At 44.0% G+C, this 144179-nt stretch overlaps 9 protein-coding genes across 11 annotated transcripts; 3 read left to right on the top strand and 6 right to left on the bottom strand.

Annotated features, from left to right (window-relative positions):
• Window positions 1–4676: 4676 nt before the first annotated feature.
• LOC139452982 (zinc finger Ran-binding domain-containing protein 2-like) lies at window positions 4677–5324 on the bottom strand. Its single transcript, XM_071234608.1, has one exon. It carries the CDS (start codon window positions 5322–5324, stop codon window positions 4677–4679), a length of 648 nt encoding a protein of 215 aa, XP_071090709.1.
• An 8142-nt stretch (window positions 5325–13466) lies between these two features.
• Window positions 13467–33718, top strand: LOC139452072 (uncharacterized). The gene is made up of 11 exons (XM_071233384.1): window positions 13467–13650; window positions 21642–21858; window positions 23073–23161; window positions 24137–26103; window positions 26370–26447; window positions 27018–27134; window positions 27791–27929; window positions 28447–28573; window positions 31130–31245; window positions 31802–31900; window positions 32669–33718. The coding sequence occupies exons 1-11, from the start codon at window positions 13608–13610 to the stop codon at window positions 32731–32733; spliced, it is 3057 nt and encodes a 1018-aa protein (XP_071089485.1). The 5' UTR covers window positions 13467–13607; the 3' UTR covers window positions 32734–33718.
• Window positions 33719–42190: 8472 nt separating this feature from the next.
• Window positions 42191–59722, bottom strand: LOC139452871 (uncharacterized). Its single transcript, XM_071234511.1, has 9 exons — window positions 59604–59722; window positions 56078–56248; window positions 53978–54102; window positions 51228–51320; window positions 50290–50353; window positions 48661–48755; window positions 47386–47492; window positions 46903–46989; window positions 42191–46571 (listed from the first exon to the last, which is right to left on the bottom strand). The coding sequence occupies exons 1-9, from the start codon at window positions 59656–59658 to the stop codon at window positions 46535–46537; spliced, it is 834 nt and encodes a 277-aa protein (XP_071090612.1). The 5' UTR covers window positions 59659–59722; the 3' UTR covers window positions 42191–46534.
• A 384-nt stretch (window positions 59723–60106) lies between these two features.
• Window positions 60107–79353, top strand: LOC139452369 (ribose-5-phosphate isomerase-like). Of its 3 annotated transcripts, none has more exons than XR_011652363.1 (10): window positions 60107–60297; window positions 62774–62834; window positions 66955–67010; window positions 67963–68022; window positions 69683–69816; window positions 70264–70405; window positions 73368–73473; window positions 73885–74018; window positions 75397–78301; window positions 78480–79353. XR_011652363.1 is itself a non-coding variant. In XM_071233828.1 (9 exons), the coding sequence occupies exons 1-9, from the start codon at window positions 60121–60123 to the stop codon at window positions 75421–75423; spliced, it is 897 nt and encodes a 298-aa protein (XP_071089929.1). In that variant the 5' UTR covers window positions 60107–60120; the 3' UTR covers window positions 75424–79353. The 3 variants fall into 3 exon arrangements, 1 of the variants encoding a protein (XP_071089929.1); XR_011652362.1 differs by having other exon boundaries at window positions 75397–78334; XM_071233828.1 differs by having other exon boundaries at window positions 75397–79353.
• Window positions 79354–109974: 30621 nt separating this feature from the next.
• Window positions 109975–110752, top strand: LOC139452132 (plasminogen-binding group A streptococcal M-like protein PAM). The gene is made up of 2 exons (XM_071233467.1): window positions 109975–110082; window positions 110405–110752. The coding sequence occupies exons 1-2, from the start codon at window positions 109975–109977 to the stop codon at window positions 110750–110752; spliced, it is 456 nt and encodes a 151-aa protein (XP_071089568.1).
• Window positions 110753–120715: 9963 nt separating this feature from the next.
• LOC139452980 (protein qua-1-like) lies at window positions 120716–122880 on the bottom strand. The gene is made up of 3 exons (XM_071234606.1): window positions 122321–122880; window positions 121781–121929; window positions 120716–121353 (listed from the first exon to the last, which is right to left on the bottom strand). The coding sequence occupies exons 1-3, from the start codon at window positions 122878–122880 to the stop codon at window positions 120716–120718; spliced, it is 1347 nt and encodes a 448-aa protein (XP_071090707.1).
• Window positions 122881–123218: 338 nt separating this feature from the next.
• LOC139452978 (protein qua-1-like) lies at window positions 123219–124458 on the bottom strand. Its single transcript, XM_071234605.1, has 2 exons — window positions 123899–124458; window positions 123219–123507 (listed from the first exon to the last, which is right to left on the bottom strand). The coding sequence occupies exons 1-2, from the start codon at window positions 124456–124458 to the stop codon at window positions 123219–123221; spliced, it is 849 nt and encodes a 282-aa protein (XP_071090706.1).
• A 338-nt stretch (window positions 124459–124796) lies between these two features.
• LOC139452976 (protein qua-1-like) lies at window positions 124797–126036 on the bottom strand. Its single transcript, XM_071234603.1, has 2 exons — window positions 125477–126036; window positions 124797–125085 (listed from the first exon to the last, which is right to left on the bottom strand). The coding sequence occupies exons 1-2, from the start codon at window positions 126034–126036 to the stop codon at window positions 124797–124799; spliced, it is 849 nt and encodes a 282-aa protein (XP_071090704.1).
• A 1110-nt stretch (window positions 126037–127146) lies between these two features.
• LOC139452975 (uncharacterized) lies at window positions 127147–127614 on the bottom strand. Its single transcript, XM_071234601.1, has one exon. It carries the CDS (start codon window positions 127612–127614, stop codon window positions 127147–127149), a length of 468 nt encoding a protein of 155 aa, XP_071090702.1.
• Window positions 127615–144179: the final 16565 nt, after the last annotated feature.

Genomic DNA, 144179 nt, shown 5'->3' with positions numbered 1-144179 from the left:
AGTGAGTTAACTGACTTTATAATTCCAGTTTCCATCCTTGCCGAACAAGGCGGGAATTCCTGGGCTTGATCGTAGCGCCAGTGGTTATTACGAGTTATGTCCCTTCTATGCCTCTACTATGGACCAATCAGATTCCACCTCTCGTATCCCTTGCATTTGCTTCAAACAAAATGGCGGCGCCCAGTCAAAACGATCTGATCGATAATCAAGATCATATTGGGAAAAAACATGTCTTACATTGCGAAGCGCATCAAATCACGTGAGCACCTTGATTAAACATGAAACGATTAGAAAAATTTGTATTGACAAGGAGTTGGTGGTGCACATGCTTTGCAAATCCTGCAATCAGCCTTAATCTGCATGACAGTTTACGAACAGGATTTTTATTTCGTTGCGCGATTTGGATTGGACTATGTATAGACTATGTATAGTCCAGCCGAACTCCATGATACCAGCCTAGTTCGGCAAGGGTGGAAACTGGACTTTTATAGTCAGTGAACTCTCTTGTCTCGGGAAGATGATATTGGCATGACAGTTGTCTGAATTGAGGTGGGGCAACAAAGAAAAAGCTTTCAATGAAATGTACAAAGAGCACACACATATAATTTCGCTCCAGTTCAAAGACACGTCACTTTAATAGCGTATATGACCAACCCCTGCTTCAAGACACGCAAAAACTCTACATCTCACTCTTCATGGAGGGCCTGGATCAGTTCTTGTCGGTTGCTTGACGATGTGGTCGCTGTCGAACACGACGATCCATGACATCCCAGAGGTGTTCTAAGGGGGACATGTCTGGGGAGCGTGCAGGCCACGGCAACACGTTATCGGTGTTGGCTGCAAGGAAGTTTTGTTCTATCCGAGCTGTATGGGGTCTGGTGTTGTCATGCTGACTGGCCTGTCGGATGTCTGTCTGTAACGTTGCATCAGCTCAGTTACAGCAACACAGGAGCAACCAAAGGTTTTAGCAACGTGGGCATGGGTGGATCCCATCTGCATCACACCCAGGGCCCTCTCGTGTTCTTCGTGTGTCAGTCGTGGAATTTCTGTGGTGTTTTTTGTTTTTTTGTTTGTTTTTTTTGTTTTTGTGTGAGTGTCTGACATGCCGTCCGTATCATTATAACCTTCAGCTATCACTGGGTCACTTGTTGCCATTTCTTTAACAATATCGATGCACATATTGTCGCATATACATTTGCATGCCCATCATTATTTCATAAACATAGGGGTGTCTGGATAAAGGAGGTTTTGCTATGTTTTTTGCTTGTCATCGTGGATGTAAAAAAAGGCGACACTCTTTCGTCTGTATAGAGCATGACAAGCAACATTTTTCAATGCAGTCAGCAGACCATAGTTAATATTTATGGTGTACCGCCCGCGCGACTGTAGGTTATATTCAGGTCAATATTGAAAATAGAAAAGTGTACAAGCAAGAAAAGCCTCCGTGTTAATCCCCAGGCGATAGGTAGTAAATGTTCTATGAACGATTGTATGAGATTTATATAAAACTTTAGTATGACCCGATGATATTGGCTTCACAAAGCTTTCAAAAGTAATTTAATCTTCGCACGTTTTCCTTGCCTTTCAAAAACTTCATAGTACTTAGCTTTGAATATATGAGTTAGCAAGATACAATAACACCCGTACATGGGAATTGAAACAAACGATTCAATCATTTTCTTAAACACTAGTAAGGGTACGATGTATGGATGATCAACGTGTTTATTATAATTGGGAGCAATGTGTCGGTGTTGGTTCTAACTCAGTTTTGAAGCAAGTGAATTTGAATACAAGTTATGGATGAAGAGCGCATGTACAGATATGAGGCAGAGTTTATACAGCTGAATAGCTACTTAGTACTACAACTTCTAAATGAAGTAAGTTCACGACGGTTTTACAAAACAAATCAAGGCAGTGATATGCATGTCAGTTTCTATAAAATAACCTATTATTATTTCACAAAAGTCTGTGCGTGAGTATTGTTTTACGCCGCTTTTAGCAATATTCCAGCATTAACACCAGAAATCTTCACATTGTACCAGTTATAACGAATCCAGTACAACATCTAGTTATAAAGACACAAGTGCAATACCTGGTTATAAAGATACCAGTACAGTACCTAAAAATAAAGATACGAAGTACAAAACCAAGTTACAACGCTACCAGTACAAAACCAAGTTATACCGCTACCGATACAACATCTAGTTATAAAGATACAAGTGCAATACCTAGTTTTAAAGACACCAGTACAATAACTAGTCATGGCGATACCAGTACAATTCCTAGTTATAAAGATACCAGTACAATGTCTAGTTATACAAACATCAGTACAATACCACGGACATATCTAGTTATAAATATACCGATATATAATACCTGGTAATAAAGAAACCATTTTAATACCTAGTTATAGAGATATCAGTACAATACCTTTAAATAAATGCACCAGTATAATACGTGAATATAAAGATACCAGTACAATACCTAGTTATGACAACACCATCTTCTCGAGGCAAGGGAGTTAACTGACTATAATAGCCCAGTTTCCACCCTTGACGAACTGGGCTGGAATTCCGTAGTTTGGCTGGACTAACGAGTCTATGCATAGTCCAATCAAAATCACGTAACGAACCAGACATCCGGTTCGTAAACAACATGGATTTCAACGTGCAGACTTCGATCGACTGCAGGATTTGCAATGCACGTGTACCGCCAACTGGGCTTCGACAGATATTTTGCAAATTGTTTCATGTTTTTAATCAAGGTGCTCAAGTGATTTGATGTACTTCACGGGGTAAGGCCCGTTTTATTATAATATATATCTTGAGTATCGATCAGATCGTCTTGACTGAGCGCTGCCATTGTGTTTGAAGCATAGGTAAATGATATAAGAGATGGAATCTGATTGGTCAATAGGAGGGATATAGAAGGGACATAACTCACAACAGCCACTGGTGGCACTAAGATCGAACCTGGAAATTCCAGTCTAGTTCATCAAGGGTGGTAACTGAACTTGTATGGTCAGTTAACGCCCTTGTTATAAAGATACCAGTTTAATATCTTGTTATAAAGATACCAGTTTAATACCTAGTTATAAAGACACCAGTGCAATACCTAGATATAAGGAATCCAGTTTAATATCTAGTTATAAAGATACCAGTTTAATACCTAGTTATAAAGATACCAGTTTAATACCTAGTTATAAAGATACCAGTTTAATGTCTAGTTATAAAGATACCAGTTTAATACCTAGATATAAAGATACCAGTTTAATACCTATTTATAACGATACCAGTTAAATATCTAGTTATAAAGACACCAGTGCAATACCTAGATATAAGGATACCAGTTTAATACCTAGGTATAAAGATATCATAATTCGTTGTCAGAAAGGAGGACTGATGTACTGTTATCGCAATGAGAGCATTAGCTGTTTTCCTGTGTATCGACCACACATAAACACGGCTTAACGTAATCCTTGTTAATGTATTTGTCCTGACACATAATACGCTTGAACCCTGCTATACGGCCTTACGGTTTAGGTAAAGGTAGCTGCACTAGGTCGAGGCTGTATGAATAGTGACCCGTGACGATCCGGGGTAGAATAGGTCTTCAGCAACCCATGCTTGCTGTAAAAGGCGACTATGCTTGTCGAGGCAACTAACGGGATCGGGTGGTCCGGCTCGCTGACTTGGTTGATGCATGTCATCTATCCCAATTGCGTGGATCGATGCTCATGAAGTCAGTTAATGGATTGTCTAGTCCAGACTCGATTATTTACAGACCGCCGTCATATAGCTGGAATATTGTTGAATGCGGCGTTAAACAACAAACAACAAACAAAAGTCTGGAAGACGCTAATCGAGGTTTATTTCACTCTTGTGTAAAAGCGACAAAACCATTTGAATAATCATAAGAAATATATGCTGAGAGCAGAGGCCATGGTATAATTTCGACCATATCGTAAACAATTCCTTTGGAATCGCTATCAAAAAGTGATGACACCAGGTGTTCGCGGTGAGCGTATCCTGTCCCACCGGTGGCACCCGTCACAAACACATGCAAAGGCAAGTCACGTGTTTTACCTTTATAAAAATACGGGAACTTATGGTACAAGTCAAAATATTGAATTGCACCGGACAGTATCGGCATTAAAAGCGATGAGTGGGACACGTGAGTGTTTAGAAGATTACAAAGTGAAAACAGAGATTGTAACATGTAACGTCAACAGTGACGTATCTGCGTATATGGGTGGGCTGCTGATGGGTTGCTGAAGACCTATTGTACATGTAGCGACCCTGGGCAGCTGTTGTGATAAGGAGTCTGCCTGATCTTGACGACCTCTAGCGGTGAAATGTTGCCGACCTCGTGCCGGAAGTCGGGATATTGCGTTCTGGGCAGGGTTGAAATACTTGCTTGTGATTCACCAGCTTTAAGTTTACCAACAGTTACTTGTTGCATTATCACAGAATCCTGGCATGACGATTTTCAAAACCAAATGATTTGTTAAAGCGATATGTTTCATAAACTTGCCCAAGACACACATTCCTTGACTATCCCAATAAACGAATTATGCAAATTTCAAAGGACAATAAAACCGTTTTGTGACACATTATCAGATAAAAAATAACAAATAGAGCATCTGTTCTGCACACGTTGATTCTGCTCTGCCTGATCTATTCCAGCATGCCCTCGTGTGCTCTGTACTGCCCTCGTGTCCTCTGCGCTGCCCTCGTGGGCTCTGCACTGCCCTCGTGGGCTCGATCTGCACTGTCCTCGTGTGCTCGATCTGCACTGCCCTCGTGGGCTCTGAACTGCCCTCGTGTGCTCTGCACTGCCCTCGTGTGCTCTGCACTGCCCTCGTGGGCTCTGCGCTGCTCCCGTGTCCTCTGCACTGCCCTCGTGTGCTCTGCACTGCCCTCGTGTGCTCTGCACTGCCCTCGTGTGCTCTGCACTGCCCTCGTGTGCTCTGCACTGCCCTCGTGGGCTCTGCGCTGCCCTCGTGTGCTCTGCACTGCCCTCGTGTGCTCTGCACTGCCCTCGTGTCCTCTGCACTGCCCTCGTGTGCTCTGCACTGCCCTCGTGTGCTCTGCACTGCCCTCGTGTGCTCTGCGCTGCCCTCGTGGGCTCTGCGCTGCCCTCGTGTGCTCTGCACTGCCCTCGTGTGCTCTGCACTGCCCTCGTGTGCTCTGCACTGCCCTCGTGGGCTCTGCACTGCCCTCGTGTGCTCTGCACTGCCCTCGTGTGCTCTGCACTGCCCTCGTGGGCTCTGCGCTGCCCTCGTGGGCTCTGCACTGCCCTTGTGTGCTCTGCACTGCCCTCATATACAGTGTAATCTACTCTCATGTGTCGTGTCTCATGTCTATTATATGTAGTATAACATCACTGAAATACAATTTCCTTTGTTTCCGAGACCTTTTCTTTGATGCAATAAATATCAATTTCAGAGACTATTTGTCAATTTGGTGATATATATGTATATACAGAGACACAGTCTGACGAATACTTTGACCCATGTCACGTCTATACTGTGCATGACGTGTGGGTGGGTGAGTGAGTGAATTGGTGGGTGAGTGAATGAGTGGACAGGTGATTGAGTGAGTGAATGAATGGGCGAGTGAGTGGGATTTGGTGTGTGGGTTTGGGTGAGTGAGTGAATGAGTTGGTGGGTGAGTGAGTGAGTGTTTGGTTTGTTGTTTAACGCCGCACTCGGCAATACTCCAGCCATATGGCGGCGGTCTGTAAATAATCGAGTCTGGACCAGACAATCCAGTGATTGGCATCATGAGCATCGAACCACGCAACTGGGATACCATGACATGCACCAACAAAGTCAGCGAGTCTGACCACCCGATCCCGTTACTCGCCTCTCACGACAAGCATAGTCGCCTTTCATGGCCAGCACGGGTTCCTGAAGACCTATTCTGGCCCGGATCTTTACGGGTCGGGTGTTTGGTTGAGTGAGTGAGTGGGTGGGTGCGTGAGTGAGGTGGCAATGGGAGATTGACAGTGTGTCGGTTTAATGTGAAAGCCGGAGGTGACGCACGGTGATACTCACGAGTGTGATACTGACAAACCACGAAACATTCAAGGATTCGAATCCATAACCCTAGGTTCCTGGCACGCTTAGGGGACACAACTCTGCACAGCAAATTGCTTCAGACAACGTACTATCCGAGCCACAAGGATTCAAAGCGATATCCGGGTTGGAATGAGAAGTGGTATGAAGGCAGTGTTCATGGGCCAGTCCCCTAAAGCCAATATTGTGTTTAGCCTCCAGTTGTTTGCTGTACATGTGAGTTGGAATGAACAAGGCCACATATATCTACATCCGCAACCCGCACCCCCTTACCTGGGTCGCATCAAACGGAATAGTCGCTGATTCAAAAGAGTGAATATAAAATGGGCAGTCCCAAACAGTGACGACAGAAATATATATATCTGTAAACTTAGTTATAGAAATAAAACTGATAGTGACGACAGAAATATATATAACTGTAAATTTAGTTATAGAAACAAAACTGATAGTGACGACAGAAATATATATAACTGTAAACTTAGTAATAGAAATAAAACTGATAGTGGCGACAGAAATCTAACTGTAAGATAGAAATATCAACTCTGATATTGAAGAGACAAATATAACTCTAACATTGACGAAATAACATCTCCTCTCTCTATGTATTTACCTACCTACCTACCTACCTACCTACCTACCTACCTACCTACCTACCTACCTACCTACCTACCTACCTACCTACATACATACATACATACATACCTACATACATACCTACCTACCTACCTACCTACCTATACAAATAAATACGTGGAGTTTTAATTAACTGATCAAATAACAGATTAACGAACATTATAATTACGGAATCGCACGTGGTTGAAAGCCCTAGTCAATTAAAACTGTACTGAATTTTACTCCTCAATTAAAACTGTATTTAATTTTACTCCATTTGCTACATTGTGCACGAGAATTAGAACTATACTGCGTTGTTTTCTTTCGTTCTGACACAAGGAAGCGAACATGCATATATGGGCTGGTTTAATAGAGGAAGGGAAAGGGGGCGGGGGGTCGACTTCGCTGGTGGAGTGGTGTATATGGAATTGCAATAGAAAACTATACACTCTGTGAAATGTACTGGGAATTGTTTTAATTGCAGAATAATGTAGCCTCCCATAGGGAGGAGGGTCTCTAGTCCCATCGTTGTATAGCATGACACAGCAGTAATAGGACTATGTCTGTCGGGAGTGGGGCGGGGTTTGCCGCCCACGTCCTGCGCTGCCGCTGATGTGGTTCAGCGTTATTCAGCGTTATTTGATCCCTCATAAGGATAGCTGCAGCTGGTGCACTTAGCTGATGCAGAATAAAAGCCTTGTCATGTTAGAAGTGCTGTGTAAATATGTGGGGTTTGGATTATGTACAAGATGGCCTAATGACTGTAATACTGACGTCATTCTGTCAACAGAATATGATATTTACAGTAGAACAGTAGCATTCAAGGAAGTTATGCGTTTCAAAAAGATGGATGGAAGTTGGGATCGATCGAAAGTGAGTGAGTGAGTGAGTGAGTGAGTGAGTGAGTGAGTTGGGCGTAACGCCGCTTTGAATAGTATTTCATCCAATTATATTACGGCGTGTCTGCTTAATGTAGGAGGAAAGCCCGAAGATAGCGGGCGAGAACATTTTAGGAGGTCAAGTAAGATATTAGGAATAAACGCATTGTGTTTAGCAAGAGTGTGTTTTAGAATGGTAAATACCATGTACAAGGAATAAACACTATGTATTTAGTGAGAGTGTGTTTTAGTATGGTAAACACCCTGTACTTGGAATAAACACTATGTATTTAGAGAGTGAGAGTGTGTTTTAGTATGGTAAACACCCTGTACTTGGAATAAACACTATGTATTTAGTGAGAGTGTGTTTTAGTATGGTAAACACCCTGTACTTGGAATAAACACTATGTATTTAGTGAGAGTGTGTTTTAGTATGGTAAACACCCTGTACTTGGAATAAACACTATGTATTTAGAGAATGAGAGTGTGTTTTAGTATGGTAAACACCCTGTACTTGGAATAAACACTATGTATTTAGAGAATGAGAGTGTGTTTTAGTATGGTAAACACCCTGTACTTGGAATAAACACTATGTATTTAGAGAGTGAGAGTGTGTTTTAGTATGGTAAACACCCTGTACTTGGAATAAACACTATGTATTTAGAGAGTGAGAGTGTGTTTTAGTATGGTAAACACCCTGTACTTGGAATAAACACTATGTATTTAGAGAGTGAGAGTGTGTTTTAGTATGGTAAACACCCTGTACTTGGAATAAACACTATGTATTTAGAGAGTGAGAGTGTGTTTTAGTATGGTAAACACCCTGTACTTGGAATAAACACTATGTATTTAGAGAGTGAGAGTGTGTTTTAGTATGGTAAACACCCTGTACTTGGAATAAACACTATGTATTTAGAGAGTGAGAGTGTGTTTTAGTATGGTAAACACCCTGTACTTGGAATAAACACTATGTATTTAGAGAATGAGAGTGTGTTTTAGTATGGTAAACACCCTGTACTTGGAATAAACACTATGTATTTAGAGAGTGAGAGTGTGTTTTAGTATGGTAAACACCCTGTACTTGGAATAAACACTATGTATTTAGAGAGTGAGAGTGTGTTTTAGTATGGTAAACACCCTGTACTTGGAATAAACACTATGTATTTAGTGAGAGTGTGTTTTAGTATGGTAAACACCCTGTACTTGGAATAAACACTATGTATTTAGTGAGAGTGTGTTTTAGTATGGTAAACACCCTGTACTTGGAATAAACACTATGTATTTAGAGAATGAGAGTGTGTTTTAGTATGGTAAACACCCTGTACTTGGAATAAACACTATGTATTTAGAGAATGAGAGTGTGTTTTAGTATGGTAAACACCCTGTACTTGGAATAAACACTATGTATTTAGAGAGTGAGAGTGTGTTTTAGTATGGTAAACACCCTGTACTTGGAATAAACACTATGTATTTAGAGAATGAGAGTGTGTTTTAGTATGGTAAACACCCTGTACTTGGAATAAACACTATGTATTTAGTGAGAGTGTGTTTTAGTATGGTAAACACCCTGTACTTGGAATAAACACTATGTATTTAGTGAGAGTGTGTTTTAGTATGGTAAACACCCTGTACTTGGAATAAACACTATGTATTTAGTGAAAGTGTGTTTTAGTATGGTAAACACCCTGTACTTGGAATAAACACTATGTATTTAGTGAGAGTGTGTTTTAGTATGGTAAACACCCTGTACTTGGAATAAACACTATGTATTTAGAGAGTGAGAGTGTTGCAGAAAATGGACTTGGCAGCTCAGGGTGTAAATTCCTCTTCTTGTGGAGTTGCCCAGACTCTTCTTGTTGCTACCAACCAAGTGGTCACATAATCACAGATGACTTCCCTACTGTTGAAAATAACAACCTTCGTCTTTTCTTCAAATGCAAATATGGACCAACATATCTCGAGCAGCCTCCTACCAACTGGGATCACAACTTTATAATCAGTGTAGATGCTGTCGAGGCGTATGTAAAAACCTTGGCCAAAAGAGAAGAGGGACATGTTGATTGTCTGTCAGAGTGGGTTGAGTCAGTGCGTGATGTTGTCGTTGGTGGGATGCACAACCTGAAAGAGAGGAAACAGAATACAAACAAACTCATTCTGTCCCCGCAGCCAGCTCCCATCCTCAGTCTGACTGCCCTACATGATGAGTTTGGAGTTTTTCCCAATGGCAAGGCCTCAAATAACACAACTATGATATGTAAGCATCGCCACACTTATTGATTGATCAAAGGACTTGGCATAAAGGACTTATTAAATAATGCCCCATATAGGGCCAGTACGTTAACTGAGGAGGAAATCGGCCAAAATCATGCATCAGTACTATCAACGTTTGGCTTGACTCTAAAACCTGAAAAGATGTCTATTCCTCGTCATATTCCGTACAAACAGAGATATATTGCTGGGTCCAGCAAGTGAACCACCAAATAACGATTAACCAAAATCCTAATTACAATCAAAGAAGGACTTTCTTTATACTTACAGAAGGTATTTGAGACAAGAAGAATTAATATCTCAAAAACTCAAAGGATTTGCTTGGGTTCCTACAATCTCAGAAAAGAACCCGGTTCCATTCTGTCAAAACATTTGCTTTTTCAACTTTGTACACCACTCTCACACGTGACAAACATGAGGAAAATGTTCATTCCTTGATCCATGGGGTTTCTGTTCCAAAACGTGATGACCATAGATACAGTTACATATCTATCTTAAGGGGTTCAGGACAATTTGTTTAAAATGGCAGCGTGCCATCTGACGTTTACTGAGAAAACAATATGTGACATACTGGACTCTCTATGTAAGATTTGGGGGTGAGACATTTAGTAGACAAGAAGTAGGCAAGAAGTAGGCAAGAAGTAGGCATTCCCACAGGCACCAATTGTGCTCCCCTTCTTGCTGATCTGTTTGCATGTGAATCGGAATTTCTGCTTTGCATGTGCAATTTGCATTGTATCTTCACGTGCTGTTAATTGAAAGCGGTTCCCCATGATTATGTTTCTAGGTTTGTCAGCACCTTACCCGTGCTCGTGGGTTTCACCGCAGTGGTAAACGTCTGAGACCTGCATTACTTCGGCCTTTCCTCCCACATTAAGCTGACACGCCGCGATATAACTGGAATACTGTTAAAAGCGGCGTTAAACCCAACTCACTCACTCACTGTTAATTGAAAGAGTGATTTCATCGGGTTCTATTCCACATTCGGTCTTCTGACTGATACTGGAAGCAGTGGTGGCCCAGTCGTCTAAGACGCCGCATTCCGCGATACAGGGTTGCGTCAGAAGTCAGAAACCTATTATCGTGTGTTCAAATCCCGACTCGCCCCGATTATGTTCCTAGGTTTGTCAGCACCATACCCGTGCTCTAAGATTTCACCAACGTTGTAAATGTCAAAACCTGCATCATTTCCTGACTTCTGCCAAATTAAGTTGACACGCCGTGACATAACTGGAATACTTTTCAAAACAGCGTTAAATCTGCCCTGCTCACTCCATGTAAGTGTCTGTGTCAATTGACAGATATGTGTCATAGGCGACGTTAACTTTGAACAAGTTCCCCGATTTAATCCTCAATCCGTCGATTGTCCGCGATGTGTTGGTTTAAGACAGCGTTGAATAGCCCTAATTGTGTTTTTTTATACAAAGTTGATACCCTACTTGTAATTCCTTTCTCTTATCACTTGTTGGAATCCTTTTCGGGCGTCCTGTTCGTCACCTAATACAGGCTGCACATGTCTAATCTTGGCTGTGTTCTTTGCAAAGCAATGCATACGGAGAACAAGGAGCAATTCCAGGGGGATTTTTTTTTTGGGGGGGGGGGGCTTGGATTATCAGGTTAATCCATGTGTACGTAGCAGATCCCAAGCTGGATTAATCGCCTCTAGAGCTATTTATCAGAATCAGGCATATCGTAAATTTAAGTAAAATTATTGCGCGGGAAATTACGTAAAATCTTTCATGTCCGGGAGTTTCCGAAACGCCTTTGCTAAAGTTAGGTGCGGTGTTGCTCCTATTCTAATTGAAACCGGACGATATGAAAACCTTCCTGTTGATCAACGTCTATGTCCCTTGTGTAATAACAGTGTGACTCAAGACGAAGTCCATGTTTTATTCAATTGTCCTGTTTATGATGATTCGCGTTTTAAAACTTTGCAAAATACCTGTTATTTTAATAGTTCATTTAAAAATTATACACAGATAGAGCAGCTATGCTTTTTAATGTCCAGTGAAAATCTACAAAAACAACTAGCCAAGACCTGCTTTTATATTTTACAAGGAAGGAGAAACCTGTTCCATCACTGATGTTATATAAGTACATGTATATATGTTGTATATTATCTTTTACTACAGTCTCTCTTGATTCCATAAGGAATTACCTATGTATTTTAATCCAAAGGTGTGATTTTATAAAAGTGTTCCAGAAAATGCAAGAAAATCTTATTTGACATCAAGGTGTTTTAATAATATTAGTTTGTTTTTTCGCTTGGTGTTTTGAAAAATATATTGTGAAAAATCGGTTTTCCTTTCAGAGGAAAGGATTGTCTGGAAGAAGCGACCGGAAATAGATCCAATCTGGTTTAAACATATTTCTATTTAATGAATGAGATACGGATTGGTAAATCAAAAGATTGTTGATACAAATACCGTCCAGGGACCAACATATTCCAGTGTGTGAATGTATGTCACTATGTTCATGGTAAATATAAATGTACAAATATATTTAAAATTAATCTGTAACAGTAAGCTTGAGATACTGTGTAGATGCTAACACTGTTATCATACACCTACACCGAAACGTCGCTCTTAATTGTAATAAAGAAGGTATTCATCCATAAATTGTTATCCTTACTTATTGAAGTTCTGGTTCTACATTCCCCTAAGAACCATTCCCCTAGCTCGGTCACCACTATCTCAAGTCAAAACTTCAATATTTTATCCAAAATTGATTTATAATATCAAACTAGGAACTGCTATTCGAATCTTCTGTTTTTGACCAAATCGTGGAGTGATTTCAGAAATTCCATGTTGAAAATAGAAAATATTGAAGATGAGTTCACTTCGCACTGAAGTGTCGGCTTTTCACCGATCTACGGAAAGCGGACACCAAACAATATTATTTTAACAACCTTCAGTCTTTAAGTGTACAATTATTTGTCGAAATGTTGATCAGCTATGTCACCTTGGTAATCCTTTTTGCCATGTTAAGCAAAAGTTGACTGTAAGCTTGTACTGTAGTGCTCCCTATAGTATATCTCCATCACGAAGATGATGTCAGGGATTTCTCCAAACGATTATTGCTACCACCGATAATCAGTCTGTAAAGCATTAGTTAACTACAGACCATATATCGGTATGAGGTCTCTGTATAAACAGAGCATTCAATCGATTTTTCTTTTGTTATTTTAAGTTGTCTGACCGCTGACACTCTTTCTCTCCTGAAAATGTTCTCAGACACCTTATGCAAATATTAATCCGTCTAATTTAGCGTGCATTGTATAAAAACAATGGGTGAATTCGTCACACTAATCCGGATTTAGAGCACGCGGTGGCAGATCAACTCGCGAGGTATGGCGAATTACGAGCGTTTATATAGCGTTATAACGAAAGATACTTGATATTTCTTGAATTACACCAAAACTATTTCAACTACACACAGAACCATGAACAATATATTTTATTCTTTCGGAGCTATTGTTCAGAACAGGCAAAGAAACATGAATGTACATCACACGTATTTTCCTCCATTACGTGTTTATGTAAGTAATCGCTGATGAGTGACGGCCATTGCGTTATAACGGGGATGTTGAGTACCCTACTGCGCATGCGTACAACGGTGTCATCCAAGGTATTTCACTGCTGTTCTCAGTCAACGCCGGTCCACAGTCGAAGCGGAATAAATCGAGTTGCCCCGAGTGCCGGGCTTGTTGCAGACGACATTTCATTCTTGTTACGTGAGGTGGGAGATTTAATACAGGGATTTGTTTCAACATGGATATCTTCGCCCCCTTTGCAGCCTTGTTTTTTATGAATGGTGAGTATTCGTTTTGCATGTTCAGTAAGCATTTTATATAGATCTATGTTGATTTATCTCAATTAAGAACTTCTCAAAATATCTCATTATGGACATTTTATGAAGTTGTTATGTCAAATAGGATAAAATAACATTTTGTGTTTACGCCATATCATATGATGCTATAAACTAAAGGTTTTGATGCAAAGCTTGTTGACCGTTACATATAATACAAATAGATGCATTACATCCGTCTGCCATAAACCGCCTCTGTGGTCAAGTGGAATGAGCTTTCGCGCGGAGATAAGAAAGTCGCTGGCCGCGTCATACCAAAAGATGTTAAAATATGGTACTTGTTGTTTCCCTGCCTGACGCTCGTCATAAGGGGATAAAACAAGGACTGGTTAGCTCGGAACAGTATACTGAGTGGGGTATCCATGTTAAACTGCGCAATGGTATCTCAGTGGGCTAGCACTATAAAACAGGCGTAAGTCTGGACTAGAACAAGCAGCCACATCCACATACGCCTGCATGTATAAGTGCAGTAATCTTGAAGGTGACGTTGAACCTCACTCCACCTCGCATAAATGTGAAAGGGTCAAATCCATTGTGGCGGACAAGTTAGTAAACATCGCGGTGCTGTCAACAAGTCTCTTTAGATATGCTTTTGTGGTCAACTACCGAGTATTTGAGGTAACGCACGGCGTGAAAACTACCATTTTAACTGTTCCAGAACTAACAATCCTTAAACGTGTATACAAGGACCGGGCTATAAGGTTCCTAGGCAATGGACTAAATATAGATACGAGTGACCTGTAAAGTATTATGGTACTCTCTCTGTAACGATATGTTAGCCTTTCTGTGGTGTATGCGTTGAATAAATAGCATGACGGGCAATAATCCCCGAACTGACCTTGTAATGTAAATCCTGTGTGGTACCTCCGAGGTCAGCTGTTACACTGTCCACCGCGCGGCTCTTCTAAATGACAAATGGCGAGAAAGAAATACACATAATGAATTAAAACTAATTCCACTGAATAAACTTCCGGGCAAAAGAAAGTATACGCCCACGTTTGAAGGAATGAAACAAACAAAAATGGTTATTCGATGTTAATGTATTTGATACGGACGTAATAGTTGTGTCTGGGAGTTTGCGATGTTTCTGCGACTGTTTTCAGCCAGTTTGATAACGTTTGTACCTATTTAGTATTATCCAGTTTTTTAAGTGCACGGCAGTTTACATTACATTCGCAGTAATGGCACTGGTACTGTATCACAGTTGTCGGGCAGGTTTCAAGTGACGCCATTGTGTCGTCCTATCATGTATAGCTATTCATTGAACCACAGTTGATTGAGCTGGGTGAAAGAAACAGAAGATGTTCTCTGACGCCGGCTCCTCAGCAATACTATAGCTACAGGCAATGTCAGTCAACACCTTGACAGAAACGTCACAATGCCTCGCGTATAAGGTAGCATTCATATTAAAGTGTGATTTATCGCTGTGGCGTGATTGGTGTTAATGATGTTTTAGTTGTTTAAAGCCGCACTCAGAAACATTCCATCCATATGACGGCGGTAAATAATCGAGCCTGGACAAAATAATCCAATGATGGACTTCATGAGCATCGATCTACGCAAATGGGATACGATGACGTGCATCAATCAAGTCAGCGAGCCTGACCACCCGTTCCCGTTAGTCGCCTCTTACGACAAACATGAGTTGCTGAACACCAATTCTAACCCGGATCTTTCGGGTGTGTGGAACTAGGTGCGATATGTCCGGGGTGACGTTATGTAACCTTCAGTGTGCCTTTTGTTAATTAAACAGAGGGGCTGTGCTACATGGCCAGGTGGCCATTTCTGGTCTAGGTCTAGAGAGTGAGTGAGTGAGTATGGTTTTACGCCACTTTTAGCGATATTCCAGCAATATCACGGCGGGGGACACCAGAAATGGGCTTCACACATTGTACCCATGTACAATAACCAACGAATATGGCGCTGACTAAACCAGAACCTAATCAGGGTGAACCGGGGTACGAACTACGATCACGGGTGTATGGCGTGCTTTGGGACGCACCTATGTAGCCCCAGCCTGGTCGAGCATACATGCGTATTTATAGTCCACGAACAATCATACATTCATCAGTCTTATATTCACCATTCCCCGAAATATTGTTGTCCACATGGCAATAACCTGTCACACGGCTTGTTCCGGAATAACACGATCGCGGAGGGTCACGAATGTCCTTACAGGTGAATGAATGCGAACTCATGGCACAATATCATTTGTAAAGCACACCTTTTAGCGTGTTTGGTAACACACAACCGATACGTCATCCGAGTCTTGTCCTGGTCCCGAGTGACGTACATGACCCCTAAATGCATTTTAAAAATTAATGATATTCCGGATGCCACGCGCATGGCGGTGAAGGAGTTGCGGCATTCTTACTTCGTTTAAGAAACAATATGTCGCTCGAGGACACGCTTAATCATTACATGGCTATGATTATCGTTGTGACGTGACAATGCATTTGCTGTTATATTTTGTCACGGGAAGACGTCCGTGGCCTTCACCTGTGACCCCTCTACAGAGTCATATTTCACGCAAATTTTGTTTGTTTGTTTGCTCGTCACGACGAAGACCCTGGTTCAATTCCGAAAATTATAAAACACGTGAAGCCTTTTCTTGGAATTCTATGTCAGGTTACTGTTAGCAAATTGCTACAGTGAGCGGATAGCTAGGATTACATTGTCACATCTGCATAGAAAGTAATAACACATATACATCAATGTCTCGTGTCACTCTCACTGAGGCCAGCAGCCCCTGACTCATGCGCTATGGTGGCCATGTCTATACAGTGTCATTACATCCCACCCCACCCGTGAAGATCCGGGGTAGAATAGGTCTTCTACAGCCCTTTAGACCACTACTCTTGTCGACTTAGACGGGATCGGTTGGTCAGGCTGGCTGACTTTGTTGGTGCATGTCATTGTATCCTTATAGCGTGGATCGATGCTCATGATATCAGTCACTGGATTGTCTGGTCCAGACTCGATTATTTACAGACCGCCATCATATGGCTGGAATATTGCTCCGTAAAACAACAAACAAGTAATTACTCTCGAGGTCGTTTGTGTTGTGTTGCCTTTGCCTAAAGTTAGCCCCAGTACATTCGGTTGCTCGTATGTGATCTACGATGTTGCTATTCGCAGTGCACGGTTGTGTCCATTGGCCGGACCAGGATCCGCTGACATTGACATTCACCAGTACCCTCTCCTGTCTCCCAGAGAATATAATCTATTGTGGCATATATACAGTATAAGCACCGGCTTCACTAGCTGATAACTGACTTAGGGGGTGTCTAGCAGGGCCGCAGGTTGTCGTTATGGGAATATTTAAGTTGTCCATTAGTATCTATCTATCTATATATCTATCTATATGTTTGACATATGCTTGTGAATGAGGTCCCCTGCAACAGATCAGATGGCCAGTTGCTCATGGCGTGTTAAACCAGACAGTGCGGTACGTTGCTCGTGCTATCAGTCACTGGTTTGTCTGGTCCACTCGCGAGTATTTACAGGCTGCCGCGATATATTGCTGACTGCGGCGCTACATAACATTTCACTCAGCCGCATGTGTGTAAACTAAGCAGAATTTCGCTTCAGATCATTCTTGTAAGTAATAGGAAACATGTGACAAACTGCCTTGGCGTGCCCGGAAAGACAAAGTAATTGATTTGTCATGATCTCTCGTTGTGACCTACATATGCATTGGGGGATCCGCCCGTCTTATTGCTCATTGAGCATGATGGATGTGCCACGTGAGACATTCTGCTATTCACAGCATCACGTGATCTTCAGGTGTTTTACCATATACGGTAAAACAGATGCTTGTACTTATCACAGACACAAGCGTCACGTGCCGTCGTCCTGTCTTCTGTCGTCTTCCCAGTCCACTCTCTGTATCCCAGATTGGTGAGGTGGGGAGGGGTGCACTGTATCGTAACTCTTTACTCGTAGGTTCGGTAGGGCAGTCTAGTGGTGAAAGTCATGCCGGAGACCCGGGCTCGGTTCCCCACATGGGTACAATGTGCGAAGCCCATTTCTGGTGCCCCCCGCCGTGATATTGCTGGAATATTGTTAAAAGCGGCGTTAAACAATTATCACTCACTTTATTCGCAAATGACTGTTTCTGTATAAAACCTCAATGTCCGTACAGTACAACTCTCTAAACGGAAGAGTATTAAAAACAAGAAATGAATATTTATATAAGTCTTAAGATCTTTGTCTACCGTTCGACATGGAAATGACTTTATTATAAATAGCTTGTGTGCCCTTTTTATAGTGAAGCACAAACGGTTTCAAAATGGCGGTGCGCCAACGTACAATACAACAGGACAGCGTTATATTGATGGACATCAGTGATTTTAAGCTACCAGTTGCAAGTGATCTGTTTCTTTTGTTTTCAACTAAGAAAATATATTTCGCCAAACATTAACAGTTGAAAAGAACTTAACAGTTGTATACATTTACTTTCTGATGGATACTGCCAATAATATTTAGGTAAAGTTAGTTGCATAGGACCATCGTAAAATGGGCACACAAGACAAACATGTTACTCGGATTCCACAACAGAGATTATACAAAGTGGATATAATCCTTCACATCTTGGAATACGTAACTTTCTTCCTTGTGTTGTCATGAAATCATAACCTGAACATCAAAACTGAGTCAAACTTAGTCTGTACGCCGGAATAAGCCTTGCCCCTCTCGTGTCCATTTATACGACCGGGTTCCGTAAAAGCGCAGACGGGCATACCCCAAACAATTGTCAACTCGTTGCGTAATGGTTCACATATATTTCCACATGTATTATATATATTTCAGATGCAATGTAAAGTACATATTGACATAGGGAATTATACAGTATGATTGAACACATTTAACTGTGTCTTGGGTATTTTTTTAGATGCAAGACATGTAAAATAAAGAAAACATTCCTGAGGGATTCTTTGACGAAGTACTTGACGTCAAACGCGCATTCTGATTGGGTTGTCGTATTTTCGCACATACCATTCATCGATGGGGGACGAGTCTTCTTGCAGGTTACGGAAAGGGGCGAGTGGTGACGAATGGCGCCGTTGTCTCTGCACCGTTTAAGATGTCTACTTGTGAACATAACATCATAGTTTCTTAAACAACCTTTTCCAGTGATGGAAATATAAATAGAAGATATTATTGTTGGGTACTGGGTATCCATTGCCTTGTACCGTTTAGGCATTTAATATACTCTGTTCTCATTTGGAGCCAGATGGGCTGCCACTTTCAAAGTTTTTTAAAAAAAGTATGTTTTCGAGATTTCTATCGAATTCCAAGAATTAATATATTCAGTTCGCTTATCTTCTTTCTGGACGTATCTAGGTCGACCAGTAAGGTTATCTGCCTGATTGACAGGTGTCATTTTACCGACAAGGGAATAGGTGATTGGTAAATATGGTACACGCTGGATCAATCAAAATGTGTTAACCTGGAAAACAATTAAGATAACACAAAACATAGTCCACTACACTCTGGCCATCAATGGCGAAACAAGTAATTCCCGATATCACTGTCACTGTACAATCTACCTAAATAGATGTAGATCATTTTCACCAGCATTCAGCTTGTACACTACATTTTCAATTTGCAACTTATCAAAGTGCAAGACCACCTCCGTGGTCTAGTGGTAGAGCGTCCGCCCGCAGAGCGGAAGGCCCGGGGTTCGATCCCCGGCCGCGTCATACCAAAAGACGTTAAAAGATGGTACTTGTTGTTACCCTGTCTGTCACTCGGCATTAAGGGGTTAAACCAAGGACTGGTCGGTTCGGAGTCAGTATACTGTGTGGGGTATTCATGTTAAACTGCGGCATGGCATCTCTGTGTGCTAGCACTATAAATCGGCATCAGTCCGGACTAGTACAAGCAGCCACACACACGTGCATTCACGTGTATGCACGTCGCTATATAAGTGCAATAATCTTGGACGCGACGTTAAACCCAATCTTACCTCTTTTTCCAGTGATTGACATCATGAGCATTGATCCACGCAATTGGGATACGATGACTTGCATCAACCAAGTCAGTCAGCCTGACAACCCGAATCCGTTAGTCGCCTCTTATGATGTACTTACATGAACATCGATCACTTGCATATGATACCCCTCAGATTCAAATTACCTGCAAATGTACATAATTCCTCTCGGATATTTTCTATGATATAAACTATTTTGTTCTCCTATCTGCTACAATACTGGACATGATGGTCGTGTCCATATGCTATTTTAGCGGAGAAGGTAACCAAGTTATCTAGGAGTGGTTAATCAAGTTATCTAGGAGAGGGTAGCCAAGTTATCTAGGAGAGGGTTACCAGGTTATCTAGGAGAGGGTAACCAAGTTATCTGGGAGTGGTTAAACAAGTTATCTGGGAGTAGTTAATCAAGTTATCTAGGAGTGGTTAATCAAGTTATCTAGGAGAGGGTAACCAAGATATCCAGGAGAGGGTAACCAGGTTATCTAGGAGAGGGTAACCAAGATATCAAGGAGAGGGTAACCAAGTTATCTAGGAGGGGGTAACCAAGATATCCAGGAGAGGGTAACCAAGTTATCTAGGAGGGGGTAACCAAGATATCCAGGAGAGGGTAACCAAGTTATCTAGGAGAGGGTAACCAAGATATCCAGGAGAGGGTAACCAGGTTATCTAGGAGAGGGTAACCAAGATATCCAGGAGAGGGTAACCAAGTTATCTAGGAGGGGGTAACCAAGATATCAAGGAGTGGTTAACACAATATCTAGGAGAGGGTAACCACATTACCTAGAAGTGGTTAACTAAGTTATCCATGAGAGGGTAACCAAGTCATCAAGGAGGGGTTAACGAAGTATTCTAGGCACACAACTGACGTCATCACATTGAATACAAGGTAAAAAAAGATGTTTAAGCCCCTGCTCATATAAAGAATTCGTTTACAAAGTCATGTTTGGATGTGCGAACAGGATCATTGACAAACTTAACATTGATATGACACATTCCTTTGTGATTCAATTGAAACCAGCAGATGGAACCTGATAGTGTAACCTCGTAGGTGACACCTTAGTTTGGAATGCATAAACAGTTTATGATAGTTGCCTTCTAACCGCCAAGCTGGTCAAGCATCACACAGAACAAGGACAGCACTGCACAGCTGAGTTGGGTATTCAATGAGTGCAGAACACTTATAACCCGACGTTAAACCCACTGTCACCTAAGAAAGGGACCCACCTTTTCGTGTATAAATAATCGTTTTTGTCCAACAGAATTGTGGTTTAATATTCCTAGTACAACTTGTGACTTTAAAGTAGGCCCAACTGTTCTCTTCATATCAGCTGTAACGCTCTGTTTCCCCCGGGGTGTATGTGGTATAAGACGCGAGCAAGATACCGTGACTTCACGCGTCTTTAGCTCTCATCCAGGAATATCCCCACCGGAGATACCAGAAACGGTTTTTAAATAATGTGGGGATTGGGACCAGAGTTGACCGTCCGCCTTTAACCACTTGGCGCCCCTATTGCTCTCAAGAATAAAGAATGCGTACAGTGTACGCCAAATGGAAAACATAAACTTACTCAACTTTAGCGTCCGTCATCAGTACGCTTTGTTGTTGCGTTCCACAATTTTGTTTGTTTGTTTGTTGTTTAACGCCGCACTCAGCAATATTCCAGCTATATGACGGGGGTCTGTAAATAATCAGACAAAAGAAACAGACAAGCTTTGAATAACTTCTTTGAGTGGCATTTAGAAGTTGGTGTGATGAAGAAAGACGAGTTCTATGGATGAACAACTTCTTTATTACAATTAGTGCGACGTTTCGGTGTATCGATAAAGGTGTTAGGATCTACACCGAAACGTCGCATCTATTGTTCATCAATAGAACTCGTCTTTCTTTAAGCTTTGAATACTTAGTCCAGTATGTTAACATGTTAACTTCTTCATTCTATAGCACTGCTATGCTGCCATTGTCAACTGACACTGAAAGCGACGATAAACATGATGAATATCCACGGTCATGTAACCTTCATGCAATCAGCTGTGGGTCAAGATACGACTGTGACCTTCAACTTGACCGGCATTAGCGGTAGCGTGCAGTGGGAGTTGAGGCAGTCCTGGGTGGACCTGACAGTGAAAGACAAGTGTACGGACATGGCTATCGGGACCAGGTGAGAGAGAGACTAACCCTTTACAAAGAGAAAGTGATTGTTTTTTGTTTAGAGTGAGTGAGTGAGTATGGTTTTACGCCGCTTTTAGCAATATTCCAGCAATATCACGGCGGGGGACACCAGAAATGGGCTTCACACATTGTACCCATGTCGGGAATCGAGCCCGGGTCTCCGGCGTGACGAGCGAACACTTTCGCCACTAGACTACCCGACCGCCCCTTTTTGCTTTGACAGTATACAGTTGATTGTATGTCAGAACCCGTCAACATCCGGGTAAGCATTGGTCTTCAGCAACCAATACGTGTCGACTGACGGGATCGGGTGGTCAGGCTCGCCGACTTGGTTGATGCATATCATCGTATCCCAATGCGTAGATTGATGCTGATGATGTCAATCACTGGATTGTCTGGTCCATACTCGATTATTTACAGACCGCCGTCATATTGATAGAATGTTGCTGAGTGCGACGTTAAACTACAAACAAACAAACATACATTGTGAGCCAGCCTCACAGTGAAGAAAGTCTTAGACGTTGATCACCGCTGACACCCATGGGTAGGGTGCCTACTTACCAAGGATGATAATCAGGGAGAATCTTCGATTCGAACCTACTGTCGGTGGCACATGGCACTCTTTAGGGACTGTTTGAGAGGGTGTGGTTTTACACAACTTGTAGCAATATTCCAGTATTATCACGGCAGGGAACACTTGAAACGGGCTTCACACATTGTACTATCTTACTGTCTGAATTTGTGCATTGAGCATTTCCCCCAGTGACGTGGATTTTGCGCTACATAAATAGCATTATTATTATTATCATTATTATTATTATTATTATTTTTATTATTATTATTATTATTGTACCCTTGCGGGATATTGAAAACAGAATCCTCATAGAACACACATGTACACCTTTTGGGGTTTAGATGCCATGACGCTTAGAAACAACAGAATAGTATACTATCATTAACAACATAACTGATTTATTATTTTGCATTCGTTATTCCCATATCATATTCGCTTTCGAGATGTGGGTTGTCTGAATGCTTACTTCACTCATACCGAGAATTTCGGAGTCTCGATGCTGATTGGCTGATTAGAAAGTTCACCTGACGCATTCTCCTGTCTTTGATCTTCACACAGAAAAGCATCGTTGCGGAGTGCTTCTGATTTTTATTAGTTTGGATACTAACATATACTATTTCTGCTTCCAGGGTCCCTGATATTGGATCAACCATATCTACAGGCCAAGAGACAATGACGATAACAAACAGCGTCGTTCCCGATCTGGCCATCTTATTGGGTGAGTACATGGGGCACGGGGGTACTATCATTGCTGGATTAGTGCAAAGCTGGAGGGGTTATGGGTGGTTGTGCGGAGTTGCGTCCCTTGAGTCTCACCAAAGTGTCCAACATCTAAGACTTGCATCACTCAGCTATTTCCTCCCACATTAAGCTGACAGGCCGTCATATAATTGAAATATTATAACACGGCACTATAACAGCCATTGCGTCAATTGTAGATCCGCATTGAAGTTGGAATTATGACGTGAATGGACACGGGAGATCCCCATGTGGAGTAATGCTGACTCCATTCTCATCCAAAATACTAGAGACACAATGTATGTCGATATAATATGCCCTTTATTATCTGCCAATGTGCCCTTAAATACATGTCAATATACCCATTATAGTGAGTCTCAGAACCCCCGTTATATCATGTCAGTATCCCCGTTATACCATGTCAATATTCCCATTAAACCATGTCCACATCCCCGTTATACCATGTGAATATACCCTTTATACCATATTAATATACCCGCATACTCGTTTGATATCCACGTTATGCCGTCAATATACCCGTTATGCACCATCGATATCCCCGAAATACCGTGTCAATATACCCGTTATACCCTGTCAATTTCCCCGTAATACCATGTCAGTATACCCTTTATACCATGTTAATATACCCGTTATACCATATTAATATACCCGTTATACTGAGTCATAATATACCCGCATACTCTTTCGATATCCACGTTATGCTGTCAATATACCCTTTACACCATGTTAATGTAACCGTTAAACCATGTCAGTATACCCGTTATACCCTGTCAATTTCCCCGTAATGCCGAGCGCCAGGCAGCGTAACAACAAGTACCATCGAACCCCCGCCCTTCCACTCTCCGGGAAGACGCTCTAGACCACGGCATTTATAATTAAATAATACCCTTGATAATAAGTTCCTGCAGTTTCCCACTTTCATTTCTGTTTCTAGGTCGCTCCCTTCTCCTGACTAAAGGCGGCGACATGGCGTGTGGAACTCTGGTGAAGCCGACCTCCATGTACACGACAGCCTTCGCCCAACTACAGGGGCCCGTAATCGGGGATGTCTGGTTCCGCCAAGGTGAGCTGGGGATGAGGACCGAGATTCTGGCAGACCTCTTTCAACCAGCTTCAGCAGCCTCTAATTACACGTGGAAGATATACTCAGGGAAGGCACCCGATTGCAATAGTCTAACTTCACTCTATGACCCTACTGCAAAATCCGCTGGGGCGTGTTCGATTCAAAACCCACGCGAATGCGCTGTCGGTAATCTGAACGGGAAGCTGGGCAAGGTGATGGTTGGAGCCACGGCAGGGTCATCCCGAAAGTTTGTCCATGATATGAATCTGCCGCTGTCAGGAAACGCGAGCATCACAGGCAACACACTCGTGATCCTTGATGATGCTAATACTATTGTTTCCTGTGGGATGATCAATCCCGTTAAAGAGAAACACGCTTCAGCTATGTTTAACAAAGGCAGAGTTGTAGGAAGTGTCCTTTTTAAACAAGCATCGCCTTTCGATGTGACAAACATTCATGTCAATCTGGCGAGATTGGCCAGTAAAGCAGGCGGGTACCACGTCCACCTGTATCCTGTACCCTACCAATACACAGCCAACCAGTCACTATGTTCCCCAGAGGCTGTAGGTGGACATTGGAACCCTCTTCGTATGCCTTTCCCTGCAAATGGTTCCACTACAGATCGCTTCGAGGTCGGTGACATCAGCGGCAAGTTTGGAAGTCTTGCTGGTAAGGATTCATACTATAATTCAATGAAAGACTATAATATGCCAATGTTCGGGCCGTACAGCATCGTTGGACGATCGGTTGTCATTCACCAAAGTACTACAGGCGCGCCCAGATGGATATGTGCCAATATAAACGACGTAAGCCCCAGATCTGTCGCTATTGCCACTTTCAAATTTCCGATCATTGGAAAAATCATGTTCAGTCAGTCAATGGATGACCCCATGTCGGACACGTGGATCTTCGGCGAGCTCAACTATGCGGATGGAACTGCCAACCCCAGCACGGGCCACCGATGGAGTCTTTATGAGAACAAGGTCGGCGATGACGCGATGAAGACAAGCGGTCGGTGCGCATCCGTAGGCCCAATCAGCAACCCGTTCAGAGTGAACATGTCGGGAGATTACGACTCTCAGTGTAAAATGTCGAACCCGTTACGTTGTCTTGTGGGAGCTATGGCAAAGTTAACAGATGCCCTCAAAATCAGGCTACCGAGTGGCGCCCCATCCAGGTTCTTCTTTACGTCTAGAAATGTGCCTCTCAGTGGACCTGCTGGTGTCGTAGGAAAATCAATGTTGATTCGTTCCAAGGACAATGGAGAAACTCCACTAGCCTGTGCTGATGTGATTCATTTGAGGACTCGATACGCAACCGTGGACACCTGGGTCCAAAACGTGACTGGGTTCATCAACTTTACCCAAAAGCATGCTGACACTAATCATAATACTGAGGTTTCAATTGACATCGAGAATCTTGGACAGGAGGCTGGCGGCTACCATATCCACGAGTTCCCGGTACCGCCCAATAGCATGAGTCCCTGTTCGGGTGCTAGCGTGGCGGGGCACTACAACCCCTTTAAAGTTATCAAAGCTGATGGTCCTGCCCCTGCAAATGGAACTTATGACCAATATGAGATCGGAGACCTGAGCGGCAAGTATGGTATGCTGGATAACGAATCGACGAAGAAAATAAATAAATCTGATAATATGATCAACTTGTTTGGACAGTACAGCGTTGTTGGAAGGTCTGTCGTCATACACAAGATGGTTGGCGGTGCTCGCTGGACCTGCGGCAACATCGTGGAGGATGTGTCGAAGACAGGCGGCATTAGGCACATGGCGAAAGCTGTGTTCACAGCCAAAGACTCGGATGTCAGTGGACATGTCACTTTTGTAAGTAGAACCTAGAATGATAATAACAATAATAATAATAATAATCATCATCATCATCATCATCGCATTATCATCATAACGCATTCACTCTCCACTATGTACTACTACTAATTATCATGTAATTATAATCACGTCATTGATTATGCCCCGTTCAAACGGATAGTATGTATTGAAATTGCATTCTCCTCCTTCCTGACGAATTGTATACCTGAAGTTGCGATGTAGTGCGACAAACCTTCATTGCATGTCAACTGTTTCTGTTTAAGACCCAGTACGTGTACGCCGATGGTAGCATGAGCGACGCTACCATCTTTGTTGATCTTGTATACCCCGACGGCAGAAATGTGAGTAATAATCATGCATTAACATCTCTCTCTCTCTCTCTCTCTCTCTCTCTCTCTCTCTCTCTCTCTCTCTCTCTCTCTCTCTCTCTCTCGTTTGCTCTTTCAAACCACTTCTACATCTCAGTTTTAATAGCCCTAGATCGCACCCGCCTGGATGGGTTTCTCTCCTTGATGTCCGGTCCTCCCAGCCGAATCCCACCGTTTCCAACACCCACCTCGTTCCATGTTCCAGACAGATAGCGTCTTTCCATCGCCTCTATATTGTAGTGTACATAGCGTCTGTCTGGATACAGGAGGGTGGTTCGATCTCTATCAAACCGGCATTATTCCGGACAAGTACAAACAAACACACTTAACACTAATGGCTTTTTATATTATTGAAATACAGACGAATTCATCAGTATTCCCTGCCGTCCGATTTTACACACACACGCAGACGCACAAGCGCGCGCACGCGCACACATACACGTACACACACACCACAATAACAATAAAAGTGCAATAATCTTGAATGAAAATTTAAACACCGTTTCACCTCACCTTATCTCTAGGGTCTGATATTTCTTGTAGACAATGGGACACATGATGGCCATTGGTAGTCGTCCGGCATGGCGCGACCGGAAGTCAAGCAGCAAACGATGTGACAGCGCAGGCGCCAAGTTCAACCCTTTCCTCGTCAACACCAATGTACGTATTGTTTCTCACATTCCTTACCCTTAAACTTTTTCGCGAACACCTGGTGTCATCGCTGACTCTCAGTAATCCATTCATTAGATTTGCAATGCTATTTTGTCTTTTACACCCAATGGAACCTGTTTAGGCAGATAATCGAGGATGGTTATTCTCTGGCGATAACTTTCCGACCTAATTCACTTTTACCAGCGCGAACTCGTGGGTTTCAACAACGTTGTAAACGTCTAAGACCTGCATTACTTCGGGCTTTCCTCCAACGTAAATCTGGCACGCCGTATATGACTGAAAAGTGTTGAAAGCGTCGTTTCAATAAGAAAATCCTAATTCCTTATATTTGGAGGTAGGAGGTTAACAAGTATGTAAGATTTCCGATAAAGCCAACTTTTCGAGGATTTTTCATTTAAAATCGATAAACAACAGCTCTCGTCGTCAGCATCAATTACAGCATCACTATCGTAGGTAAGACGAGATGAAATAATTACAAAATATTTACCGTTGATGTGTTGCCATCTTGGTGCACTGGTTTCAGCTTTTTCACGTATAGGTTTGTTTAACCGACGGCTAACTATTATTTATGTATCAGTTATTAGTCAACGTTAACCTTAGTGTTTCTGATTTGGAAATAATGTATTTTGCAACATCCCTTTTAGACGGGATATTCGGAGTGTTCCGTGTCAAATCCTCTGCGGTGTGCAGCCGGCGACCTGTCAGGCAGACTTGGGCATTGCAGTGTTGGTGAAAAGAAGTTCTACACGGATATCAACCTGTCATTGTTTGGGAAATATTCAGGTTTGTTTATCCCCAACAAATACACCCGTGGGAAACCGGTTAGATTCTGTCCCCACTCCCTAGCAATATATTCCCTACTGTCAGATGCGACACAAGGGCCGCATGGTCAGTCTCGGTGATTGATAGATGCGCGTCATCGTGCGCCGACAGCTTGTACCATAAATCACTGGTTTGTCTGGCCCAGATTCGGTTAAAGGCAGACTGCCGTGATATGCTGACAGACGGGTTGTTTATTAAAGTCTCAAACTGACGCATAACAACTCAGTGGGCTAGCACTATGAAACCGGCATTAGTCCGAACTAGTAATAGCCGATATTCACAAACACGTCGCACAATAAGCACAATAATCTTGAACGCGACATTAATTCCCATTCCACCCCACTTCATCTCATATCGTCACCCAGGACTAGGGCAACAATGGAGATATTGAAGTATCATTGACAACCACCGGTTTGCCTATACAAACCCATCAGCCCGAGGATTGAGAATATAAGAATATGATTATATATTTTTCCAGTGGTGGGGCATTCTTTTGTGCTGTACGGCCCTGATGGAGCAATGACCCGGATCGCATGCGCCAACATCCTGCCAGTGTCCGCCGCACAATCAACCGTAATCATCCAGAAACTCTCCACAACATCAACGTGAGTAGCTGCTTTTGTTGAGGAGGTCAATGTGCTCTTGTCTTTGCTTGGGTGGGTGAATATGTTTTTTAGCATTTAGCAAATATTCCAGCAATATCACGGCGGGGGACACCAGAAATGGACTTCACACATTGTACCCATGTCGGGAATCGAAGTCTCTGCTTGAAGACACATTGGGCGGTGAGGTAGCCTAGTGGTTTAAGCGTTCGCTCGTTGCGCCGAAGACCCGGTTCGATTCTCCACATGGGTACAATGTGTGAAGACTATTTCTGGTTTTCCCTATCGTGATAGTGCTGGAATATTGCTAAAAGCGGCGTAAAATCATTCTCACTCGTTTTAAGATATAAGCTGTTTGCTCACAGGAGAAACAAAACTCGTTTTTGACCGGGGCACCTGACACATTTTTTGTCCAGGACACCCAGTAATTTATTTTTTTATTTCTTCTTACACATTCTTTGGATGTGTTCGGTTCCTCCCCTCCCGTAAGTAATGACAGATATTCCGTTACAATTAATCTCGTCGATATTGTTACTTCTGCCGTACTATCCTCTATATTTTAGGAACTAATGGCGTAACAAGGTCACAGACTGACCATATGGGATCGAACATAAGTACTTTTGTATGTATGTATGGTTGTATGTGTGTTAGTATATTTGGATTGAGATGTGTTTGAACGGACATAGGTATGGATGGACCTGTGTATGTATAATACGGATTGATTTATGTTTGATGGATATAGGTATGTATGTAGGTTGGTATGTTAGTATGTATGCTGGTTATACATGTAGGCTAGTACACACGATTGATGAATTAAGTTGTGTGTATATGGACGCATATGTCTATAGATGTATGACATGATTGCTGTGAGTGTTCTGAATGAGATTGCTGTGAGTGTTCTGTATGAGATTGCTGTGAGTGTTTTGTATGAGACTGCCGTGAATGTTCTGCATGAGATTGCTGTGAGCGTCCTGTATGCTTACCTGTCTGTATCCTTACCTGTTTGTATGCTTTGAGTGGGATTTTAATGTGTATGGGGATGTATGGGTGCGGGTGTGGGTGTGGGTGTGGGTGTAGTAATATACAAAGTTACAACTTATTTTTTTTATTTTTTTTATTTTTTTTAATATATTTTAAATGTACCATTATGTAATTAGTGTCTCGTAGGCCAACTGGCCGGGTGCTGTTTTTTAATGAAATGTTTATATGTCCATATATTTTGTACTGCAGCATGTAACACTCTAATAAAACAAATTTCTTCTTCTTCTTCTTCTTCTTCTTCTTCTTCTGTAAGGCCTTTAGTACGGACACAGGCAGCCGCTGACCAAGTGTCGTCGTCGACACGCTGTTTATGTACATGCTAGTAATTACATCGACAGAAGCACGATAGCCATTGGCTATCATTAGAATATAAAATGTTGTTTTCTCTTTGGACAGTATGCGTAATGCATAACATACACTTTCATTTGAATGAACATGAAGAAATTGACTTTATTTGAGTGACATTTCTGCTGATCTAATCCATAATGAACCGGAAACATGCCCTGCATGACAGATGGCCTTGGGGCCATCCTTCATTATAAATGACAGACAACGTTACAAAGGAAGGATGGGCCCAGTTGTGACACTTAATTATCTCATAGACGTTTTATTGTGTGACGTCAGTGCGCCAGCTGTGCTGGACAATACGATTTTAACTTAATGATGTAACTTCTAACTTTATGTTTATAAGTGATGGACATCTGTATGCACATTGTAAATACATGTATAGCTAAAAGGTTGCTGCATGACATTATTCACGAGACTCTCTATCCTTCCGAGAAATTCTCCACTTATTTAAACTCTTTATTTAATTTTCTCCATTGAATCCCCCACTATGGATTGCGGGTTAGGAATTATTGGTCCCCTGGGTATCCTATGCACTATAGGCGACAAAGTGGATCCGGTGGTCAGGCTCGGTGTTTGATTGCGAGTGACATTGCTCATAATATCAATCAGTGGTTTGTCTGGTCCAGACTTGAATATTTGCAGGCCATCGTGGTGTATCTGCTGACTGTTGCCTTATACAGCAAGCTAACGCAGAATCAATTCGGTGGCATTTCTTATTTTGGAAGCTGAGTGAAATGTGAGGATATGTAAAATGAGGTTGAGATCGCGTTCAAGATCGCTGAACTCTACAGCTACAGTATAATATGCTACTCAAAAGAAGTCAAGGACCACCTAAATCTTTCATATTAATATAGGGGCGGTGGGGTAGCCTATTGGTTAAAGCGTTCGCTCGACACGCCGATGACCTGGGCTCGATTCCCCACATGGGTAAAATGTGTGAAGCCCATTTCTGGTGTCCCCTGCCGTGATATTGCTAAAAGCGGCGTAAAACCATACTCATTCACTCATTTTACTGTATTTAATCGGGTGGTCCTTAACTTTTCAGTAGTATGAAATAACGTTCACTCGCCCCATTCATGTAGATCTACGTTCTTTTATGTGCCTGTGCGAGCTTGTTGTTAATGTTTGCTCCATGTCAATATCATCACTGATTTCGTCCCCTCTCCACAGCATTGAGATCGCTCGCACATACGCTCGGGCTTTGGGTACGAATGAATGGAACGTCGTGGTGTCTGGAGACGACAGCAAAGGAGATGGCTGCGTATCAGTGGTCGTCCACTTCATTGGTAGGTTGGCTACCGATCTGTCCGTTGCGTCTGGTTTTTTTGCATAATTGTTATGTCAATAGGAGATTCTTAAAAAAATTAATAGAGCAAAACCGATTCAGTTTAGACGCACCGAGTTCCGACGTCTGTTTTTTTTGGCATAATTGTTATGTCAATAGGAGATTCTTAAAAAAATTAATAGAGCAAAACCGATTCAGTTTAGGCGCACCGAGTTCCGACGGTAATTATTAACAACGTCCGTGACTGCAAGATTTGGCTGGCAAAACATGAGATTAATATTGTAGCTTCAAGCATGCGTCAGATTGTAAGAATCTTTTGTAACCTCTGTGTGACTGCATGCCCCCATACTCATCCTTATGGCTCATGTGGAATTTGTGAAAACCCGTCGGACCACTTTGCGAGGTTCATTGTGCCGAGGGTAAACTCCACAAGAGTATGATTTTATTGTGTTAAAAAAAATGATAGGAAAATTTCCAGTCATAGTTATTGCTTTCTTTCTGATTATGTTTTTTTAATAGTTATGGAAATGAATGCCCTTGTATATTTATCTTCACAGGCAGCGGATCTAGCGGGTTGCAAGCTCGATTTAACCAGATGGTTGCGCAAGGAGGCAATGGAAAAATGGGGGCTTTCAGTCCTGTAACGTGCTCAGCAGGTGAGTCACAAACTTAATAGCACATTTCATTGTACCTTCATGTCATGAAATCAAGGTCGTAGTTTACTTCTTTTTTTTACGGGGGGCGGGGGTCAAATAAGAGTATTCATTTCTTATTCAACTTAACTTTCACAAGGAAAAAATGTCTATAAAAAATCCAGGGGGAGCAAGCCCCCCCCCCCCCCCCCCCCCCCCCCCATCTGCTAAAGAAAGCCAATTTGAAATATAAAATCCTCCCTCCCTACCTGTCAGTTGTAAAAACAACAACATGAAAACAGGAATATGTCTTCACCTTGTCTAACCCTGCGATAAAAAGTCACAATCACTTGCGTGGGTAAAGATGATAAAGGGAAGTGTAACCATGGTAACTGTACTGAAATATTACAGTGAAAGAATAAACTTCACCTGATGAAGGAGTAAGCATATACTCCAAAACGTTGTGTTCCTCATAATAAGAAGTTGACATCCATAAATTCTCTTCCTGTATCACTTCTAAGTACCTTTCAAAGACTAGTATACTAGTATTTTAAGAATAAAATCCAGTAAAATTAGTAGTTAAAATCCATGTCACAAGATTATTTGATCGTCTCTGATGTCACAACATAACACTATAGGTGGTGTTGACCAAATATTTATAAGCGGTTAAATATTACAATATTTGAATGTATGTGTAATTTCAGATGAAGAACATATGTTGTGGAAAACACTGTCATATTTGGTGTCCATATTTCATATTGATGTATAATGGAGTTTTCTATTTCTTTTCAGATAAAATCAGTGTTTCCCTCCTGTTCGTGAGCATGTTGTTATTGTGCAAGAAGATCCTGTTATGACTGTAATATACCCATATGTTCAAAAATGCAAAATTCACTTAAAAGGACAATGATTTATGAGTTATATTTGAATAGGATCTAAGATTTCAGTTTATGCAAAAAAAATGGGTTAGTAGAAGCCAGGTATCTGTCACTGTATAGGGCGTGGTAACAAGGGGGGCAGGACTATTTTCTTTGGGTCAATCATCAGCTAAGATCTCTACAATGAAGGCAGAGAGCCCTCATTTTAAAGTATTTTGGGAGTCATAATCGGGCTTTTTATGTTTGTGACTCTTAAGGTTCTATTTCATTATGTGTTTACCATTGCATAAATTCCTAGACATTAGGTTGGTTCGAATCCCGTTCGCCCCGATTATGTTTCTAGGTTTGTCAGCACCATACCCGTTCTCGTAGGTTTAACAAAGTGGTAAATGTCTAAGACCTGAATGACTTTGGGCTTTCCTCCCACATTAAGGGACACAGGAATGATGTTCAAAACGGCGTTAAACCAACCCACTGACCCACTCCCTCCAAGTGTCGGCCTTTGTTATACTCAGGTACAGACACTCCCATGTTGAACGTTGTTATCTGAGGGAATGTTGTGGCAGTGTTGAAATTCATGTTTGTGTGTCACTGTCCATGTGGGAAGAACGTGGTAGTCTTTTAACCCGGGGAACGCCGTGTGTTTTGTGATTCTCGCATTGTTTTGCGATGTTTTGTGGTGTTTTTTTATTCTCGCGATGTTTTGTTATGCCCCGTGGTTCACTCTGTTTTGTGCAAAATACTAGATGTTAAACCCAAACATGATATGACGTAGGAACCAGTTGTGGGTTTACGCGCAGAGAAATAGCATTTACTGTTTGATACAAGCTGTCATTTCCATAGCTGTTTCCTGTGGACGTCCAGGCTTGCATATAACAGCAGGATCTTTGTTTGTGCAATAATCACACATTCCTGAATCTAGTGTTCTCACGACATCTCGTCGAAGGGTGGGGGGGGGGGGGGGGGGGAAGGGGGGCGAATATGTTTTTATTACATGTAGCCACATAAAGCCCCAAATAGATTTTTTACCTTTATGTTATTGAAATACAGATGACAAGAAACAGGAATCGCACCGAAACGCACAGACAAACAGACATACGCACACACACAAACAAACACTGAGACACAGGGCCCGGCGCTTTGGCGTATCAAATATTGGGGAATTGTCGGGAAACAAATGCTTATATATTGAAGTAGTGGTTCAAGTAATGAAGTAGTATCTCAAAAGTGCTTATAACAATTGCAATGTGTAGAGCACCACTCATAACCAAAACTAATCTACGCAACCTTGCCAACTGTTGTCAAAATGGAGGTAAATGGGAGAAGGAAACATGTTTTGTAGCGATCTAGGTTACTGGGCTTGAAGTGAAGGTTTGTATTCTCGAAACTGCTACCTCGAAGTGTCTCGAATCATGCAGCATGAATCGAGAAATGTCCACAAGCTCCTCACAGCGGAACTCTATACACAAGTAGGGTAACGTATCAAGCGCTGGGACGGAGCCTGGACTGTAAACAACTAAGGGAGGTCACTCTTTTTTACGAGATGCCATGGGTGTATCACCAAGGTCAAAACGTTTGTCATTTTATGAGCAACTCAATACGCTGCTACTAACAATCATCAGCAATAAACCCACAATAATGCATTGCCACACAACATATGTATAATTATGTTAACTAATGTTTGTTTTGTTTTTTGCTGTACTTATCTCTAATTACGAATTCAGCAACGCACATTTTCATTTGTCATACTCTGATTTGATCTCCTCCATGATTATCCATGTAACGATGTGGCTTATCAGATCAAATCGGTTTTATGTATTGGGTTGTAATCTGCTTGGTCAGCAAATTATCTTCATCATATATGCATACTTGTGTGAACCGACTATTAATCATGTTTACAAATAACATTGTTTTACGTGTTTTAAGTGCTCAAAGAATAATATTTGTCAGCTAAACATGCCTCACGAATATTGATCATATTTCCGTTTATTTTCAGTATTGTGTCCAATATCGTGTTGGCGTTTTGTCTAGTTTTCATATATTCCTGTAAATAGTCCGTCATCTGTATAGGAATGTTTTTTCACAGCAAATACATATTTTTTAACTCACACATGCATTTGTTTGTTGTTTAACGCCGGATTCTGCAACATTCCAGCTGTATGACAGCGGCCGGTAAATACTCGAGTAAACCAGAAAATCCAGTGGTTGATATTATGAGCAACGATCCACGCCGTCGGGGTACGATGACACGCAAACAACCATTTCACTGCGCCTTACCACTGGCCCATCATGTCGTCTCTTACGACTAGCATGGGTTGCTTGGGACTCGAAATGTAGGGGTCTTGGTGTTCAGCCAAACGGACATCCAGAAATTGATAGCTTTGTTTACAACTGTTGAGTCCCTTGGCACGCCAGAAACCTACGATTGTGAGTTCGAATCCCGGTTCGCCCCGATTATGTTTCTAGGTTTGTCAGCACCATACCCGTGCTCGTGGGTTTCACTGAAGTGGTAAATGTCTGAAACCCGCATCCTTTCAAGCTTTCCTCCCACATTAAGCTGACACACCGCCATATAACTGGAATATTGTTACTGGCGGCGTTAAAACCAACTCACTCACTCACTACAGCTGTTGCTGTTGTTAAGGTAGCTGCTGCAAGATCCGATTTCACACCCGCGACAACAGATACTTAGCACAAAACAGACTTTACTGCGACATGGTCTTTTTAGAGGTCTTGGGTAGGCTCTTGTTGGGTCGTGGGATAACTATTTTATCAAATGGACTATTAGTTCAGTTTGCTGGTTGGTTGGTTTGTTGTGTAACGCCACACTCAGCACTAGTCGAGTCTGAACCTGACAATCCAGTGATTGACATTATGAGCATCTATTGGGATACAATGACATGCATCAACCAATTCAGCGAGCCCTACCACCCGATCGACTCTTATGACAAGCATAGTCGACTTTTACGGCAAGCATAGGTTGCTAATGACCTATTCTACCCCGAATCTTCACGGGTATGTTAGCTCAGTGCTGACTTACACACACAGGATATATATTTGTGTGTGTAGGTTGCAGGTCATGAATAATACCCCGATTTTACCTGCATGTGTGGGAGAGGCTGTGCTGTGTTTTATAATGCACATAAGTTTTATTCGGGGATTAGTTCAATGTGAATGTGTGCTTTCTGCATACCTGTCTCCCCTTTCCCATAATAGACTAACCCTTCTAACAAATTATAAAGACCATATAAGAAATGTGAATACATATCAGTCTATACCGGTGTTAACAAATGGACTGTCTTATTTAACTGAGAGGTTGTTTTAAGCCGTTTTAAGTGTAGGCAGACTGGGTGTCGGCACAATGAGCTGAATGCAGAATGGAGGCCGAAGTCATCCGTGCGTGCGATTTAAGTGCACTAAAGTTTAAATGATTAAATAAAATTTGTTGTGTCTCATCTTTTAACTCGACCCTTGCCCCCTTTTGTGCAACACGACACCACGGAAGAATCGATGCGGTGAAGAAACACAAGCCCCGCGAATTCTATTATCAACCAATCAGGAAACAACAGCCCGTTAGCAAGCCTGGGGCGGTATTCACAAAGCTTCTTAGCCTACTTTTTTCGGTTTATTATTCGTTTATGGAAATATAAACACAACGAAATTGCTTACAATTTCATTAAAATACGGAAACCTTTTAGGGCCATTTGTTTGTTTCTTGAAATTTCAAGATACTAAGTAGAAATTTCAAGATACCATCTTATGTGTCTTGAAATTTCAACTTAGTATCTTAAAATTTCAAGAAAAAAAACAAAAAAAACAAAAACCGAAAGGCTTCCGTGCTTTAATGACATTGTAAGCGATTTTGTTGTGTAAATATGTATCTTGCAATAAATACTAAACAAATGGCCCTTAAAGGCTTCCGTATTAAAGTCGGATCCCCGGTGACGCACATCCAGACAACCTAATAAAATAATGACATGAGCTGTTGGCGTCCCCGTCTCGGTATTCATAGTTACCCGTGCAAACGTCTCTGATCATGGGAGCTGTTGCAGATATATGTGTCTGTGATATAGGACACCTCGAGGAATACAATAATTGCGAATCACTAACTGTTAGGTTTAGTGACGACAACTGTTATTTGGCCTGGCGGGCCAGTCTGACTTTCCTAGACTACCAGCAACACCGACGTGTCACGGGAACTGCTCTTTGAAATGCAGGTGTGTGTTCCACATCCCTGGTGTTGCGGGTAACATCTTTGCACTGCGGTGGCCTTTTTCAACCAGATGACGACATAAAGGTGATATGCCTAATTATATATGTAGGTGACCCGGATACGTCGCAACGAGAAGCAGTTTAAAACATGTTTGACGGCATTCTTGGTATCTATCAGGCATCATTCTAAGTAATTTAATCCAATACTTAATCACCCTGAATTGGCTGGCTACAAAAAATATTACTGGGGCGTGTTTCACAAAAGATTGTCTTGTTTGAGGCAAACTTACCAACACCCAGAAAACATTTGAAATATGAAGTGTAAACTTTTTCAATTGCAGTGTAATACCTAGCACCCCATATTTCAGAACCATGCAAAAGTATAGGCATAATCTTGCCTTAAAAAATGGTACATGCTGTGAAGAAAGACACACAACTATTTTTCCTGAATAAATTATAAAGAGGCATAATGGCTTTCGACGCCTGAGCAGCTTAATGCTTACACGCCATAGACTCTAGAGGAGAACATAAGACCTAAATATTTATAGTAAGTAACTACACTCAAGGCAGACGAACCAAGAAACCACTTTTCATGTTTTGCAACAATCCCACCTTTTCTTTTTCAGATTTACTTTTGAACAGTAACTATGTAACGCATTTAACTGTTTTTGCATGCCATTTACAGAATAGGAAAAATGACAACATAGCAGGAGCATAATGTCCATTATTTGTGTTACAAATACAACATGTTGGTAAGTATTTTGCAGCTCTATGGCAAGTTCATTTATGAAAAATATAAACAACAACGGACTTAAAACACAACCTTGTCGTACACCGGAGGATGTTGTTAAACAGTCCGTACGTTCATTATTGACCTTTATACATGCGCTGACTGATGCATACATGTTTTTTTAAAAGTACAGACATTTTACCATGACTTTCTTTAATAACAAGTAAATACATCATTTTTTTCCTATTAACAAGGTCAAGCTTTTTTTTAAATCAATAAATACACAATAAAAGCGACCTCAGGTTTTGCACAAATATTTGGAACAAAGAGCTTGTAAAACAAACCAATTATCAACAGCAGAGTTCTGATGGGCATGTGGTCTACAAGGAACCTACGTTGCCTTCGGTTAAAATATACTGAACCGCAAAAGAAACGTCACCCCAAGTAACATTGCATGAAAAGTTGTCATTTAAATGTCTGGGTAAGTTTTGTGAAAGTTTCTAAAATTTAACATTACCTTGTCCGGAAAAATGAAATTTTGAAGATAAAAAAAATAAAGCAGATGACAATAAAACCGATCGCCCAAACGCATCACGGCAACGGCCATGGTAACCTGATGCACGTGAGTTCCGTGCAAATTGAAATGCACATGCGTTCCCCCATTTCTTGCCCTATAAAAATCCACCCAACATTCATTCGTTATTGAATTGCTACCACATGCCAAGATTGACAAGAAATCAACGACACCAAGCCCTTGGACGATTGCAAGTTGGACAAACCTCCTGACAAGTAGCCAATGCATTTCAAGCCCACATTAGAACCATATACAGGCTCCAGCAACGGTACCAGACCACCAGACTACAGATGACCGATCACGTAGTGGAAGACTAAAGACCACCACACGACGTCAGGATCGTCAGATTGTGCGACAGCATCTTCAAGACCACTTTGTTACTGCTGCGGAAACTGCTCGACAGACCGTTGAGACACACCAGCGACACATTAGTGCGGAGACCGTGCGTCGACGATTGACGAGCAGACACCTCCACTGTCACAGGCCACATCGAGGACCCATTCTGACACCACGTCATCTCCGGGACCGTCTTCCGTGGGCAACACAGCACCACCATTGGCGCCACCAGCAGTGGAGAAGAGTCCTCTTCTCAGACGAGAGCCGTTACTGTATCTCAATGGCAGAGACAGAGTCTGGTGACGCCGTGGGGAACGTTATTCGGATGCTTGTGATGTTGAGAGAGACTCGTGGGGTGGTCCGAGCATCATGGTGTGGGGTAGAACAGGTCTTGCACAGAGGGTCGGCCCTGTGGTCTTCCAGAACATCAGTCCAGGGAGAGGCAATGGTGTCACAGCAGCTCGGTACATTGAACAAGTCTTGAAACCAAACGCCATACCTCATTTGGCACGTCGCCGCAACCACGAGTTTCACGTCCGACCAAGCCCGGCAACTGCAGCTGAACTGCGTCAGGCGTTCCTCAGAGTGTGGGCTCAAGTACCTATGACCTTCATCAACCGCCTCATCCATTCCATGTATCGACGCTGCACGGCAGTCATCAATGCACATGGTGGTCACACGGGAAAACTGACTTGTGATACCATTTTCTCGGAGACTAGTGTTTCACAATATTTGACACTTTAATTTCAACCTTGGTGATCAGTTTTGCCAAGTTTCATCTTTTTACTATGTCTCAAAATATGTTTTCACAAATATGGTTTCTCACATATCTATCCATGGTGACGTTTCTTTTGCGGTTCAGTATATAATAGCTATGATCCTGACCAGTGTCTGAAACTCAGCAGAGTAAGTGAGGGCCAGCATATTTAAAACACTGTAGGTCAGTGGAAAAACTGTAGGCCCAGTGGAAAAACTGTAGGTCAGTGGAAAAACTGTAGGCCCAGTGGAAAAACTGTAGGCCAGTGGAAAAACTGTAGGCCCAAACATTTTAGCTGAAGCAGGGAGACATACCCTTGCAATATTAATTGCAAAACACAAATAGTCAAGCAGATGTTGTTACTGCTATTACGCCGATTTTCTAGAGACTATGTGGTGATAGATGAAGCCTACATTTATCATGCTTAAATAATTACTTAAATAAACTGTAGCTGTAAGGGCCTACTGAATTTTAAAACAAATTTGTCGACCTCGGGCCTTCGGGACGATGTCTATTCGAACACTGGTTCTGACAAAGTGAAATATTTTCACCATCACCAAACTAACACAAAACACTGTAACTGGACTATACAATACTAAACTGTATCGTATGCAGTACGTTCCTCCTCCGTCAGGGGCGGCGGGCGGCCTAGTGGTTAAAGCGTTTGCTCTTCATCCCGAACGCTCAAGTTCGAATCCCCAAATGGGTACAATGTGTGAAGCCAATTTCTGGTGGCCCCAGCCGTGATATTGCTGGAATGTTGCTAAAAGAGGTGTAAAACCCAAGTCACTCATTCACTCATGGACTCCACGTGTTATTTCATGTTTTTAAATCACATTGCAAAGTAAACATACCTGAAAGTTGCATCAGAGCGCTCAGTAGTAAAATCGTTTTGTTTTTCATTGTTGTTTAAGGTCGCACAATAAACGAGTTTGGACCAGACCAGTGACTGACATCGTGAGCATCGATTTACGCAATTGGGATATGATGACATGCATCAAACTAAGTCAGCGAGTCTGACCACCCGATCCCGTTAGTCGCCTCTTACGACAGGCATGGGCGACTGAAGACCAATTCTTACCCGGATCTTCACGGGTCTCGTATCTTGTAAATTAAACCAGTGGTTGATATCATGAACGCCGACCACACCGTCGAGATACGATGACATATGGCCAGATCACACATCATAAGCGCTGGGACCAGCATGGAGAAAAGGGACATTTCTTCCCGAGAATCACGGGGGTATTTTTAGAGAGGACATCAACAGGACATCAACGTTTAACCCATTGATTTGTTGACAAAAAGCCATGTACTCAATTACCCATGAGGAGATCCATCATTCACCGATTATCACGTCGTCACCGCCACCGCCGTTGTGTGCCGTGACAGTGCAACAAACCAGACAAGGTCATGGTCGCCCAGCAGGGTAGTGCAAGTGTTTGAGGTTTGCTGGATTGATTAAGGAGTGATAGAAGTCGGAAGTCACGCCCCCTACACTGATCTGACTATTACGGTAATCACTGCTTTCACTTCCAAACGCTCGAGTTGGCGACATTTAGCAAGTCATCCCTTGTGGTAGGCAGCTGTTGTCCGGTGACGTTTATTACCCATGGTTGAAGTACCCACTGACCCGGGTATGTCACGATATCCGAGAGGAGCTATATCAATATGGCGTCTGGTCGTGCATAAAGTGCAATGCTAATCCGATATAGTATACAAGATGGACACACTGGTTCGACAGGAGATTGGGGATAAAAAATATTTGCATCAAATACTACTTTCTTCTTGTCTAAGGGGCACTTGTGGTCTAGTTGCAGAAATTCATTGTACTAAGTCGCGTCCCTAAGTCCTTAACGCTCCAATATTCCAGCTATATGACGGCGATCTGTACATAATAGAGTCTGGGCCAGTTTAAAAGCATCGATCTTCCGTTAGAGATACGATGACGTGCATCAACCAAGTCAGCAAGCATGACCACCGGATACCGTTAGCATAGGTTTCTGAAGACCTATTCCTACCCGAATGTTACTAAGTTGCTAACGTTTCGAACTAATTGTTGTTTAACGCAGCACTCAGCAATATTCCAGCTATATGACGGCAGTGTAAATAATCGACTCTGGACCAGACAATCCAGTGATTAATATCATGAGCATCGATCCACGCATTTGGGATCGATGACATGTATCAACCAAGTCAGCGAGCCTGACCACCCGATCCGACCACCCGATCCCGTTAGTCGCCTTTTACGACAAGCATAGTCGCCTTTTACGCAAGTATGGGTTGCTGAAGACCTATTCTACCCTGGAATCTTCACGGGTCTCTGAAGATGTAATAAGATGGTGTATTTATTAATAAAATGACTGTTTCAATACTAAACGATGAATTTATCACAAAAAATCATTATCTGTGAGAAATTGAGTGTTAACACGGCTTACAGACATATCAGTGGGAGTAACACCAGCAGTGAGCCACTGTGTAGTCAAATACCACTAGGATGGCTCTACAAGAGCACCTGCAGGAATAGAGGGGTGGAGTGGTAGCCTCCTGGTTAAAGTATTTGTTCGTAACGCCAAAGGCCCAGGTTCGATCACCTATATAGGTACAATGTGTGAAGTTTCTGGTGTCCCCTGCCGTGAAATTAATGGAATATTGCTAAAAGTAGCGTAAAACCATACTCACTCACTCACTCAAGAGTAGAAGTACACATAGATTTTGCAACATGATAACAAACAGTATTTGTCAGGGCTCTCAATCACGAACTGCATGAAATACAAACACAAGATTTAATTATGAATTCATTTATTGAAAAACTTGAAAATATGTTTTTAACAAACAGTGTACTGTCATATCACAGTGTCACAAACATGATATTTCCCGGTGTCTTAAGTGACTGTGGGGTGACTGAGCACAAATGTGCCGCTGCGGAACTCAGGATCAGTCATCCCTTTCATCCAATCTATAAATAAGACCACTGGTAGTTCCACTCGTTTTTCTAAAGACAGATCTTTATCAGGGAGTCTGATGACCCAGGGTCAACATCCAGACAATTTGATGATACTACTCTATAGGCAGGACATATTAACTCCCACCTTCACAATAAGCAATGGATGTAAAAACATTACTCTCAAATAAATATATAAATAAAGGATATTTTATTATGTAAAATGCAACAGCTCCTTTGTGCGCAATGTTAACATATACCAAATATTCCTGTTTCAGTTCCCTGTGGGATTCCAGGTTCCAATATGTCCCAGCAACTTGGTCACAAAAATAACAAGCATGAAATACTTATATCCCCGCCAACACGACATGTCCGGTTGTGTGTAAGGCATTAGCCCTCCAGAAACAAGCACTACCCCCATTTTCAGTCAAAGGCAAAGTCGTTGTTACGGAAACTCGAAAAATATTAATTTTTTTTAAAAACCTCACTATCAAAAGGTGCCAGTTAACCACCAGACCTGGTGGCAAGTTTGATTAAGATATCTCTCATTTGTTTTTAGAAACGTGACGTACAGACAGAAGGATGGACCGACAGTACCCACGCCTGTATTCCCATTCCACTTCCAGGAAGGGGATAATCAAGACGTTAGGCTCGGTGATTTGGTTGACTGCATGTTGACACACCCCGACGATGTGGATTGTTTCTCGTAACATCAATCACTGGGTAGTCTGGTACAGACTTGATTATTTACAGGTGATTAGTTTAGTATGCAAGCCGCTCTGAGACTTGATTATTTGCAGACTGCCTTCATACAGCTAGAATACTGCCAAGTGCAATGATAAACAAACAAAAAAAATCTCGTCGAAAAATGAAACTTCACTACAAAACATGAAATACTACTTCTCATAAACATCCTGTGATGAGGGCTACATCACACAACATCTTGAACCAGTCCAGTTATCAAACCACTAGCAATGATTCAGATCATAATAAACTCATGGTAATGGCTTCAGTCTGAATGCCCTCACATAACAAGCCACAGAAATGAATCATAAACATGGAAATTGTGCAGCCCTCTGTTGGAAAATGGTAAACGTTTTATTGGCGATCATCAAGGCTGCTGATTATCCAAGCCTGTGGTCCTACTCGATGCGATTTCCCTTTTAACAAAACTGTACTGCTTCGGGGTAATAGTGTATAAGTAGACACTGAGTGCTGGTAAAATATTCCACAAACAAGCTCATAAATATCACTTGCTTTTATGTATATCATGCATACAAGATCTAAACAAATTGAAATAAAATGACTTTCATGTATACCTCCTGTTTTATGTATGCATGAGATCGCAATATTTGCTGTATACACGATGGTCAAATACTGTATTCGACGTAATGAGCGCCCCGCTCTAATAAGCGCCCACAGTGATATTTGCTGATATATTGGCCGTTGAACAATCCCAATTAGCACCCCTTCCGATTGATCAATGTACACAAGACTTATTTATTCGCGTATAATATGCACTCATGTGTTATATGCACCCTTAATTATGGGCTATCAAATTCTGGAAAAATATATCTGTCGTACATAAATATTTTAGGCTGTCAGCATAACCCACAAAATTTATCTTTCAACTTTTTTTCACTAAAATAATAACCTAATAAGAGCCCTTGATTTCTAATTTTGAGAGCGCCCTGGGCGCTTATTACGTCGAATATGGGTATGTTTTATTTGTAACATGGTGATCATTATGAGGGAGTTATGATCATGTTTCACACCAATGTTGACGTGTTAATGGACGTTTCCCAGGATATGGAATTGTAAAATATATGTGGTATGATGAGCCAACAATAATTGGTTGAGATATTATCTTATGCTTTAAACACGACGCGAACGATCGCACACAAAAGTGGGAGAGATATGACAATAGTCATTGAGAGAAAAGGTACAGGTAAACGACGTAAGGATTGTGAGAATATACAGGAAATACCCACCCGTGCATAAAATGGACATGTCTGAGATTGCCGAGGTCGGATTCTATTGAGGGAGTCATTATTATTACAATTCGGGTAAATATGCATGTAAAAAAAAATCATGTACATTTCATCATCAGCCTTAAAGAGGCTTTACATAGTGTTGATATCTCATAAAGAGAAATAAAAGAAGACCCGTCGCTGTTAATCGTACAATAAAACACTGCAGGGAGAATAAACCTTGAGAGTGCTGCAGATTACACCATGAGGTTTACTCTCCCTGCAGCGTTTTATTGTACGATAAAAAAACTCCCACTTGTCGTATATTTTACAAGCCTGGTTTGATGCAAAATGGAAAAGTGACAACATAGTGTAAGTAACATTTCTCAGATTGACCTAAGTAACATGTTTCCACTCAGATGGAATATACAAATACATGAGATATTACGGAGACAATGACAGAGGGAAATGTGAGACTCTCTTCGTGTCCATTCGCTCCCTTGTGTTGTGGGCAGCTCAACATTGATACAACATATCATACCAGTTTGGGATATTGATACAACATATCATACCAGTTTGGGATATTGATATCGTGAACATTGCTGGCTGGTATGGAAGATTGTCAACATTGCCAGCTGGTATTGGAGATAAATCATACCAGGTTGCAACATTTACACAAATTGTACCAGTTTACAGCTACTACACAATAAATCATACCAGGTTGCAACATTTATACAAAATGTACCAGTTTGCAGCTGCTATACAATAAATCATACCAGGTTGCAACATTTATACAAAATTTACCAGTTTACAGCTACTACACAATAAATCATACCAGGTTGCAACATTTATACAAAATGTACCAGTTTGCAGCTGCTATACAATAAATCATACCAGGTTGCAACATTTATACAAAATTTGACAGTTTGCAGCTGCTATACAATAAATCATACCAGGTTGCAACATTTATACAAAATGTACCAGTTTGCAGCTGCTATACAATAAATCATACCAGGTTGCAACATTTATACAAAATTTACCAGTTTGCAGCTGCAACACCATAAATCATACCAGTTTGCATCATTTATACAAAATTTACCAGTTTGCAGCTGCTATACAATAAATCATACCAGGTTGCAACATTTATACAAGATCTACCAGTTTGCAGCTGCTATAAAATATATCATACCAGGTTGCAACATTTATACAAGATGTACCAGTTTGCAGCTGCTAATACAAAATATCATACAAGTTTACACCTATTATATCATGCCAGTTTGTAACATTTATACAAAATATATCAGTTTGCAGCTGATATAAAATAAATCATACCAGGTTGCAACATTCATACAAAATTTACCAGTTTGCACCTGCTATACAATAAATCATATAAGTTTACACCATGCCAGTTTGTAACATTTATACAAAATATATCAGTTTGCAACATTTCTACATTACATCATACCAGTTTGAAACATTAATACAACATATCATACCAGTTTCAAACAATTATACAATATATCATACCAGTTTGCCACATGTATACAATATATTTCATATTACAGCCTCTTCAACAGTACATATTTCCCTTAGACCTAAGAAAGTAATAGTCTTGGTTCTCAGGAACTGCCCGCATCATCATAAAGGTTGGTTTTTATTTCCATTTTCAAATAAAATAAATTTTAAATCCTAATATTTGCGATCCACTATAGCACACAGTTACTTCCCTTTACATACACACTGCTTTACTGTGCATCTTGTGTCATAGTTATGGCAGCAATAGGAGTTTGTATACTTGTTTCTGTAAGGAGGCCGTTTCCCAGATTGATGGTTCACAACAGTTTATTTGGTTACATACTAGTTTGATCAAGCAAAGAAAAAAACAAAAACAAAAAAACGCCCACGCACACTATATTTTTAAAAGTCACTGTCTGAGAAACAATTCTTTTAAGCCTTATATTATCCAAAATATATACAATTAATATCTCAAAATATATACAATTAATACCATACAACAACTGTACACTCCTGTTCCTGTAACAGCTGGGTGTTGGACACACACATCTCCTCCAACCAATACCGTCATATCTCCTCCAACCAATACTGTCATATCTCTTCCAACCATTACTGTCATATCTCCTCCAACCAATACTGTCATATCTCCTCCAACCAACACCGTCATATCTCCTCCAACCAATACTGTCATATCTCCTCCAACCAACACTGTCATATCTCCTCCAACCAACACCGCCTTCAGCCCCTAACTCCACTTAAACAGGTGGAGGGATGACAGTGCCCTGAAAGAGAGAGCAGACGCCACAGTATTTCCCGGTATTTCCCCCTATTAATTTCAGTATTCAAGTCACACTAAGAACATTCTGTCACAATACTTACTGACAGACATCTCCACTAGATGTGGCAACTAGTTTAAGTACTCACGTCACACTAAAAACATTCTGTCACAATACTTACTGACTGACACCACCACTAGATGTGGCAACTAGTTTAAGTACTCATGTCATACAAAGAACGTTCTGTCACAATAGTTACTGACTGACACCTCACATAGATGTCTCAACTAGTTTAAGTACTCATGTCATACAAAGAACATTCTGTCACAATACTTACTGACTGACGACTGACTGGGTGAAGTTCCTGTAGTCTCTGAACACAATTAGTGCTGGGTGGACGACCGACTGCCTCCAGTGGCCGTACCTGACACAGGAAACAAGAAGAGGCATGGTAGATACATGTATACACAGATAGCACTTATCCAGAAGTACTGATCATACTTTAAGGGTATGTCAAATGGAGGGAAAAGACAGAAAAAAGACTGAAGGGATGGATGACTGGGGTGCAGGGAAGATGGGTGTCTGGAGGAACAATAGGAGGACGGACAGATGCAGGACGGCAGGATGACTGGGAGAGACAGATGGATTAAGGAATAAAAAAATTAAGATGATGGAAAGAATAAATAGACAGGGGAGGAAATGAAAGAAGGAAAGACAGAAAGAAGAACAAATGATGGATGGGTTGATGGAGAATGAATGGAAGATGGAGGAATGAATCAACGGAACATATATAATTTGTAGGTGATTAAAGGATGCTCACCACATGTGACATGTGGTCCTCACTGACCGGTTCGACCAGGACAGAGCCAGGAACATCACCAGAAGGTTGACCAGTCCAGTCAGCAGCACCAGCCTCTTCAGGGTGACCTGCAGACAGAAGACTTGGTGAGATGTATGCTACAGTGCGTGCGTGCGTGCGTGCGTGCGTGCGTCCGTGAGTGCGTGCGTGCATTCTACCTGCCCTGCTAAATCAGAGAAAATAGGGAAACAATCATTTTAACAACAAACCTTCATTAACTGAAGCAGCAGCTAATTGGAGTTTGAAAAATGTCGACTCTGACCCTATCTGCCTGTATGTGTGTGTGTGTGACTGAGATCCACTTCGACACTGACCCTATCTGCCTGTGTGTGTGTGTGTGTGTCTGAGATCCACTACGACACTGACCCTATCTGCCTCTGTGTGTGTGTGTGACACTGAGATCCACTACGACACTGACCCTATCTTCCTGTGTGTGTGTGTGTGTGTGACACTGAGATCCACTGTGACACTGACCCTATCTGCCTGTGTGTGTGTGTGTGTGACACTGAGATCCACTGTGACACTGACCCTATCTGCCTGTGTGTGTGTGTGTGTGTGACACTGAGATCCACTGTGACACTGAGCCTATCTGCCTGTGTGTGTGTGTGTGTGTGTGTGTGTGTGACTGAGATCCACTGCGACACTGACCCTATCTGCCTCTCTGTGTGCGTGTGACTGAGATCCACTGCGACACTGACCCTATCTGCCTGTGTGTGTGTGTGTGTGTGTGTGTGTGTGTGTGTGACACTGACCCTATCTGCCTCTGTGTGTGTGTGTGTGACACTGACCCTATCTGCCTCTCTCTGTGTGTGTGACACTGACCCTATCTGCCTGTGTGTGTGTGTGTGACTGAGATCCACTGCGACACTGACCCTGTCTGCCTGTGTGTGTGTGTGTGACTGAGATCCACTGCGACACTGACCCTATTTGCCTGTGTGTGTGACACTGAGATCCACTGCGACACTGACCCTATCTGCCTCTGTGTGTGTGTGTGTGACACTGACCCTATCTGCCTCTCTGTGTGTGTGTAACTGAGATCCACTGCGACACTGACCCTATCTGCCTCTGTGTGTGTGTGTGACTGAGATCCACTGCGACACTGACCCTATCTGCCTCTGTGTGTGTGTGTGACTGAGATCCACTGCGACACTGACCCTATCTGCCTCTGTGTGTGTGTGTGTGTGTGACACTGACCCTATCTGCCTCTGTGTGTGTGTGTGTGTGTGTGACACTGACCCTATCTGCCTCTCTGTGTGTGTGGACGGCTCTGACTTCTGTCTGCAGGGCTTGCAGCTGCTCCACAAGACTCAACACCAGGGCCTGGGTGCTCTCTGACAACAAAGTACATGTACACGTCATAGCAAGGATTCTGCAGCAAGCTCCTCACAGTGATATCCCATTCGTGGAGCTCAACACCAGGGCCTGGGTGCTCTCTGACAACAAAGTACATGTACACGTCATAGCAAGGATTCTGCAACAAGCTCCTCACACGATAGCCCGTTCATGGAGCTCTCTATACTATCGCTGCCACCAGTCAAAACTCCACAATGTGATAGGTGGCTACAGCCATGCTTGGAGTTGAACCAACTGACCATAATGTTTACAAACAAGTGATGACTGCTGTGGCGCCAAATACTCTTACCCCTGGCTAAATTATTTTCTTTGTTTGTCAATTTGAATTTTTGTTTCATTAAAACTGTAATCTGATTTTCCATTCGTTCGACTGCAATCTCAAACCAATCTGATCAAACAAACAAAAAGGTCAATTCATCAGGGAAATATGATCCGTTGTAAACCTTTTCAAAATTCACTATGATGGCATTCCCAAAGACAAAAAATTATATACATAACAACATTTGGGGTTAGAGGCCAAATTTCAAAATTCTTGTAATGGCCGCACTCACACTGGTGGCAGCGATGTTAACAAGAATGTAACGAAAGTGTCACACATTTGGAAGGAACTTGCTTCTGTAGGTACCGGCAGGAGAGATAACTCACATCTTCACATCTCTAACATGAGTTGCGGACATGGAGGAGAAACAGTCAAGTTAGACTTACCACAAATAAAGTTATCTTATCTAAAAATATACATCTACAAAATACAATCCAAACGGAACTCCAAACCATGCTTAATTTCAGGCCTAGAGTTGAGGCAATCTAGACTTGCTAAATCATTCTAGACTTGAATTGGATTCATTATTTAATTTATTTTCTAGGATCTGGGTTGGTTGGTTTATTGTTTAATGTCGCACTCAACAATATTCCAGCTATATGAAGGCAGTCTGTAAATAATTGAGTCCGAAACAGACAATCCAGTGATTGACATCATGAGCATCGATACGCGCAATTTGGATACAATAACATGCATCAACCAAGTCAGCGAGCCTGACCACCCGATGCCGACAAGTACAGTCGCCTTTTGCAGCCTTTTGAAGACCTATTCTAACCCATTTTTTCACGGTTCTCTAGGGTCTGGGTGACAGACTACAATAAAGTGTTTGATTTAAATCATATAAACTTAATGATAAGAAGAAAGACATTATCTCCATTTGTGTAGCATAATACCACTGAAACAATCTCATTAAAATCAGATCTTAGTCCCGTAATGGGATGTCCTCAGATCTTTGTTTAGCAGTAGCGAAAACTAAGATCTGATTTTAATGAGATTGCCGTTGAAATCTTGTACCAGTCCAGGTTGGGCTTTGAGACAGGGATACTCAAGTCCCTTTAGTCTCCCCATCAGAGCCCTCGTGAAGACCTGACCCCTAACCCGGGTACACAGCTTGGGTAACAAGGGAGAGTGACTTGGTCACTCCAGTATATTCCGGGCAGGACAGGTTACAGGAACAACATTTGAAAACTGACCTTGATTCTTCAGAAGTTGGTTGTGGTTTTTCACAGTCATACTTCTCATATCTGCTAAATCTTTCTGGAAATATAGAAATAATAATATGAAATCTAATTATTTGAGAACAGTTTGAATAAGAGAGGCTCATCGTAGATCCTGCTTTTGTAAGTCAGAAAGGACATAACGAATTAATTAATAGATTTTCATTCCAAGCCATCTCACCACCACTTCAGCCTGCCACACTTCATTTTAATGTTCCCAAGGATTCCCTTGTACATCTTCCCGAGGCAAGGGAGTTAACTGACTACAAAAGTCCAGTTCTCACCTTTGCTGAACTAGGCTGGAATTTCCAGGCTCGATCGTAGTGCCACCAGTGACTATTCAACCTGTCCCTCCTACTGACCAATCAGATTTCATTAGTCATATCACTTGCATTTGCTTAAACAAAATGGCAACCCCCAGTGAAAAAAAATCTGATTGATAACCAAGATCTATATTGTAATAAAACGGATCTTATGCCACGAAAAACATCAAATGACTTGAGTACCTTGATTAAAAACATGAAAAGTATCTATCAACATAAAATTGGGGGTACACATGTTTTGCAAATCCTTCAGTTGACCGAGACATGTACATTGAAATACATGTAGTTCATGACGCGATTTTGATTGGATTATGCATAGACTTGTTAGTCCAGCCAAAATTTAACTCCGGAATACCATCCTAGTTCGGCAAGGATGGAGACTTTTATAGTCAGTTAACACCCTTTACTCAGGAAGATGTCCCTTGTACTGAATCACACAATATATGTGTGATCCAAACAGGCCATTGATGTGTCATGAGAATCACACTTGCCAACAGCTTTTTAACATATCTTGTATAGTTTGTTTAAAAACCTCCTTATGACAATAAAATGGCCGTTTCTTTATTCCTGAGAGAAGACTGTCCGACTGACCAGCATCTCCCTCTGGCTGATGAGCCACCCCAGGATGACTGCACTCATGGCAGGATGAACGTCCTTCCCTGGTCGCTTCAGCTGCACACTAGGCTGCAAGGATACAGGGTTACCATGGTTACAGAACAGTTACATGTCATCATTATGTGCATTACATGTCATCGTTATGTGTTACATGTCATCATTATGTGTGTTACATGTCATCATTATGAGTGTTACATGTCATTATTATTTGTGTTACATGTCATTATTATGTGCGGTATATGTCATCATTATGTGTGTTACATGTCATCTTAATGTGTGTTACATGTCGACATTATGTGCTGTTTAATGTAGGCAGTTGTCAGGAAGTTACTATATTTAGATGCCCCTTGACTCATACAGAAATTTCTGTCATGTTCTAGTACCGCTAGACTGGTGAGACTGGAAATTTCCAGTAGCTTATTTGGCTGTATATAGTGGGACAAGAGTGTGTTTATATATCTCTCACACATTTTTATTGGTTTGGTACCAGCTTTCATGTGAGGATTGCTCATCATTCCTCATTTCCTGCCTAGTCCATCACAGAAACTTGACCACTGTCGCCGCTGGGTGAAGATATTATTTTCACTGACCCTTGCTATCACCACTCTATTTGTGTATTTGATACTGACCACTGACATCATATCATATTTTGAATACTGTACTACCTCTCTATTGTGTGCAGCCGTAGTAATTGCTGTGCAGTAATTTGTATTGATTTGTAAACTTAGTTAATTTTTGCAATACATTTGTTGATTGTTTACCACTTGTTGGTTGTTTGTTGGTTTCACACTCAGTTCTTTTATGCACAGATTTCTGGGTAAACATATACATTGTTTCAATTTGGGAATCGCCACGTAACAATGTGTGACAGAGTGAGAAGGGTGTAACTCCACTTTCATCAGTAGTCATCTATATCACAGCATGTCAGCTTAATGTCATTTATATCACTGCATGTCAGCTTAATGTCATTTATATCACAGCATGTCAGCTTAATGTCATTTATATCACAGCATGTCAGCTTAATGTCATTTATATCACTGCATGTCAGCTTAATGTCATTTATATCACTGCATGTCAGCTTAATGTCATTTATATCACAGCATGTCAGCTTAATGTCATTTATATCACTGCATGTCAGCTTAATGTCATTTATATCACAGCATGTCAGCTTAATGTCATTTATATCACTGCATGTCAGCTTAATGTCATTTATATCACAGCATGTCAGCTTAATGTCATTTATATCACAGCATGTCAGTTTAATGTCATTTATATCACTGCATGTCAGCTTAATGTCATTTATATCACAGCATGTCAGTTTAATGTCATTTATATCACAGCATGTCAGCTTAATGTCATTTATATCACAGCATGTCAGTTTAATGTCATTTATATCACTGCATGTCAGCTTAATGTCATTTATATCACAGCATGTCAGTTTAATGTCATTTATATCACTGCATGTCAGCTTAATGTCATTTATATCACAGCATGTCAACTTAATGTCATTTATATCACAGCATGTCAGCTTAATGTCATTTATATCACAGCATGTCAGTTTAATGTCATTTATATCACTGCATGTCAGCTTAATGTCATTTATATCACAGCATGTCAGCTTAATGTCATTTATATCACAGCATGTCAGCTTAATGTCATTTATATCACTGCATGTCAGCTTAATGTCATTTATATCACTGCATGTCAGTTTAATGTCATTTATATCACAGCATGCCAGCTTAATGTCATTTATGTCACAGCATGTCAGTTTAATGTCATTTATATCACAGCATGTCAGCTTAATGTCATTTATATCACTGCATGTCAGCTTAATGTCATTTATATCACTGCATGTCAGCTGAATGTGGGAGGGAGGTCTGAGACATTTAACACTTGATGAAAACAAATAGCATGAGGTTGTTGGTGACAAACCTAGAATCATGATGGGATTCAAACCCATGACCAAAAGATTCTGTTTTTCATTTGTTGTTTAACGCCACACTCAGCAATATTACAGCTATATGACGGCGGTCCATAAAAATTGAGTCTGGAAAAGACAATCCAGTGATTGACATCATGAACATCGATCCACACAATTGGGATATGATGACATGCATCAACCAAGTCAGAGAGCCTGATCACCTGATCCCGTAAGTCGCCTCTTATGACAAGCATGGATTGCTGAAGACCTATTCTAACTTGAAACTGCACTGGACTCAGAAGATTATGTATTTAAGATTGCATCTGAACTATATTCTGTAAACTTATTGTTTGTGTACTCCAAAAAGAAATAATATCATAAGAAAAAAAATAAAAGATTCTGGTACGCCTGAATTGAACCAACTTTGCACAGCAATTCCATAGCCTTAGATGACAGTGATAGTCAGGCCCATGACTAAGAGTAAGAAAAGGCGTTAAAAGGCCAAAAGCCTCCCAAAATATTACCAATGTGAAGAAATCATTAATGATGAATATTATTATGAGTGACAAAACACCACTATCTACAACTAAGCAAATATGTCACTTTGTTCCAGAAGCACTGTAGCTCACCTGGTTAAAACATCAATAGTTTAAAATGTCAAAAGTTTCAGCTTCCAGTATGTGTTGAAAGCCACCATTAATGACACAAGTTCCAAATTTTATGACATTTTGAAAGACAGTAGATACATACTCTAATTACTTTTATCACATCATGATAATGATTATCAGTGTTCAAACATGTTCACCTTTTCTCTCGCTGTTTCAACATTTCCTGGGTTTCTGTGAAGCTTCAGTGATGGTGTGGCAAATAGCTGTTGTTGTCTAACTGGGTTACCTCCCTTAGATTGGGGAGTTTTGTTTCCATCGGTGACTGAAATAAACAATTGTAGACAGTAAAATAAGCAGAAAAAACATTTGAACCTGAAGATTTATAAGCAGTGGTGTATGTTGTAGTCACAGAAAGTAAACGTTAATTACAGGTACTGAGGACCATCAAGCCATTATCAGATCTTATTGAGATTGAAACAATAACACACACACACTCACACACATGCACACACACACACACACCTAATTATGATTTATTTTTTTTGTGTACACATATTTCCCAAAGTCCCCTATAGCTACCTGTGTCTCAAACAAAAACATTACTTACAATAATTATCAAATTTAATTACATTTTTCAACAGAAATGCCTCTGAAAAGTGATTGAAATACAGTGAACTATGGTTATAACGAACAGTTCAGTTATACTATGGTCATAACGAACAGTTCAGTTATACTATGGTTATAACGAACAGTTCAGTTATACTATGGTCATAACGAACAGTTCAGTTATTCTATGGTCATAACGAACAGTTCAGTTATACTATGGTCATAACGAACAGTTCAGTTATACTATGGTCATAATGAACAGTTCAGTTATACTATGGTTATAACGAACAGTTCAGTTATACTATGGTTATAACGAACAGTTCAGTTATACTATGGTCATAACGAACAGTTCAGTTATACTATGGTTATAACAAACAGTTCAGTTATACTATGGTTATAACGAACAGTTCAGTTGTACTATGGTCATAACGAACAGTTCAGTTATACTATGGTTATAACAAACAGTTCAGTTATACTATGGTTATAAGAAACAGTTTCAGTTATACTATGGTCATAACGAACAGTTCAGTTATACTATGGTTATAACGAACAGTTCAGTTATACTATGGTTATAACGAACAGTTCAGTTATACTATGGTTATAACGAACAGTTCAGTTATACTATGGTCATAACGAACAGTTCAGTTATACTATGGTCATAACGAACAGTTCAGTTATACTATGGTTATAACGAACAGTTCAGTTATACTATGGTTATAACGAACAGTTCAGTTATACTATGGTTATAAGAAACAGTTCAGTTATACTATGGTTATAAGAAACAGTTCAGTTATACTATAGTTATAGCGAACAGTTCAGTTGTACTATGGTTATAACGAACAGTTCAGTTATACTATGGTTATAGAGAACAGTTCAGTTATACTATGGTTATAAGAAACAGTTCAGTTATACTATAGTTATAGCGAACAGTTCAGTTGTACTATGGTTATAACGAACAGTTCAGTTATACTATGGTTATAACGAACAGTTCAGTTATACTATGGTTATAGCAAACAGTTCAGTTTATACTATGGTTATAGCGAACAGTTCAGTTGTACTATGGTTATAACAAACAGTTCAGTTATACTATGGTCATAACGAACAGTTCAGTTGTACTATGGTAATAACGAACAGTTCAGTTATACTATGGTTATAGAGAACAGTTCAGTTATACTATGGTTATAGCGATCAGTTCAGTTGTACTATGGTTATAACAAACAGTTCAGTTATACTATGGTTATAACAAACAGTTCAGTTATACTATGGTTATAACAAACAGTTCAGTTATACTATGGTTATAACAAACAGTTCAGTTCGTCAGTTCATTGTAAGCCTATTTGTTATAAACATAGTTTACTGTATTTTCAAAGATAGCTTTTTTCAATCTTTTTAAATACTTTTTTTTTAATTTTGCCCTGCAAGATGTATACTTTTCACAAGTTATGGTGAAATGATTGGGGTGAACATTCCGAAATGAAATGTATTTTAATACCCATTAGATGTGTGAAACGTGTTCCGAGATTTTTTTTAAGCAATTAACATCAAACAGCTGAAAGCTAAAATGGTCTGTCTTCACAAGTAAGAAGATTGATGAATTTGTAAAGTACAAAGTCCACATCATCAACGTTTGTATATACTTTCAGTTAAATAAATAGATATGATCAGTTACTTTTGTAGTTGAGTATACACACCATCACCATGATCATGTGGCCGAGATGCAGAAAGCACAAATCTTGCAGCTATACTGTGTACCAGCGAGCTGTCGGTGCCCCTGGGGGGGAGGCCGTGAAGGCTGTCAGGGGGTGGAGGAGGCGATGCTGGCAGCGACTGTGTTGGGAGGGATGGTTTCAGTGTGGACCTACCTATGAACAGAAAAACACATTTGTAGCTTTTTATTTATTTAATGTTTTCAAATCATACTCAGTGTGCCACTGAAAATTGTTCTGAAACAGATGGTCTCTATACCCAGCTAACACAAAACATTTTCAAAAGGTTTCATTGTAGTTTTTCAAAAACATTTTCGTCAAAACATTTCATTTACCTTTTAGAAATGTTTTACAACTATTCAAAATGTTATTGAAATGTTTTCAAAATGTTATTCAAGAACATAAGGCTATTACATAGGCAAAACTATTTCATAACATGTTATTACAATGTTTTCAACACGTTGCAGAAATGTTTTGCCAGAACATATTTAATGAAATGTTATCACCATGTTTTAAATACATTGTGTACACATATGTAAAATCATCCGAAGGCGTAAATGTTTCATAATTATTCAAAATGTTTATGACATGTTTTTAAAATGTTATTCAAGAACATCATGCTGTAACATAGGCGATACTGTTTCATAACATGTTTTTGCAATGTATTCAACACATTGCAGAAATGTTATGCTAGAATATATTTTCATGAAATGTTATCGCCATGTATTAAAGTGAGTACCGATTACGACCCCAACAGCCTTCAGTTGAACACAAGTTCCCCAGCTAGCACACTCCGTTTTCATAACGCTGGGGATTGGTAATGCAACAGTTACAGTTTAATCTGTAGACTAAATGTCCTAAGAAAATATAGCTGATATGAGTAAGACAAAACTTCACATGATTTGTTTGTTGCTGATTACAGATAGTATCACAGGCAATTACATTTAGTCGCGCATATTTTGTTGGGGTGTGAGAGAGACCGTTGAGAAGTGGATAAAAATAGATCTATGGTACAAGACACATTCACAATTAATTATTTTTCATGACTAGTTATTAAAATGTCTTAAAACGTTTTTGAAAATGTATAAATATTTTTAATGTTTTTAACACGTTCTTAAAATGTTTGTAAAAACTGACATCACACAAACATTTTAAAATGTTGTGACACTCTTACATAATATTCTGCCCCCGCAGTTCACGTTTACTCTACATCCAAGTGACATTGTGAAGCAAGAGCTGGATCTCCGAACTCTGATTTCTTAGGGGTAAGTTCATTTTCAAAAGCAGTATCCGCTTATCTATGCAGTATCTAAATGGCATTGTCTAAGTATAACATTTGTTAACCACTTTCTAAATGGCATTGTGTATTCATAGCTTTCGGCCATTGGAGCCATGCCAATTTACACTTGTCAGATGGGTACAATAGGTTCATGATCTAGGGGTGCTTTGCAAAGTGTGAATCGCTTGCAAGTGATTCGCCTTACAACAGTGGACTAACTTTCAGTCACTTGCAAGCGAAACCATCCCTGGCTGAGGTCACTTCGTTCTCATACCAAAATGGTGGCTGACTTTGACTGCAGAACAAGAAATTCTTGACTGGATCAACGAGGAAATGAGCAAAGATAGCTTACATCATCCTCAGTCTGCTCCATATCTTCAAAATAGTCATAAATTTCTTCAGCTCGTCATCGCGCCTCTTTTATAACGTTCTACATCAAGGCAACAAAGCGGTAGTTGCGCCGGCCTTTCAAACTGTTGCAGCGATTAATTTGCTTTCTCTAAACGAATCGTGGCTTGCCACGTGCCCCTAGACTACCAGTTGTTAGATTTTCATTTTTGTGGAAGCCTTGGTGGCTGAGGGGGTTAGACAATAACATTCCTGAAAGCCTAATAACTGCACCAGACACCAACCTACACAATACTTAATGATCGAAGTGAAAACTTTAATGTGCATTTGCAGAAAATATATTCCATTATGTACTTGAACAATCATCAAATTCACATCAGCATGAATGACTTTTACCCACGTTGAATGCAGAGCGTAACATGTACTTATAGCGTATTCCAGAGATCAGCTTGTGGCATATCATATTGTGTAGAAATACAGAGGGACACTGTTGTATGTCATGGTTTGTTTGATACCAAGTTCTTTTCAAACATGATCCATTGTTAGTAATAGTTGCATTATTAAATGTGGCATTGAAATGAAGTTCACAACGCATGAGTGAGTGAGTGAGTGAGTGAGCGAGTGAATGAAAGCGAGCATGGTTTTACGCCGCTTTTAGCAATATTCCAGCAATATCACAGCAGATTTCGATTTCATTGCACGATTTTGATTGGACTATGCATAGACTAGTTAGTCCAGCCAAAATGTAACTCCATAATGACAGCCAAGTTCGGCAAGGGTGGAAACTGGACTTTTACAGTCAGTTAATTCTCTTGCCTCGGGAAGATGGTAGCACCTCTGTTTATCCCCAACCCCAGAACATTATTTGTCTGGGGAATTCAGCTATTCTAACCAAGTTTAATTAATAAGCTGTATCGTTTCAATGAGTAGTTTGGGACACTGAAATAGGCTCTAGAGATAACCTGAGTCATGTCGATACACAAGTGACACCTCAAAGATAGTTTCTTTGTAAATTCTTACAATAACAGGAAGTAATGAATTTAAGCTACAGGTAGGCTATAACAATGAAGTGTCATGTCTTTGAAAGGCTTGCTCCGAGAACTAAAGTTAAATATAAGGGCTGGGACGAGTCCAAATTTACTACCTGGGTACCCTATTACTCGACCCTACCCAGGTACCCACTCAAGGTCTCAAGAGTTGAGGAACAAAATGTCTGATTGGGAATTGTTTTAGTGCAGGCCAAAACTATTTAAATACATGTATCAAACTATCAGATCATGCGTACACTGAACTAGACCGAAGCTTTATCTTTAATCAAACATATACAAGTCAAAAGCAATGTGTGCATCGTCAGAAAGAAATGCGATCATTAGCGACTTGTAGGGTAACCACTGAGCTACAGTGGGTTTATTGTCATTGAAGAATATATCACCTAACTCTAACTACGGGTCCGGGCAGTCATGTGGTTCTACTCAGGATCCACCCGATTCGATTAACCAGGCCTTTCAAATATCATAGGGTCGGGGTAATGAGGTCCTGTTCAGGGGAAATCAAGTGTGTATGTGAGTTAGGTTGGTTAGTCTGTTGTTTAACGCCGCACTCAGCCATATTCCAGCTGTATGACGGCGGTCTGTAAATAATTGAGTCTGGACCAATCAATCCAGTGATTGACATCATGACCATCGATCTACGCAATTGGGATACGATGACATGCTTCAACCAAGACATCGAGCTTGACCAGCCGATCCCGTTAGTCGCCTCTTACGACAGGCATAGTCGCCTGTTACGGCAAGCATGGGTTGCTGAAAACCTGTTCTAACTCGGCTCTTCACAGGTGCAAGTTAGGTAAATAATCCGATGTTATTAGAGCCTTGCATTAAATACCATTTGTTGCTTTGAAACCACTTTTGATTTTGAAAAGGCTTTGAAAACCGTCCATGGTTGTTGTGGAGACGATACCGAACTGTGAGTGTGATATCACATTCTCGCTTCCTCTGTTTTTGTTTACCTCTTGCCAAGGTCAGGTTGAAACGACCTTCACCTTCACCAAAGGTTCACCACTGTCCCGTCGAGATTGAGATGGGTTTGAGAAAGGATGAGAGTGTCATTGTCATGTACCGACTTAATTCTGTTCAGATTGTACTTTAAGACATATGACGGCAGAAATTAACCCGCAGTGTTTGTGTATGTATTTTTAACTAAAAGACAGTGATGACATGTATACGCTACATTACTAAATAGGGGAGATAAATGGCGTAAAATTGAATAATACAGGTGGCGCCGTGCAAAACTCCGAACAGTGCATTTACAATAGATAGTTGCTTTTCTTCTAAATACGCTGTGTGGAGCTATAGTCAATTGAGAATTCGATCAAAGGTCACTTCCGACTTGAATAGCACACATGTGTCGCGTACTAATCTCACCAGTGAGAAATTTGTTATTCCGCTCATGTGACCGCCCCTTATGCTTATCATACTTAATTAGAATGGGAAAACGATCGTTTTCAGAGGCCATGGAGGACGGAATCACAACAGGCAAGCGCGCTGCAGCTGTCCAGGCAGTGAACGATCACATCAGGGTAACACAAGTTTGTTGTTGATAAACCTTTAAATGGAGGTGCACTTCACAAGGGTTTCAATGCACGTGCTCTTGGTATATTTAGATTTTTGTTTTGGACTGTGATATGATGTGTGACAGTGACTTTGTGATGGGGAGCATGTCAAAACAATTTGGGTTATCAATGCCTACCACATGTTAGAACAATATTCATCTGATCTTGTATTTGTATATTTTAACAACTGTTTAACGGAACAGATATCGTTAGTTGGTATTCTTCGTAATTACTGCATACATGTATCAATTATGTGGTTTTCTGGTAGTCATGAATTATTGATTTTATTTGCTTTGCTTTGAGAAAATTATATAAGTGAACAACAAAAGTAGAAAATTAAGTTCTACCTGTTTCAAACTTTTTCCCACTTGCAACACCTTGTCCATAGACACTTGACAGCAGATCTTATATGATTAAATGTTTTTATGAACATAGTGGTGTGGGATATGTAACATGTCATGTTATTAGAAGTAATGCAGTTAAACAAATAGTCAAGTCATTTATTCCGTATATATGGCCATAAGGCCAACAGTACAATATGTGTAAAATAGGGGACAATATAATGATATGGCGCGACTAACATGATTCTATTTTCTTTCACAATACATTCATATTATTTCTTATTTTAAAGATTTTATCAAGGAAAATACAGAGCTTAAGTAACTTATCATAATCAACCATGTTCAACAAGTTAATAAATTTGTACATATTTGGTTGATAATAATAATAAGTTGGAAGATATTTAACACGATGCTTATAAGCCGGACATACCAACATGACATGGAGTTCATCTTCAACTTGTGCATTACAGTAATGACAAGATGTATCTGGAGTTTGGTACTTTCTATAAGAATTTACACTGAAACCATGAATATTACAACGTAGCTTTGTCAGGCATCTCCGTAAACCTGCATTATTGATAAATAAGTATTTCTTGGGATTGTCATACATGTTTAATGATTGAGTAGACATTAAAGTATCTTGATATGGATATTTCATGGCTCCACTCTTGGAAATATACATCTTTACATCGTTGCTGAAATAATTCTAAGAAGTAGTTTCTGTTATCAATTGACTGGACTACCCACACATAAAACCAAAACCATATTTGCAAAGCAGATTCCGTACTTTGGAGACCCAGTTTTCATGTCCATGCTGACAGTTGGAATGAGATTGACACCTTTTCAGGCATTACCTGGCAATAGGTTTACCTTACATTTTTTTTTTATTTTTAAAGAATGGATTACAAAATGTAAAATATAAATATTAAATTTTTGTGGTCAAAAAGGAAAAATAAAACATGTTAAAGGATATTCAACTTCTAGATTAGTACCGCCATTAGGAGTGAAAAACAAACTGTTAGGTCACAAAATCATCATGATCATGGAAGTACATTTATAAAAAGATAATTGATTGGTTGATTTTACTTAGGATAAAGATTTTAATACATATTGTTCACCAGTTCTTTCAGCACTGATAAAATCTCATGTTTTTTCATTTCACCTACTGTATCATGTTGTAAAGCAGCATCAGCTTAAATGTTTTGTCAAAAGTTATATTTTCTTTCTTCTAACATCAGTTGATATTTTTTGTCAGTCGTTGTACCCCGTCCACACATACAAAAATTCTAAGGCCTTAATTTCAAGCCTATATATGAACGATGTAGGAATGTTTGCTCAAACATTTGAACACTAACATATTAAGAATTATAATGTTCTTGGAGACTAACATGATGGTTTTATCCAGATGAGGTAAACTTATTTGGGAAAGTTGAATGATATGCCGTAATATTTTTGGTGTTTTCATGCTAAATGTTTTGCTAAGTGAGTGATCCTGATATGTTGCTATTTTGAAGCATGACGTTGGCATATTGTGTTATAAATTTGTGTGTTGTGCTCACTGTAATCCTGAAAATGAGCACAATCCACTTAGTTGTTTTATGGAAAACGTTTAACTACAATCTGACAATACTAGACTATAAAACCCACACATACCATATTCGCCATATTAAGTACCCTGCTCCAATAAGTGCCCCCCCCCCCCCCCCACCAAGTTTAATTCCATGTTGTGGGTGTACCCAATACGACAATACTTTACCATGTTTACATGACCATCAATATGTTCTCATTTACACTACAAATTTCTAACAGAAAATAGCGTTGTAGAACAGGCATATAATAACATTTTAACTTTTATCAAAAACGTCATAATTTCAACATGTGGACGGAATTTAATGTTTCGTTTTTGGTTTTGATAAACACCTCTCCCCACCATCAACAACTTTCTCAGTGTCCAGGGGTTTATTACGGTGAATACGGTAATCACTTTCTGTTGGTACTCTTTGGGGTGGAGCAGTGGCCTAAGGTATTGCTGTTTTCTTGTTCAGCACCTGTGCCACCTGTTTTCTAATCACAGAGTTGAGTGACATTTTGTGTGTTTCCAGGACAACCAAGTGATTGGTATTGGCAGCGGATCTACCATAGTGTTTGCAGTGGAGAGGATAGGTAAGCATGATGTCTCTTGTCAGCGTCTGTCTGGGTCAGTGTACATGTCAAAGGCCATGTTTGTGTGACTTGTTTGCACTGACATGCACCACCTCCATCACAGTGGAGACTATTTGTGTGGCTTCTTATCTATAGCATGGATTTATCTACACCTCATCAGATGCTAATATTTATGATATTGGGCCCCAAGTCTGCAGCAGATCTCTGTAAATATTACAAATTTGAATTCAGAATTTCCTAATATATGTTTTAGACTTAACCAAAGTTAACTAGCAGCTAGATAGAGGTGGCTTATATCGTAGGCAGGGGATGTGTCAGATTACTTCACCCTCTATCTATGTACTGGTTAGTGGAAACCTCTGTTCTAGTCACAGATGGAGCTGTCAATCCAGGGAAACACCAGCCAGGTGGCTTCCCCCACAGTTTATCAATACATTGTATGTACTGGTCAATACATTGTATGTGCTGGTCAATACATTGTACATACTGGTCAATACATTGTATGTACTGGTCAATACATTGTACGTACTGGTCAATACATTGTACGTACTGGTCAGTACATTGTATGTACTGGTCAGTACATTGTATGTACTGGTCAATACATTGTAGGTACTAGTCAATACATCGTACGTACTGGTCAAAACATCGTATGTACTGGTCAATACATCGTACCTACTGGTCAATACATTGTACGTAGTGGTCAATACATTGTATGTACGGGTCAGGGGTTTATCAATGCATTTTATATTGACATTAAATAGACTATTTGACGTTTGTGGTTCTTATAATTTTAAGTATATATGGCAGACGCTGCAACTAAAATAACACGATATTGGAATATATTATTCCTGATAAAGTAATAATTTCAGATTCATTTTCTGACCTTTGCATCAAAATTCTTTGAAGTTGTATCATTGGGTACTTTTTTGAATAAACCACCATTAGTTGAGGAGGAAACATGCTCACAGCTGATTGTTGTTTCCCTTCTTAGTTTACGAGAAAATACACACGGTAATCTTAATCTCTGCATATAAAACAATGCCTTGGAGAGCAGGAAATACATTTTAAATGGTAATCATCATGTCTAGTGATCATGGTTATGTTTTATATCAAATTTCATACTTTTTTGACAAAGTTTGTTATACCTGTCTATTCACCTATTCAACTGAATTTGCTGAAGGGACACAATTTGGGTTTTTTTTAAGCGCATATTAATACTTGATAGAAAATATTTTAAACTATGAATAATAAATAACTTCTATTCTAATATTTTTTGAAACTCTGAAACGTGCAACGTAGATCCTGGTAGGTAGGCAGAACATGTATACTGTTTTGTTGGTCATCTACCACCTATGACTTCACCTTTGTTAAACCGCTGATCATCTATAACGCTCATCAATTATTTGGACCCAAGAGGTAGCGTTGTAGCGAGGGATCACTGTACGTAACAAACTGGACTCTGAGAAAAATAAACCTTATATACACCCCCAGTTAAAACCCATAGCCTGTCAAAGTGCCTGTATTAGTTTAATGAATCCAACATCTATTCTGCCCCACCACATCATGAACTCCATACTTGTACATACACATCTCCATCTGAACTTCATCTCTTCATCCAGCCGATGTGATGTACAATTCTCACTCCCTCACTCTCTCACTCACTCACTCACTCACTCACTCACCACTGTAGCAAGTGATAGATACCACTCAGCAATTGATGAGGATAATCAGATATGTCATTTTATTTTAATATAAACTTGACATATTGTGAGAGTCAGTTTGGTGCACCTTGGAAAGATCAGAATATCCCTATCAAATGTTGACTAGTATATTAGGCCTCTTTTTCAGTTACTCTGCTTCTGAATTTTTTTTCTCTCAAAATATATAGTTTTGTTTATTCATGTTTAGTATCACAGTAATGTTTATTCAATTAGTTTCCAAAGCATTACTTCCCATCCCAAATTGACTTCAACTGAATTTTTGTCACCAGTCAAATGTTTACGACTGATACGTAAGCCACATAATATAAAATCCTTCCTGTCAGTCGACCCTGAGACCCGTTAAGATCTGGAGTAGAATAGGTCTCCAGAGGCGACTATGCATGTCGTAAGAGGCGACTAACAGGTCAAGCTCGCTGACTTGGTTGATGCATGTCATCGTATCCCAATTGCCATGATTGCGTGGATCGATGCTGATGATGTGAATCACTTGATTGTCCGGTCCAGACTCGATTATTTACAGACCGCCATCACATAGCTGGAATATTGCTGAGTGCGGTGTAAAACAACAAACAACAACACTGGACCGTGCATCGATGTTCCCTTGTGTGTGCCATAGTCAAGATTTCAAAATAAACTTCTTAAAATCGTACACACTTAATGAAATTCTGTTTACTTGTATACTAATTAATTTTTCATAAGCATTCATAGCATTCAGGTTTGGATTGACGGTGACAGATTGGTGAGAGAATCACTTAGATGTTGGCAGACAAATAGTTGTCAGTATTGCCAACTTGAACAAGTGCAGCTTCATGTTAAGGAAACAAATCATTTCCTAATTCATATTCTATGTATACTCTGAACTCTTCTAGTTTCATATATTTATGAAATACCTCACAATCCCTAGCAAATGTTAGTGGTATGTAACAGATCACTTGTTAATCTCACACATCGTGCAGATGGTGTACATTTGACAGATTGAGTTACGATGAACATATTCTACTGTGTGAAATGAACAGGATCTGGACGTGCAGTACGGTGAGAGTAGCACACCACTCAGCCCTTGTGTCGATGTAAGAGCAGCTTTATTACATGGGAGAAGCCCTGTGTGTCACAGTGACTCTGCAGATTGAGTTGTGGTTTTGCTGGGAGGGCAGTGTCTGGATGTGTTCCAGACAAATGTGCAGACTCATGATGAGAACCGGGAATCTGTGAGCTGTGTCAATCTGCAGGCAGGGATGTGTGATACTTCAGCATGCTCCATGTAGCATGACTCCGTGAGACGGGTCAACATATGGAGGTTTAATATACAGTACAAAAGGCCAGTTAAAATGCTAGTTTTGTTTGTCGTGGCTTTTGACGTGGTGTGGTGGATAGAGCATCGTTCTGACAAGGAGAAGGGCGGGGTTTGATCCCGTCATCATATCAAAAGAGTGTACTTGTTGTTACCCTGCCTGGCACTCAGGATTAAGGGGATTGAACAAAGACTGGTTGGCTCCGAGTCAGTACACTGTGTCTATGTTGGATAATGGATATCCATTTTAAACTGTGGCATGGTATACAAGTGAGGTAGTATTAGGCCGGTATTAGCCTGGAGTAGTACAAGCGAGGAAGATTTCAAAATATAAGCATGATAAGGGCTGGCTATCGAAATAGATCATAGAGATCGATAATCACAAACTTAATATTGATCAATTATCAATCAGCATCAGAGAAGTAACTATAAGTGAATGTGCATGAAAGTCCCCAAAGAAATCAACATATTTCCCGCCACTGGTAAGCAGTGACACATTTATGCATGGACTACTTTGTTGACATTTTGAGATATAACAAAAACAGTTGCTTTACTTCTTCTACAATTGAAATGATTGACACTAACAGGTCAAGGAAAATCTAAACTTTATTTCATTACAATAGTTTGTGTAAGCATTTATCGATGACAGCAATTTAACATCGATAATCATCAATATTTTTTCACATCGAAGATAATTCCAATTATCAATAGTTTTATCCAGCCCTACAAAATATGCTTTTTATAATCCTTCATGCTTAGTTAAATTCCATTTACTTGTATACTATATATCCTTTTCATAGGAATTCATAGAACTGAGAGTACAAGCAGCTGCACACACACGCATGCAGGTCTGCACAGACACTGAACATCGGCAAAAGTGTGTGCAACATATGAGCGATACATTGATCATGTGTGTGCAGCCTGTCGGCCATCGGTGGATATCGGATGACCCACACATTTCAGAGGGAACCAAGTTGTGAATAAAGGTGGACCCATGTTTACATGGTTTAGCTGGTTATTTGATGAAATTATTAATTGATGTTTTGTTTGACTGTAGCATGTACAATGTGTAAATTAATATTGCAACTTTTGTATTGTTTTCTTCCAGTTCAAAGAGTTAAAGAGGAAAAACTCAATCTTGTCTGCATTCCGACCTCATTCCAGGTACTTGCTCTGTCCTCAGATAGTATTATCCTCCACCTAAGTGAAGTTCTGCCAAGGATACAGAAACATGCTGTGTCTGGTTGATTTCGGGGCATTGCTCATAAACTGTTCAATATTTCTCCATGAAAAGGTGTAAGCACATAAAATATGATACATGATACAAACACACACATGGATAAAAAAAGTGCATGTCAGAATACTAAACACACACACACACTCACACACACACACACCTTTAGAAAAAAGTGCATGTATGAATACTAAACACACACACACACACGGATAAAAAAAGTGCATGTCAGAATACCACACACACACACACACACACACACACAAGCTTGTGCATTTTTATTAAATGCCTTAAAAGGGCTGGGAAAAAATGTTGAAATTCACCATTCTCACATAAGAAATAAACTACCACGAGTCGTTTATTTCTTAAGTAAGCAAACAAAGCATCATTCTTTAATTCAGGAAATTTTTAAATTTGTTTGCAATAGTGTTTTGGAATTACGATTTAGAGTTATGAAAATAATATACAGGGCAGGGGATATAACGCATATATGACTTTGTCTTCTTGTATTGAAAGGGTCCGTCAACAGTGTGGGATGAAGATATTATGCATTATTAAGTCGTTGACGTAAGAGTGTATTTCACGGATTTCTGAGATTATACATATTCTTGAAGCTCCGTAGGGATGCCCAGTTAGAGTCCTTCCCTAGCAAACCAAGGTCATGAGAGGCAACTCCGTGACTTGGTTAATGGCCTGGCATTGTACCCGGGCCGCATGGATCTTTGCTCATGCCATCAATCACTGGTTTGTCTGGCCCCGACTCGATTACTTACAGACACCAACATACAGCTGGAACACTGCTGAATGCGGTGTAAACAACAAACAAACATTCTGTGACATGTACCGGACTACACAGTAGACCATGTGTTTGTTACGTTGTAGGCCAAACAGCTGATCCAGGAGCATGACTTGGTGCTGGGGAGTCTGGAGAGACACTCGGAGGTGAGACGGAGCTCCAGCCAGCCTCAGTAGCTGCAGCAAATACAGATGATATATCTCTGGTTGCAAAATAACTCGGATATTAAGAATGTTCAAGATATGATAATTATCATCAGTTCAAATCATTTTATTTATCAAACTTACAGTACAGGAATTTTTGTAACATCATTATTCGTTTTAGCTTTGACCTGAATGATCTAAATATTAACACAGAGATTTTCATCTGTTGAGAAATCCTTAAGGTTATGCCCCTCTGTGACATTGTACATGTAGTTATCGAAGATGAGCACCTTTTTATGTTTATTTGCCTTATATTCGAAAATCTAAGAAACAAGGACTTACCGCAGTGGTCTATATCACATTTTAACGCTATAAGACTGTCTTCATTACTGTCCTGCAAGGATCTTCTAACATCAACAGGCTTTGTACATACATCATGCATTTTTGTTACGAAGTGAAATGTTACCTTGTTATCTTACAAAATATGTTATGTAGCTCCATTGTATATTGGCCTGTGGCCTTTCATACAATAAGGAACTGATTGATTGAACTCTGAATCACCTCCATACAAATAGGCGTAACAAAATACAAAAACAAGTAGTACAGCAAAAGTATAGCCTTTTCAGCTTGCATATTGTACATCTTGACCGATGTTTATTCACTGATCGTGTGTACATGAACCAGTGCAGTGATAGGGCTGGTTATTGACTTGTACAGCTCTTGCCAGCTTACACAACATTCCACACACTGGCCAACACATGAACAGGTTGACCCTAATGGCAGTAGGGATAATCACTCTGAAATGTTGTTTTCTGGCCTGGAATAAACTCTTTAAGTATTCTATTTGTGGATCATCCAAACCTGCTAGGTTGTAATTCTATTACGTCTCCTCTAAATACTGATTTGGCTTCATGCCAAGGGCAATAATTACTTTCATTATGGTTAACAGGTTTATAAGTAACATTCATGACAAGACCATTATTTTCGCATTTATTGGATCACGGATCTGCCAACAAGAATAGAAAAAAGTCCAAATAAACTCACAATCCAGTCTCTCCAATTAAAAACATGTCTGAACATAAGAAAAGTCACACAAAGCACATATGATCACTCAGTCGTACTGCTGTGTGATGGCGATTTCATGATTGTCAGACAAGGTGTAAAGTATCCATTACATTGTATGGTTTATATAATCTCCATTTGGAACTGTCTGTCTGCACTCTGTTTCAAGATACAGAAATAAGATACTGCTCCGCTCATTCCAATTTATAAGCCACTACACTGATTGGCTGATCAGAAATTTCACTTGTGGAGGGTTGTCATATCTTGATGCAGAGAGGTAGTGTGTCAAAGTGAAAGATCAGATTTAGAGGAAAGGTATTTGTGTCTTGTTTGTAGTCTACTTGTATTTAAAGATTTAAGTGCCGTTTTTTCAACATATTTGCAACTTAAATTATTGGGCAAAATGTATTGCAATCATACTGTGCATCAATACATCCTCACGATCATTATGTAACCACTGATGGAGGGATGATGCTCCAAGGTTTGCTGTGACTGCCAGTTTAGCCCAGTGGTTGTGCTATGGTAATGGCTGCAAGCTGCAGTGAGCTTCTGTAGATTGTAACTGAACTCTCCCTCATTGCCTTCTTTCTGCTGCACACAGCTGGATGTGGCCATCGATGGAGCGGACGAGGCAGACGCGAACCTGGACCTGATCAAGGGAGGCGGGGGGTGCCTCACCCAGGAGAAGATCGTGGCCTCCTGCGCCCGGGACTTCATCGTTGTGGCAGATTCCAGGTAATACCTGCCTGTAGCAGGTGGTGTTTCCAGGAAGTTTTGTTTGTTTGTTTTGTTTGTTGTTTGTTGTTTAAGGACACACTCAGCAATATTCCAGCTGTATTACGGGGCGGTCTGTAAATAAATTGAGTTTGAACCAGAGAATCCAGCGACTGACATCATGACCATCGATCCAAGCAATATTGAGGACTGTGTGTTCATGGAAGTGAGCAATATGATGCACAATACAATCCATGAAAGGAAACTTGACATTTTGTACTTCTTTATCAAAGGGATTGACCCAAACAAATCAAATTTTGTCAACTTCTGTAAACAACTCATTGTACCAGTGTATCAGACTTCATGATATGATGCTACTGTCATTGCACTAAGTGGGTGATGCATCCTTTTTGCCGCTTGATCTTACAGCCTTGGTGTGTTGTATATCTCTGAATCTGCCTCATACAGGAAAGATGTTGACAAGCTTGGGACCACGTGGAAGCGAGGTGTCTCCATTGAAGTGATTCCACTAGCATACAAGCCGATCAAGTTGAAGGTTGAAAAACTGTTAGGAGGGTTAGCTAACCTAAGAATGGCGTCGAAGAAAGCGGTGAGTTGTTAGGTTAGTTCTGTTGACCAAGAAACACAGCTAGGATGACATCTTCCCGCGTTAACTAAGTATAAAAATCCAGTTCCCGTCCTTGCCGAACTAGACCAAGTGAAGATGATCTGATCGATAATCAAGATATATGTTGTCATAAAACAGTATTTCTCCGCGAAGTACATCAAGTCACGTGAGCACGTTGATTAAAAACATGAAAAGATTTGCAAAATGTCTGTCGACGCCCAGATGACAGTACACATGCTTTGCAAATACTACACCGAAATCTTCACTTTGAAATCCATGTTGTTTACAAACCGTATGTCTCGTTTGTTACGCAATTTTGATTGGACTATGCATAGATGCGTTAGTCCAGTCAAAATGTAACTCCGTAATTCCAGCCTAGTTTTTCAATGGGTGGAAACTGGACCTTTAAAGTCAGTTAACTCACTTGCGTCAATGGAGTGGATTGGTAGGAAACTGAAAGAACGTGGGAAGACAAGTTTGCATAGTCATTGAATATACCCTCGAATGTACCATGTATTTCTTGGAGGAACCATTGTTTTGATCTGTTGAAATCCATGTTGTTTACAAAACTGATATCTGGATCATTAGCAATTTTGATTAGACTATGCATAGACTCGTTAGTTCAGCCAAAATGTAACACCAAAATTCCCGCTTGGGAACTGGACTTTAACAGTCATTTAATTCCCTTGCATTGGGAAGTTGTAAGGGTCAGTTCTGTTGACTGAGAAACACAGCTAGAGGGACTGGCTAGCTATGGGATGGTGATTGTTAGGGTCAGTTGTGTTCACTGAGAAACACAGCTAGAGGGACTGGCTAACTATGGGGTGGTGATGAAGATGTTAGGGTCAGTTCTGTTGACTGAGAAACACAGCTAGAGGGACTGGCTAGCTATGGGATGGTGATGAAGATGTTAGGGTCAGTTGTGTTCACTGAGAAACACAGCTAGAGGGACTGGCTAGCTATGGGGTGGTGATGAAGATGTTAGGGTCAGTTCTGTTGACTGAGAAACACAGCTAGAGGGACTGGCTAGCTATGGGGTGGTGATGAAGATGTTAGGGTCAGTTCTGTTGACTGAGAAACACAGCTAGAGGGACTGGCTAGCTATGGGATGGTGATGAAGATGTTAGGGTCAGTTGTGTTCACTGAGAAACACAGCTAGAGGGACTGGCTAGCTATGGGGTGGTGATGAAGTTGTTAGGGTCAGTTGTGTTCACTGAGAAACACAGCTAGAGGGACTGGCTAGCTATGGGATGGTGATGAAGATGTTAGGGTCAGTTGTGTTCACTGAGAAACACAGCTAGAGGGACTGGCTAGCTATGGGATGGTGATGAAGATGTTAGGGTCAGTTCTGTTGACTGAGAAACACAGCTAGAGGGACTGGCTAGCTATGGGATGGTGATGAAGTTGTTAGGGTCAGTTGTGTTCACTGAGAAACACAGCTAGAGGGACTGGCTAACTATGGGGTGGTGATGAAGTTGTTAGGGTCAGTTGTGTTCACTGAGAAACACAGCTAGAGGGACTGGCTAGCTATGGGATGGTGATGAAGATGTTAGGGTCAGTTGTGTTCACTGAGAAACACAGCTAGAGGGACTGGCTAGCTATGGGATGGTGATGAAGATGTTAGGGTCAGTTCTGTTGACTGAGAAACACAGCTAGAGGGACTGGCTAGCTATGGGATGGTGATGAAGTTGATAGGGTCAGTTGTGTTCTCTGAGAAACACAGCTAGAGGGACTGGCTAGCTATGGGATGGTGATGAAGATGTTAGGGTCAGTTGTGTTGACTGAGAAACACAGCTAGAGGGACTGGCTAGCTATGGGATGGTGATGAAGATGTTAGGGTCAGTTGTGTTCACTTATGAAACACAGCTAGAGGGACTGGCTAGCTATGGGTTGGTGATGAAGATGTTAGGGTCAGTTCTGTTGACTGAGAAACACAGCTAGAGGGACTGGCTAGCTATGGGATGGTGATGAAGATGTTAGGGTCAGTTGTGTTCACTTATGAAACACAGCTAGAGGGACTGGCTAGCTATGGGTTTGTGATTGTTAGGGTCAGTTGTGTTCACTGAGAAACACAGCTAGAGGGACTGGCTAACTATTAGATGGTGATGAAGTTGTTGAGTCGGTTTGGCTGACAAAAACAGGATATGCAGGAAGGAGGTGACCTTGACACAAGCCTGACAGTGACAGGACCATGGTGACAGTCTGCATCCTACTTCCTGAAGTAGAGTGATGTCAGACTCAACTAGGAAAAGGAGTCATTTGTTTTGAACAATTGGCAGCCATTGCCAAAGTATAATCACAGTACAGGATCTATCGGATACAAACATTAAACTTATCACTATTGGCATTTTTAATCACCTAAGATGTTTGTTATTGTGGTGTGTTCTCATGTATTGGGCGTTTTATGTCACTCAAAGAAATCTTTGAGTTGCAAGATGTTGCATTCAGATGTAACACCAACATATTGTAAATGTACACATCAAAGATTGGTACCTTCTGGCTTCAAATCTATTGTCGGTAGCCCACAAGTTGATGAAATTTCAGTTTCTAACATTGATCAGTGATCAGATCTTTATCAACAGAATCAAAAACATGTCATGGTGGAATTTAGGTTAATTTTCAGGCCAGACCAAACAATTTCTCTTGTTTTTCCTGAAATCTTTAGGTTAACCCCTAATTTGGTGACCAAAAGTATATTAAAAAATGTTTAATACTGTGCTTGATAGGCAATTATGAAACATATATTTAAAAAGATTCACAAAAAAAAAGTTATAAAAAAAATATGGATAATATTGTGTTCAAAATAAGAATATTTTCAATCAAACAACATTATATTTTCCTGTATTTGTACTGTGCTAAGTTTTCCATTTGTAAAACAAGGGGTAGCTTGAAAAAGGAGAATTTTATTTGTGTGTGTTAGCCTCATCCTGGTATTTTCCTACAGGGACCAGTTGTGACTGACAATGGAAACCTGATCCTGGACTGGATTTTTGACGAAACGAAGACCTACGACTGGGAAAAGATCAACTTCACCATCACTACTATTCCAGGTACGCCTCATCCATGATTCCAGTCTCACGACTAAAGGTAGCCCTGACCTTCTTTACCCGGTAGTCGGCTTACAGATGGTTGTTTCTCAGAGCCTTGAGTCGGTGGTGGAGGAAATAATGAACACCTTTGAATGCTGTTGTAGGTTAATGTGAAGTGAGGGGGATAGGTAGGAGGGGGAAAGTTAACATTTTAAGTCTTTGTTTTCAATTTGGCATTTTGTGAAGTGTAGCATGAATTTTGTAATGTACATGTACAGTTTAATCTGTGATTTATTTTGTCATAAATGTGATCAACATAGACAAGTTTTGAACACGAATATAATTTTTTCTCATTCTTGCTTTTTACAGTTGGCAGATTCATAAGCCAAGTAATGAAAAACATGATGCCAGTGTTGTGTGTGTCTGTTGTAGGGGTGGTGGAAACTGGACTGTTTGTCAAGATGGCCAAGATGGTGTACTTCGGCACCCCTGACGGGAAGGTCAAGACAAGGACCGCGCCCTGGCTGACACTGGACACAGAACCATCAGCTCATAAACATGATAAGGTGAGGCCACCCTCTCTAGAGCAGCCACCTCTACTGCTGCCACCCTCTCTACTGCAGCCACCTCTCTATAGCAGCCACCTCTCTACTGCAGCCACTCTCTCTAGAGCAGCCACCTCTACTGCTGCCACCCTCTCTACTGCAGCCACCTCTCTATACCAGCCACCTCTCTACTGCAGCCACTTTCTCTAGAGCAGCCACCTCTCTATAGAAGCCACCCTCTCTACTGCAGCCACCCTCTCTACAGCAGCCACTCTCTCTAGAGCAGCCACCCTCTCTAGAGCAGCCACCTCTCTACTGCAGCCACCCTCTCAAGAGAAGCCACCTCTCTACTACAGCAACCCTCACTACTGCAGCCACCCTCTCTACTGCAGCCACCCTCTCTATAGCAGCCACCTCTCTACTGCAGCCACCTCTACTGCAGCCACCTCTCTACTGCAGCCACCTTCTCCACTTCAGCCACCCTCTCTATAGCAGCCACCCTCTCTATAGCAGCCACCTCTCTACTGCAGCCACTCTCTCTAGAGCAGCCACCTCTCTACTGCGGCCTTCCCCTCTCCCACCATGTTACATCCCCTTACTGTCAACACCAATCTCATTCAAATCAGAAACCACAAAACAAAGATCTGAGGATATCCCATTATGGGTCACGTCAGACCGACCTTGCGGGAACTTTGACTGACCAATCAGAGGACAGCTTTCTTTTGCTTTACGGCACAAATTTCAAATTGGCGACTACGCTTGGAAACATATTTTGACAAATTCTCGATTACAAATTTGAAACCTAAAAAAAAGAACATTCTGGAATGGCTAATAGATAGTCTAGATTTTATGGATTCGGTCGTTAAACCTGTAACTCTCATTCGGAATACCCTGTGTTAAATTTTTCAAGGTTGCATGATTAGAAATCACATTCCGACTGTCACTTTCATGATCTGGTAAGCAAATCTCTGATTGGTCGGATGAAAGGTCATTCTGAAGTGACCCCTAATGGGATGTCTTCAGATCTTTGTTTAGCGGTAGCGAGAACTAAGATCTGATTTTAATGAGATTGTGTCAACACTGGTTTCTCACGGAAATTTTTGCAGAAGCAATTCCTTTTACAAAGTTTGAATGTCAAAGTCATCTCATTACTACATTGCAGGATTCTTTGAATATATTTTTTTATTCTAATACCGAAATCTTTCAGATCAGCAGTGGTAAAAATATTTTTAAAACATAAAAATTAAAAAACAAAATTCTCCATTTTCATAGTATTTTGACTCAGATGATCCGCTAACCAAATTAAATAAAGGCCTTAACGTGCGCCTACAGCTCCAGTAAACAATATGCAATGGATAATGCTACTGGTACTCACTGATTCTGTTCCCTCTGTTTGCAGACTGAAGCCAATGGGAGGAGCACATGATGCACATGATGGGGGGACTACTCACTCACTCACTCACCAACCACCTAATTTTGTTGCTCATGCATATTAAACAGAACTCATCGCTACGGAAACATCTTGCCAATCATTAGCTAGTTCGAGATATATCCATGCTCACGCACACATAAGGCTGATCATTAAGCTTAGATTCTCTACATATCCATGTTGAAACAGTTGGTTGTCAGGGTGGATTTGAGGCATGATGAGGTACATTACTGAAAATAATGATATACAAACAAAATAGTTTTCAAAATAAGTGCTTTTCATTTAAAAAGAACAATTTAGGGCAAGACCCACCCATCTGTAAAACATAGAACCTTTATGTCTGGGCCGGGTTCCACAAAGCAATCGTAGCACTGAGACAATTGTAAGTCTATGTTAAAATATGAGAGTTACGATCACCTTAGCGCTACAATCTCTTTATGGCCTTAATAAACATATTTTTTAAATCTTTAGAAAATCTGTAATCTGGTGACACTCTAATTGTTGGTCCTGATGTGTCCCGAATTTTGTCTTTATATGCTTTTCATTCACGCACATCATACCACTGTTAAGCTTGCTTTGATCCACCTACATCTGCAACTACAGGCCTCAGAGTTTAGCTGTATGGCTGCAAGTATTTTTTTCACAGGTAGCCAGAGGTAAAAATCAAGAAGTCAAGCCAATATTGTAGGTAGCCAAAAGCATTTGAAATTATCTTTTATCAAATAACTATTATGATATGTACAATGTATATTCTTGCTTATCCAATGAGCATTGTCAACTGAAATAAAATACTAATTACATTAATATTTCTGTATTTCTGATCATTGTCGACTTAAGGAGGAATTATTTGCAAGTACAATTATTAGCAGATGTTTTTTCCAAGATCAGCTGTTATTTATTTTTGTGTCTACATATGTGTAGCAATAGAGTTTAGTCGCCACAAGATATTTTTCAAGGTAGCCATTTTGGTACTTCTGAATTTTAGACAGTTGACAAATTGAAATTTGGGTCGCATTGTCTACCATTTAAGTGGCAACTTTGAGGTCTGAATTATCATCCATGGCTATTCTTTCCCGTTGGAAGCCATTCATCATCTTGTAATTGTACACCAGTGCAATAATCACCTAAACACAGTGTTTGTATTATTCATCATGTTCTTTTTTATATGAACTCCACCATCAGTATTGATGTCATGTCATAGAGGTCGACCTCTTCCTGACATTTGTGGGTGGCCCAGAGGTCAAGGTCCCTGCCTTGCTGGCTGTACAGGGTTAAGTCCCTTAGATGCAAGGATCCAGTGGGTTTGAATCCCAGATTATGATCCTTGGTCTGTCATTCCATACTGAAATCCATCTCCACTTTCTCACATTTAGGATATGAATCCACATAAATGCATTGGTGATTGGTAGCACAGTGGTAAGTGTTTGCTCAAAACACATAGGTCCAGTTTCGCCCCACCATGCTATGCTCATCATGTCACTGTACATTGTTATAACTCTGTTAAGAATCTTACAATGCGATAGGTTAATCCGTACCATGTGACAAAACAATACTTTTCAATGTAGACCCCCAAATCACTTGTCTGACTTGACATCAAATATTGACTCGTCACGTGATCAGTGTTGACCTGTCACGTGATGAATATAGATTTGTCTGCTAGAAAACATTTTGCTGTTCACAGATATGTTACCGTAATGAAACAGTATGGTTTAAAGGCTTCATAAACATTAAAGTGATTTTCGGTATAGCAAAACAAATGATCACTCTTGACGAGGTCAGTATGTGAAAACAGTGACCTGACCCCTGAGGTGGGATGACCAATCGAGGCCGCAGTTGACCTCATCAAGAGTTACTGTTTGTGTGGTGTTGCCGTCAAGGATCACAGACACAGACCGGAGCTTCGTGGGTATTGCGGAACATAATCCATCATGAAACATTACACTGAGGTGACCATAGATAATTAGTTGAAGGTTTCCAGGTATCGTATCATGAATGGTATTGTTGAGTTTAACATGACATTAAATTGTTTCAGATTTTGTAATGCCTCAATGATGTACCACAGATTTATGCCAGTGTTTACAGATCTTTTGTTTTTCATGAGTTGGTTTACAAAACACTTGGCCCAAAGGCCAATATTGGTGGTGGAAAAAATGTTTAGGATTTCAGCATAAAAATTAAATTGTGAATAAGGAAACATTATGTTTAATCTTGACAGGACATTGAGTTGATTATTTCCGTGTTTTGTAGGAGATGCCATCATCTTCCTATATACACTGACATCTTTGCAGCTGAAGTTGATGTGGGTTTTGATCGCCATCAGATTGTCAGCGGTAGTGGTTGTGTCCTTCAAACATCAATTTGGTTGCCTCCAAAAAATACTTGAAAGTCATTTTGTTTCTTATGGAAGTTTCGGTCATTTTATTTTTTGTAAACCAACTGATAAGGAGACCTACTGATTAATGCACTGCATGTACAAGTGAGTATGTGTTCATTCCAACTGTTTGCGCAGACTGCATGACACCTGTCAGTGGTTTACATGACCCGTTATCCATGCGTATTTGACATAATAATTTCCTGAAATGCTCGCAAAAGTTTTTGAATGGAGTCATAACCAATGCAATAAATTTGCTAAGGAAACCTAAGTTGTGAATGAGTATTTACAGTATTTTTAAATACTGACCACTACTTCGCTAGTTGTTTGAAACAAACTTCAGAAATAAACGAGACTGAAATAACTATAATAAAATGGGAACTTGGAATGTCCCCTTTTTCCGTCGCTACAATATTAGTATAAAGAAAATTATGACTCCCAAATTTAGAAATTGACTCCTATTTGTACAAGGCTGTGTAAGTACAAGACTCCCATTTGTACAAGGCTATGTAAGTACAAGACTCCCATTTGTACAAGGCTATGTAAGAACAAGACTCCCATTTGTACAAGGCTATGTAAGTACAAGGCTATGTAAGTACAAGGCTCTGTAAGTACAAGGCTATGTAAGTACAAGACTATGTAAGTACAAGGCTATGTAAGTACAAGGCTATGTAAGTACAAGGCTATGTAAGTACAAGACTCCAGTGGTTCAACATGAAGGTGGACTATCCTCAGGATGGGGAATCAGTGTGAAGACGATTGCGGAGAGTGATCTCTACTTGAAGGACTGTCTAAGGGATCAACCATTTTATGTTCTGGTGGGGCCTGGGACTTGTATCGAGATTAGATATTGTTTTAGGTAGATCTACAAGACCAGATATGTTTTTATTTAAAAACTGTGAGCCTGATTATTTTGTTAGAAAAACACCTTGCAATAGCATAATTTTTGTGGAATGCAAGTTCTTTATTTTGGTAACTGTCTCGGCAGGATTATTTTTTTCAATAAAATCCCCCAGAATATCAAATGTTTGGTCCCAAAGTCTGTAGTAATATTTTCTTATGTAAAGAAATGTTTGAAAAGTAGGAATTGTTTGCACCGAAGTAGATGTAAAATTGTACAGAGATGGGTGCGCATGAGTTTCACCAAGACCTGCATCACTTCAGGCCTTCCTGCCACATTAACCTAGAACTCTGTTATGTAACTGAAATACTGTTCAAAGCTGTGTTAACACTAACTCAGTTTCCAGTTTAACAGCATGGGATGTCACAGGATCCCCATAAAACAATGTGTAGTATATGCAAGATTAAAAAAAGTCTATCTTCAATATCTGGAAATGAGTATAGGTACCAGGACGGGTAGTTTTCCAAGTAGAAACTATGTTGTATTTCTTACTGAGTATTCTGCCTTTAACAAGTTAGTTACATGACCAATCATTGATGTGGGCGTCAGAGAGCACTTTTATGTGGGAAATTGTTTTACAATGCTAATGTTCTTATTCACATGCTGCCAATATTCAACTGTAAAATTGGAAATAAACATATTTGAAACTTTTAAATTATTTTTGTCACATTTATTTATCTAGCTGCTGATTTTCCTGTTCTTCCACAATTTCACATTAACTCTTTGCATTTCCAAATTTCAAATTTTGATTTATTCGCCCATTTGAACCTTTTTTTTAACAGTTGATAACCGGCCAGGATGGCAAATATCTCAATATGAGGGTAAAAAGGTTACATTGTTAAAACTCACAACTCATAACATAACTTTGTAAAACTGAGGAATCAAACTGAACTTGCAGGCAGGTCTTATGCAGATGCAGGTGGCTGTGATTGTCTAAGAATGGACACCCTACACTGATGCAGTGTTGTCAGTTGAAGGTTAATACAACCTTTCCCTGTGGTGCAATGGGGACCTGGGTTAGAACCTGCCCCCAGCCAGTAGGCAGCAACCTATTCTTATCAGCCAGACGTGGTTGATTTCTTGTCATCGGATCCGATTGACGCTGTTCATCATATCACTGGTTTGTCTGGTCCAGACTCAGATTATTTACAGGGGCGGTCGGGTAGCCTAGTGGTTAAAGCATAAACTCGTCACGCCAAAGACCCGGGTTCGATTCCCGACATGGGTACAATATGGAAGCCCATTTTTGGTGTCCCCCGCCGTGATATTGCTGTAATATTGCTAAAAGCGGCGTAAAACCATACTCACTCACTCAGATCATTTACAGCCCATTGCCTTTTACCATTGGATCCATGTACCACTGGATCCTAGTCAGGCGTTAAACAAGATTGGTTGGTTTGTTGCTTAACGCTGCACTCAGCAATATTCCAGCTGTATGACTACTGTCTGTAAATAATCAAGTCTGGACCAGACAATCCAGTTATTGGCATCATGAGCATCGATCCACGCAATTGGGATACGGTGACATGCATCAACCAAGTCAGCAAGCCTGACCACCCGATCCTGTTAGTCGCCTCTTACGACAAGCATAGTCGCCTGTTAAGACAAGCATAGTCGTTAAACAAGAAAAGAAACCGAACAGAACAAGGAAAGGCATGTGCATGTTTAATCATATGTCTTTCTCATATGAATATTTACAGAAAAATTGTGAGAACAACAAACAAACTGCTGAGACCTGTGTAAACATGGGACGACCAACCTGTCTAATGTGGAAGGATCAATGGAGGTATGGGGATGGCTGCAAAATGTTCTGTGTCTAACTATGATGGACTGGGTTGGTGGCTTTGGTTACTGTTTGTCAACATTTTCCTTTATGGTGGCTGTGATGGGTCCTCGTGATCTACTCATCTCTTAACAGCTTCAAAGGAAGGAGCATCATCGCCTAAAGTTGACACAGTGTTGACACAAAGCTATGGCAGCGAATGAGTCCAGGGTATATGTACCATAATGGAATGATAATACACTTGATTTTCGAGGATGCTCATTATTTCTGACAGCAGTTTCTTCAAGGGTAGCTTCCAATCCAGATACTGGTTAGGTTCCAAGGTTGGGTTACAGTAGGCGCCCAATAACATGGCTATGCTTGTCGGAAGGAAGGACTGAAACAGATCCGATGCTGAGGCTGATAAGGTTTCATGGTGTCGGTTAGCGTGGATCGTTGCAGGTATTTTCAAACAGTGGTATTACTGGTCAGACTTGATTATTTACAAGCCCTGATGTGGCTGGAATAGTGGTGATTGTGGCATTCACTCACGCACGTGACCCTAATGGAGACTGCTGTTTTCGGCATCACTCCTATAAAGACGTTAAAATATGGTACTTGTTACCCTGTCTGACGATCGGCATAAAGGGGCCAAAACAATGACTGTTCGACTCGGAGTCAGTGAGTCAGTATACTGTGTATGAGTGGTGTATTCATGTTAAACTACGACAAGGTATCTCAGTGGGCTACCACTATAAACACGGCATTAGTCTGGACTAGTACACACACACACGCACGAACGCACGCACGCACGCACGCACACACACATGCACGTCGCTATATGAATGCAATATAGTTTGACAGCTTTTAAAGCGAATGGTTCTGCATGGTGGACATCAACACAACTATGTCAGCAGACTCACATTCCGTGGTGTATATCTTATCGTTAATAATTACCCATTTTAACAGGGACAATATCTCAGACCACAGAACACTAATTTTAAAGTCTATACCTAGATAGGAAATACATGTTGACAACACTCCCACCCTGTCAGATACCTTGGCTGTGAGACGCCCATGACTCGTTCACTCACTCTAAAGGTTCTCTTTTCCACATTGAGACAATTATCCTTCAATATAAACATTAACTTAAAGGAAGCCATCGAGTGGTGCCCAAAGACTGGAACTAATGAAGTAACACGTGACCAAAATATGTCACACTAGAATTCCCCTTCTACTCAATACACTGGTGTTATAATTAGCGGATGGGATTTTTTGGAGAAAAACGGTGAAATTAGCAACATGATGTAAGAAGTTCCTTTAAGAATTTAAGCAGTGCTTGGAATCATCGCCCGGTGTCTTGTCATTAAGACTGTCACAGAACATGAATTACCAGAATTATCTATTATCAACTATCAGAATTATAACTGTTATAATTTGTATATTTAACAAATACAGTTATGTAAGGCCATAGGGTCGCCGAAACGACACTGGTGATGATGACGAAGATATGAAATTCTACAATACACCAATGTAAGTTTATATTACCCAAATACAAGTGGTACATTCTATATTATCTTCCTTTGTCACGAAATGCGGTACTGGGACATATACAATGAAACATCCCCCGTGAAGACTCCGGGTTTGAATTGGTCCCTAGCAACCCATACTGTTGATCGGGCGGTCAGTCTCAGTGACTTGTCTATCGTTGCTCATGATGGTACCAATCACTGGATCTTCTGGTCCAGACTCGATTATTTACATGCTGTCGTCATGTAAATATGTATATGTCATAAAGCGTAATTCATTGCTTATTGCATTCTTGAGGTACTAATTCGTTTGGGTTACGAATTTGCATATACTCGTTGACAAACTGCTGTCGCGTTAAACAAAGAAACAAGGAAACATGCAATCAGCAAATTTCCCTTCTCGTTTATAGAGTACGTGAGTGAGTGTCGTTTTAGACTGCAGCACTGCAAGTGATACAAGTGATTGATGAGAAACTATACCGTCCGACACATGGACGGACTAACGCTAAGCCTTTGAAAATATATGATTTCGAATAGCAACATACAACTCAATCTAAATTGAACAGGAGCCCCGGCGAGATGAACATGAACCTGAGGAAAGTCTACACTTGCTTCATTTACGGCTATAGCACCAGTATGGGCGGAAGGGAAAATAATATGGTTCAGGGACTGTGAGACTGCCATATTCCACCGTCCTATTTTTCCTTGGTTCAGAGTTCAAGTGAATAACGCTGCAAGTGGTTGGTATACTATGCACAGAGAGAGAGGTTGTTCTCTCTGTAACATTGAGTACACATTTACCATAAACGGAATGGCTTAGATTGGCTTTACATGCTTATTAGTAAATGAAGTCAGTTTCACACAGATCTGATCGTTGGTGACTTGCACTAGTTGTTATTTCTTTACATGCTCTTTATTTAATAACAGGATACGTCTTAATTTAAATAATAAAATACGAGCATTGGTTTGTAAAGATTGGAGATTTGTAAAAAAAAAAAGAAGAAAAAAGGGAATTCACGAATGGGATTATTTCTCAGTGACCTAGCCGAATAGTCATTGAGAAAACGGTAAAAATGTGTGTGCGGTTAATCTATCCTCGAATAACCCAATTAAGAGTTTAAAAAAACAATATTCAATGGCAATGCCCCTGAAAACGAAGCGGTATGCATGGTTGAACATTTGGGAGTAGTTCCCCTTGATAGCAACGCGGCAAAGCTCTTCGCAGCGATAGGTCGTTCTTTGAACTGGGTATACCGAGGTAGCACGCATTGAAATGGAGCTTGCAACTCGGCGTCGGCGTGTAGTCACGTGGTTGTAGAATGACACCTGATTGGCTTGTTGTGTGACCTTTAACCTCACCCACGGTGACAGATGCGTCAAAGTTACAGTCAAGCGGAGATGTCGTCTGTACTTCTCTGAGAAAATGATGCGGAAGAAACGCGGCAATTGCTGCAAATTCTTTCCTTGCTGTTCAGGTAAGAACAAGGACAGTGTTGAGAATAATAAGCGTCACTTTGTTACAAAAACGTTTTATCAGCTTTAGAAAAAAAAGAAAAATGGTCAGCGTTACGACTCAATCTCATTAAAATCAGATCTTAGTTCTCGCTACCGCTAATTGTTTAGCGGTAGCGAGAACTAAGATCTGATTTTAATGAGATTGCGTTACGACTCAACAGACTAGGATTATAGATCTTTAGGTTCTTGCTTTATTATATTTCCCTGACCGAAAGATATGTCTTCATTGTTTATATATGCGGACATCTTCTGGATCTTCTGTAATACACACAGATCAGTCGTGGTTAATTGCTGTAGGGATGGAATGGCAAGGCCATCAAAAGGACCGCTTTTTTGCCTGTGAGGCTTTCTGATAGGCCTACTCTACTGGAGGACGATGCCTCGTCAGTAAACTCAAGCTCCGGGTACCCACAATACGTGGTTACACGAGGCCAAGTCAAGGGAATTTTTGTGACCTTCATTATGACCACAGATACAATCATCAGACACCACACATCTGTTTAACACATCAGTAGCAGGGTTGAATTTGTTACAAGGAAAGGGAACTTCAATCATGCCATGTCATGGATGTCTGAATTAATAATGTCAAAAGCGTTCATTACACAGGTATTACTTGAACTTATCTACAGTAAGATGAGTCCGCGTAAGCTGCACATTTTGGGTAATGTATTTCACTACTTCTGTAGTGAGTCATTAGTTTGACTTGAGAATTCCAGTGGTAGAGTGTATCAGAAGCTAGGGTAAATTACACCATGTAATGGAGGTTTTCATCAGAAGAATCAAGAAACTTTTGGAATATTACAGGCTTGCATGGGCAGTCTGTAAGTTGATACAAGTCCTGCAGAGAGACTTTCATTGTAGCATAACATATCTAGCACATCTGATTCCACTTTGGTAGGCCTATGGGGTGGTTTATTATTTTAGTATTTTTTTTACGGCATGTATCTTTTCTGTTATGGGTATGAATCCTCTTCTTCCATGAAACTTTTTATGTATGCCATTATCATCCATATTGGTACTCATATTCTGCACAGTAGGAAATGTTTAAATGCAGGTTTATTGTTTCATTATTTAGTAAAATATGGTGTGACTTGGGCTACTAGTTCAAAGCCTGTGCTTTGCACAATTTCTATTATTCCATTTATTCAGAATTATATCTACTGTAAATTACACCAAAATACAAGTTTGGGCAGGTAGACTCAACAGTCTTTGGCATAAAGACAGTTATATGTTTCCCATGTAATAGTATACTGATTGTCTGTAGGCAAAGTTATCGTAAACCAAATGACAGATGCAATGAATGTCTTTTTCCCTTTTTGGGTGTTTTCGTTTGATAGAAATAGTTTGTCTTGATCTAACTAGAAAAGGGAAGAAAACCCTTGCTGATTAAGATTTTGTTTGCCACTGGTATGCTTTCATTTTTCTGATACCTGATGTATTTGAATCTGTATGATGATGTTTCTGTTTCAGAAAAAGGTGAAGCATTTGACGGTTTTGCAGATTTTGAAGATACTACCCTGGCTCGTAAGTAAAGTCTCTTTTTCATGACGGTCCTAGTTCTGCAGCATTATTTTTTAATTATATGAAAGGAATTGGAACGAGTAAAACAGTCTCTAACCTTGACTGATTAATGTATTTTGATGTAGATTGGATGGAGAAATATTGATAATGTTTCATATTCAACCTGGATCCTGTTGGAATGGATTAGGTTTATCAGCTGAAAACTTACTATAGTGTGAATGGCAGCCTTGAGCCTTGCATCATGAAGTTTGCTAGGCACATAGATGAATATTGTCACTGTAATTTTTAACTTGTAATAAATGATAAGTTTAGCACTTGCACACATATACTGATGGACATGAATAAGGGAACATGCTATCATGGGTTCTCAGCCTTGTCTATCAAATACACGTTGGAAACAATGCATACAAACAGTCTCAACTTTTGATTCTGACGTGTTGAATTTTTATATATTTTCTTTGTAGAGTAGGTGTATCAGACTTGTATGCATCTTAGTTTCCTAACTAGAATTTAACTGTCATGCTGTCTGTGCCAATAGCTTTTGAGGCCTGAACATGGCTCTCACAGTCTAAGTATCCTTTTTAGCAGAGTTTAGTGTCATATAGACTATTATTAGCTGAACTTACTAGAGCTAACACAATTTTACAAACTTGGGCTTCGGGGCAGTGGCTACCATCGCAGACTGGTCACAGATTTACATACTCTTGCTTGTCTGGCATATATTAAAGCCCTTGGATTGGGTGATTCGATTAAGGAAGGAAAAAGCCTTCACATGATTACACTGTGTGTGACATTTTGTTTATAAATAATGACTGATGAATATGAATGGTAGCATGGTTTTACATCCTGGGATATTATTTTAGGTGGTAGGGTACTTCTAAAGAGGTATGAAGAAAGTCATCCTCCACATCACTCGTCTGTACCAGACAATGCAACTGAGATAGAGGAAATCAACATTATGCAAACAAGCCCGCTGAACCCATATGTTACGGCAGATGATATTATTGATATCACACCAGAAACTGATAGCAGCTCTCCTGTAAATGCTAGAGATCATTCTGATGATGCTACTGATGATACCAGTGGAAATGATGATGATGCCAAGATCAGGAAACACCACAGTGTTCCTGCAGAAATAGATATCGCCAGAGATGTCATCAAGACTCCACATAATACCCAGCCGCAGGTGGATAGTGGGAGAGAGTATGCGGATGTTAAGATCAAGAAGAGGCACAGTGTTCCTGAAGACATGGCACACAGGGTCTCCAGAGAAGCCATCAGGACACCTCATGGAATTCAGCCAATACAGATCAAGATGAAGGACAAGCACAGTGTTCCTGAAGACAAGGTTGGAAAGACCATCAGAGATGTCATTAAGACCCCACATGATGATGCTACTGATGATACCAGTGGAAATGATGATGATGCCAAGATCAGGAAACACCACAGTGTTCCTGCAGAAATAGATATCGCCAGAGATGTCATCAAGACTCCACATAATACCCAGCCCCAGGTGGATAGTGGGAGAGAGTATGCGGATGTTAAGATCAAGAAGAGGCACAGTGTTCCTGAAGACATGGCACACAGGGTCTCCAGAGAAGCCATCAGGACACCTCATGGAATTCAGCCAATACAGATCAAGATGAAGGACAAGCACAGTGTTCCTGAAGACAAGGTTGAAAAGACCATCAGAGATGTCATTAAGACCCCACATGATGATGCTACTGATGATACCAGTGGAAATGATGATGATGCCAAGATCAGGAAACACCACAGTGTTCCTGCAGAAATAGATATCGCCAGAGATGTCATCAAGACTCCACATAATACCCAGCCGCAGGTGGATAGTGGGAGAGAGTATGCGGATGTTAAGATCAAGAAGAGGCACAGTGTTCCTGAAGACATGGCACACAGGGTCTCCAGAGAAGCCATCAGGACACCTCATGGAATTCAGCCAATACAGATCAAGATGAAGGACAAGCACAGTGTTCCTGAAGACAAGGTTGAAAAGACCATCAGAGATGTCATTAAGACCCCACATGATGATGCTACTGATGATACCAGTGGAAATGATGATGATGCCAAGATCAGGAAACACCACAGTGTTCCTGCAGAAATAGATATCGCCAGAGATGTCATCAAGACTCCACATAATACCCAGCAGCAGGTGGATAGTGGGAGAGAGTATGCGGATGTTAAGATCAAGAAGAGGCACAGTGTTCCTGAAGACATGGCACACAGGGTCTCCAGAGAAGCCATCAGGACACCTCATGGAATTCAGCCAATACAGATCAAGATGAAGGACAAGCACAGTGTTCCTGAAGACAAGGTTGAAAAGACCATCAGAGATGTCATTAAGACCCAACACAGTGCTCCGAAAGAGCATGCCAAGGATGGACATGACGACACTGATGTAAAAGTCAGTACAGAGCACAGCACTGCTAAAGATGATGACTTGAAGGCCACCAGAGATGATGCCAAGACTCCTCATGGCAGTGAGCCAGATGTTGGTAGTGGTAAAATTGATGCTGATACTGAGATCATTAAGGATGTTAATGCCAAGCAGGCCATCAGACATGCTGCCAAGACTTCACGAGGCACAAAAGACAGTGATCATATCAACAAGAGGCACAGCATTCCTAAAGACAAACACATCCAAGATGTTGACAGGAATCTGCACAGTTCACATGTTACTCAGAAAACACAAGTCACTTGTGAAAGTGATGACGATACTGTCCAGATCAAGGTGAAATGCAACAAACCAGAAGATGTCGGTAACAAGCAGCTACATGTCAGTCACCCTGTACAAGTCCGCAGTGGTGATACTGATGCCAAAATCAAGAAAATGCAGGGCATGCCTGAAGACAAGGCTGACGCTTCTCCAGATGCTACCAAGGAGCCATATGAATTAAAGCAATCAAAGGTCAACAGCGGCATTGATGGTGCTGATATGAAGATTGAAAAGCAGCACAACATTCATGGAGATAAATTGAAGGCCAGCAGGTGTGATACCACAGCCTTAGATGACTCTCAGTCTGTACAAGTTCATTCTGAAAGTGATGACCACAAAGACCAGAAACACAGTGGTTCATCCCAAACTGCAAGAGACACCACCCAGCTTCACCCTGCAAGTGAGGATGTTCAGATGATGAAACAGGACACTCAGATGGTACTTGCTACAGAAAACAAGAAGGGCATCCTTGATATTGAAACTAAGATGGGGAAACATGAATGTTTTGCTACAGGAGAAAGAGCAATGGTTGCGACAAATGGAGCTCACAAGAGCCAACACATCAATCAGCATTTTGAAACAGTAGCTGAAAAACTGACCATGAAGAATGAAGATGCTGCTGTCTATGATATTGATGCAGCAGAGGCTACAGCTGCCATGGATGACCAACCGTCATTCCCAGTGGACTCTGTAAGAGAAATTCGTGAAGCTGAATGTGACCATTTTGTATTGAAAGCTGAGAGAGGATCACCCAAGGTGAAAGAAGATAAACTGAGATTTATGAAAAAAAACATCAACAGTGAAGAGGTTGATGTATCAGACAGTCTTCGTTTGAAGTCCACAGAAGAAGAAGTACATTTCTTAACGGTTGACTCAGAAGATGAGCTTAAACGCATGGAACAGAAACGGGAGAGCAAGATTCCAGTGCGGGTCAAAGTACAGGATAAATCAGGTGTTTCAACAGATCATTCAAGTACATCTACCAACAAGCATTTTGCTCCTCCAAGTACATGTACCACCAAGTGCTCTTCTCTTCCAATCAAATCTGCCACCAATCACTCTTCCTCAAGCACAGCTACCACCAAATGCTCTTCTTCTCCAAGCACAGCTACCACCAAGTGCTCTTCTCTTCCAAGCACAGCTACCACCAAACTCGCTTCATCTCCAAGCACAGCTACCACCAAGCGTTCTTCTCCTCCAAGCACAGCTACCACCAAGCGCTCTTCTCCCCCAAGCACAGCTACCTCCAAGCGCTCTTCTCCTCCAAGCACAGCTACCACCAAGCACTCTTCTCCTCCAAGCACAGCTACCTCCAAGCGCTCTTCTTCTCCAAGCACAGCTACCACCAAGTGCTCTCCTCCTCCAAGCACAGCTACCACCAAGCGCTCTTCTCCTCCAAGCACAGCTACCTCCAAGCGCTCTTCTTCTCCAAGCACAGCTACCTCCAAGTGCTCTTCTTCTCCAAGCACAGCTACCACCAAGCGCTCTTCTCCTCCAAGCACAGCTACCTCCAAGCGCTCTTCTCCTCCAAGCACAGCTACCTCCAAGCGCTCTTCTCCTCCAAGCACAGCTACCTCAAAGCTCTCTTCTCCTCCAAGCACAGCTTCCTCCAAGCGCTCTTCTCCTCCAACCACAGCTACCACCAAGTGCTTTTCTCCAAGCACAGCTACTACCAAGCACTCTGCTCCTCCAAGCACAGCTACCACCAAGCACCCTGCTCCTCCACCAACTCCTCCCTCTGGCCCACTCAGGAAGGCCAGAGTTAGTAGAGCATCCAAGGCAAGATTGCCAGATGACCATTTCAAATTCATGAAGAAAGATGAAACGTTGCCAAGTCCTCCTGCTTCAGGTAAAATATCATTTATGTAAAGTGAGTGAGTGAGTAAGTAGGGTTGAGGGATTCATGCCACTTTTAGCAATATCCACCAATATCATGACGGGTGACACCAGCAATGGGCTTAATACATTTTATCCATGTGGGGAATCAAGCTAAGGCTACCCCACTAGGCTACCCCACAGCCCCTTATGATTTAAAATATAATTTAATGTTATATAGCCATTTGTAGTTTCTCCTCAAATGTCATGAATGATTATTACCAAATTTAAGACACCAACTGAAAATACATAATGTTCAGTTCACAAACTTAAAGGGGAAGTGTACACGCAAAAATCACTTTCTTTCTTTTTCTAAACAAAACGCAATTTTAGAATTAGTTAGTATCTGTGTTTGAAAATATACACTCATTTTTTTTCACTGTGAAAGTAGGAAGCACACAATAGTGTGAAAGTGATATGCCGTTATGAGGCCTTCGTTTTACGAGCGAAATAGGCCTGAGTTATCCCCCTTAGATTATGACATAATTGGTGCCAATTCAACTTGGTCCCTGTCTATTCTCAACGCAAATGATATCAAGGACCAGTTTGCGGTAAAACAACATGGTCTACGACACACTCCGGCGCAGTGGTGTCTCAGCATAACACAATTCTGGCTGGCATCTGAGATGCTAGAATCACAAAACTGTACCTACACCACGTGAAGCGGCTCTAACAAAGCATGATGACGTCATAATGTTTATCAATTGGCACCAATGACGTCATATTGCAAGGGGCATAAGCCATGGTGTTTTTGTTATGGAAATAGAACACTTGGTAAATGTGAAAAATATGAATCGTTTTAGTGCAAAAAATATGTTAATTAAATATGATGTTTTTATATTTTTGTCTATGACACTTCTATGTTAACACTTTTAATGTGGAAAAAGTACAAGAAAAAATGGTACATTTCCGTGTGAACTTGCCCTTTAAGGATGAAAATAAAAGAAAGTTTATCAAAGTCATCATTTTAAGATGATTGATTAAGTGGTTCATTACATTCTTATAGAAACTGATATTCTTTCGGGGGAAAAATAAATAGTGGTCAGTATTCCATCTTCAACTACATCTAGTAATTTTAGTAACTAATAATTCAGAAAGATCCTCTATGTCAATTTTGATGATGTTACCAGATGAAGCAATACCACTGAAGCCAGCCAATACAAGGAACCAGATTCATGACCTGTTTGTAGATGAGTATGATGCAGCTCAGAAGCAGGAATCATCAGGCAGTGATACAGACCCTGACTTCTACAAGCTGATTGGGTTTGACTTAGACAAGGCTAGAGCACTCAAACACTCAGGTATGTCTTTTGTATTTGTACATGTTGTGTACTGATTTTCTATCAAGTCTGGTATCTATAATGTATTTATTGCAGTGTTAGAACTTTTGAGGGACACCCATGGATCCTAGGGATTTCTGCTATGATATTTTACGTTAAGCCTTAACCCCCCTTCTCTTGAATGCATATCATAATGTGGATATTTTATTTACAGGATTTCAATTTCTGAAACTGTTTGTTCTCATGTATAGATTGTATTTTTATTTCAGCTGACAGTAATCCACTGAGGTTGGTATCAACAAAATCTGAAATATTAGGTGTGTTCCTGAACAGCTCAGATTCCTCCCTTAGAGCTACGATGTCAGGGAGTTCAACCGACCCTGAGCTTTACAAGCTGATTGATTTCAACAAACAGAGTGATATCTCTGATGAAGAAATTAACAAGAGACCATCCTGCGGAATGGACATGACGGCCAGCAGCTTTGTAGACACTGCCTCAGTACCTAGCCCAAGCTTGATGGAATCACAACAGCCTCCAGTGAAGATGATTGCAGCTTCCTATGATCCAAAAAAAACATCAATCAAGAGAAGTAAATACAACGCTAAGGCTTCATCTGGGAAGAGCAGCTCCAATACTGATGACAGCATGTCATCTGGAAGTGAATCGGGCAAAGCAAAACTTGGACGTACTTTCAATAAGAAAGATAGAGGATTAGGAAAGGTGCCTAGCATGAGTAAGAGGAGGGATATCTCAGATTCTAAGCTGCCCATTCCATTAGGTGCTCATCCAGTTGTGTTGCGTCCTATTGGTTCAAGTTCTGCAACACCTACAGATATCCATACATTAAAAGATCATAGAAAGGGCAATTTATCACAAACCAGTGCCGATTATAAAGTAGCTCGCCGCCTGGATTTCACTCCACCTACTGAGTCAAGTTCAGATCACAGTTCTCCATCGGAAGAACCTGACAAGTCACAACACAGGAAAGTTCCAAGGAAAAGAGCACCTACAGCTATCTTCTCTGAGTCACCATCTTCTAGTGACAGCTATGAGCAGCAGATTGAGTTTCTTAAAGAACCGACTACAGCTTTATCACGTCCACCATCAGCAACGATGCTTCCTTTATCATCAGCACTTCGTCCATCTGGAGTCGTATCAGTCCTTGGGTATGAGAAAGAGTTTAATGTGAGGTGAGTTGTCAGATGTTGCACAGAAACAATGCACATTTGTGAAAATTATACATTGTGATTATAACAGTCATACTCAAAGTCATTCCTTTGTGGCTATGTCAGGATTTTCATTCAGTATTCCAGTTGTTTCGTTGTTTTTTTTAGCTAATCATTGTTGCAGAATTTCATAAACTAAAACCGAACTGCAATATGAATTGCCCTATTTCTGTGACCTCTTTTACCGTTATTGGGTTACTTGACCCATACAAGTTCACACACACAAAAAATAATGAAATTTGGCTAATAAGTGAGGCATTTAAAAATAGTAGTAAACTTTGTATTTTCAGAGAGAGAGAAGCAGAAACATCTACATCCAGCCTACCAGCACCACTTCCTGCCCCAGACCTCCTTGCACCATCTCCATTCATGAGGAGAACTGGGCAGCCTCTTCCTCCAGTCATGGGTAAGTCATCTTCTTCATGCGAGGAACCACAGGTCACACCGGAATCTCCAACACCTAAGCAAGTAAAGATCAAACAGGATTCTGTTGCCCTCAAGAGCTCAAAGGTTAGACAAGATCGAAAACCTACCAAGGACATCTGGTTCAAACAGGATGAAGCAGCCACAAAGGATATGCGGTTCCCACCAGATCAAACATCTACCAAGGTAGCTCGGTTCAAACTTGATCCCACAACCTCAAAGGAGATGAGGTTCAGACAGGATCCTCCAGCCAAGGACTCAGGGCTAAGACTGGACCCTTCCAAAGCCCAGGAGACAAAGTTCAGACAGGATCCTCCAGCCAAGGACACAGGGCTAAGACTGGACCCTTCCAGTGCCAAAGAGACAAGGTTCAGACAGGATCCTCCAGCCAAGGACACAGGGCTAAGACTGGACCCTTCCAATGCCAAGGAGATGAGGTTCAGACAAGATTCTCCAGTCAAGGACTCAGGGCTAAGACTGGACCCTTCCAGTGCCAATGAGACAAGGTTCAGACAGGATCCTCCAGCCAAGGACACAGGGCTAAGACTTGACCCTTCCAATGCCAAAGAGACAAGGTTCAGACAGGATCCTCCAGCCAAGGACTCAGGGCCAAGACTGGACCCTTCCAATGCCAAGGAGATGAGGTTCAGACAGGATCCTCCAGTCAAGGACTCAGGGCTAAGACTGGACCCTTCCAAAGCCCAGGAGACAAGGTTCAGACAGGATCCTCCAGCCAAGGACACAGGGCTAAGACTGGACCCTTCCAATGCCAAGGAGATGAGGTTCAGACAAGATTCTCCAGCCAAGGACTCAGGGTTAAGACTGGACCCTTCCAATGCCAAGGAGATGAGGTTCAGACAAGATTCTCCAGTCAAGGACTCAGGGTTAAGACTGGACCCTTCCAATGCCATTGAGACAAGGTTCAGACAAGATACTCCAGTCAAGGACTCAGGGCTAAGACTGGACCCTTCCAATGCAAAAGAGACGAGGTCCAGACAGGATCCTCCAGCCAAGGACTCAGGGCTAAGACTGGACCCTTCCAACGCAAAAGAGATGAGGTCCAGACAGGATCCTCCAGCCAAGGACTCAGGGCTAAGACTGGACCCTTCCAATGCCAAGGAGATGAGGTCCAGACAGGATCCTCGAGCCAACGACTCAGGGCTAAGACTGGACCCTTCCAGTGCCAATGAGACAAGGTTCAGACAGGATCCTCCAGCCAAGGACACAGGGCTAAGACTTGACCCTTCCAATGCCAAGGAGATGAAGTTCAGACAAGATTCTCCAGCCAAGGACACAGGGCTAAGACTGGACCCTTCCAATGCAAAAGAGACAAGGTTCAGACAGGATCCTCCAGCCAAGGACTCAGGGCTAAGACTGGACCCTTCCAATGCTAAGGAGATGAGGTTCAGACAGGATCCTCGAGCCAAGGACTCAGGGCTAAGACTGGACCCTTCCAGTGCCAATGAGACAAGGTTCAGACAGGATCCTCCACCCAAGGACACAGGGCTAAGACTTGACCCTTCCAATGCCAAGGAGATGAAGTTCAGACAAGATTCTCCAGCCAAGGACTCAGGGCTAAGACTGGACCCTTCTAATGCAAAAGAGATGAGGTCCAGACAGGATCCTCCAGCCAAGGACACAGGGCTAAGACTGGACCCTTCCAGTGCCAATGAGACAAGGTTCAGACAGGATCCTCCAGCCAAGGACACAGGGCTAAGACTTGACCCTTCCAATGCCAAGGAGATGAAGTTCAGACAAGATTCTCCAGCCAAGGACTCAGGGCTAAGACTGGACCCTTCCAATGCAAAAGAGATGAGGTCCAGACAGGATCCTCCAGCCAAAGACTCAGGGCTAAGACTGGACCCTTCCAATGCTAAAGAGACAAGGTCCAGACAGGATCCTCCAGCCAACGCCTCAGGGCTAAGACTGGACCCTTCCAATGCTAAAGAGACAAGGTTCAGACAGGATCCTCCACCCAAGGACACAGGGCTAAGACTTGACCCTTCCAATGCCAAGGAGCCGAAGTTCAGACAAGATTCTCCAGCCAAGGACTCAGGGCTAAGACTGGACCCTTCCAATGCAAAAGAGATGAGGTCCAGACAGGATCCTCCAGCCAGGGACTCAGGGCTAAGACTGGACCCTTTAAATACCAAGGAGATGAGGTTCAGACAAGATTCTCCAGCCAAGGACTCAGGGCTAAAACTGGACCCTTCCAATGTAAAAGAGATGAGGTCCAGACAGGATCCTCCAGCCAAGGACTCAGGGCTAAGACTGGACCCTTCCAATGCCAAGGAGATGAGGTTCAGACAAGATTCTCCAGCCAAGGACTCAGGGCTAAGACTGGACCCTTCCAGTGCCAAAGAGACAAGGTTCAGACAGGATCCTCCAGCCAAGGACTCAGGGCTAAGACTGGACCCTTCCAATGCCAAGGAGATGAGGTCCAGACAGGATCCTCGAGCCAAGGACTCAGGGCTAAGACTGGACCCTTCCAATGCCAGTAAGACAAGGTTCAGACAGGATCCTCCAGCCAAGGACACAGGGCTAAGACTTGACCCTTCCAATGCCAAGGAGATGAAGTTCAGACAAGATTCTCCAGCCAAGGACTCAGGGCTAAGACTGGACCCTTCCAATGCAAAAGAGATGAGGTCCAGACAGGATCCTCCAGCCAAAGACTCAGGGCTAAGACTGGACCCTTCCAATGCTAAAGAGACAAGGTTCAGACAGGATCCTCCAGCCAACGCCTCAGGGCTAAGACTGGACCCTTCCAATGCTAAAGAGACAAGGTTCAGACAGGATCCTCCACCCAAGGACACAGGGCTAAGACTTGACCCTTCCAATGCCAAGGAGATGAAGTTCAGACAAGATTCTCTAGCCAAGGACTCAGGGCTAAGACTGGACCCTTCCAATGCAAAAGAGATGAGGTCCAGACAGGATCCTCCAGCCAAGGACTCAGGGCTAAGACTGGACCCTTCCAATGCCAAGGAGATGAGGTTCAGACAAGATTCTCCAGCCAAGGACTCAGGGCTAAGACTGGACCCTTCCAATGTAAAAGAGATGAGGTCCAGACAGGATCCTCCAGCTAGGGACTCAGGGCTAAGACTGGACCCTTCCAAAGCCCAGGAGACAAGGTACAGACAGGATCCTCCAGCCAAGGACTCAGGGCTAAGACTGGACCCTTCCAGTGCCAAAGAGACAAGGTTCAGACAGGATCCTCCAGCCAACGCCTCAGGGCTAAGACTGGACCCTTCCAATGCCAAGGAGATGAGGTCCAGACAGGATCCTCGAGCCAAGGACTCAGGGCTAAGACTGGACCCTTCCAGTGCCAATGAGACAAGGTTCAGACAGGATCCTCCAGCCAAGGACACAGGGCTAAGACTGGACCCTTCCAATGCCAAGGAGATGAAGTTCAGACAAGATTCTCCAGCCAAGGACTCAGGGCTAAGACTGGACCCTTCCAATGCAAAAGAGATGAGGTTCAGACAGGATCCTCCAGCCAGGGACTCGGGGCTAAGACTGGACCCTTCCAATGCCAATGAGACAAGGTTCAGACAGGATCCTCCAGCCAAGGACTCAGGGCTAAGACTGGACCCTTCCAATGCTAAGGAGATGAGGTCCAGACAGGATCCTCGAGCCAAGGACTCAGGGCTAAGACTGGACCCTTCCAATGCCAAGGAGATGAAGTTCAGACAAGATTCTCCAGCCAAGGACTCAGGGCTGAGACTGGACCCTTCCAGTGCCAATGAGACAAGGTTCAGACAGGATCCTCCAGCCAAGGACTCAGGGCTAAGACTGGACCCTTCCAATGCTAAGGAGATGAGGTCCAAACAGGATCCTCGAGCCATGGACTCAGGGCTAAGAATGGACCCTTCCAGTGCCAATGAGACAAGGTTCAGACAGGATCCTCCAGCCAAGGACACAGGGCTAAGACTTGACCCTTCCAATGCCAAGGAGATGAAGTTCAGACAAAATTCTCCAGCCAAGGACTCAGGGCTAAGACTGGACCCTTCCAATGCAAAAGAGATGAGGTCCAGACAGGATCCTCCAGCCAAGGACTCAGGGCTAAGACTGGACCCTTCCAATGCCAAGGAGATGAGGTTCAGACAAGATTCTCCAGCCAAGGACTCAGGGCTAAGACTGGACCCTTCCAGTGCCAAAGAGACAAGGTTCAGACAGGATCCTCCAGCCAAGGACTCAGGGCTAAGACTGGACCCTTCCAATGCCAAGGAGATGAGGTCCAGACAGGATCCTCGAGCCAAGGACTCAGGGCTAAGACTGGACCCTTCCAATGCAAAAGAGATGAGGTCCAGACAGGATCCTCCAGCCAAAGACTCAGGGCTAAGACTGGACCCTTCCAATGCTAAAGAGACAAGGTTAAGACAGGATCCTCCAGCCAACGCCTCAGGGCTAAGACTGGACCCTTCCAATGCTAAAGAGACAAGGTTCAGACAGGATCCTCCAGCCAAGGACTCAGGGCTAAGACTGGACCCTTCCAAAGCCCAGGAGACAAGGTTCAGACAGGATCCTCCAGCCAAGGACACAGGGCTAAGACCGGACCCTTCCAATGCCAAGGAGATGAAGTTCAGACAAGATTCTCCGGCCAAGGACTCAGGGTTAAGACTGGACCCTTCCAGTGCCAAGGAGACAAGGTTCAGACAAGATTCTCCAGTCAAGGACTCAGGGCTAAGACTGGACCCTTCCAGTGCCCAGGAGACAAGGTTCAGACAAGATCCTCCAGCTACAAGCTCAAACTTCAGACAGGATCCTTCTGTTTCAAAGCATATGCAACTTAGAGGGGATACTCCTGCTTCCCAGCTCAGACAAGACACTACCACAACCAGACAGGCACAGGCAGAGCCACAAAGTGCTGACACCTCTAGTCAGTTGGGAGCCAATAGTAGTGAAGTCAGGCTCACAAGAAGGTCAAGAGTAGAGAAACCATACCTTGCCCCACCCAAATCCTCCCGGTCAAAGTCAGGCAATCTCCCCAATGTCAGTAAACAGTAATGGGCTGTTTAAACTGCTTCCTCCATGCTTCCTGCCGCCATGTTGATATAGATTAGGGATTTACACTTCTGGTTATAGCCATGTCACCAAGGACAGAAACCTTGACCATGGTAAGTGGTGAGTTGGTTGTCACTACCGATGCAGGCCAACAATGTGTAATTTATACCTTGGCTCCTTTTTGTGGAAGAATTTGGTAACAAGATATAAATATGTTTTCAAAATTTCCCAAGGTTATTTACATCCTATGTCGCCATTTAGTCAAAATATTGTTGTTGCGACTTGCATTTGGATTAACATACCTTATTAAGTGAGTGAACCCACAGACCAATAAACCTTTTTGTTCCAGAGCCTCTTCCACACCTAAACACAAAAGATCCAGATAAGTTCTTTTTAACTTCCTTTGAATACCATTCATTTCTCAGATAGGTTGATGTGTAGATTGAAGGTTATAGAAGGTTTTTAACATTAATGCGTCTTTCAAAGAAGCTGGCAAATTTGGAATTAAGTAGTCAGTATGACAGAGTGCAATTGGTATCTTACGATGCATAATGAGGTATCATGCCCCACATCTGCTGATCAATCTCTTCGCACTATTGGCCATTTTGAGGATCATTCACATCTTGGGCTACCTAGCTTATGTGATAAAGGTCATTGCTTATTTTATTAGACCAGAAGAAATTTACCTGACTCAGGCTTGGTATACGTGGCTAGGGTCACAGAGTGATATATACAGACTGGGCCTATTATGAATTTCTCTTGGCAAACCTTTCACTTCCATGTACCATTGCTGAATTTGGTACCTTTCTCTAAAAGCCACTCTAGCCAAGATACTGTTGCTGGATTGTAAAGCCCTTTCCAATCTCATGCTTGTTCACTTCATGACAGCCTACGTGGACCAGAGGATTTATCCTTTGCCATGATGCATTTTGGTCCCTCCAAAGGGGATTCGAGGACAGATTTGGATTCCAACATGTGAGATTAACCAAGATTTCATGAGAGCTTACATAATATATTACAAACAGAAAACACCCAAATATATATATATATATAATTCCAACTTCTAACTCATTACCTAACCCTATTACTCCTCCTACTCCTATTAATACTAATACTAACCTATTTTATTACTAAACTCTAACATTATCCCACTGCTACTGCTACTTCTACAATTACACAACAACTACTACTACTACTACTACTACTACAGTTAGTACTACTATTACACTACAGCTATGACACTACACTGTTACTACTACTAACACTGCTAACACTACTAATACTACTAACACTACTATTACTACACCACTACTATTAAGATTATACACTAAACTACACACAAAGCTGTATTCTGATACAACTAATTACATACAACTTATTTACAGATACAAACATTGGTTCACCACAGCCATTGTACTATACCACAGCAAATCAAATACAATGCCACATAAACCCGGTACACACAATGCAATCTAAAAGGTTCAGGTATAAAACATATCACATGTTATTTCACATCACAATTAATGTCTTCACAGACATGAATAAGGTAATCGTCCAATGACAAAATATTGATCCAGTCTATCATGACACAGAAGGTCACTTGTACATTGTCCCCCACAACAAACAATGCTACTGTTATACTACAACTAGACACTACACTATTACTGCTACTAATACTACTACTACTTCTCATACTACTTATTTCACCTCACCTCACTAATACTACTAATACTACTAACACTACACTACTGCTATTATGATTATTAAGATTATACACTAAACCGTGACACAATATAAATGTTAATGACAACAGATAGTCACTTGTAAATTGTCCTCCACAACAATGCTACTATTTCACTACAAATCACTTGCTTGTTCACTTCATGAGAGCCTACATTGACGTAAGGCTTATCCATCCGTTGCCATGATACAGTGTGGGGACAGGAAAGCTGAGGAAAGTCACAGTCAATTTGACAGCAACCCTTACCATGCATTCACTCACTACTGTCAGGTCAGGCCAGTTTGTTTTTTAATCATGACAAAATTTCATCTTGTTTAGCTTTTCTTTCACATTGTTAAAGTGCAGTATGAGGTTGAAGCTCATCTGGAAAGATTTGCTTGTGTATAAGCTAAAGTTTATCGGCAACAAACATGGTCTTGTGGGTTCTTATGAAAAAGCCTTTTATTATAAAACATCCAACTCTCACCAAAACAGGTCCTTGGGACACATGGCTGTAGCTTTCAGAATAGTGTGAATTCCAAGGCATATTTCATTTTAGATTTACTTATTTTGGACCAATTTTGCAAATTGAACTGCACTACTTCTTGACAGTGTAGTCGGTCAAACTTATGTTGCAGATTAGTTCCAGTTTAATGTTTACATTTGTACTTACACTTCATTCATGGCTGAACTTTATTGTAGACAAATCAGGTCTCTCTCTTATCAAGTAATATGTGTTACAGAATAACAATAGGTCTTTCAGTATACTGATACAGAAGGGAAAGCTATATCAACAATAACAATGTAGGTGAGGTATGGTGGCTCTTTGAATTTTGCTGACATTGGGTAGGTAAGGGAAAACAATGATCATGTGTTTATTTATTACTTTCTGTGTGTTTTGTGTATCTGTCATATCCTTTGATATCTCTTAAAGTCTTGTCTGTTTTGTCCTTGTGATTCCAAACAAGTTTTTGATTGCCTGACTTTTACTGATATATTAACAAGAATGTATTTTTAGCTAATGGGGATTAATGAACACATGCATCCTTTACTGATCTACATCTATAAGTGATTAAATTGAACATCTTGGTCGTGGTTTGTCCTAGAACTCTCTTTTCTCAGTAAATGTGTGTTCTATTTTGAATCTGATGATTTCAAATTAAAGCCATCACAGAATATGAGCTAGATCTCATTAACTACTAACTAGTCTGACAACGTTATGTGGGCCACTCATCTGCCTGTGCGTGTGTGTACTCCAGCTGCTGAAGCTTATAGGATGTTCCCAAATGATGCCTTGGTTGTATTACCTTTGCAGATGTATGTGGTTGTCCTGAGGTAACATGTGCCTGGTAGAGAGGAGCATGAACTCACTGTATCTTTGAACAGTAGATATAGGGTACCAGTAACTGAAATGGTTTCTGCTGTCTTGTGTCTTTCACCTCCATTCATTGTTCTTGTTCTTTCTTGCCCACATCTATGCCACGATGACAATGCATCTGTGCAGCTGTGAAATGATATTGTTATTGTGATGATGAACTTTGGTGCTGTACATGTAATGATATTTATGGTGATATGATTTGTGATTGAATAATTTACACCTGTGTTTTTATGGAGGATTTTTACTATGTGATGTATATGAAATGTCTTGAAATTTTTCATCATGATATGGGTTTAATGCAGGGATGATTTTTGGTCTGGAGAAATTAGCTTTTGGACCTCTACATATAACACTAGGTAAAATTACCAGAAAACGATGTCCCACTGGTCTCCTAATTTCACCCTTGGAAGGAAACTAATATCATATTTGGATTGCTCTTAAAAAGGGCCCACCCAAGATATATACCCATCTTCCCGAGGCAAGGGAGTCACCTGACTGTAAAAGTCCAGTTTCTTCCTCTGGAAACTGGACTTTTACAGTCAGTTAACTTCCTTGCCTCAGGAAGATGAGATAAACCATGTATTCAGAGACTATGTGTTTCTTGTAATTTTAAGAAAACTTGACCGTGGCCTGCTGCATTACCCCTGAATATGTTCATGATGTATTTGTGTTTTGAGTGATTGTTGTGTGATGCAAGTGCTCATGGTGATAACATTAGTGCCATACAGAATTGTGATAGATATGATGATGATGATTGTAAGTTTACACCAATGCTTTAGAAAATAATAATGGTGTTATGTGATGTGCTTACCCAGTGCCTTGAATGCTGCTGCTGCTGCTGCAGATGACATGCGATGTGATGTGATGATTATTGCTTGAAATAGTGCTGATGGTAATCATGTGATACCTGCACGAGTGATATGCATAATTTTGGTGCTGATGATATGGTCTTTTAATTGTATGTGAAAGTATAATGATTGTAAATTTTTTTGCCAAATTATTTTATTCACCTTTTAGCATGAAGAAGATGAGACATGGAACATTAACCTTGTTAAGTATTCAAAATGTATATTTTTTCTTAAGCCTGTAAGAACCCAGAAACCTGGTATTGATTAACACCACAATGTCCGTACACTGTCACATGTGCTCTTTATATGCTGGTGCTTTACTATCAATAAAATTCTATTTTACATACAACTTAGAAGGGTTATTTATTTACCAAGCTGATATATACTGCCAGGCAAAAGAAAGTATACACCCATGTTTGATGGTGACTGAAAATGAAATATAGAAAAAAAAATGATGGTGATGTATTTGATACCTGAAATTAGCAGTGTTTGGGAGAGAGTTTTTCAGCCTACTAATGTTTTGATAAGTTTTTTAATTGTGGGGTCAAGTTTCATTTTCAGTTGTATACTTTCTTTTGCCAATCATTTTAAAAAAAATGGTTTATAGATTCTCTTGACCATAATATATTTTTTGTTCTACCAGTTGCAAACTTGTGTGCTCAACACCTGTTAGGTGGCATGTGATCCAGTGCACAGACACAGCTACCGAATACATTTGGAATGTAGACCTGTCCTGGAAACATTGTCCAGACTACATTATTATCCCACGCCACGAAGTCACACACTAACTCACTACATAGGGCCACCCACTGTTGACATTCTGGTTAATGAGTGTTTAGCTGAACAAACAGCTTTGTTCAGTCAATATAAAAATGAAAATAAGATCAATATTATTATTTTTTATTTGGCATGAAACTGTTTTAGTTGGTCGGTTTGGTGACAACAAAAATGATAATACTGTTGGAGGTGAAGGATGTTTAGTATTTTTACAGAACTATGTACAAGTATTTATTTTTTAGCTAACAAGGCTTAGTTTTGTTGAAAGGGAGACTGGTCTAGCAGTCCCAGCAAATTTATAACAATCATTTCAAAACCACTAAAGATGTACATCAGTTCAGCAGTTAATGATTACACTTATGAAAAAAAAGACAATATCTGAGTTTGACTCGAGTCACAAGGGCAGTGGGGTATCATTTGAATCCACCAGTACAATCTATGAAATCTATTTCTGGTGTTCCAAGCCATGATTTTGCTAGAATATTGCTAAGAGCGGTGTAAAACCATACTCACTCACTCTAGTCACTAAGTGTAACAGCAAGAGCCTTGATGGAAAGTTGGAGCCAGATAGCAGCGTTAGAAATTGGCACTAGTCCAATAGTCTTTGCCAAAGTGACCAATGGTAAAGGTATCATAAGGACTAGTAGAAATTTGTCCTTTTTAAGGGTTTTGCTATATGTTATCATTATAAGGACTATTGGACGAAAACTGATAGTTTCTAACCCTGAATAGTGGAACATATTCCTGCTTTAAAGAAAGTTTGCTGTTGCCATGTCAATAGTTACTTCAGTTCTGTATGATTTGAAGTTGTATTTTTATATTTTTATCATCTATCAAAGATGGGTCAGGCAAATCAAAATATACTTGAACTATTTTTATTTCACTTTCTGATTGTGGCTTTTGACTCCGGTTGAATCTATAAACCAACCCAATAACAACATGTCGCCTTCACTGTCCCAACCACTTCTTGTGAGACGTAAGCTCCTTAAACTTTCGCCATTTTATTACCTTAAAATGTACCTGAAACATACAAAGTGCAACAAAAATAAATATTTTGAAACATTGTTCAGAAAATATCAAGATCTTTGCAGAAAATCTGCAGATTATTGCTTTCCTTTTGTTCTTATTTGGCAGCCTGTACATAATCAAACCTGGACCAGACATCATGATACTACGCATAATTGGGATACTATGACATGCAGTCAACAAAGTAAGGGAGCCTGACCAACCAATCCATTAAGTTGTCCCTTACAAGCATTGGTTCCTAGGGACCTATTCCCACATGTTGCAGATAATCAGCAGTGTCCATAATAACTCAAGATGTTTACATGACTTGACATATATAAGTAGTATACTAAGATACCTTTAGGATCTCAGTTTTATTATACCTCCGACCGAAAAGGGAGGGTGGTATACATCGATCCAAGGAATTTTTTAATATGTGACTTATAACCTGAAAACTACTGCATAGATTCTTTTCAAACTTGGTGAACACTTTCTGTACCACAAGGAGAGGTACATTGCGAAGTTTAATTTCAATATTTGTTTTTAATGGAAAAAATTAAGCTATCTTTCATTTTTTTACTTAGAAATTTTTATTTAAACATTTGTGCGACCCATAACTTGAGGACTACTACATGGATTCTTTTCAAATTTATGGAATATATTCTATACTAATAGGAAGGGTGCAGTGCAAAGTTTGATTTTTATGTGTGTATTTTCTGAGAAAATATGATATTTTTTTTCATGTTTTGAGCTTAGAAATATGTTGTAGTGGAAGGGGTAATATTGAGCCATGCTCACTTCCTGCCTTGTTACCTTTGGTTTTATCACTGTCAAACAATTTGAACATCATGAAGTAGGTGTTATTTTCTTTCAGTTTTGAATATTTTTCATGGCATTAGCTTAAAAGTCAAATTAATTTTGCTGCCTTGATAGATATTTGTGGTATTTCCAACATTATGTAGTGTATAAAATTCCCCAAAATGTCTGACTGGCAACTTTGCAAACCTGCCAAACCAGATAAAATGTTGCCAGTTCAGAATGTTCCAGACCAACGAACAAAAGTAACAAAAGGAGAAACATAACATGTGTACTGTTTGAAATTTAGTTCTCAGAAAACAACTGATGGATTGTCAACTTAGCGACTTTAACTCCCGACCATCGGGCGTTCAACTTTACAAAATTGACTGTCCGTCAGTAAGATATTTTCACAAAACGCCTCTCATCATTTCTTCTGATAATTGCTGGTTTCATTAAAACATGTTAATGCATATAAAATGTTTTATAGAAAAGCAGGCGCGGTTCGAACCTGACATTCCATTCAACTCAAATTTGTGAGGCGGATAGAGTGATGTCCCTTTGATAAGAATGCAAAAAATGGCCGCAAGTGCAGGAACGTTTACAGAAAATATCTTTCTTTTGAGGGTACTGACTATAACGAAAGACTAAAGAGTGGTTAGTTTTAGTGTAAGATTGGTTAGTTTTAGTGTTCATGTTCCACAAACTTTTACTTCAGACCAGCACTGTTTGCATACAAATTCTGTACAGATTGATAAATGTCAAAGAGAAAACGTCAATGATTGCAATGACCGTCACTTTCATATTTGATGCTTGAACAGCTTACAACCTTACCGGTACGCACAATCACAAAGTAATAAACACATAAAGATGCAGATACGAACGATCAGTTGAACAAGGACAACAGAAGAGGACTATACAATGTCCATACAACGTGTACAAAGTTTCCATGAAAATCATAGGCTGATAGGGTCTGACAAAGAGCGTTCCACGATCAGAACCAAGTCATGTAATTGTCACAAAAACATTGCAGAAAAGTGTTAGCATGATTGTATTCACGGGGTGTGAACTTAACTATTTACATTAGAAACGTGCAGACAGCGTTAATGGTGGGCTTTGTCAAATACGAAATATATTTCATTGAGCTTGGTAGTAGTTGATCGATGTACGTTGTCGGTCCCGATCTTAATATGATTATGCAGTAAAGGGAATATTATTTTACAATATATGAACTATGTAATTGTGTTATGGTAGGTGTTATGGCGCGTATATAAGTCTCATATCATTTGTATACATAGCTTATGGTTTGGTTGGTTTGTTGTTTAACGCCGCACTAAGCAGTTTTCCAGCTACATGACGGCGGTCTGTAAATAATCGAGTCTGGACCAGATAATCCAGTGATTAATCATGAGCATCGATCCACGCAATTGGGATCGATGACAAGCATCAACCAAGTCAGCAATCCTGACCACCCGATCCCGTTAGTTACCTCTTACGACAAGCATAGTCGTCTTTTACGGCAAGTATGGGTTGCTGAAGACCTATTCTACCCTGGATTTTCACGGGTGAAATAAGCTAGTGAGAGGGAAGGGTCGTTGTAAGGACGGAAATGACAGGGGAGTACCCGGTGCATTTCTGTATACAGGAGGGTACCCCACTTTTACAATAGGGCACCCGTACTTCCAGTACTGTGACCAGATATTGCGAATACTCCAGCCAAGCTAAATCTCGCGTTGCACTCGAGATTACCTTTGATTCAACTTTCTTGATTATAAAAAAAGTGAAATAGTTTTTGTTCTTTTCAATACAATATGACCGATCCAACCTGAGATATTATGCTTAGGTTGGATCTATGGGACTCGCTACTGTAGTGGAAACGCGGGTATCTTCCTGTATTAGCTTGGTATCCTAATACAGTGTTGTACCGGGATACCCCTGTCGGATTCACCTTAAACATAAATGGTATATACCGTTACACTTAGACATTACCGTTTTTCACTGAATCGTGTTGTCTTTTGGTGTTCCGGCATCTTGGCCCATTTACACCAACCCTTATAGTAACAGTCACCTTAATGTCTTGAAACCAGGCTAAAATATTACTGTGTAGTAGATACACTGATACATGCCTTAATATGGGCAAGAATTACATCTTGAACCTCCCAGCAAGCAATACTGCAGCAAAATAGTCCAGCCTATGACAGATCTACATGGTTTGACAGTGCCACAAATAGTGAGTAATATTTTCAAGTTTATCACAGTCTGCCTTAGATAATCATCTTTATCTTTATTAAGAATGTTTACATACAGGCAGAGGAGAGACAGCAAGGCCTTGGGCGAAGCCTGAGAAGAGAATCAAACATAGGCTGTCTATTTCTTCTGAGAAGTACAACAGGAGGAATGTTTCTTTCATTTCAGTGTTATCATGGTCCATGAAATTTGTTTTGATGTCATTTCTTTAGGTCACACGTTGATTATGAGAATAATAGTAAACTGAACGCTCCAATCACATCAATCATTTGGAAACTTTGATTCTTTCGTTAAAATTAAACTCGCCCTCATCTACCCCCTCAAGCAAGTGGACTCGCCCTTAGTTACCCACATACCGTTGCTAATCGTTTCCTCTAACGTCCGCACATCCTCTATAAATTACGTAACAGACGCTCAACGGCTTCTTCTTCACTGTATCTCGTCAGAGAAACATCGAAGTAATCTCTCGAAAAATCCTACGCTGTGACCACATCTTCCTGAGCTGTCTGCAGAATTCTTCCTGATGTCTCGGAGACTTGTCTCAGGTAAGTTTTTAATTTTTTGCATTAAAATATAAGTATTGATTTATTTACTGTAGTTGCTCTGTCACCCGGTAACGTCCGACATGTGAGTGGAATTCTAGTAACCTCACGGGTCCAATTTAGGTGTACATCGACATATTCTGGAATATTTATGTCCCCCTGGAATAACTCAGGATACATATGTTAAATGCGATCTAGGCCTAGTCGATAGAACCCGAATCAAAGAACTTATCAATGGAAATAAATTGTAGAAATAGTCTAGGGTAGTTTTTGTTTCGACAATCTTTAGTGAGTGAATCCTCGGTAATTTTTTAGAGATATTCACTTTCCTCGTGATGTAGCCACGTGTAACATTAATTGGTTGGTAACATTAGAACAATGTAAACGTTACCACTACAAGACTGTCGATGTAGCCTACCGCAGCGCCCAGCGTATCTTCTGACGAATGTACACAGTTACTCATGTTCATGAATATTTTCGGGCGGAAAAAATCCTTTTTCATATTTTACATGCGAGTGTAAGATTTAAACTTTTATCCTGTATACGATGACGGAATATCCAGTCATGGAACGTGTGTAATCAAGTCAAATTTACCGGGTATAAACTTCTAAATGATCAACGCTAAAGCCTGTTTGAGACTCGGCATGGATAACCTTCCAAAATACGCATTCCTTGAGATAAAACGTAGGATTTTCTTATATTTTGTAATTAATTTTTTGTAACCCTATAACATGTCATGAATAATATGAATGATATGAACATGATGTGTGAAATATTAACAAAATATGTCAATTTATCGGAGCAAAAGTCAGCCATATTGGAAAATCTTTGGTTGTCATGGCGACCACCAAGTCACGCCACCAATCTCTGCTTGGGCTTCCAAATACGATGATGATAAATACTTTCACGTTGCTTTATGATTGTTCCATGCCTTTCATTTACACGTTGTATAACTTGCTTCTTGATCCGCTAACACTGATATTACATTTAAATATTACATTTAAATCACATGTATTAGTAAATTAAATGCAAAGCAAGCAGTTTGGGCCAATATTTCAGGACTCTTTGGGCGGACTCTTTCATTGTTAGGCCCAGTTAGATCTACTTGTTCACGAAATGTTTTCAATTCGCCCCCAATTTATCAAAATTATGCCATTAGTTTCGCTAACGCTTTAGCTTTTGTTAGTTCTAGTAATATGCAACGTGTGCAACTTATCTATTTTTTTACCTGTAAAAAACCGTATCTATGGCATTAGCATTTTTTATAGGTCTTTGGTTTCGTTACCGCGTTCACAGCCCCATATATGAACGATAGGGTATCTCAGTTCTCTAGCACTAAGCTATAGGCCTACGTCGCTATGTAAGTTTAATAATCGTGGAACGCCATCCTGTTTCACCTCTCCTGCCACACAAAGCTTCATTGCAAGAATAATTGCATTCCGCGATGGTATTTTTCACTCCGAAGGTTAACTGTCACCTATTCTCTGTAGGTGAAACTAGAATAATATTATCGATAATATTTATAAATATACCGCGAAACATATGAAACTGTCGGTTCCCAACAACTGGCTTGTGTGATCACCCAACCAACCTTATTAACACTCCCTCCTTCCCCAGGACCGCGTCCCTCTGGGACCCCGAGGTCTTACCACCACCTCCCTCCCCATGTCCGACCCTCCAACCAGCGTCAATGTAGACCAGGTGTCTCCCCCCTCAACCGCCCTACCCCCACGCCCAGACGTAAGGTCACCCTGAACTGCCAGAGTCCCCTGCCCAAGAAGCACAGGCCTAAGGCTGTGAAGGTATAGAAATATTTTAGGAAATATAACCTTAATCGTCTTTCGGAAATAAAAATATCAACTGATATAATAATACTTTACATACATTGATAAATTGTGGAAGACAGCTAATAGCCCAAATTATCCTTATTTTAAATGTTCGTTTTAAGTCAGTAGTCATTAAATATGGTTCACTATTGAAAGAACCGCATTGGCCATGCCTGTGTGGCAAATAATGATCTCGAACAGACCACATGAAGCGTCACAAAATCTCCCTCTATGCCTTTGTATTTCCAAGAGAGATGCATGTATGGAGATTCTGTGAGAGGGCGAGATGAGGGCTGAGCGATGCAGTAGTGATAACAAGTGCATGATTTGATCAGTGTACCATACATAATGGGGCAGGTCTTCCCACCTTGGCAATGACTGCTCTTAGTATTAGTATGTAACTATGTTGTGGGAATTTGTTATGGTCTAAATCTAAAACTGATATCATCCATGACCTAGACGTGTCCCTCTGTCAAGAAATCTGCTGGCCGCCCTCACCCCTTGGACTACAGCAAACCCAGCTTTAAACGTCCACAGGTAGGACCTCAGTCATGGGTGCTGTGACCTCAGAATGTCGTTCCCCATAGTGTAGGACCCCCATAAATGACACTGTGGCCTCAAACATCAACATCAACAATAACTAATATTATTGTTTTCAACATAAGTCATTGCAAAACATTATCCTGTTGTAGGCAGTTTGCATTTTTCTTACTTCACGGTTATTACTGTCAAAGAGGGTTTATTGGGTTCAATGGAATTTTGTGTTTTTCTTTCACTGATTTTTCTCACAATTTTTTAAATATATTTTAGGAAAGGGGTCTCCGGGTTTGGTACGATGAAGACAAGGTTAGTACTGTCATTAATGCAAGGACACATTAGCTATGGCTTTATGAGAAGTCTTTGCTTCAGTATTTATGTATTGTAATATGAAGCCTCTCTAGCTTCACATTAGCTTTGGGTAAATTGCAATTGGCCATCCACATGTTGCCCCTTATGGTTCTAATACAATACAATAAACATGTCACGGGTGGTGGACATATGCTCTGCTCTGCCCTCATCACCAGATGTTCTGCCCATTCTAGGATGACAAGGACTCTCCACGCCTGCATCCCTCGAGCAGGAAGAGCCGTCCCACGGAGCACCAGGCTGAGGACAGTCTGGTTCCGGAGGATGATCACTCTCCTCATCTGCCTTCTCCCTCAAGGAGGATCCGCCACACCAAGCGAAAGACAGACCACCGCATCGAGAACCAGCTGGTTCCAATCTTTGCCCGGATGAGTCTGGAGGAGGTCTCCAGGTCTGATGTTGCTGCTGCTGCTTCTGCTTCTGCTGCTGCTGCTGCTGATGTTGCTTCAGAGAATCAGGAGGCTTCTTCACAGAAAGTCAGTTGTTGTTTGATTTAGATTTGATTCTCACTTGTCTGGTTCTCCATGTGTCCAACTAGAAGCTCAAGGTCTAAGCTATCAACACATTAAATGATCTAACTGAACTTTAACATCAGTAGATCAGAAACAGGCATTGAAGCCTTAACTGACATTGCAGCAACCTCGTAACATTCATGAAAAGTGACAGGCATGTAATAGATTGTCTGCTTTCCTGTCAAGTTATTATAAAAAAGCTGCTCTGTCTGTAATGTTGAGAGTGACAGAGAATGTAGATGCTAGCTTGAGAATCTTCTGATAACAGTTATGTTGTCTGTTGTAGGCCCAGGAGTGTTCTCGCAAGAGGAAGCTCGATGATCTGAAGCAGGAGTTGAGCAACAAGCAGCGCAAGGTGGAAGCGTCCCGTCAGGAACTCCAGGCCATCATTGACAGGAAGCTGAAGGAGCTGAGACAGGAGATGGTGGAGCTGAAGCAGGAGGTGAAGGAGAGGGAGAGGAAGGAGCGGGCAGCCTTCCAGGTTACCATGGATACACAGAGTGGCCGACGCAAGGTGTGGAGGAGAAAGCAAGGCAACTCCTCTGCGCAGAAGACGTCCACCGAGCCACGCCCACTAAAGAGACTGCCTGACAACTCCCATCATTCAGGGAGCACCGAGGCAGCCTCGCAGTGACACTTCAGTGGTAAGTTGGAGTGTGCATGTTAATTAGTTTATAGTAAGATACGTAGATAGGTAGGTCTCTGTATGTAGGTAGTTGGGAGGATGGTTCCAAAGGTTTGATACAATTGACTATGTATGCAGGATAAGTGACTGGATCAGTGGTGTATGTAGATTGGTCTAAATGGGTGGATGGGGTGGTTTTATGTAGGTGAGTTAAGTTGGTGGAGTGGTGGTTTTATGTGGTTTGGGTAAGTGGGTGAAGTGGTGGTTTTATGTGGTTTGGGTAAGTGGGTGGAGTGGTGGTTTTATGTAGGTGGGTGGATGAGTGGGCCAAGTGGATGGAGTAGTGGTTTTATGTAGGTAAGGGGATAGGTGGTTTTGTGTGGTTTGGTAAGTGCATGGAGTTGTGGTTTTATGGTGGTGGGTGGATGGATGGATTAATGTGATTTGGGTAAGTGGGTGGAGTGGTGGTTTTATGTAGGTGGGTGGATGGGTGGTTTTATGTAGGTGGGTGGAGTAATGGTTTTATGTAGGTGGGCCAAGTGGGTGGAGTGGTGGATTTATGTAGGTGGGTGGATGGGTGGTTTTATGTGGTTAGGGTAAGTGGGTGGAGTGGTGGGTTTATGTAGATGGGTGGATTAATGTGGTTTGGGTAAGTGGGTGGAGTGGTGGTTTTATGTAGATGGGTGGATGGGTGGATTAATGTGGTTTGGGTAAGTGGGTGGAGTGGTGGTTTTATGTAGGTGGGTGGATGAGTGGGTTTAGGTGGGCCAAGTGGATGGAGTAGTGGTTTTATGTAGGTGGGGGGCTAGGTGGTTTTGTGTGGTTTGGTAAGTGCATGGAGAGGTGGTTTTATGGTGGTGGGTGGATGGATGGATTAATGTGATTTGGGTAAGTGGGTGGAGTGGTTGTTTTATGTAGGTGGGTGGATGAGTGGGTTTAGGTGGGCCAAGTGGATGGAGTAGTTGTTTTATGTAGGTGGGTGGATGAGTGGGTTTAGTTGGGCCAAGTGGATGGAGTAGTGGTTTTATGTAGGTGGGTGGATAGGTGGTTTTGTGTGGTTTAGTAAGTGCATGGAGTGGTGGTTTTATGGTGGTGGGTGGATGGATGGATTAATGTGATTTGGGTAAGTGGGTGGAGTGGTGGTTTTATGTAGGTGGGTGGATGGGTGGTTTTATGTAGGTGGGTGGAGTGGTGGTTTTATGTAGGTGGGCCAAGTGGGTGGAGTGGTGGTTTTATGTAGGTGGGTGGATGGGTGGTTTTATGTGGTTTGGGTAAGTGGGTGGAGTGGTGTTTTTATGTAGGTGGGCCAAGTGGGTGGATGATTGGTTTTATGTGGTTTGGGTAAGTGGATGGAGTGGTGGTTTTATGTAGATGGGTGGATTAATGTGGTTTGGGTAAGTGGGTGGAGTAGTGGTTTTATGGTGGTAGGTGAGGGGATGAGTGGTTTTATGTGGTTTGGGTAAGTGGGTGGAGTGGTGGTTTTATGTAGATGGGTGGATGGGTGGATTAATGTGGTTTGGGTAAGTGGGTGGAGTGGTGGTCTTATGTAGGTGGGCCAAGTGGGTGGATTGGTGGTTTTATGTGGTTTGGGTAAGTGGATGGAGTGGTGGTTTTATGTAGGTGGGTGGATAGGTGGATTAATGTGGTTTGGGTAAGTGCATGGAATAGTGGTTTTATGTAGGTGAGGGGATGAGTGGTTTTATGTGGTTTGGGTAAGTGCATGGAGTGGTGGTTTTATGGTGGTGGGTGGATGGAGGGATTAATGTGATTTGGGTAAGTGGGTGGAGTGGTGGTTTTATGTAGGTGGGCCAAGTGGGTGGATGGGTGGTTTTATGTGGTTTGGGTAAGTGCATGGAGTGGTGGTTTTATGTAGGTGGGTGGATGGGTGGATTAATGTGGTTTGGGTAAGTGGGTGGAGTGGTGGTTTTATGTAGGTGAGGGAATGAGTGGTTTTATGTGATTTGGGTAAGTGCATGGAGTGGTGGTTTTATGGTTGTTGGTGGGTGGGTGGATTAATGTGATTTGGGTAAGTGGGTGGATGGGTGGTTTTATGTAGGTGGGTGGATGGGTGGTTTTATGTAGGTGGGTGGAGTGGTGGTTTTATGTAGGTGGGCCAAGTGGGTGGATGGGTGGTTTTATGTGGTTTGGGTAAGTGGTTGGAGTGGTGGTTTTATGTAGATGGGTGGATTGGTGGATTAATGTGGTTTGGGTAAGTGGGTGGAATTAGTGGTTTTATGTAGGTGAGGGGATGTGTGGTTTTATCAAGGTGGGTGGATGGGGGATTTGATGTAAGCCTAGTTATTTGAGTGGATTAGTGGTTTCATGCTAAGGTTGTGTCATTCAGCTAATGGTGTGCTTTATATATGTTACATAATCTGTATTAGCCATTTTTCTGACAAAGTCCATACTTTTCTATTACACACACACACACACACACACACACACACACACACACACACACTCTATATCCTACTCTTGTATCTCTTCTTAAAAGTACCTTGGGTGATACAAACACTGATTTTAATCAATTTGATATACATCTATCTTATCAAGCGACTACAACAATAAATATTTCATTAAATCAGTAGCTGTGTTTTGTTTTCTTGTACCAGTATCTCATTTGTGAGAACATGACATTGATTTACCCGGATGATTTTTATCAGTCAATTGTTTGACTGCAGTATACTTTGCTAGTACTTCTGTTGGAAGTAAAATCTCAAGGTATGCATAGCCAGTAAAGGTTAGTACAGGCTGACCCTGAAAGAAGTATACTCTCAAGGTGATCACCTTGCCCTGTGGATTTCAACAGTCACATATTTGAGTGCTGTACGTAGCCAGTACAGGTTAGTTCAGCCCGCCTCTGTAGAAAGTATACTCTCAAGGTGTGCATCTTGCCCTGTGGATTTCAACAGTCACATATTTGAGCGCTGTACGTAGCCAGTACAGGTTAGTTCAGCCCGCCTCTGTAGAAAGTATACTCTCAAGGTGATCATCTTGCCCTGTGGATTTCAACAGTCACATATTTGAGTGCTGTACGTAGCCAGTACAGGTTAGTTCAGCCTGCCTCTGTAGAAAGTATACTCTCAAGGTGTGCATCTTGCCCTGAGGATTTCAACAGTCACATATTTGAGTGCTGTATTTAGCCAGTACAGGTTAGTTCAGCCCGCCTCTGTAGAAAGTATACTCTCAAGGTGATCATCTTGCCCTGTGGATTTCAACAGTCACATATTTGAGTGCTGTACACAGCCAGTACAGGTTAGTTCAGGCCGCCTCTGTAGAAAGTATACTCTCAAGGTGTGCATCTTGCCCTGAGGATTTCAACAGTCACATATTTGAGTGCTGTATGTAGCCAGTACAGGTTAGTTCAGCCCGCCTCTGTAGAAAGTATACTCTCAAGGTGTGCATCTTGCCCTGAGAATTTCAACAGTTACATATTTGAGTGCTATGTATGTAGCCAGTACAGGTTAGTTCAGGCCGCCTCTGTAGAAAGTATACTCTCAAGGTGATCATCTTGCCCTGTGGATTTCAACAGTCACATATTTGAGTGCGATGTACGTGGCCAGTACAGGTTAGTTCAGGCCGCCTCTGAAGAAAGTATAATCTCAAGGTATGCATTTTACCCTAAGGATTTCAACAGTCACATATTTGAGTGCTGTGCATCCGACTTCAATCCACCCCTTTCCCCACTCCTATCCTCACTCTCAACTCCCATCATCACAATTCCTTTATCTCATCATCTCTCATCCTCACTTTTCCACACAACCATCCTCTCCCTTAGCCACTCCCATCATCTTCCTTCCCCACTGCCATCCTCTCGCCTTCCCCGCTCCTATCATCTCCCTTTCCCACTGCCATCCTCACCCTTCCCCAATACATTTCTCTCCATTCCTCATTACCATCATCTCCCTTCCCTGCTCTGTTCAGCTCCCTTCTCTACTCCCATCATCTCCATTCCCTACTCCCATCCTCTCCCTTCCCCACTCTCATCCTCTCCATTCCCCACTCCCATCCTCTCACCTTCCCCACTACCATCTGCTCATCTTCCCCACTCCGATCCTCTCACCTTCCCCACTCCCATCCTCTCACCTTCCTCACAACCATCCTCTTCCTTCCCCACTACCATCCTCTCCCTTCCCCACTACCACCATGTCCCTTCCTAATATCAATCCTGTCTCTTCCCACTACCACCCTCTCCATTCCCCACTGGAATCTTCTCCCTTTTCACCACATCATCTCCTTTCTCCTCTCCCATCCTCTCTCTTCTCTACTCCCACCATCTCCCTTCCACTCTCCCATCCTCCCCTTCCCCAATACCTTCCTCTCCCTTCCCCATTACCATCATGTCCCTTCCCAAAAAACATCCTGTCTCTCCATTCCCCACTACCACCCTCTCCCTATCATACTGGCATCTTCTCCCTTTTCACATCATCTCCCTTCTCCACTCCCATCCTCTCCCTTCCCCACTACCTTCATCTCCCCCCCTCATTACCATCCTCTCCCTTCTCTGCTCCCATCATCTCCCTTCCCCACTCCCATCCTCCCCTTCCCCAATACCTTCCTCTCCCTTCCCCATTACCATCATGTCCCTTCCCAATAAACATCCTGTCTCTCCATTCCCCACTACCACCCTCTCCCTATCATACTGGCATCTTCTCCCTTTTCACCACATCATTTCCCTTCCCTACTCCCATCCTCTCCCTTCTCTGCTGCCATCATCTCCCTTCCCTACTCCCATCCTCTCTCTTCCCCACCACCATCTTCTCCATTCCCCACTCCCATCCTCTCACCTTCCATGCTCCCATCCTCTCACATTTCCCACTACCATCCTCTCCCTTCCTCATTCCCATTATCTCCCTTTTCCATTCCAATTCTCTCACCTTCCCCACTCCAATCCTCACCCTTCCCCTCTCCCATCCCCCCTTACCCAATACCTTCCCTCCTTTCCCCATTACCATCATCTCCCTTCCCCAATCCCATCATCTCACCTTCCCCACTACTATCCTCTCGCCTTCCTTACTCCTATCCTTTCCCTTCCCCACTCCCATCCTAACCCTACCCAATACCTTCCTCTCCCTTCTCACTCCCATTCTCTCCCTTCCCTACTCCAATCCTCTCCCTTCTCTACTCTCATCCTCTCCATTCCCCACTCTCATCTTCTCCGTTCCCTAATCCCATCCTCTCCCTTCCCGACTCCCATCCTTTCCCTCCCATCTCCCATCCTCACCCTTCCCCACTCCCATCCTATCCCTTCCCCACTACTATCCTCTCGCCTTCCCCACTCCCATCCTCTCACTTCCCCACTACCATCCTCTCCCTTCCCCACTACCATCCTCTCCCTTCCCCACTCCCACCCTCATCCTCACTACTATCCTCTCGCCTTCCCCACTCCAATCATCTCCCTTACCTACTCCAATTCTCTCACCTTCACCCGCTCCCATCCTCTCACCTTCCCTACTCCCATCCTCTCCCTTCCCCACTCCCATCCTCTCTATTACCCAATACCATCCTCTCACCTTCCATGCTCCCATCCTCTCACATTTCCCACTCCCATCCTCTCACCTACCATTCTCCCATCCTCTCCCATTTCTCACTCCTATCCTCTCCCTTCCCCAATCCCAGCCTCTCTCTTCCCCTTTCCTATCCTCACACCTTCCCCACTCCCATCTTCTCTCTTCACCACTCCCATCCTCTCACCTTCCCCGCTCCTATCTTTTCCCGTCCCCACTCCCATCCTCTCCCTTCCCCTCTCCCATCCTCTCAATTCCCCACTCCCATCCTCTGACCTTCCATGCTCCCATCCTCTCACATTTCCCACTCCCATCCTCTCACCTACCATTCTCCCATCCTCTCACATTTCCCACTCCCATCATCTCCCTTCCCCAATCCCATCATCTCACCTTCCCCACTACTATCCTCTCGCCTTCCTTACTCCTATCCTTTCCCTTCCCCACTCCCATCCTAACCCTACCCAATACCTTCCTCTCCCTTCTCACTCCCATTCTCTCCCTTCCCTACTCCAATCCTCTCCCTTCTCTACTCTCATCCTCTCCATTCCCCACTCTCATCTTCTCCGTTCCCTAATCCCATCCTCTCCCTTCCCGACTCCCATTCTTTCCCTCCCATCTCCCATCCTCACCCTTCCCCACTCCCATCCTATCCCTTCCCCACTACTATCCTCTCGCCTTCCCCACTCCCATCCTCTCCCTTCCCCACTACCATCCTCTCCCTTCCCCACTACCATCCTCTCCCTTCCCCACTCCCACCCTCATCCTCACTACTATCCTCTCGCCTTCCCACTCCAATCATCTCCCTTACCTACTCCAATTCTCTCACCTTCACCCGCTCCCATCCTCTCACCTTCCCTACTCCCATCCTCTCCCTTCCCCACTCCCATCCTCTCTATTCCCCAATACCATCCTCTCACCTTCCATGCTCCCATCCTCTCACATTTCCCACTCCCATCCTCTCACCTACCATTCTCCCATCCTCTCCCATTTCTCACTCCTATCCTCTTCCTTCCCCAATCCCAGCCTCTCTCTTCCCCTTTCCCATCCTCACACCTTCCCCACTCCCATCTTCTCTCTTCACCACTCCCATCCTCTCACCTTCCCCACTTCTATCTTTTCCCGTCCCCACTCGCATCCTCTCCCTTCCCCTCTCCCATCCTCTCAATTCCCCACTCCCATCCTCTCACCTTCCATGCTCCCACCCTCTCACATTTCCCACTCCCATCCTCTCACCTACCATTCTCCCATCCTCTCACATTTCCCACTCCTATCCTCTCCCTTCCCCAATCCCAGCCTCTCTCTTCCCCTTTCCCATCCTCACACCTTCCCCACTCACATCTTCTCTCTTCACCACTCCCATCCTCTCACCTTCCCCACTCCTATCTTTTCCCGTCCCCACTCCCATCCTCTCCCTTCCCATCTCCCATCCTCTCAATTCCCCACTCCCATCCTCTCACCTTCCATGCTCCCATCCTCTCACATTTCCCACTTCCATCCTCTCACCTACCATTCTCCCATCCTCTCACATTTCCCACTCCCATCATCTCCCTTCCCCAATCCCATCATATCACCTTCCCCACTACTATCCTCTCGCCTTCCTTACTCCTATCCTTTCCCTTCCCCACTCCCATCCTAACCCTACCCAATACCTTCCTCTCCCTTCTCACTCCCATTCTCTCCCTTCCCTACTCCAATCCTCTCCCTTCTCTACTCTCATCCTCTCCATTCCCCACTCTCATCTTCTCCGTTCCCTAATCCCATCCTCTCCCTTCCCGACTCCCATTCTTTCCCTCCCATCTCCCATCCTCACCCTTCCCCACTCCCATCCTATCCCTTCCCCACTACTATCCTCTCGCCTTCCCCACTCCCATCCTCTCCCTTCCCCACTACCATCCTCTCCCTTCCCCACTACCATCCTCTCCCTTCCCCACTCCCACCCTCATCCTCACTACTATCCTCTCGCCTTCCCCACTCCAATCATCTCCCTTACCTACTCCAATTCTCTCACCTTCACCCGCTCCCATCCTCTCACCTTCCCTACTCCCATCCTCTCCCTTCCCCACTCCCATCCTCTCTATTCCCCAATACCATCCTCTCACCTTCCATGCTCCCATCCTCTCACATTTCCCACTCCCATCCTCTCACCTACCATTCTCCCATCCTCTCCCATTTCTCACTCCTATCCTCTTCCTTCCCCAATCCCAGCCTCTCTCTTCCCCTTTCCCATCCTCACACCTTCCCCACTCCCATCTTCTCTCTTCACCACTCCCATCCTCTCACCTTCCCCACTTCTATCTTTTCCCGTCCCCACTCCCATCCTCCCCTTTCCCCTCTCCCATCCTCTCAATTCCCCACTCCCATCCTCTCACCTTCCATGCTCCCACCCTCTCACATTTCCCACTCCCATCCTCTCACCTACCATTCTCCCATCCTCTCACATTTCCCACTCCTATCCTCTCCCTTCCCCAATCCCAGCCTCTCTCTTCCCCTTTCCCATCCTCACACCTTCCCCACTCCCATCTTCTCTCTTCACCACTCCCATCCTCTCACCTTCCCCACTCCTATCTTTTCCCGTCCCCACTCCCATCCTCTCCATTCCCCTCTCCCATCCTCTCAATTCCCCACTCCCATCCTCTCACCTTCCATGCTCCCATCCTCTCACATTTCCCACTCCCATCCTCTCACCTACCATTCTCCCATCCTCTCACATTTCCCACTCCCATCCTCGCTCTTCCCCTTTCCCACCCTCTCACCTTTCCCACTCCCATCTATTAGCGCTACCATCATCTCCCTTCTCCACTCCAATCCTCTTCCTTCCCCACTCCCATCCTCTCCCTCCCCCACAACCATCCTCTCCCTTCCCAACTACTATCCTCTCGCCTTCCCCACTGGCATCTTCCCCCTTTTCCCCACATCATCTCCCTTCTCCACTCCAATCCTCTCACTTCTCTACTCCCATCATGTCCCTTCCCCATTCCCATCCACCCCTTCCCAAATACCTTTCCCTCCCTTCACCATTACCACCATCTCCCTTCGCCAATCCCATCATCTCCCTTCCTACTCTCATCCTCTCCCTTCCCCACTACCACCCTCTCCATTCCCTACTCCCATCCTCTCCCTTCCCCACTACCATCATCTCACCTTCCATGCTCCCATCGTCTCACATTTCGCAATACCATCCTCTCCCTTCCCGATTCCCATTGTCTCCCTTTTCCACTCCAATTCTCTCACCTTCACCCGCTCCCATCCTCTGACCTTCCCTACTCCCATCCTCTCCCTTCCCCACTCCCATCCTCTCACCTTCCATGCTCCAATCCTCTCACATTTCCCACTCCCATCCTCTCACCTACCATTCTCCCATCCTCTCACATTTCCCACTCCCATCTTCTCTCTTCACCACTCCCATCCTCTCACCTTCCCCACTTCTATCTTTTCCCGTCCCAACTCCCATCCTCTCCCTTCTCCACTCCCATCCTCTACCTTCCCCACTCCCATCCTTTCCATTCCCCACTCCCATCCTCTCACCTTCCATGCTCCCATCCTCTCACATTTCCCACTCCCATCCTCTCACCTACCATTCTCCCATCCTCTCACATTTCCCAATCCCATCCTCTCCCTTCCCAAATCCCAGCCTCTCTCTTCCCATTTCCCTTCCTCTCACCTTCCCCACTCCCATCTTCTCTCTTCACCACTCCCATTCTCTCACCTTCCCCACTCCTATCTTTTCCCGTCCCCACTCCCATTTTCTCCCTTCCCAACTCCCATCCTCTCCATTCCCCACTCCCATCCTCTCACCTTCCATGCTCCCATCCTCACATTTCCCACTACCATCCTCTCCCTTCCCGATTCCAATTGTCTCCCTTCCCCGCTCCCATCCTCACCCTTCCCCGCTCCCATCCTCTTCCTTCCCCACTTTCATCCTCTCCATTTCCCGCTCCCATTCTCTCACCTTCCCGCTACCATCCTCTCACCTTCCCCACTGCCATCCTCCCCCTTCTCAAATCCCATCATCTCTCTTCCCCACTCCCATCCTCTCACCTTTCCCACTCCCATCTTCTCCCTTCCCCACTGCCATCCTCTCACCTTCCCCACTCCCATCTTCTCCCTTCTCTACTCCCATCATCTCCCTTCCCCACTCCCATCGTCCCCTTCCCCAATACCTTCCTCTCCCTTCCCCAATACCATCTTTACTCCGTTCAGCTCCCTTCTCACTCCCGTTCTCTCCCTTCCCTATTCCCATCCTTTCCCTTCCCTACTGTCATCCTCTCTATTCCCCACTACCATTCTCTCACGTTCTCCACTCTCATCCTCTCCCTTCCCCACTCCCATCCTCTCTCTTCCCCACTTTCATCCTCTCCCTTCCCCACTCCCATCCTCTCTCTTCCCCACTTTCATCCTCTCCCTTCCCCACTACCACCCTCTCCATTCCCCGCTCCCATTCTCTCACCTTCCCGCTACCATCCTCTCACCTTCCCCACTGCCATCCTCTCCCTTCCCAAATCCCAGCCTCTCTCTTCCCCTTTCCCATCGTCTCACCTTCCCCACTCCCATCTTCTCTCTTCACCACTCCCATCCTCTCACCTTCCCCATTTCTATCTCTTTCCCGTCCCCACTCCCATTTTCTCCCTTCCCAACTCCCATCCTCTCCATTCCCCACTCCCATCCTCTCACCTTCCATGCTCCCATCCTCACATTTCCCACTACCATCCTCTCCCTTCCCGATTCCAATTGTCTCCCTTTCCGCACCAATTCTCCCACCTTCACCCGCTCCCATCCTCTCACCTTCCATGCTCCCATCCTCACCCTTCCCCGCTCCCATCCTCTCCCTTCCCCACTCCCATCGTCCCCTTCCCCAATACCTTCCTCTCCCTTCCCCATTACCATCTTTACTCCGTTCAGCTCCCTTCTCACTCCCGTTTTCTCCCTTCCCTACTCCCATCCTTTTTCCTTCCCTACTGTCATCCTCTCTATTCCCCACTACCATTCTCTCACGTTCTCCACTCTCATCCTCTCCCTTCCCCACTCCCATCCTCTCCCTTCCCCACTCCCATCCTCTCTCTTCCCCACTTTCATCCTCTCCCTTCCCCACTACCACCCTCTCACCTTTTCTACAACCATCCTCTCACCTTTTCTACAACCATCCTCTCCCTTCCCCACTCCCATTCTCTCACCTTCCCCACTCCAATCATCTCCCTTCCCCACTCTCATCCTCTCCATTCCCCACCCCATTGACCCCGATCCCCGGGGTATGTTCCCCGAGCATGTTTAAAGTGTGATTGGCCTTTCGCCTTGCCCCTGCCGTCTCCCCCCGGATTGACCCCGACTCCAGGGGTATGTTCACCGAGCATGTTCAAAGTGTGACAGGCCCTGCCTTTGATATCGATGCGACCTTAATATGTGAGTGACTCACTTACTCTCCTCCGTATTGCGTCGTGCGCTACCAAGCCAAGTCGGCGATTCCCGTTCTGGTCGGCGCCGGGTGTTCCCGTGTCGGGCGGACCCGGCGCTCCCAAGCCCACTCGGCGCCTACCGTTCTGGTCGCCGACGGGTGACCCCGTCTCGGGCTGACCCGGCGCTCCCAAGCCAAGTCGGCGAGTACCTTTCTTATCGGCGCCGGGTGCTCCCGACTTGGCGCTCCCGACTTGGCGCCCCCGACTTGGCGCTCCCGACGGAGGCCGGCTGTATCAAACCAAAGTCAGCGCGTCCCGTTGTGGTTGTCGCCGAGTTCAATTCCCTTCACCAATCCCATCCTCTCCATTTCCCACTCCCATCCTCTCCCTTCCTCACTACCATCCTCTCTTTTCTTCACTACCATCCTCTCCCTTCACCACTACCATCCACTCGCCTTCCCCACTCCCATCCTATCCCTTCCCCACTGCCATTCTCTCACCTTCCCCACACCCATCCTATCCATTCCCCATCACTTTCATCTCCCTTCCCCATTACCATCCTCTCCCTTCTCTACTCCCATCCTCTCAATTCCCCACTCCCATCCTCTCACCTTCCATGCTCCCATCCTTTCACATTTCCCACCCCCATCCTCTCACCTACCATTCTCCCATCCTCTCACATTTCCCACTCCCATCCTCTCCCTTCCCAAATCCCAGCCTCTCTCTTCCCCTTTCCCATCCTCTCACCTTCCCCACTCCCATCTTCTCTCTTCACCACTCCCATCCTCTCACCTTCCCCATTTCTATCTTTTTCCCGTCCCCACTCCCATTTTCTCCCTTCCCAACTCCCATCCTCTCCATTCCCCACTCCCATCCTCTCACCTTCCATGCTCCCATCCTCACATTTCCCACTACCATCCTCTCCCTTCCCGATTCCAATTGTCTCCCTTTCCGCACCAATTCTCCCACCTTCACCCGCTCCCATCCTCTCACCTTCCATGCTCCCATCCTCACCCTTCCCCGCTCCCATCCTCTCCCTTCCCCACTCCCATCGTCCCCTTCCCCAATACCTTCCTCTCCCTTCCCCATTACCATCTTTACTCCGTTCAGCTCCCTTCTCACTCCCGTTTTCTCCCTTCCCTACTCCCATCCTTTTTCCTTCCCTACTGTCATCCTCTCTATTCCCCACTACCATTCTCTCACGTTCTCCACTCTCATCCTCTCCCTTCCCCACTCCCATCCTCTCTCTTCCCCACTTTCATCCTCTCCCTTCCCCACTACCACCCTCTCCATTCCCCACTCCCATCCTCTCACCTTTTCTACAACCATCCTCTCCCTTCCCCACTCCCATTCTCTCACCTTCCCCACTCCAATCATCTCCCTTCCCCACTCTCATCCTCTCCATTCCCCACCCCATTGACCCCGATCCCCGGGGTATGTTCCCCGAGCATGTTTAAAGTGTGATTGGCCTTTCGCCTTGCCCCTGCCGTCTCCCCCCGGATTGACCCCGACTCCAGGGGTATGTTCACCGAGCATGTTCAAAGTTTGACAGGCCCTGCCTTTGATATCGATGCGACCTTAATATGTGAGTGACTCACTTACTCTCCTCCGTATTGCGTCGTGCGCTACCAAGCCAAGTCGGCGATTCCCGTTCTGGTCGGCGCCGGGTGTTCCCGTGTCGGGCGGACCCGGCGCTCCCAAGCCCACTCGGCGCCTACCGTTCTGGTCGCCGACGGTTGACCCCGTCTCGGGCTGACCCGGCGCTCCCAAGCCAAGTCGGCGAGTACCTTTCTTATCGGCGCCGGGTGCTCCCGACTTGGCGCTCCCGACTTGGCGCTCCCGACTTGGCGCTCCCGACGGAGGCTGGCTGTATCAAACCAAAGTCAGCGCGTCCCGTTGTGGTTGTCGCCGAGTTCAATTCCCTTCACCAATCCCATCCTCTCCATTTCCCACTCCCATCCTCTCCCTTCCTCACTACCATCCTCTCTTTTCTTCACTACCATCCTCTCCCTTCACCACTACCATCCACTCGCCTTCCCCACTCCCATCCTATCCCTTGCCCACTGCCATTCTCTCACCTTCCCCACACCCATCCTCTCCATTCCCCATCACTTTCATCTCCCTTCCCCATTACCATCCTCTCCCTTCTCTACTCCCATCCTCTCAATTCCCCACTCCCATCCTCTCACCTTCCATGCTCCCATCCTTTCACATTTCCCACCCCTATCCTCTCACCTACCATTCTCCCATCCTCTCACATTTCCCACTCCCATCCTCTCCCTTCCCAAATCCCAGCCTCTCTCTTCCCCTTTCCCATCCTCTCACCTTCCCCACTCCCATCTTCTCTCTTCACCACTCCCATCCTCTCACCTTCCCCATTTCTATCTTTTTCCCGTCCCCACTCCCATTTTCTCCCTTCCCAACTCCCATCCTCTCCATTCCCCACTCCCATCCTCTCACCTTCCATGCTCCCATCCTCACATTTCCCACTACCATCCTCTCCCTTCCCGATTCCAATTGTCTCCCTTTCCGCACCAATTCTCCCACCTTCACCCGCTCCCATCCTCTCACCTTCCATGCTCCCATCCTCACCCTTCCCCGCTCCCATCCTCTCCCTTCCCCACTCCCATCGTCCCCTTCCCCAATACCTTCCTCTCCCTTCCCCATTACCATCTTTACTCCGTTCAGCTCCCTTCTCACTCCCGTTTTCTCCCTTCCCTACTCCCATCCTTTTTCCTTCCCTACTGTCATCCTCTCTATTCCCCACTACCATTCTCTCACGTTCTCCACTCTCATCCTCTCCCTTCCCCACTCCCATCCTCTCTCTTCCCCACTTTCATCCTCTCCCTTCCCCACTACCACCCTCTCCATTCCCCACTCCCATCCTCTCACCTTTTCTACAACCATCCTCTCCCTTCCCCACTCCCATTCTCTCACCTTCCCCACTCCAATCATCTCCCTTCCCCACTCTCATCCTCTCCATTCCCCACCCCATTGACCCCGATCCCCGGGGTATGTTCCCCGAGCATGTTTAAAGTGTGATTGGCCTTTCGCCTTGCCCCTGCCGTCTCCCCCCGGATTGACCCCGACTCCAGGGGTATGTTCACCGAGCATGTTCAAAGTGTGACAGGCCCTGCCTTTGATATCGATGCGACCTTAATATGTGAGTGACTCACTTACTCTCCTCCGTATTGCGTCGTGCGCTACCAAGCCAAGTCGGCTATTCCCGTTCTGGTCGGCGCCGGGTGTTCCCGTGTCGGGCGGACCCGGCGCTCCCAAGCCCACTCGGCGCCTACCGTTCTGGTCGCCGACGGTTGACCCCGTCTCGGGCTGACCCGGCGCTCCCAAGCCAAGTCGGCGAGTACCTTTCTTATCGGCGCCGGGTGCTCCCGACTTGGCGCTCCCGACTTGGCGCTCCCGACTTGGCGCTCCCGACGGAGGCTGGCTGTATCAAACCAAAGTCAGCGCGTCCCGTTGTGGTTGTCGCCGAGTTCAATTCCCTTCACCAATCCCATCCTCTCCATTTCCCACTCCCATCCTCTCCCTTCCTCACTACCATCCTCTCTTTTCTTCACTACCATCCTCTCCCTTCACCACTACCATCCACTCGCCTTCCCCACTCCCATCCTATCCCTTGCCCACTGCCATTCTCTCACCTTCCCCACACCCATCCTCTCCATTCCCCATCACTTTCATCTCCCTTCCCCATTACCATCCTCTCCCTTCTCTACTCCCATCCTCTCAATTCCCCACTCCCATCCTCTCACCTTCCATGCTCCCATCCTTTCACATTTCCCACCCCCATCCTCTCACCTACCATTCTCCCATCCTCTCACATTTCCCACTCCCATCCTCTCCCTTCCCAAATCCCAGCCTCTCTCTTCCCCTTTCCCATCCTCTCACCTTCCCCACTCCCATCTTCTCTCTTCACCACTCCCATCCTCTCACCTTCCCCATTTCTATCTTTTTCCCGTCCCCACTCCCATTTTCTCCCTTCCCAACTCCCATCCTCTCCATTCCCCACTCCCATCCTCTCACCTTCCATGCTCCCATCCTCACATTTCCCACTACCATCCTCTCCCTTCCCGATTCCAATTGTCTCCCTTTCCGCACCAATTCTCCCACCTTCACCCGCTCCCATCCTCTCACCTTCCATGCTCCCATCCTCACCCTTCCCCGCTCCCATCCTCTCCCTTCCCCACTCCCATCGTCCCCTTCCCCAATACCTTCCTCTCCCTTCCCCATTACCATCTTTACTCCGTTCAGCTCCCTTCTCACTCCCATTTTCTCCCTTCCCTACTCCCATCCTTTTTCCTTCCCTACTGTCATCCTCTCTATTCCCCACTACCATTCTCTCACGTTCTCCACTCTCATCCTCTCCCTTCCCCACTCCCATCCTCTCTCTTCCCCACTTTCATCCTCTCCCTTCCCCACTACCACCCTCTCCATTCCCCACTCCCATCCTCTCACCTTTTCTACAACCATCCTCTCCCTTCCCCACTACAATTCTCTCACCTTCCCCACTCCAATCATCTCCCTTCCCCACTCTCATCCTCTCCATTCCCCACCCCATTGACCCCGATCCCCGGGGTATGTTCCCCGAGCATGTTTAAAGTGTGATTGGCCTTTCGCCTTGCCCCTGCCGTCTCCCCCCCGGATTGACCCCGACTCCAGGGTTATGTTCACCGAGCATGTTCAAAGTGTGACAGGCCCTGCCTTTGATATCGATGCGACCTTAATATGTGAGTGACTCACTTACTCTCCTCCGTATTGCGTCGTGCGCTACCAAGCCAAGTCGGCGATTCCCGTTCTGGTCGGCGCCGGGTGTTCCCGTGTCGGGCGGACCCGGCGCTCCCAAGCCCACTCGGCGCCTACCGTTCTGGTCGCCGACGGGTGACCCCGTCTCGGGCTGACCCGGCGCTCCCAAGCCAAGTCGGCGAGTACCTTTCTTATCGGCGCCGGGTGCTCCCGACTTGGCGCTCCCGACTTGGCGCTCCCGACTTGGCGCTCCCGACGGAGGCCGGCTGTATCAAACCAAAGTCAGCGCGTCCCGTTGTGGTTGTCGCCGAGTTCAATTCCCTTCACCAATCCCATCCTCTCCATTTCCCACTCCCATCCTCTCCCTTCCTCACTACCATCCTCTCTTTTCTTCACTACCATCCTCTCCCTTCACCACTACCATCCACTCGCCTTCCCCACTCCCATCCTATCCCTTGCCCACTGCCATTCTCTCACCTTCCCCACACCCATCCTCTCCATTCCCCATCACTTTCATCTCCCTTCCCCATTACCATCCTCTCCCTTCTCTACTCCCATCCTCTCAATTCCCCACTCCCATCCTCTCACCTTCCATGCTCCCATCCTTTCACATTTCCCACCCCCATCCTCTCACCTACCATTCTCCCATCCTCTCACATTTCCCACTCCCATCCTCTCCCTTCCCAAATCCCAGCCTCTCTCTTCCCCTTTCCCATCCTCTCACCTTCCCCACTCCCATCTTCTCTCTTCACCACTCCCATCCTCTCACCTTCCCCATTTCTATCTTTTTCCCGTCCCCACTCCCATTTTCTCCCTCCCAACTCCCATCCTCTCCATTCCCCACTCCCATCCTCTCACCTTCCATGCTCCCATCCTCACATTTCCCACTACCATCCTCTCCCTTCCCGATTCCAATTGTCTCCCTTTCCGCACCAATTCTCCCACCTTCACCCGCTCCCATCCTCTCACCTTCCATGCTCCCATCCTCACCCTTCCCCGCTCCCATCCTCTCCCTTCCCCACTCCCATCGTCCCCTTCCCCAATACCTTCCTCTCCCTTCCCCATTACCATCTTTACTCCGTTCAGCTCCCTTCTCACTCCCGTTTTCTCCCTTCCCTACTCCCATCCTTTTTCCTTCCCTACTGTCATCCTCTCTATTCCCCACTACCATTCTCTCACGTTCTCCACTCTCATCCTCTCCCTTCCCCACTCCCATCCTCTTTCTTCCCCACTTTCATCCTCTCCCTTCCCCACTACCACCCTCTCCATTCCCCACTCCCATCCTCTCATCTTTTCTACAACCATCCTCTCCCTTCCCCACTACAATTCTCTCACCTTCCCCACTCCAATCATCTCCCTTCCCCACTCTCATCCTCTCCATTCCCCACCCCATTGACCCCGATCCCCGGGGTATGTTCCCCGAGCATGTTTAAAGTGTGATTGGCCTTTCGCCTTGCCCCTGCCGTCTCCCCCCGGATTGACCCCGACTCCAGGGGTATGTTCACCAAGCATGTTCAAAGTGTGACAGGCCCTGCCTTTGATATCGATGCGACCTTTAAATGTAAGTGACTCACTTACTCTCCTCCGTATTGCGTCGTGCGCTTCCAAGCCAAGTCGGCGAGTACCTTTCTTATCGGCGCCGGGTGCTCCCGACTTGGCGCTCCCGACAGAGGCCGGCTGTATCAAACCAAGTCAGCGCGTCCCGTTGTGGTTGTCGCCGAGTTCAATTCCCTTCCCCAATCTTATCCTCTCCCTTTCCCACTCCCATCCTCTCCCTTCCTCACTACCATCCTCTCTTTTCTTCACTACCATCCTCTCCCTTCACCACTACCATCCTCTCGCCTTCCCCACTCCCATCCTCTCCCTTCCCCACTGCCATTCTCTCACCTTCCCCACACCTATCCTCTCCATTCCCCAACACTTTCATCTCCCTTCCCCATTACCATCCTCTCCCTTCTCTACTCCCATCATCTCCCTTCCCCACTCCGAGGAAGCCCTTCCCAAATACCTTCCCCTCCCTTCCAACTTAACCATCATCTCCCTTCCCCAATCCCATCATCTCCCTTCCCTACTCCCATCCTCTCACCTTCCATGCTCCCATCCTCTCAAATTTCCCACTACCATCCTCTCCTTTCCTCATTCCCATTGTCTCCCTTTTCCACTCCAATTCTCTCACCTTCAACCGATCCCATCCTCTCACCTTCCCCACTCCCATCCTCTCACCTTCCATGCTCCCATCCTCTCACCTTCCCCACTCCGAGGATGCCCTTCCCAAATACCTTCCCCTTTCTTCCCCATTACCATCATCTCCCTTCCCCAATCCCATCATCTCCCTTCCCCACTCCCATCGTCCCCTTCCCAATACCTTTCTCTCCCTTCCCCATTACCATCTTTACTCCGTTCAGCTCCCTTCTCACTCCCGTTCTCTCCCTTCCCTACTCCCATCCTTTCCCTTCCCTACTCCCATCCTTTCCCTTCCCTACTGTCATCCTCTCCATTCCCCACTCCCATTCTCTCACGTTCTCCACTCTCATCCTCTCCCTTCCCCACTCCCATCCTCTCTCTTCCCCACTTTCATCCTCTCCCTTCCCCACTCCCATCCTCTCCCTTCCCCACTACATCATCTCCCTTCTCCACTCCCATCCTCTCTCTTCCCCACTCTCACCTTCTCCCTTCCCCACTCTCATCCTCTCACCTTCCCCACTACCACCCTCTCCATTCCACACTACCACCCTCTCCCTTCCCCACTGGCATCTTCTACCTTCCCCGCTCCCATCCTCTCCCTTCCCCACAACCTTCATCTCCCTTCCCCATTACGATCCTCTCCCTTCTCTACTCCCATCATCTCCCTTCCCCACTCCGATGATGCCCTTCCCAAATACCTTCCCTTCTCTCCCAAATCCCTTCATCTCCCTTCCCTACTCCCATCCTCTCCCTTCCCCACTCCCATCCTCTCCCTTACCCTTTCCCATTGTCTCCCTTTTACACACCAATTTTCTCACCTTCACCCGCTCCCATCCTCTCACCTTCCCCACTCCCATCCTCTCACCTTCCCTGTTACCATCCTCTCACCTTCCAGACTCCCAACCTCTCCCTTCCCAAATCCCAGCCTCTCTCTTCCCCTTTCTTTCCCATCCTCTCACCTTCCCCACTCCCATCCCTTCCCTTCCCCGCTACCATCCTCTCACCTTCCCCACTCCCATCCTCTTCCTTCCGCATTCCCATCCTCTCCCTTCCCAGCTCTCATGCTCTCCATCCTCTCCGTTCCCTACTGACATCCTCTCCCTTCCCCACTACCATCCTCTCCCTTCCCCACTACCATCATATCCCTTCCCAATAAACATCATTTTTCTTCCCCACTACCTTCATCTCCCTTCCCCATTACCACCCTCTCCCTTCTCTCCTCCCATCATCTCCCCTACCCACTCCCCCCCCCCCCCACCCCCCATTCCCAATACCTTCCTCTCCCTTCCCCATTACCATGTTTACTCCGTTCAGCTCCCTTCTCACCCATCTTCCCTTAAACCATCCTCTCCATTCCCCACTCCCATCCTCTCACCTTCCCCACTGCCATCCTCTCCCTTCCCCGCTACCATCCTCTCACCTTCCCCACTCCCATCTTTTCCCTCCCCCACTCCCATCCTCTCCCTTCCCCACACCCATCCTCTCCATTCCCCACTCCCAACCTACCATTCTCCCATCGTCTCACATTTCCCACTCCCATCCTCACCCTTCCCCGCTCCCATCCTCTCAATTCCCCACTCCCATTCTCTCCCTTCCCAAATCCCATCCTCTCTCTTCCACACTCCCATCCTCTCACCTTCCCCACTCCCATCTTCTCCTTTCTCAACTCCCATCATCTCCATTCCCCACTCCCATCGACCCCTTCCCAAATACCTTCCTCTCCCTTCCCCATTACCAAGTTTGCTCCATTCAGCTCCCTTCTCACCCTTCCCTACTCCCATCCTTTCCCTTCCCTACTCTCACCCTCTCCATTCCCCACTCCCATTCTCTCACCTTCCCCACTCTCATCCTCTCCCTTTCCCACTCCCATCCTCTCTCTTCCCCTGTCCCATCCTCTTTCTTCCGCACTCCCATCCTTTCCCTTCCCCACTCTCATGCTCTCCATCCTCTCCCTTCCCTACTCACATCTTCTCCCTTCCCCACTACCATCCTCTCCCTTCCCCACTACCATCATGTCCCTTCCCAATAAACATCCTTTCCCTTCCCCACTACCCTCATCTCCCTTCCCCACTACCCTCATCTCCCTTCCACATTACCACCCTCTCCCTTCTCTCCTCCCATCATCTCCCCTACCCACTCCCCCCCCCCCCCCCCCCCCCCATTCCCAATACCTTCCTCTCCCTTCCCCATTCCCATCTTACTCCGTTCAGCTCCCTTCTCACCCATCTTCCCTTAAACCATCCTCTCCATTCCCCACTTCCTCCCATCCTCTCCCTTCCCCGCTACCACCCTCTCACCTCCTCCACTCCCATCCTCTCCCTTCCCCGTTACCATCCTCTAACCTTCACCACTCCCATCCTCTCCGTTCCCAAATACCATCTTCTCTCTTCACCACTCCCAACCTCTCACCTACCATTCTCCCATCGTCTCACATTTCCCACTGCCATCCTCTCCGTTCCCAATTCCAATTGTCTCCCTTTTCCACTCCAATTCTCTCACCTTCAGCTGCTCCCATCCTCTCACCTTCCCTACTCCCAACCTCTCACTTCCCACTCCCATCCTCTCCAATCCCCACTCCTCAAACCCTATCCCTTCCCCACTACCATCATGTCCCTTCCCAATAAACATGCTGTCTCTTCCCCATTACCACCCTCTCCATTCCTCCCTACCACCCTCCCCCTTCCTCACTGCCGTCTTCTCCCTTCTCTACTCCCATCATCTCCCTTCCCCACTACCATCATGTCCCTTCCCAATAAACATGCTTTCTCTTCCCCACTACCATCCTCTCCCTTCTACACTCCCATCTTCTCTCTTCCCCACTCTTCTTCTCTCTTCCCTACTCCCATCCTCTCACCTTCCGCACTACCACCCTCTCCATTCCTCACTACCACGCTCTCCCTTCCCCACTGGCATCTTCTCCCTTCTATACTCCCATCATCTCCCTTCTCCACTCCCATCCTCTCTCTTCCCTACTCCCATTCTCTCCCTTCCCCACTCACATCCTCTCCCTTCCCCGCTCTCATTCTCTCCATTCCCCACTCCCATCCTCTCCGTTCCCTACTCACATCCTCTCCCTTCCCCACAACCATCCTCTCCCTTCCCCACTACCATCATGTCCCTTCCCAATAAACATCCTGTCTCTTCCCAACTACCACCCTCTCCATTACCATCATCTCCCTTCCCGAATCCCACATCTCCCTTCCCTACTCTCATCGTCTCCCTTCCCCACTCCCATCCTCTCACCTTCCATGCTCCCATCCTCTCACATATCCCACTACCATCCTCTCCCTTCCCGAATCCAATTGTCTCCCTTTTCCACTCCAATTCCCACTCACCCTTCCCCACTTCCATCCTTTCCCTTCCCCACTCTCATCCTCACCATTCCCCACTCCCATCCTCTCACGTTCCCCACTCCCATTCTCTCACCTTCCCCACTCCAATCATCTCACCTTCCCTACTCCCATCCTCTCCCTTTCCCACTCTCATCCTCTCCATTCCTCACTACCACCGTCTGACTTCCCCACTGGCATCTTCTCCCTTCTCTACTCCCATCATCTCCCTTCCACACTCCCATCCTCCCCTTCCCCAAAACCTTCCTCTCCCTTCCCCATTACCATCTTTACTCCGTTCAGCTCCCTTCTCACTCCCGTTCTCTCCATTCACCGCTCCCATTCTCTCACCTTCCCCACTTTCATCCTCTCCCTTCCCCAATACCACCCTCTCCATTCCCCACTAACACCCTCTCCATTACCATCATCTCCCTTCCCCAATCACACCATCTCCCTTCCCTACTCTCATCCTCTCCCTTCCCCACTCCCATCCTCTCACCTTCCATGCTCCCATCCTCTCACATATCCCACTACCATCCTCTCCCTTCCAGAATCCAATTGTCTCCCTTTTCCACTCCAATTCCCACTCACCCTTCCCCACTCCCATCCTCTCCCTTCCCCACTCTCATCCTCACCATTCCCCACTCCCATTCTCTCACCTTCCCCACTCCCATTCTCTCACCTTCCCCACTCCAATTATCTCACCTTCCCTACTCCCATCCTCTCCCTTTCCCACTCTCATCCTCTCCATTCCTCACTACCACCGTCTGACTTCCCCACTGGCATCTTCTCCCTTCTCTACTCCCATCATCTCCCTTCCACACTCCCATCCCCCCCTTCCCCAAAACCTTCCTCTCCCTTCCCCATTACCATCTTTACTCCGTTCAGCTCCCTTCTCACTTCCGTTCTCTCCATTCACCGCTCCCATTCTCTCACCTTCCCCACTTTCATCCTCTCCCTTCCCCAATATCACCCTCTCCATTCCCCACTTACACCCTCTCCATTACCATCATCTCCCTTCCCCACTACCATCATCTCCCTTCCCTACTCTCATCCTCTCCCTTCCCCACTCCCATCCTCTCACCTTCCATGCTTCCATCCTCTCACATATCCCACTACCATCCTCTCCTTTCCCGAATCCAATTGTCTCCCTTTTCGACTCCAATTCCCACTCACCCTTCCCCACTAAAACCCTCTCCCTCCCCCACTCTCATCCTCTCCATTCCCCACTGCCATCTTCTCCCTTCTCTACTCCCATCATCTCCCTTCCACACTCCCATCATCCCCTTCCCCAATACCTTCCTCTCCCTTCCCCATTACCATCTTTACTCCGTTCAGCTCCATTCTCACTCCCGTTCTCTCCATTACCCACTCCTATTCTCTCACCTTCCCCACTCCAATCATCTCCCTTCCCTACTCCCATCCTCTCCCTTCCCCACTTTCATCCTCTCACCTTCCCCGCTCCCATCCTCTCCGTTCCCAAATCCCATCCCCTCTCTTCACCACTCTCATCCTCTCACCTTCCCCACTCCCATCTTTTCCCTTCCCCACTCCCATCCTCTCCCTCCCCCACACCCATCCTCTCCATTCCCCACTCCTACCTCTCACCTACCATGCTCCCATCGTCTCACATTTCCCACTACCATCCTCTCCGTTCCCAATTCCCATTGTCTCCCTTTTCCACTCCAATTCTCTCACCTTCAGCTGCTCCCATCCTCTCACCTTCCCTACTCCAATCCTCTCACTTCCACACTCCCATCCTCCCCATTCCCTACTCCCCACACCCTCTCCCCTACCATCATGTCCCTTCCCAATAAACATGCTGTCTCTTCCCCATTACCACCCTCTCCATTCCTCACTACCACCCTCTCCCTTCCCCACTGGCATCTTTCCTCATTTTCCCCACATCATCTCCCTTCTCCACTCCCATTCTCTTCCTTCCCCACTACCTTCACCTCCCTTCCCCATTACCATCCTCTCCCTTCTCTACTCCCATCATATCCCTTCCCCACTCCCACCCCCCCCCCCCTTCCCAAATACCTTTCCCTCCCTTCCCCATTACCATCATCTCCCTTCCCCAATTCCATCCTCTCCCTTCTCTACTCCCATCATATCCCTTCCCCACTCCCATCCTCCCCTTCCCAAATACCTTTCCCTCCCTTCCCCATTACCATCTAATCCCTTCTCCACTCCCATCCTTTCTCTTCCCCACTCCCATCCTCACCCTTCCTCACTCCCATCCTCTCACCTTCCCCACAACCACCCTTTCCATTCCCGACTGGCATCCTCTCACCTTCCCTACTCCCATCCTTTCACTTCCCCACTCCCATTCTCTCCATTCCCCACTCCCCACACCCTCTCCCTTTTCTACTCCCATCATCTCCCTTCTCCACTCCCATCCTCTCTCTTCCCCACTCCCACCCTGTCCCTTCCGCACTACTATCATGTCCCTTCCCAATAAACATGCTGTCTTTTCCCCACTACCACCCTCTCCATTTCCCACTACCATCATCTCCCTTCCCCACTCCTATCGTCCCCTTCCCCAATACCTTCCTCTCCCTTCCCCATTACCATCTTTACTCCGTCCAGCTCCCTTCTCACTCCCATCCTTTCCCTTCCCTACTCTCATCCTCTCCTTTCCCCACTACCATTCTCTCACCTTCCCCACTCTCATCCTTCCCCACTCCCATCCTCTCCCTTCCCCTCTTTCATCCTCTCCTTTCCCCACTACCACCCTCTCCATTCCCGACGGGCATCTTCTCCCTTCTCTACTCCCATCATCTCCCTTCTCTACTCCCATCCTCTCCATTCCCCAATCCCCACACCCTCTCCCCTACGATCATGTCCCTTCCCTTCCCATCATCTCACCTTCCATGCTCCCATCCTCTCACATATCCCATTACCATCCTCTCCCTTCCCGAATCCAATTGTCTCCCTTTTCCACTCCAATTCCCACTCACCCTTGCCCACTCCATTCCTCTCCCTTCCCCACTCTCATCCTCACCATTCCCCACTCCCATCCTCTCACCTTCCCCACTCCCATTCTCTCACCTTCCCCACTCCAATCATCTCACCTTCCCTACTCCCATCCTCTCCCTTTCCCACTCTCATCCTCTCCATTCCTCACTACCACCCTCTCACTTCCCTACTGGCATCTTCTCCCTTCTCTACTCCCATCATCTCCCTTCCACACTCCCATCCTCCCCTTCCCCAAAACCTTCCTCTCCCTTCCCCATTACCATCTTTACTCCGTTCAGCTCCCTTCTCACTCCCGTTCTCTCCATTCACCGCTCCCATTCTCTCACCTTCCCCACTTTCATCCTCTCCCTTCCCCAATACTACCCTCTCCATTCCCCACTAACACCCTCTCCATTACCATCATCTCCCTTCCCCAATCCCGCCATCTCCCTTCCCTACTCCCATCCTCTCCCTTCCCCACTCTCATCCTCTCCCTTCCCCACTCCCATCCTCACTCTTCCCCACTCTCATCCTCTCTCTTCCCCACTCCCATCAAGTCCCTTCCGCACTCCTATCCTCTCCTTCCCTACTCCCATCCTCTCCCTTCCCTAATCCCAGACTCTCTCTTCCCCTTTCCCATCCTCTCACCTTCTCCACTCCCATCCTCTCCCTCCCCGTTACCATCCTCTCACCTTCCCCACTCCCATCCTCTCCCTTACCCAATCCCATCCTCTCTCTTCACCGCTCCCATCCTCTCACCTTCCCCACTCCCATCCTCTCCCTTTCCCACTCCCATCCCCTCCATTCCCCACTCCCATTCTCTCACCTTCCATTTCCCCATCGTCTCACATTTCCCACTACCATCATGTCCCTTCCCAATAAACATCCTGTCTGTTCCCCTCTACCTCCCTCTCCATTCCTCACTACCACCCTCTCCCTTCCCAACTGCCATCTTCTCCCTTCTCTACTCCCATCCTCTCCCTTCCCACTCCCATCCTCCCCTTCCCCAATACCTTTTTCTCCCTTCCCCATTACCATCTTTACTCTGTTCAGCTCCCTTGTCACTCCCGTTCTCTCCATTCCTCACTCCCAACCTCTCCCTTTCCCACTCCCATCCCCTCCCTTCCCCACTACCATCATCTCCTTTCTTCACTCCCATCCTCTCCCTTCCCCTTTTCATCATGTCCCTGCCCAATAAGCATCCTGTCTCTTCCCCAATACCACCCTCTCCGTTCCGCACTACCACCCTCTCCCTTCCCCGATGGCATCTTCTCCCTTTTCACCACATCATCTCCCTTCTCCACTCCCATCCTTTCCCTTCCCCACTACCTTCATTTCCCTTCCCTATAACCATCCTTTCCCTTCTCTGCTCCCATCATCTCCCTTCCCCACTCCAATTATCTCCCTTCCCCACTCCCATCCTCTCCCTTCCCCACTCTCATCCTCTCCATTCCTAACTACTACCCTATCCCTTCCCCACTGGCATCTTCTCCCTTCTCTACTCCCATCATCTCCCTTCCAAACTCCCATCCTCCCCTTCCCCAAAACCTTCCTCTCCCTTCCCCATTACCATCTTTACTCCGTTCAGCTCCCTTCTCACTCCCGTTCTCTCCATTCACCGCTCCCATTCTCTCACCTTCTCCACTTTCATCCTCTCACCTTCCGCACTACCACCCTCTCCATTCCGCACTACCACCCTCTCCATTCCTCACTACCACGCTCTCCCTTTCTCATTGGCATCTTCTCCCTTCTATACTCCCATCATCTCCCTTTTCCACTCCCATCCTCTCTCTTCTCCACTCCCATCCTGTCCCTTCCGCACTCCCATCCTCTCCCTTCCCCACTCCCATTCTCTCCCTTCCCCACTCCCATCCTCTCCTTTCCACACTCCCATCCTCTCCCTTCCCTACTCTCATTCTCTCCATTCCCCACTCCCATCCTCTCCGTTCCCTACTCACATCCTCTCCCTTCCCCACCACCATCCTCTCCCTTCCCAATAAACATCCTGTCTCTTCCCCAATACCACCCTCTCCATTACCATCATCTCCCTTCCCGAATCCCACCATCTCCCTTCCCTACTCTCATCGTCTCCCTTCCCCACTCCCATCCTCTCAACTTCCATGCTCCCATCCTCTCACATATCCCACTACCATCCTCTCCCTTCTCGAATCCAATTGTCTCCCTTTTCGACTCCAATTCCCACTCACCCTTCCCCACTCCCATCCTCTCCCTTCCCCACTCTCATCCTCTCCATTCCCCACTCCCATCCTCTCACCTTCCCCACTCCCATTCTCTCACCTTCCCCACTCCAATCATCTCACCTTCCCTACTCCCATCCTCTCCCTTTCCCACTCTCATCCTCTCCATTCCTCACTACCACCCTCTCACTTTCCCACTGGCATCTTCTCCCTTCTCTACTCCCATCATCTCCCTTCCACACTCCCATCCTCCCCTTCCCGAAAACCTTCCTCTTCCTTCCCCATTACCATCTTTACTCCGTTCAGCTCCCTTCTCACTTCCGTTCTCTCCATTCACCGCTCCCATTCTCTCACCTTCCCCACTTTCATCCTCTCCCTTCCCTATTACCACCCTCTCTATTCCCCACTAACACCCTCTCCATTACCATCATCTCCCTTCCCATATCCCACCAACTCCCTTCCCTACTCTCATCCTCTCCCTTCCCCACTCCCATCCTCTCACCTTCAATGCTCCCATCCTCTCACATATCCCACTACCATCCTCTCCCTTCCCGAATCCAATTGTCTCCCTTTTCGACTCCAATTCCCACTCACCCTTCACCACTACAATCCTCTCCCTTCCCCACTCTCATCCTCTCCATTCCCCACTGCCATCTTCTCCCTTCTCTACTCCCATCATCTCCCTTCCACACTCCCATCATCCCCTTCCCCAATACCTTCCTCTCCCTTCCCCATTACCATCTTTACTCCGTTCAGCTCCCTTCTCACTCCCGTTCTCTCCATTACCCACTCCCATTCTCTCACCTTCCCCACTCCAATCCTCTCCCTTCCCTAATACCACCCTCTCCCTTCCCTACTCCGATCCTCTCCCTTCCACACTCTCATCCTCTCACCTTCCACGCTCCCAACTTTTCCCTTCCCCACTCCCATCTTTTCCCTTCCCCACTCCCATCCTCTCCATTCCCCACTCCCAACCTCTCACCTACCATGCTCCCATCGTCTCACATTTCCCACTACCATCATCTCCGTTCCCAATTCCCATCGTCTCCCTTTTCCACTCCAATTCTCTCAACTTCAGCTGCTCCCATCCTCTCACCTTCCCTACTCCCATCCTCTCACTTCCACACTCCCATCCTCCCCATTCCCTACTCCCCACACCCTCTCCCCTACCATCATGTCCCTTCCCAAGAAACATGCTGTCTCTTTCCCATTACCACCCTCTCCATTCCTCACTACCACCCTCTCCCTTCCCCACTGGCATCTTTCCCCATTTTGCCCACATCATCTCCCTTCTCCACTCCCATTCTCTCCCTTCCCCACTACCTTCACCTCCCTTACCCATTACCATCCTCTCCCTTCTCTACTCCCATCATATCCCTTCCCCACTCCCACCCTCCCCTTCCCAAATACCTTTCCCTCCCTTCCCCATTACAATCATCTCCCTTCCCCAATCCCATCCTCTCCCTTCCCAAATACCTTTCCCTCCCTTCCCCATTATCATCATCTCCTTTCTCCACTCCCATCATTTCTCTTCCCCACTCCCATCCTCTTACCTTCCCCACAACCATCCTCTCCCTTCCCCACTCCCATTCCTTCACCTTCCCCACTCCAATCATCTCTCTTCCCCACTCTCATCCTCTCCATTCCCCACCCCAGTGAACCCGACCCCGGGGGTATTTTCTCCGAGGATGTTCAAAGCGTGACGGGCATTTCGCCTTGTCTCTGTCGTCTCCCCGGGAGTGACCCCGACCCAAGTCGGCGAGTGCCGACTTGGCGCTCCCGTCGGAGGCCAGCTGTACCAAACCAAGTCAGCGCGTCCCGTTGTGGTTGTCGCCGAGTTCAATTCCCTTCCACAATCCCATCCTCTCACCTTCCCCACAACCACCCTCTCCATTCCTCACTACCACGCTCTCCCTTTCTAATTGGCATCTTCTCCCTTCTATACTCCCATCATCTCCCTTTTCCACTCCCATCCTCTCTCTTCTCCACTCCCATCCTGTCCCTTCCGCACTCCCATCCTCTCCCTTCCCTACTCCCATTCTCTCCCTTCCCCACTCCCATCCTCTCCTTTCCACACTCCCATCCTCTCCCTTCCCTACTCTCATTCTCTCCATTCCCCACTCCCATCCTCTCCGTTCCCTACTCACATCCTCTCCCTTCCCCACCACCATCCTCTCCCTTCCCAATAAACATCCTGTCTCTTCCCCAATACCACCCTCTCCATTACCATCATCTCCCTTCCCGAATCCCACCATCTCCCTTCCCTACTCTCATCGTCTCCCTTCCCCACTCCCATCCTCTCAACTTCCATGCTCCCATCCTCTCACATATCCCACTACCATCCTCTCCCTTCTCGAATCCAATTGTCTCCCTTTTCGACTCCAATTCCCACTCACCCTTCCCCACTCCCATCCTCTCCCTTCCCCACTCTCATCCTCTCCATTCCCCACTCCCATCCTCTCACCTTCCCCACTCCCATTCTCTCACCTTCCCCACTCCAATCATCTCACCTTCCCTACTCCCATCCTCTCCCTTTCCCACTCTCATCCTCTCCATTCCTCACTACCACCCTCTCACTTCCCCACTGGCATCTTCTCCCTTCTCTACTCCCATCATCTCCCTTCCACACTCCCATCCTCCCCTTCCCAAAAACCTTCCTCTTCCTTCCCCATTACCATCTTTACTCCGTTCAGCTCCCTTCTCACTTCCGTTCTCTCCATTCACCGCTCCCATTCTCTCACCTTCCCCACTTTCATCCTCTCCCTTCCCTATTACCACCCTCTCTATTCCCCACTAACACCCTCTCCATTACCATCATCTCCCTTCCCATATCCCACCAACTCCCTTCCCTACTCTCATCCTCTCCCTTCCCCACTCCCATCCTCTCACCTTCCATGCTCCCATCCTCTCACATATCCCACTACCATCCTCTCCCTTCCCAAATCCAATTGTCTCCCTTTTCGACTCCAATTCCAACTCACCCTTCACCACTACAATCCTCTCCCTTCCCCACTCTCATCCTCTCCATTCCCCACTGCCATCTTCTCCCTTCTCTACTCCCATCATCTCCCTTCCACACTCCCATCATCCCCTTCCCCAATACCTTCCTCTCCCTTCCCCATTACCATCTTTACTCCGTTCAGCTCCCTTCTCACTCCCGTTCTCTCCATTACCCACTCCCATTCTCTCACCTTCCCCACTCCAATCCTCTCCCTTCCCTAATACCACCCTCTCCCTTCCCTACTCCGATCCTCTCCCTTCCACACTCTCATCCTCTCACCTTCCACGCTCCCAACTTTTCCCTTCCCCACTCCCATCTTTTCCCTTCCCCACTCCCATCCTCTCCATTCCCCACTCCCAACCTCTCACCTACCATGCTCCCATCGTCTCACATTTCCCACTACCATCATCTCCGTTCCCAATTCCCATCGTCTCCCTTTTCCACTCCAGTTCTCTCAACTTCAGCTGCTCCCATCCTCTCACCTTCCCTACTCCCATCCTCTCACTTCCACACTCCCATCCTCCCCATTCCCTACTCCCCACACCCTCTCCCCTACCATCATGTCCCTTCCCAAGAAACATGCTGTCTCTTTCCCATTACCACCCTCTCCATTCCTCACTACCACCCTCTCCCTTCCCCACTGGCATCTTTCCCCATTTTGCCCACATCATCTCCCTTCTCCACTCCCATTCTCTCCCTTCCCCACTACCTTCACCTCCCTTCCCCATTACCATCCTCTCCCTTCTCTACTCCCATCATATCCCTTCCCCACTCCCACCCTCCCCTTCCCAAATACCTTTCCCTCCCTTCCCCATTACCATCATCTCCCTTCCCCAATCCCATCCTCTCCCTTCCCAAATACCTTTCCCTCCCTTCCCCATTATCATCATCTCCTTTCTCCACTCCCATCCTTTCTCTTCCCCACTCCCATCCTCTTACCTTCCCCACAACCATCCTCTCCCTTCCCCACTCCCATTCCTTCACCTTCCCCACTCCAATCATCTCTCTTCCCCACTCTCATCCTCTCCATTCCCCACCCCAGTGAACCCGACCCCGGGGGTATTTTCTCCAAGGATGTTCAAAACGTGACGGGCATTTCGCCTTGTCTCTGTCGTCTCCCCGGGAGTGACCCCGACCCAAGTCGGCGAGTGCCGACTTGGCGCTCCCGTCGGAGGCCAGCTGTACCAAACCAAGTCAGCGCGTCCCGTTGTGGTTGTCGCCGAGTTCAATTCCCTTCCACAATCCCATCCTCTCCCTTTCCCACTCCCATCCTCTCCCTTCCTCACTACCATCCTCTGCCTTCCTCACTACCATCATGTCCCTTCCCAATAAACATCCTGTCTGTTCCCCTCTACCTCCCTCTCCATTCCTCACTACCACCCTCTCCCTTCCCCACTGGCATCTTTCCCCATTTTCCCCACATCATCTCCCTTCTCCACTCCCATTCTCTCCCTTCCCCACTACCTTCACCTCCCTTCCCCATTACCATCCTCTCCCTTCTCTACTCCCATCATATCCCTTCCCCACTCCCACCCTCCCCTTCCCAAATACCTTTCCCTCCCTTCCCCATTACCATCATCTCCCTTCCCCAATCCCATCCTCTCCCTTCTCTACTCCCATCATATCCCTTCCCCACTCCCATCCTCCCCTTCCCAAATACCTTTCCCTCCCTTCCCCATTACCATCATCTCCACTCCACTCCTTCTCCACTCCCATCCTTTCTCTTCCCCACTCCCATCCTCACCCTTCCCCAATCCCATCCTCTCACCTTCCCCACAACCACCCTTTCCATTCCCGACTGGCATCCTATCACCTTCCCTACTCCCATCCTCTCACTTCCCCACTCCCATTCTCTCCATTCCCCACTCCCCACACCCTCTCCCTTCCCCACTACCATCATGTCCCTTCCCAATAAACATGTTGTCTCTTCCCCACTACCACCCTCTCCCTTCTCTACTCCCATCATCTCCCTTCTCCACTCCCATACTCTCTCTTCCCCACTCCCACCCTGTCCCTTCCGCACTACTATCATGTCCCTTCCCAATAAACATGCTGACTTTTCCCCACTACCACCCTCTCCATTTCCAACTACCATCATCTCCCTTCCCCACTCCTATCGTCCCCTTCCCCAATACCTTCCTCTCCCTTCCCCATTACCATCTTTACTCCGTCCAGCTCCCTTCTCACTCCCATCCTTTCCCTTCCCTACTCTCATCCTCTCCTTTCCACACTACCATTCACTCACCTTCCCCACTCTCATCCTTCCCCACTCCCATCCTCTCCCTTCCCCTCTTTCATCCTCTCCTTTCCCCACTACCACCCTCTCCATTCCCGACGGGCATCTTCTCCCTTCTCTACTCCCATCATCTCCCTTCTCTACATTCTCTCTATTCCCCAATCCCCACACCCTCTCCCTTACTATCATGTCCCTTCCCAATAAACATGCTGTCTCTTCCCCACTACCACCCTCTCCCTTCTCTACTCCCATCATCTCCCTTCTCCACTCCCATCCTCTCTCTTCCCCACTCCCACCCTGTCCCTTCTGCACTACTATCATGTCCCTTCCCAGTAAACATGCTGTCTTTTCCCCACTACCACCCTCTCTATTCCTCACTAGCACCCTCTCCCTTCTCCACTGGCGTCTTCTCCCTTCTCTACTCCCATCATCTCTCTTCTCCACTCCCATCCTCTCTCTTCCCCACTCCCATCCTGTCCCTTCCGCACTCCCATCCTCTCCCTTCCCTACTCCAATTCTTTCCCTTCCCCACTCCCATCCTCTCCCTTCCCCATGCACATCCTCTCCCTTCCCAATTACCATCCTCTCCCTTCCCCAATACCATCATGTCCCTTCCCAATAAACATCGTGTCTCTTCCCCACTACCATCCTCTTTATACCATCATCTCCCTTCCCCAATCCCACCATCTCCCTTCCCTACTCCCATCCTCTCCCTTTCCCACTCTCATCCTCTCCATTCCCCGCTCCCATCCTCTCACCTTCCCCACTCCGATTCTCTTACCTTCCCCACTCCAATCATCTCCCTTCCCTACTCCCATCTTCTCCCTTCCCCACTCCCATCCTCTCCCTTCCCTACTCCCATCCTCTCCCTTCCCTAATCCCAGCTTCTCTCTTCACCGCTCCCATCCTCTCACCTTCCCCACTCCCATCCTCTCCCTTCCCCACTCCCATCCCCTCCATTCCCCACTCCCATTCTCTCACCTTCCACATCCTGTCTGTTCCCCTCTACCTCCCTCTCCATTCCTCACTACCACCCTCTCCCTTCCCAACTGCCATCTTCTCCCTTCTCTACTCCCATCCTCTCCCTTCCCACTCCCATCCTCCCCTTCCCCAATACCTTCCTCTCCCTTCCCCATTACCGTCTTTACTCTGTTCAGCTCCCTTCTCACTCCCGTTCTCTCCCTTCCCCACTCCCATCCTCTCTCTTCCTCACTACCATCCTCTCCCTTCCGCACTACCATCATGTCCCTTCCCAATAAACATCTTGTCTGTTCCCCTCTACCTCCCTCTCCATTCCTCACTACCACCCTCTCCCTTCCCAACTGCCATCTTCTCCCTTCTCTATTTCCATCATCTCCCTTCCCCACTCCCATCCTCCCCTTCCCCAATACCTTCCTCTCCCTTCCCCATTACCATCTTTACTCCGTTCAGCTCCCTTCTCACTCCCGTTCTCTCCCTTCCTTACTCCCATCCTTTCCCTTCCCTACTGTCATCCTCTCCATTCCCCACTCCCATTCTCTCACCTTCCCCACTCTCATCCTCTCCCTTCCCCACTCCCAGTCTCTCTCTTCCCCACTTCCATCCTCTCCCTTCCCCACTCCCATCCTCTCCCTTCCCTACTTACATCCTCTCCCCTCCCCACTACCATCCTCTCCCTTCCTCACTACTATCATGTCCCTTCCCAATAAACATGCTGTCTCTTCCCCACTACCACCCTCTCCATTCCTCACTAGCACCCTCTCCCTTCCCCTATAACCATCCTTTCCCTTCTCTGCTCCCATCATCTCCCTTCCCCACTCCAATCATCTCCCTTCCCCACTCCCATCCTCTCCCTTCCCCACTCCCATCCTCTCACCTTCCCAACTACCACCCTCT

This window comes from Haliotis cracherodii, unplaced genomic scaffold (assembly GCF_022045235.1).
Source record: "Haliotis cracherodii isolate W230 unplaced genomic scaffold, xgHalCrac1.p SCAF_9, whole genome shotgun sequence".
NCBI classification, from domain to species: domain Eukaryota; kingdom Metazoa; phylum Mollusca; class Gastropoda; order Lepetellida; family Haliotidae; genus Haliotis; species Haliotis cracherodii.
The sequence above is the reverse complement of the archived record's forward strand: the minus strand, read 5'-3'. Positions and strand labels throughout refer to the sequence as shown.

What these genes read in the sequence shown, in the direction of transcription:
- LOC139452982 (XM_071234608.1), bottom strand. Translation starts at nt 5,324, where the DNA reads ATGAGGGCAGTGCAGAGCACACAAGGGCAGTGCAGAGCCCACGAGGGC.
- LOC139452072 (XM_071233384.1), top strand. Translation starts at nt 13,608, where the DNA reads ATGGATATCTTCGCCCCCTTTGCAGCCTTGTTTTTTATGAATG. An exon ending in GACATGGCTATCGGGACCAG is followed by an intron (nt 21,859 to 23,072) that starts GTGAGAGAGAGA and finishes TTCTGCTTCCAG; the next exon opens with GGTCCCTGATATTGGATCAA. An exon ending in TCAGTGGACATGTCACTTTT is followed by an intron (nt 26,104 to 26,369) that starts GTAAGTAGAACC and finishes TTTCTGTTTAAG; the next exon opens with ACCCAGTACGTGTACGCCGA.
- LOC139452871 (XM_071234511.1), bottom strand. Translation starts at nt 59,658, where the DNA reads ATGGACGGTTTTCAAAGCCTTTTCAAAATCAAAAGTGGTTTCAAAGCA. An exon ending in TGGTTTCAAAGCAACAAATG is followed by an intron (nt 56,249 to 59,603) that starts GTATTTAATGCA and finishes TTCTGTTCATAG; the next exon opens with GTAGGTCCACACTGAAACCA. An exon ending in CACACAGAGAGGCAGATAGG is followed by an intron (nt 47,493 to 48,660) that starts GTCAGTGTCACA and finishes TTCTGTCTGCAG; the next exon opens with GTCACCCTGAAGAGGCTGGT.
- LOC139452369 (XM_071233828.1), top strand. Translation starts at nt 60,121, where the DNA reads ATGTGTCGCGTACTAATCTCACCAGTGAGAAATTTGTTATTCCGCTCA. An exon ending in GTTTGCAGTGGAGAGGATAG is followed by an intron (nt 62,835 to 66,954) that starts GTAAGCATGATG and finishes GTTTTCTTCCAG; the next exon opens with TTCAAAGAGTTAAAGAGGAA. An exon ending in CACCATCACTACTATTCCAG is followed by an intron (nt 73,474 to 73,884) that starts GTACGCCTCATC and finishes TGTCTGTTGTAG; the next exon opens with GGGTGGTGGAAACTGGACTG.
- LOC139452132 (XM_071233467.1), top strand. Translation starts at nt 109,975, where the DNA reads ATGAGTCTGGAGGAGGTCTCCAGGTCTGATGTTGCTGCTGCTGCTTCT. An exon ending in AGGAGGCTTCTTCACAGAAA is followed by an intron (nt 110,083 to 110,404) that starts GTCAGTTGTTGT and finishes TGTCTGTTGTAG; the next exon opens with GCCCAGGAGTGTTCTCGCAA.
- LOC139452980 (XM_071234606.1), bottom strand. Translation starts at nt 122,880, where the DNA reads ATGGGAGTGGGGAAGGGAGAGGATGAGAGTGGAGAACGTGAGAGAATG. An exon ending in AGAGGATGGGAGTGGGAAAT is followed by an intron (nt 121,930 to 122,320) that starts GTGAGAGGATGG and finishes GGTTTGATACAG; the next exon opens with CCGGCCTCCGTCGGGAGCGC. An exon ending in ACCCGTCGGCGACCAGAACG is followed by an intron (nt 121,354 to 121,780) that starts GTAGGCGCCGAG and finishes GTTGTAGAAAAG; the next exon opens with GTGAGAGGGTGGTAGTGGGG.
- LOC139452978 (XM_071234605.1), bottom strand. Translation starts at nt 124,458, where the DNA reads ATGGGAGTGGGGAAGGGAGAGGATGAGAGTGGAGAACGTGAGAGAATG. An exon ending in AGAGGATGGGAGTGGGAAAT is followed by an intron (nt 123,508 to 123,898) that starts GTGAGAGGATGG and finishes GGTTTGATACAG; the next exon opens with CCAGCCTCCGTCGGGAGCGC.
- LOC139452976 (XM_071234603.1), bottom strand. Translation starts at nt 126,036, where the DNA reads ATGGGAGTGGGGAAGGGAGAGGATGAGAGTGGAGAACGTGAGAGAATG. An exon ending in AGAGGATGGGAGTGGGAAAT is followed by an intron (nt 125,086 to 125,476) that starts GTGAGAGGATGG and finishes GGTTTGATACAG; the next exon opens with CCAGCCTCCGTCGGGAGCGC.
- LOC139452975 (XM_071234601.1), bottom strand. Translation starts at nt 127,614, where the DNA reads ATGGGAGTGGGGAAGGGAGAGGATGAGAGTGGAGAACGTGAGAGAATG.